At 45.5% G+C, this 144,179-nt stretch overlaps 2 protein-coding genes and 1 long non-coding RNA gene across 15 annotated transcripts; 1 reads left to right on the top strand and 2 right to left on the bottom strand.

Moving 5' to 3' along the window:
• Positions 1 to 48,091: 48,091 nt before the first annotated feature.
• TNK2 (tyrosine kinase non receptor 2) lies at positions 48,092 to 89,096 on the bottom strand. 10 transcript variants are annotated; one of them, XM_060099376.1, is made up of 15 exons: positions 88,309 to 89,096; positions 66,614 to 66,794; positions 65,503 to 65,573; positions 63,378 to 63,599; positions 62,090 to 62,242; positions 61,312 to 61,589; positions 59,727 to 59,853; positions 59,186 to 59,332; positions 59,008 to 59,102; positions 54,584 to 54,778; positions 53,100 to 53,191; positions 50,430 to 51,775; positions 50,234 to 50,329; positions 49,937 to 50,064; positions 48,092 to 48,898 (listed from the first exon to the last, which is right to left on the bottom strand). In XM_060099376.1, exons 2-15 carry the CDS (start codon positions 66,774 to 66,776, stop codon positions 48,892 to 48,894), a joined length of 3,120 nt encoding a protein of 1,039 aa, XP_059955359.1. In that variant the 5' UTR covers positions 66,777 to 66,794; positions 88,309 to 89,096; the 3' UTR covers positions 48,092 to 48,891. The 10 variants fall into 10 exon arrangements, with proteins under 10 accessions (XP_059955359.1, XP_059955360.1, XP_059955355.1 ...); XM_060099377.1 differs by lacking the exon at positions 88,309 to 89,096 and adding an exon at positions 74,317 to 74,409; XM_060099372.1 differs by lacking the exon at positions 88,309 to 89,096 and adding an exon at positions 73,027 to 73,118.
• Positions 89,097 to 89,769: 673 nt separating this feature from the next.
• Positions 89,770 to 111,573, top strand: LOC132490778 (uncharacterized). Of its 2 annotated transcripts, XR_009532603.1 has the most exons (6): positions 89,770 to 89,852; positions 93,237 to 93,345; positions 94,497 to 94,734; positions 95,320 to 95,465; positions 110,554 to 110,619; positions 111,233 to 111,573. It is a non-coding gene; the product is annotated as an uncharacterized LOC132490778 (long non-coding RNA). The 2 variants fall into 2 exon arrangements; XR_009532602.1 differs by having other exon boundaries at positions 94,497 to 95,465.
• A 4,356-nt stretch (positions 111,574 to 115,929) lies between these two features.
• Positions 115,930 to 140,563, bottom strand: TFRC (transferrin receptor). Of its 3 annotated transcripts, none has more exons than XM_060099368.1 (19): positions 140,461 to 140,563; positions 134,534 to 134,592; positions 133,768 to 133,978; positions 133,041 to 133,251; positions 131,738 to 131,887; positions 131,454 to 131,565; positions 129,765 to 129,878; positions 128,032 to 128,130; positions 127,511 to 127,650; positions 125,627 to 125,784; positions 124,794 to 124,913; positions 123,335 to 123,420; positions 123,045 to 123,108; positions 121,768 to 121,835; positions 121,004 to 121,062; positions 120,726 to 120,807; positions 118,928 to 119,149; positions 117,813 to 117,953; positions 115,930 to 117,200 (listed from the first exon to the last, which is right to left on the bottom strand). In XM_060099368.1, exons 2-19 carry the CDS (start codon positions 134,567 to 134,569, stop codon positions 116,958 to 116,960), a joined length of 2,316 nt encoding a protein of 771 aa, XP_059955351.1. In that variant the 5' UTR covers positions 134,570 to 134,592; positions 140,461 to 140,563; the 3' UTR covers positions 115,930 to 116,957. The 3 variants fall into 3 exon arrangements, with proteins under 3 accessions (XP_059955351.1, XP_059955354.1, XP_059955353.1); XM_060099371.1 differs by having other exon boundaries at positions 131,454 to 131,562; XM_060099370.1 differs by lacking the exon at positions 140,461 to 140,563 and adding an exon at positions 140,380 to 140,417.
• Between the last annotated feature and the right edge of the window lie 3,616 nt (positions 140,564 to 144,179).

The following is a 144,179-nucleotide window of genomic DNA, read 5'->3' as shown; positions in this document are numbered from 1 at the left end:
GTGACCTGGAGACCACAGTCAGTGTTCTGCTACAAGGGGGTGCCTCATGGGGCTGGGGCACAGGGCCAGGATCCAGGAGAGGAAGGCTTTGTCTCACATTTGGGTTGGCATAGGGACAGAGAGAAAAGCAGAACTGCCTTGTGCAGGGTAGATCCCCAAAAGTCACCAGGCAGGAAACTGGAGCAGGAGGTCAGGGTGTAGGGGGCTGACACAAGAGCATCCCCTCCAATCCCCTACCACCAAAGGGTTCTCAGTGTCTGGGAGGAGCATTGAACTTGATGAGGGAGGTGGGATAGGACTTGAACCCACCATCTCTAGACTTCAAGGAAAGGATGACTCCAGTTGACATTTGGGTCTGATATGTTTGTATATGTACACATGTGTATGTGTCTGTGTGTATGATCTTACCTATTACATGTTAGTTTTGCTAGTCTCTCAGAATCCTAGAGATACCTTATTGTTATCCTTAAAAAGGACTTCAAAGACCAATTATTTCAGTACCCTCATGGTAGGCATGAAGAAACTGAGGCCCAGAGGAGTGAACTTGCTTGTCCAGAGTCACACAGCTGAGCCAGAACTAGCAGCCCCTGTGGTAAACACAGCTCTTTCTGCTATTCTAAGTTCTCTCTCCACATTCAAAAGAGTTAACATTGTTGTGCCTTGGTTTCCTCATCTATAAAATGGGGGCAATAATAGCTTATCATAGGACTGTTGTGAGGATTAACTAAAATGATACATGGTTAGAAGTGTCCACCACTGTTACCTGTTTTTATTGTCATCTCTTGACACCTATGTTGTTTCAGTCCTCTGAAAAGCTGTTGCCATGACAGAATTAGACATGCAAAAAATTAATTGGAGGAAAAGCCTCTGAAAGAAGGGGAGTATATTTGTTATCTATTACTGCAGATCAGAGTACTCCAAAACTTAATGGCTTAAAACAACAAACATGTATTATTTCACACAGTTTCTGAGAGTCAGGAATCTGGAGAGACTTAGCTAGGTGCTTCTGGCTCAGGGCCTCTTGGAAGGTTGCAGTTGAGCTGTCAGCCGGGGCAACGGTCAGCTAAAGGCTTCCAAGCTCACTCAGGTGACTGTTGGCTGGAGGCCTCAGCTCCTTACTGTGTGGGCTAGAGCTGCTCAACAACATGGCAGCTGGCTTCCCCCAGAGCAAGTGATCTGAGAGAGAGAGAGGGAGAGAGCAAGACAGAAGCCACAGTGCCTTTTATAGCCTTATCTCAGAAATGACATACTATCACTTGTGCTATATTCTACTGGTCACACAGACCGAACCTGGTACAATGTGGGAGGGGACTGCATAGGAACACGAATACTGGGAGGTGGGGATCATTGAGCGCCATCTTGGAGACTGGCTACCACAGGGAGGGAACCAGAGAGGGTGAGAGCAGCCTTTGGACCACGATTCAGGGAAAGAGGAAAGGAAAAAGGACTGGGTAGGAAGAGTCCTAGGTCACAGCCCAGTTCTAAGATGGTTCTCATCAGGCCAATAGGGTGTCCTCCAGCCAGAGTCATGCATTGGAGAAGCTCCACAGTTTGCTGGAATGGGCCTGCATTATAGTCTCACTGTGCTCAGGCATTGGTTGGGAGCAGCCTGGGGTGGGGGGTAGGGGGAAGAAATGGCCTCTGGGCAAAGGTGGCGGTAGACACAGAGGGGCAGCAGCTGGGTTGTCAGTCAGTTATGCTCCTTGCATCAGGAGACCTGAGCAGTGCATCTTCATGGCTGTCACAAAACCCTGCCCCACAGTAAACAAATGTAATCAAAGAAGCTGTTCTTCAAATACATTATATGTGGTGGGCCCAGGGAGATGTGAGGCCAAGCGCCAAGTGAATCACAAGCAAGTGATTTTCTTTTCAGTGGACAAATATTTTCTAAGTTTCAGCTCTGCCTAGACCTGGAAAGACACCGTCTCTGTCCTCCCGGCATTCCCAGCTGAGCCAGCCTGACAGGTAAGCACATATCTGGGAAGGCTTCCCATAGGAGGTGACACCTTAGCTGAATCTTTCAAGACTGTAGGGATTAGCCAGGCAAAGAAAGGAGAGAGCTCTCTGGCAGAGACAGGAAAAGATGAGGACTGTGCAGCCCTGACAACCAGGACAGTCTGCAAATCCCTTCACCATGGACGCACACCTGTCACGTCCTAGGGGAGTGTAAGGTCTCAGGCCAGGCTGGATAGTGCTACGGACCACAGCACAGCCAGTGGGACAATGTGACACAGATGCTCATAGACAGTGAAGCAGGGCCAAGAGTGAGGTCTGAGGGGTGGGTTGAGGCCGGCAGGAAAACAAGACTCAAGGGCAGAAGCTGGGAAGATGCAGAACAGACTGAGGAGTTCAGTGGAGGTGGGTCAAGGCAGGTTGCAAATGACGGGAAGTCTCGGGGGCCCAATGACCTATTGTGCCAGAGGCAAGGGACACACGTGAGCACCAGCCTGCAGAGGCACACAGGGCCAGGCAGCCACCAAGCAAGAGGAGTGGAGGGGATGTGAGAGGTGACTAGGGTGGGGCTGAGGCTGGGGAGTGGCTGAGGCTGGCAGGAGCGCTCAACAATCTCCCACTGGGAGGAACAAAAGATGGGAGAAGGCGCGCATAAAAAGTTGTGTTGGGAGATCCACAACTTTTTATGCGCGCCTTCTCCCATCTTTTGTTCCTCCCAGTGGGAGATTGTTGAGCGCTCAGCTCGGTGCTTTGTGATCGCCTGGAGGGGTGGGATGGGGAGGGTGGGAGGCAGGGAGATGCATGAGGGAAGGGATGTGGGAACAGATGTATATGTATGACTGATTCACTCTGTTATAAAGCAGAAACTAATAATAATAAAATAAAACAAAACAAACAAACAAACAAAAAAACAAAACACACAAACAAAACAAAACAAAAATTTTAAAAAGTTGTGTTGACTCATCCTGGGTTCCCAGAGTGACAACCAACAATTAAAGAAGGCTTGAGAGTAGAAAGGAGGGAAGGGGGAAAGATGGCTCCGAGGATGTACCAGAGGAGGAAGGCCATGGAGATGGCATAGTCTGTGAAACGGGGCGGAAGAGGCAGAAGGGAGTGGAAATGAGGGAGAAAGGACCCAGAGGAAGACACCGAATAAGAGCAGGTGGGAATGAGTATTGGAAATAGGCTGGTTGCCAAGGAGCTTCTGTGCCCAAGTTCTTGTACCTTGGAGTCACATCACATCCAGGAGGGAGATTCCCCTCTCCCCATCCCCTCTTGACTTGGGTCTGGGAAGGGGGGGATTGGAGGGTGGGAAGCATGGGGAGCAACTACAGGGCTTGGGGGATGTAGACAGAGAAGGCATGCCTCCTCGAGGGCCCTGAGGAGCACATGAGAAAGCCTCCCTTAGTTAGGGGTCTGCTCTGTACCCTCTCGAACACTTTACCTTCCCTCATAACAATCCCCGAGAAGGGGATTAGCATCCTATGTCAGCCCAGAGGAGACTGAGGCTCAGAGAGGTCCAAATGGGTGCATTCCCAAACGTAGCCCTCAGACCTATGCTGGTCACCGTGAGATAACTACAGAAACTGAGAGGAGGTGTTTGGGAACTTCTACAGCACTGTGACAGAGAAGTTGCTTCTCTCTTACATAATAAACATTTGGCATAAAACAGCTAGGAATAAACTTTAAAAGAATTGTGAAAAAGTCATATGGGGAAAGCTTTTAAACTGTTAACGAAGGATTTAAAAAAGAAAGTCCTGAATAAATAGGAAGACATGTCATGTTCCCAGATGAAAAGCATTAATAGTATAAACATGTAATTCTCCCCGTATTAATCTCTGCAGTTAGAACTAAAATGCTAATGTTATTTTTTGAAACTTGAAAAAAAAATTTTTTAATTTATTTAATTTATTTATTTTGGCTGCATTTGGTCTTCATTGCTGCACACAGGCTTTCCCTAGCTGCAGCAAGTGGGGGCTACTCTTCGTTGCGGGGCACAGGCTTCTCATTGCGGTGGCCTCTCTTTGTTGCAGAGCATGGGCTCTAGGCACATGGGCTTCAGTAGTTGTGGTGCACGGGCTTAGTTGCTCCGTGGCATGTGGGATCCTCCCGGACCAGGGCTCAAACTCATGTCCCCTGCATTGGCAGGTGGATTCTTAACCACTGCGCCACCAGGGAAGTCCCAAAACTTGAAAATTTGATCCTCAAGTTCACATGGAAAAATAAATTTTGAGTAACTAGCCAGACATCAAAATGTAAAACTATAGTAACTTAAAGTATAGCCTTGGTCTAAGAACTGGTCAATAGAGCAATGTAAGGGAACAATATCAGAAAAAAATTCATGGAAATTAAATGAAGATTTTTGACAATATTGAAACTCTGGTACTAAATGAAATAATATCTCTATGTATTTAATAAACATGTCTCTAGGGACGCTTATTTCACTCTATAATGTCATTGGAAAGACTTCTGTATTTATGGGGCCCATCAAGAAATATTCATTGAAAGCAAGAAATTTTTGAAAAAAAAATTCCACAAAGAAAAGAAATGAGTAGTTTGCTTCACAAGATAGTGATTTGAAAACCAAGATACTCTTGGGGAAACATAAATTTCACAAATGTTTGGCTAAAGTGTGAAGGGTTGGCAAACTACAGACCAAATCCAGCTGCTGCCTATTTTTGTAAATAAAGTTTTATTGGAACACAGACACGCCCATTTGTTTCCATACTGTCTACAGCTGCTTTCATGCTACCATGACAGAGTTGAGTAGCTATGGACAGAGACTGTATGGATCTTTGCAGAAAAAGTTTGCCAGGCTCTGCTCTATGTAGTTGAATTAGAATAAATTAAAAGTCAGATGAAGGGTATCTGATTGTGCTACATTTTATTTATTTATTTATTTATTTATTTATTTATTTATTTATTTATTTATTTATTTATTTATTTATTTGCGGTACGCAGGCCTCTCACTGTTGTGGCCTCTCCCATTATGGAGCACAGGCTCCGGACACACAGGCTCAGCGGCCATGGCTCATGGGCCCAGCCGCTCCACAGCACGTGGGATCTTCCCGGACCAGGGCACGAACCCGTGTCCCCTGCACCGGCAGGCGGACTCTCAACCACTGCACCACCAGGAAAGCCCTGCAATTTATTTTTAATCAGAAAAAATACTCTAAGCAATCACTGTGTATTTATAATCATAAAATAGGTTCAATGATACCCAACAATTGGATAAATAAAAAATAAAATAAGCATATTATCATGTAAAATTTTGGAATTAATATTTTATGTCTTTGGTTTTTATGTTTCATTTATCTACTAATTCTCTTTTTTTCTGATTCTTTTCCTTCCAGGTTTAGTGAGTCATAATTGACATACAGTACCATATAAGTTTAAAGTGTACAGCATGACAGCATGATGATTTGGCTTACATCAGAAAATGACTGCCACAATAAGTTCAGTGAATATTCATCATTTCATATAGATACAAAAGGAAAAGAAAAAAATTTTTTTTCCTTGTGATGAGAGCTCTTAGGATTTATTCTCTTAACAACTTTCATATATAACATGCAATGCCATTAATTATATTTATCATGTTTAACATTACATCTCTAGTAGTTATTTATCTTATAACTGGAAGTTTTTACCCTTTGGCTATCTTTGTTCAATTCCCCCTTCCTTCACCCCCACCCCCACCTCTGGTAACAATAAATCTGATCTCTTTTTCTGAGTTTGTTTGTTTATTTTTGAAGTATAGTTAACCTACAACACTATGTTAGTTCCTGGTTCACAATATTGTGATTCGATATTTCTATACATTTCAAAATTATCATCACAATAAGTCTAGTTATCACCTGTCACCATACAAAGATGTTATATTATTATTGATTATATTCCCTACACTGTACATTTCATCCCTGTGATTCATTTGTTTTGGTAACTAGAAATTTGTACATCTTAATCACCCTCAGCTATTTCTCTCATCACTCCACCACCCTCTCCCCTGGCAGCAACCTGATTGATTTTTGTATCTATGACTCAAGTTTCTGTTTAGTTATGCTTGTTCATTTGTTTCGTTTTTTAGATCCACATATAAGTGGAATCATACAGTATTTGTCTTTCTCTTTCTGATTTATTTCCCTTAGTATAATACCCTCTAGGTCCACCCATGTTGTCACAAATGACAAGATTTCATTCTTTTTTAATGTCAGAGTAACATTCCAGTGTGTGTTTGTGTACCACATATTCTTTAACCATTCATCTATTGATGAGCACTTCCTTAACTTTCTGCATTTCTACAAGATGCTCCACCTCCCATCAGGAGATTTGCACAAGCCTCTTAGAAAGCCTCATCTACCAGAGGGCAGACAGCAGAAGCAAGAAGTACAATCCTGCAGCCTGTGGAACAAAAACCACATTCACAGAAAGATAGACAAGATGAAAAGACAGAGGGCTATGTACCAGATGAAGGAACAAGATAAAACCCCAGAAAAACAACTAAATGAAGTGGAGATAGGCAACATTCCAGAAAAAGAATTCAGAATAATGATAGTGAAGATGATCCAGGACCTCGGAAAAAGAATGGAGACAAAGGTCGAGAAGATGCAAGAAATGTTTAACAAAGACCTAGAAGAATTAAAGAACAAACAAACAGAGATGAACAATACAATAACTGAAATGAAAACTACACTAGAAGGAATCAATAGCAGAATAACTGAGGATAAGTGACCTGGAAGACAGAATGGTGGAATTCACTGCTGCAGAACAGAATAAAGAAAAAAGAATGAAAAGAAATGAAGACAGCCTAGGAGACCTCTGGGACAACATTAAACGCAACAACGTTCTCATTATAGGGGTCCCAGAAGGAGAAGAGAGAGAGAAAGGACCTGAGAAAATATTTGAAGAGATTATAGTTGAAAACTTCCCTAACATGGGAAAGGTAATAGCCACCCAAGTCCAGGAAGCACATACAGTCCCATACAAGATAAAACCAAGGAGAAACACACGAAAACACATAGTAATCAAATTGGAAAAAATCAAAGACAAAGAAAAATTATTGAAAGCAGCAAGGGAAAAATGACAAATAATATACAAGGGAGACTTCCGGGTAAGATGGCGGAAGAGTAAGATGCGGAGATCACCTTCCTCCCCACGGATACACCAGAAATAAGCTACACGTGGAACAACTCCTACAGAACACCTACTGAACGCTGGCAGAAGACCCCAGACCTCCCAAAAGGCAAGAAACTCCCCACATACCTGGGTAGGGCAAAGCGGAGAGATCCCCACACAGAGGATCGGTGCCGAGTGGCACTCACCAGCCCGAGAGGCTTGTCTGCTCGCCCGCTGGGGCGCGCAGCGCTGGAAGCTGAGGCTCGGGCTTCGGTCAGAGCGCAGAGAGAGGACTGGGGCTGGCGGCGAGAACTCAGCCTGAAGGGGGCTAATGTGCCACAGCTAGCCGGGAGGGAGTCCGGGAAAACTCTGGAGCTGCCGAAGAGGCAAGAGACTTTTTCTTCCCTCTTGGTTTCCTGGTGCGCGAGGAGAGGGGATTAAGAGCGCTGCTTAAAGGGGCTCCACAGACGGGCGCGAGTCGCGACTGAAAGCGCGGAGCCCAGTGACGGGCGTGGGATGCTGGGGCTGCTGCTGCCGCCGCCGAGAAGCCTGTGTGCGAGCGCAGGTCAATGCCCACACCGCCCTTCCGGGAGCCTGTGCAGCCCGCCACTGCCGGGGTCCCAGGATCCAGGGGCGGCTTCCCTGGGAGAACGCACGGCGCGCCTCGGGCTGGTGCAACGTCACGCCGACCTCTGCCGCTGCAGGCTCGCCCCGCACTCCGTGCCCCTCCCTCCCGCCCGGCCTGAGTGAGCCAGAGTCCCCGAAGAGGCTGCTCCTTTAACCCTGTCCTGTCTGAGCGAAGAACAGACGCCCTCCGGCGACCTACATGCAGAGGCGGGGCCAAACTCAAAGCTGAGACCCAGGAGCTGTGAGAACAAAGAAGAGAAAGGGAAACCTCTCCCAGCAGCCTCAGAAGCAGCGGATTAAAGCTCCACAATCAACTTGATGTACCCTGCATCTGTGGAATACATGAATAGACAACACATCATCCCAAACTGAGGAGCCCGGAGTCAGTGCTGTGCCTCTGAGGTGGGAGAGCCAACTTCAGGACACTGGTCCACAAGAGACCTCCCAGCTCCACATAATATCAAACGGCAAAAATCTTCCAGAGATCTCCATCTCAACACCAGCACCCAGCTTCACTCAACGACCAGCAAGCTACAGTGCTGGACACCCTATGCCAAACAACTAGCAAGACAGGAACACAACGCCACCCATTAGCAGAGAGGTGGGCTAAAATCATAAAAAGTCCGCAGGCACCCCAAAACACACCACCAGACGTGGACCTGCCCACCAGAAAGACAAGATCCAGCCTCATCCACCAGAACACAGGCACTAGTCCCCTCCACCCCTCCACTAGTAACCCACTAAACCAACCTTAGCCACTGGGGACAGACACCAAAAACAACGGGAACTACGAACCTGCAGCCTGCAAAAAGGAGACCCCAAACACAGTAAGATAAGCAAAATGAGAAGACAGAAAAACACACAGCAGGAGAAGGAGCAAGATAAAAACCCACCAGACCTAACAAATGAAGAGGTAATTGGCAGTCTACCTGAAAAAGAATTCAGAATAATGATGGTAAAGATGATCCAAGATTCTATTTCCCAGATCCAAAATCTTGGAAATAGAATAGACAAAATGCAAGAAACAGTTAACAAGGACCTAGAAGAACTAAAGATGAATCAAGCATCGATTAAAAACACAATACATGAAATAAAAAATACTCTAGATGGGATCAATAGCAGAATAACTGAGGCAGAAGAACGGATAAGTGAGGTGGAAGATAAAATAGTGGAAATAACTGCTGCAGAGCAAAATAAAGAAAAAAGAATGAAAAGAACAAAGGACAGTCTCAGAGACCTCTGGGACAACATTAAACGCACCAACATTCGAATTATAGGGGTTCCAGAAGAAGAAGAGAAAAAGAAAGGGACTGAGAAAATATTTGAAGAGATTATAGGTGAAAACTTCCCTAATATGGGAAAGGAAATAGTTAATCAAGTCCAGGAGGCACAGAGAGTCCCATACAGAATAAATCCAAGGAGAAATACGCCAAGACACATATTAATCAAACTGTCAAAAATTAAACACAAAGAAATCATATTAAAAGCAGCAAGCCAAAAACAACAAATAACACACAAGGGAATCCCCATCAGGTTAACAACTGATCTCTCAGCAGAAACTCTACAAGCCAGAAGGGAGTGGCAGGACATAATTAAAGTGATGAAGGAGAAAAATCTGCAACCGAGATTACTCTACCCAGCAAGGATCTCATTCAGATTTGATGGAGAAATTAAAACGTTTACAGACAAGCAAAAGCTGAGAGAGTTCAGCACCACCAAAACAGCTTTACAACAAATGCTAAAGGGACTTCTCTAGGCAAGAAACACAACAGAAGGAAAAGACCTACAATAACGAACCCAAAACAATTAAGAAAATGGGAATAGGAACATACATATCGATAATTACCTTAAATGTAAATGGACTAAATGCTCCCACCAAAAGATACAGATTGGCTGAATGGATACAAAAACAAGACCCATATATATGCTGTCTACAAGAGACCCACTTCAGACCTAGAGACACATACAGACTGAAAGTAAGGGGATGGAAAAAGCTATTCCATGCAAATGGAAACCAAAAGAAAGCTGGAGTAGCAATTCTCATATCAGACAAAATAGACTTTAAAATAAAGACTACTAGAAGAGACAAAGAAGGACACTACATAACAATCAAGGGATCGATCCAAGAAGAAGACATAACAATTGTAAATATTTATGCACCCAACATAGGAGCACCTCAATACATAAGGCAAATACTAACAGCCATAAAAGGAGAAATCGACAGTAACACAATCATAGTAGGGGACTTTAACACCCCACTTTCACCAATGGACAGATCATGCAAAATGAAAATAAATAAGGAAACACAAGCTTTAAATGATACATTAAACAAGATGGACTTAATTGATATTTATAGGACATTCCATCCAAAAACAACAGAATACACATTTTTCTCAAGTGCTCATGGAACATTCTCCAGGATAGATGATATCTTGGGTCACAAATCAAGCCTTGGTAAATTTAAGAAAATTGAAATTGTATCAAGTATCTTTTCTGACCACAATGCTATGAGACTAGATATCAATTACAGGAAAAGAGCTGTAAAAAATACAAACACATGGAGGCTAAACAATACACTACTTAATAATGAAGTGATCACTGAAGAAATCAAAGAGGAAATTAAAAAATACCTAGAAACAAATGACAATGGAGACACGATGACCCAAAACCTATGGGATGCAGCAAAAGCAGTTCTAAGAGGGAAGTTTATAGCAATAAAATCCCACCTTAAGAAACAGGAAACATCTCGAATAAACAACCTAACCTTGCACCTAAAGCAATTAGAGAAAGAAGAACAAAAACATCCCAAAGTTAGCAGAAGGAAAGAACTCATAAAAATCAGATCAGAAATAAATGAAAAAGAAATGAAGGAAATGATAGCAAAGATCAATAAAACTAAAAGCTGGTTCTTTGAGAAGATAAACAAAATTGATAAACCATTAGCCAGAATCATCAAGAAAAAAAAGGAGAAGACTCAAATCAATAGAATTAGAAGTGAAAAAGGAGAAGTAACAACTGACACTGCAGAAATACAAAACATCATGAGAGATTACTATAAGCAACTCTATGCCAATCAAATGGACAACCTGGAAGAAATGGACAAATTCTTAGAAATGCACAACCTGCCAAGACTGAATCAGGAAGAAATAGTAAATATGAACAGACCAATCACAAGCACTGAAATTGAAACTGTGATAAAAAATCTTCCAACAAACAAAAGCCCAGGACCAGATGGCTTCACAGGCGAATTCTATCAAACATTTAGAGAAGAGCTAACACCTATCCTTCTCAAACTCTTCCAAAATATAGCAGAGGGAGGAACACTCCCAAACTCATTCTACGAGGCCACCATCACCTTGATACCAAAACCAGGCAAGGATGTCACAAAGAAAGAAAACTACAGGCCAATATCACTGATGAACATAGATGCAAAAATCCTCAACAAAATACTAGCAAACAGAATCCAACAGCACATTAAAAGGATCATACACCATGATCAAGTGGGGTTTATTCCAGGAATGCAAGGATTCTTCAATATACGCAAATCAATCAACGTGATACACCACATTAACAAATTGAAGGAGAAAAACCATATGATCATCTCAATAGATGCAGAGAAAGCTTTCGACAAAATTCAACACCCATTTATGATAAAAACCCTGCAGAAAGTAGGCATAGAGGGAACTTTCCTCAACATAATAAAGGCCATATATGACAAACCCACAGCCAGCATCGTCCTCAATGGTGAAAAACTGAAACCATTTCCACTAAGATCAGGAACAAGACAAGGTTGCCCACTCTCACCACTCTTATTCAACCTAGTTTTGGAAGTTTTAGCCACAGCAATCAGAGAAGAAAAGGAAATAAAAGGAATCCAAATCGGAAAAGAAGAAGTAAAGCTGTCACTGTTTGCAGATGACATGATACTATACATAGAGAATCCTAAAGATGCTACCAGAAAACTACTAGAGCTAATCAATGAATTTGGTAAAGTTGCAGGATACAAAATTAATGCACAGAAATCTCTGGCATTTCTATATACTAATGATGAAAAATCTGAAAGTGAAATCAAGGAAACACTCCCATTTACCATTGCAACAAAAAGAATAAAATATCTAGGAATAAACCTACCTAAGGAGACAAAAGACCTGTATGCAGAAAATTATAAGACACTGATGAAAGAAATTAAAGATGATACAAATATATGGAGAGATGTACCATGTTCTTGGATTGGAAGAATCAACATTGTGAAAATGCCTCTACTACCCAAAGCAATCTACAGATTCAATGCAATCCCTATCAAACTACCACTGGCATTTTTCAGAGAACTAGAACAAAAAATTTCACAATTTGTATGGAAACACAAAAGACCCCGAATAGCCAAAGCAATCTTGAGAACGAAAAATGGAGCTGGAGGAATCAGGCTCCCTGACTTCAGACTATACTACAAAGCTACAGCAATCAAGACAATATGGTACTGGCACAAAAACAGAAAGATACATCAATGGAACAGGATAGAAAGCCCAGAGTTAAACCCACGGACATATGGTCACCTTATCTTTGATAAAGGAGGCAGGAATGTACAGTGGAGAAAGGACAGTCTCTTCAATAAGTGGTGCTGGGAAAACTGGATAGGGACATGTAAAAGTATGAGATTAGATCACTCCCTAACACCATACACAAAAATAAGCTCAAAATGGATTAAAGACCTAAATGTAAGGCCAGACACTATCAAACTCTTAGAGGAAAACATAGGCAGAACACTCTATGACATAAATCACAGTAAGATCCTTTTTGACCCACCTCCTAGAGAAATGGAAATAAAGACAAAAATAAACATATGGGACCTAATGAAACTTCAAAGCTTTTGCACAGCAAAGGAAACCATAAACAAGACAAAAAGACAACCCTCACAATGGGAGAAAATATTTGCAAATGAAGCAACTGACAAAGGATTAATCTCCAAAATTTATAAGCAGCTCATGCAGCTCAATAACAAAAAAACAAACAACCCAATCCAAAAATGGGCAGAAGACCTAAATAGACATTTCTCCACAGAAGATATACAGACTGCCAACAAACACATGAAAGGATGCTCAACATCTTTACTCATTAGAGAAATGCAAATCAAAACTACAATGAGATATCATCTCACACCAGTCAGAATGGCCATCATCAAAAAATCTAGAAACAATAAATGCTGGAGAGGGTGTGGAAAAAAGGGAACACTCTTGCACTGCTGGTGGGAATGTGAATTGGTACAGCCACTATGGAGAATGGTATGGAGGTTCCTTAAAAAACTACAAATAGAACTACCATATGACCCAGCAATCCCACTACTGGGCATATACCCTGAGGAAACCATAATTCAAAAAGAGACATGTACCAAAATGTTCATAGCAGCCCTATTTACAATAGCCCGGAGATGGAAACAACCTAAGTGTCCATCATCTGATGAATGGATAAAGAAGATGTGGCACATATATACAATGGAATATTACTCAGCCATAAAAAGAAATGAAATTGAGCTATTTGTAATGAGGTGGATAGACCTAGAGTCTGTCATACAGAGTGAAGTAAGTCAGAAAGAGAAAGACAAATACTGTATGCTAACACATATATATGGAATTTAAGAAAAAAAATGTCATGAAGAACATAGGGGTAAGACAGGAATAAAGACACAGACCTACTAGAGAATGGACTTGAGGATATGGGGAGGGGGAAGGGTAAGCTGTGACAAAGTGAAAGAGCGGTATGGACATATATACACTACCAAACATAAGGTAGATAGCTAGTGGGAAGCAGCCGCATAGCACAGGGAGATCAGCTCGGTGCTTTGTGACTGCCTGGAGGGGTGGGATAGGGAGGGTGGGAGGGAGACGCAAAAGGGAGGGGATATGGAAACATATGTATATGTATAACTGATTAAATTTGTTATAAAGCAAAAAAAATAAAAAAATATATAAAAAAAATATACAAGGGAATTCCCATAAGGTTAACAGCTGACTTCTCAAAAGAAACTCTACATACCAGAAGGGAGTGGCATGATATACTTAAAGTGATGAAAGGGAAGAACCTACAACCAAGATTACTCTACCTGGCAAGGATCTCATTCAGATTCGATGGAGAAATCAAAAGCTTTACAGACAAGCAAAAGCTAAGAGAATTCAACACCACCAAACCAGCTCTACAACAAATGCTAAAGGAACTTCTCTAAGTGGGAAACACAAGAGCAGAAAAGAACCTACATAAACGAACCCAAAACACTTAAGAAAATGGTAATAGGGACATACATATCGATAATTACCTTAAACATGAATGGATTAAATGCTCCAATCAAAAGACAGAGGCTCGCTGAATGGATACAAAAACAACACCCATATATATGCTGTCTATAAGAGACCCACTTCAGACCTAGGGACGCATACAGATTGAAAGTGAGGGGATGGGAAAAGATATTCCACGCAAATGGAAATCATAAGAAAGCTGGAGTAGCAATACTCATATCAGATAAAAGAGACTTTAAAATAAAGAATGTTACAAGAGACAAGGAAGGACACTATATAATGATCAAGGGATCAATCCAAGAAGAAGATATAACAATTATAAATAATATATGCACCCAACATAGGAGCACCTCAATACATAAGGCAACTGCTACCAGCTATAAAAGAGGAAATCGACAGTAACACAATCATAGTGGGGGACTTTAACACCTCACTTACACCAATGGACAGATCATCCAAAATGAAAATAAATAAGGAAACAGACGCTTTAAATGACACAATAGACCAGATAGATTTAATTGATATTTATAGAGATTCCATCCAAAAACAGCAGATTACACTTTCTTCTCAAGTGTGCATGGAACATTCTCCAGGAGAGATCACATCTTGGGTCACAAATCAAGCCTCAGTAAATTTCAGAAAATTGAAATCATATCAAGCATCTTTTCTGACCACAGTACTATGAGATTAGAAATAAATTACAGGGAAAAGAACATAAAAAATACAAACACGTGGAGGCTAAACAATACGTTACTAAATAACCAAGAGATCACTGAAGAAATCAAAGAGGAAATCAAGAAATATCTAGAGACAAATGACAATGAAAACACGATGATTGGGCTTCCCTGGTGGCGCAGTGGTTGAGAGTCCACCTGCCGATGCAGGAGACATGGGTTCGTGCCCCGGTCCAGGAAGAACCCACATGCCGCAGAGCAGCTGGGCCCATGGGCCACAGCTGCTGAGCCTGTGCGTCTGGGGTCTGTGCTCTGCAAAAGGAGAGGCCACAACAGTGAGAGGCCCATGTACTGCAAAAAAAAAAAAAAAAAAACCACGATGATCCAAAACCTATGAGATGCAGCAAAAGCAGTTCTAAGATGGAAGTTTATAGCTATACAAGCCTACCTCAAGAAACAAGAAAAATCTCAAAAAAAACAATCTAACCTTACACCTAAAGGAACTATAGAAAGAAGAACAAACAAAACCCAAAGTTAGCAGAAGGAAAGAAATCATAAAGATCAGAGCAGAAATAAATGAAATAGAAACAAAGAAAACAATAGCAAAGATCAATAAAACTAAGCGCTTGTTCTTTGAGAAGATAAACAAAGTTGATAAACCATTAGCCAGACTCATCAAGAAAAAGAGGGAGAGGGCTCAAATCAATACAATTAGAAATGAAAAGGAGAAGTTACAACAGACACCGCAGAAATACAAAGCACCCTAAGAGACTAGTACAAGCAACTCTATGCCAATAAAATGGACAACCTTGGAGAAACGGACAAATTCTTAGAAAGATATAACCTTCCAAGACTGAACCAGGAAGAAATAGAAAATATGAACAGACCAATCACAAGTAATGAAATTGAAACTGTGATTAAAAATCTTCCAACAAACAAAAGTCCAATACTGATGGCTTCACAGGTGAACTCTATCAAACATTTAGAGACGAGCTAACACCCATCCTTCTCAAACTCTTCCAAAAAATAGCAGAGGAAGGAACATTCCCAAACTCATTCTATGAGGCCACCATCACCCTGATACCAAAACCAGACAAAGATACTACAAAAAAAAAAGAAAATTACAGACCAATATCACTGATGGATAAAGATGCAAGAATCCTCAACAAACTACTAGCAAACAGAATCCAACAATAAATTAAAAGGACCATACTCCATGATCAAGTGGGATTTATCCCAGGGATGCAAGGATTCTTCAATATATGCAAATCAATCAATGTGATACACCATATTAACAAAATGAAGAATAAAAACCATATGATCAGCTCAATAGATGCAGAAAAAGCTTTTCACAAAATTCAACACCGATTTATGATAAAAGCTCTCCAGAAAGTGGGCATAGAGGGAACCTACCTCAACATAATAAAGGTCATATATGACAGACCCACAGCAAATATCATTCTCAATGGTGAAAAACTGAAAGCATTTCCTCTAAGATCAGGAACAAGACAAGGTTGCCCACTCTCACCACTATTATTCAACATTGTTTTGGAAGTCCTAGCCATGGCAATCAGAGAAGAAAAAGAAATAAAAGGAATATAAATTGGAAAAGAAGAAGTAAAACTCTCACTGTTTGCAGATGACATGATACTATACATAGAGAATCCTAAAGATGCCACCAGAAAACTACTAGAGCTAATCAATGAATTTGGTAAAGTTGCAGGATACAAAATTAATGCACAGAAATCTCTTGCATTCCTATACACTAATGATGAAAAATCTGAAAGAGAAATTAAGGAAACACTCCCATTTACCATTGCAACAAAAAGAATAAAATACCTAGGAATAAACCTACCTAGGGAGACAAAAGACTTGTATGCAGAAAACTATAAGACACTGATGAAAGAAATTAAAGATGATACCAACAGATGGAGAGATATACCATGTTCTTGGATTGGAAGAATCAATATTGTGAAAATGACTATACTACCCAAAGCAATCTACAGATTCAATGCAATCCCTACCAAATAACCAATGGCATTTTTTACAGAACTAGAACAAAAAACCTTAAAATTTGTATGGAGACCCAAAAGACCCTGAATAGCCAAAGCAGTCTGAGGGAAAAACATGGAGCTGGAGGAATCAGACTCCCTGACTTCAGACTATACTACAAAGCTATAGTAATCAAGACAACATGGCATTGGCACAGAAACAGAAAGATAGATCAATGGAACAGGATAGAAAGCCCAAAGGTAAACCCACACACCTATGGTCAACTCAACTATGACAAAGGAGGCAAGGATATACAGTGGAGAAAAGAGAGTCTCTTCAATAAGTGGTGCTGGGAAAACTGGACAGCTACATGTAAAAGAATGAAATTAGAACACTCCCTAACACCATACACAAAAATAAACTCAAGGGGCTTCCCTGGTGGCGCAGTGGTTGAGAGTCCGCCTGCCGATGCAGGGGACACGGGTTCGTGCCCCGGTCCCGGAGGATCCCACATGCCGCGGAGCGGCTGGGCCCGCGAGCCATGGCCGCGGAGCCTGTGTGTCCGGAGCCTGTGCTCCGCAACGGGAGAGGCCACAGCAGTGAGAGGCCCGCATACAGCAAAAAAAAAATAAAATAAAAAAAACAAAAAAAAAATAAAAAAAACTCAAAATGGATTCGAGACCTAAATGTAAGACCAGACACTATAAAACTCTTTGAGGAAAACATATGAAGAACACTCTTTGACATAAATCACAGCAAGATCTTTTTTGATCCACCTCCTAGAGTAATGGAAATAAAAACAAAAATTAACAAATGGGACCTAATGAAACTTCAAAGCTTTTGCACAGCAAAGGAAACCATAAACAAGACAAAAAGACAACCCTCACAATGGGAGAAAATATTTGCATATGAATCAGCAGGCAAAGGATTAATCTCCAAAATATCTAAACAGCTCATGCAGCTCAATATTAAAAAAACAAACAACCCAATCCAAAAATGGGCAGAAGACCTAAACAGACATTTCTCCAAAGAAGACATACAGATGGCCAAGAAGCACATGAAAAGCTGCTCAACATCACTAATTATTAGAGAAATGCACATCAAAACTACAATGAGGTATCAGCTCACACCAGTTAGAATGGGCTTCATCAGAAAATCTACAAACAACAAATTCTGGAGAGGGTGTGGACAAAAGGGAACCCTCTTGCACTGTTGGTGGGAATGTAAATTGATACAGCCACTATGGAGAACAGTATGGAGGTTCCTTAAAAAACTAAAAATTGAATTACCATATGATCCAGCAATCCCACTACTGGGCATATACCCAGAGAAAACCGTAATTCAAAAAGATACATGCACCCCAATGTTCACTGCAGCACTATTTACTATAGCCAGGTCATGGAAGCAACCTAAATGCCCATCAACAGACGAATGGATAAAGAAAATGTGGTACATATATACAATGGAATATTACTCAGCCATAAAAAGGAACAAAACTGGGTCGCTTTTAGAGACGTGGATGGATCTATAGACTGTCATACAGAGTGAAGTAAGTCAAAAAGAGAAAAATGAATATCGTATATTAACGCATATATGTGGAACCTAGAAAAATGGTACAGATGAACCAGTTTGCAGGGCAGGAATTGAGACACAGATGTAGAGAACAAACGTATGGACACCAAAGGGGAAAAGTGGCCCGGGGGTGGTGGTGGTGGTGTGATGAATTGGGAGATTGGGATTGACATGTATACACGGATGTGTATAAAATTGATGACTGGGCTTCCCTGGTGGCGCAGTGGTTGAGAGTCCGCCTGCCGATGCAGGGGACACAGTTTCGTGCCCCGGTCCGGGAAGATCCCACATGCCACGGAGTGGCTGGGCCCGTGAGCCATGGCCGTTGGGCCTGCGCGTCCTGAGCCTGTGCTCTGCAACGGGAGAGGCCACAACAGTGAGAGGCCCGTGCACTGCAAAAAAAAAAAAAAAAAAAAAAAAAAAATTGATGACTAATAAGAACCTGCTGCATAAAAAATAAATAAAATTAAAAAAAACAAGATGCTCCAGTTCATATTTTGTATTTCTTGCCTGAATCCTAGAATTAGTCATTTCTCCAAGGAGCCCAGGCTCCTTTTTATTGGAGAATGGCATTAGAAACCAAGATCCTTGATGCTAGGTGTGCCCATTGCTACCACAGCATCTCTAAGCTGACAGAACAAGAAAATATATGTATATACTATCCCACATACATACACACATATATATATAAATATTTTGTATAAAATCATCTGTATCTATATTAAGCTAAACATGAGTTCATGCTGATGTCTCCAACGCCAATCCATTTCCACAGATAACTCTATCTTCCTCCCCTGCTTACCTGTAACCTCCCACTCTAACAGAGAGGTACCTGATTGCTGCCATCACCGTTTGCTTACTTGCTCAATACCAGTGTACATCAGAATTGTTAACCTGTACCCAAAGGAGAAAGAATTTGATATACAGTTTCTTTTGCCTTTAATCTTATATACTCCACTCATCTGCAAAGTTACTTATGTCAGCACCATTTCCTCCACCCCTATTAGTGAGATTGTTTCATACTACAGTTAGATTGTTTTGACACATTTTGCATTCTGTCCTGGGATTCCTGACCTCCTAAATTAATATTTTTTCATTTGCACACATTAAGGTTCACTCTTTTTTTTTTTTTTTTTTTTTGCAGTACGCGGGCCTCTCACTGTTGTGGCCTCTCCCGTTGCGGAGCACAGGCTCCGGATGCACAGGCTCAGCGGCCATGGCTCACGGGCCCAGCCGCTCCGCGTCATGTGGGATCTTCCCGGACCGGGGCACGAACCCGTGTCCCCTGCATCGGCAGGCGGACTCTCAACCACTGCACCACCAGGGAAGCCCTAAGTTTCACTCTTTGTGCTGTAAAGTATTACAGGCTTTTACACATGGGTCGTGTCACATAGCCACCACTACAGTATCATACAGAACAGTTTCATTGCTCTAAAACCCCCAGCGCTTCACCTACTCAACTCCTCCTCTTCCCCCTTCCCCTTAGCAACCACTGATCTTTTTACCAATTACGCTGTAATTTTGCCTTTTGCAGAAAGTACTGTATTGTATAAAAATATTGATCTATGATGAATTTAAAAATCTTAATTTTAAATTAAGAATTTAAATTAAATTTAAATTAAATTAAGAATTTTAAAATACTTCAGCACAAATAGTTTAAAAAGCAGTGATCTTAATAATCAACCCAAGGCCACTCCACTACCACAAGGGAGAATGAGAATTTGAAGTCACGTCTGTTTGGTTCTGAGTCCCGAGCTGGTTTGCATGTCTGTCTCTTGATTCTCCCCTATTCAAGCATTAAGAGGGATCCCTCATTCTGAGCTCTGAATAGCCACTATGAGATGCTTTAGGAGCCAGTTAGACAAGATTACGGAGGAAAACAAAAGTGGGCAAGCCATGGTTACAAAAAAGGCCTTTATGTGGACTCAGGAAGTTGAAGGAAGAAGGAAGACGAAAACTGTGCATATGGCCCTGGTCATTACGTAAAGCCCATTTGCATTTTGGGGGTGATTCTATAGCCCCAAGTTGGGACCCTCCCTTATGCCAGGCCCTTACTGGGTGCCTAGGACACAGGACACAGAGGGACACTGTCCTTCAAAAAGTTCACAGCCTAGCAGGGTATTTGTCAATAGATATACACCTGATACATTATAAAGAGAAAACAGTAAACCATTAATTCTTTGGAGATGATAAAAATGTAAGAGTCGGGAGAAGAAATGGGTGGTAGGATTTTTACCCAGTCAACCAAAAAAATAAAGAAATAAATGAAGAGCCTCATGAAAAGATCAAACATTTGCATTATGTGGCAATTGAATGACTGTAAACCTCTTGCTGAGGGGAAAGAATTATAAATGGAGATGTAAAATGTAGAAAAGAAGCTCAAATCCATAAGTATCAAAGAAGTAAAAACAAAAAAACCCTCTTGCGATTACAATGAGTGTGGGAAGACTTTCAGGTGGACCTGGGGTTTAATTTGACCCCAGAGAAACCAACCAGTGAGTAACTCTGAGCGTTGGCCCTGGGAAATCTGTAGTGCCATAGAATTGCCTCTGAGGTCTCACTGTGACAAAAAGTATAAGTCATGGTGGGCTGGGGCTGCCTTGGTCGCTCTTTTTGTTATACGATGTGTGCACTAGGGCTCACGTGAAAATAAGAAATATGCATCACAAAGAAGACTAATGATTAACACGAAGGGTAACCTGACCTTTGTCTCCATGGTCACAGACCTAAGGCAGTGAGCAGGGGCCCCCAAAATAAGATGGACCAGAAGGAGAGGGACAGCTTGAGACTGAAGTGGCTTCTCTGTGGCTCTGTTTGTATTGATAACTCCACCTGCAGCCTCTCTTCTGAGTCAAATGTCACAACTCCCTCCTGGGCATTTCCCCCAGATGTGTCTCAGACACTCCAAATTCACCTCTCCCAAACTAATCATCGCATCCCAAACCTGCTCTTTTTCTTTTTTTATTGAGATAAAATTCACATAAACATAAAACCCATCATTTTAAAGTGTACAATTCAGTGGTTTTAGTATATTTACCATGCTGTGCAACCATCACCACTAATTCCAAAACATTTTTATCACCCCCCCCAAAACCACCCTGTACCCATTAAGGAGTCACTTCCCATTACTCTCTCCCCCAACCCCTAACAACCACTCATCTCTATGGATTTGCCTATTCTCTGGACATTTCACATAAATGGAACCACACAATATGTGGTCTTCTGTATCTGACTTCTTTCACTTAGCATAAATTTTCAAGGTTCATCCATGTTGTAGCATGTATCAGTACTGCATCTCTTTCTATGGCTGAATAATATTCCATTGTATAGCTATACAACAGTTTGTTTATCCCACACTTGCTCTTATGCCCGTCTTGTATATCTAATGAGTAGCAGCCTTCATCCTGTGTTCCATACCAAAACTTGGGATGTCTTCTTTGATCTTTTCCTCCCTCATAATCCAGTCAGGCAAGGTTGAAGTCCTGTCGATCCTATCCCTCTCTAAATCTCTCCTCCCCACCCTTCTACCATCATGGACCCCACCCACGGTCAGGACACCCTCCTCTCTCACTCAGATGACTACCCCAATCCCCTGAACTGTCACCCTGCCTCCAGCTCTCTCCCTTCTGTCCATTATCTACATCGTGGTGGCAGGGACCCTTATCTTCAGAGTTGACCATGTCTCTGTCCTGCTTACAACCCTTCCATGCTTTCCCACTGCCCTCAGGATAAAGTTCAAATTTCTCATCATGGCTTACAAATCCCTCCAGGACAGGAGCCCTGCCTTGCCCTCTGCCTCACCTTGCATCTACACTCCAACTGACTGAGCTCTGTCCTGCGCCAGCCAGACTGTCCCCTGGACAAGTAGGAGCTCATCAAGCAAGACTCACCTTGGTGACCACTTTCTCTCTTGATCTCTTGCCCACCCTCCAAACTGGACTAGACCCCTCACAAGCCTCCCCATGGCAGTTAGAGCACTGGGTTGCACTCATATTTACCTCTGGCTCAGGTGGTCATGTGGCTGACCCCTTCTCCTTGCTCCAATCTCCACTCAGTGTCACCTCCACAGAGAGGTTTTCCTTGATGATGCCATGCCACCACCTACCCCAGTCACTAGATATCACATTTCATTCTTAGCACTTACATCTACCTGTAGTCTTTTAAATTTATTTGCTTGTTTATTATCTCTTTTCCATACTAAAATATAAGCTCCCTGAGAGCAGGAATCTTATTTACCTCTGAACCCAACCTCAGAACAGGGCCTGGCACACAGAAGGGACTCAATAATATATATTAAATGACTAATATATGTCCAATGTGAAAATAGCTTTTATTTTTTTTTAACCACATAATGATTTTAAGTCACAAACCTGAAGACTCTTTGCAGAAGTTAAAGGCCCTATGTCCCTGTGATGCACACCTACCCTTGACTCCCTCCTCCTTTAGGAAATGCTTTTCACTCTCTGACCTCTGTGGCCCTGGGCCATCCTGGTTCTTCTCTCATTCTAACTAGTACTTTGTCTACTTGCTTCCTGTTTCCTCTTCCTCCTCCTTCACCTCCCAATTGTGAGCTTTCCTCCACACCTGAGTCTTAGTTCTCTCCAGCGTATGACGCATCCCTTCAATGGCATCTGGGTCTCTCCGTGTGGATGGCTCACCGGTCCATACATCTGACCCTAAGTTCTCCCACTACCTGCCACCTGCAAGGTCCCACTTGGAATTCCCTTTGTACCTTTAAATTGTGTAATGAAAGACTCAGAGCTCCCAGCAATGAATTCCTGGGGATTTTGTAATTCCTACCAACGCATCATGTTGAAACCTCATCATAATATCTTTACACAATTGTATACCGTGAGGCCATTGGAAAGAATGAGACAGCTCCATATGTACTGATCTGGAATAATTTCCACAACATAGAAAAAAAGCAAGATGTGCAACAGTGTGCAGGGTGGTGCTGTCCGGGAGAAATATAACACAAGCCACACACATAATTTTAAATTTTCTAATAGCCACATTGAAAGTAAAAAGAAACAGATGAAATTAATTTTAACAATATAATTTATTTAATCCAATTATATCCAAAATAATATCATTTCAACATATCAATATGAAAAAGTGTTAATGAGATATTTAATGTTTCTTCTCATACTACCACTCACTGAAATCCAGGTGTACTTTATACTTATCATACATCTCAATTTGATCCAGCCAGATTTCAAGTCTAGTGGCTGTCATATTGGACCATGCAGGTGTCCTCTTTGAAGAATATGTGCATGGCAAGGACACAGCAGGAAATGACTACACAGCACATCCCAGAGAAGCACCCTTCACGTCCTGTCGTCTTTCCTCCTTGAATGCTCTATGGGACATTGGTGACTGACTGTGACTCACAGATCAGTTGGAGGTCTCTCCCTGAAGTGCCCACTCTAGGTCCCCTCCATGCCCCTGCTTAGACTTCTCTAAAGGACAGCTATTCTACAAAGAGACTCCTGCCACTTTCACCGAGAGGTGAAAGAGAAGAGACCACCGCAAGAGAAGCCATCACAATGAGAAGCCTGTGCACCACAGTGAAGAGTAGCCCCCGCTCGCCGCAACTAGAGAGAGCCCGCGTGCAGCAACGAAGAACCAACACAGCCAAAAATTAATTAATTTTTAAAAAAACCAACATTTTCACCATCCTTTGCATAGCCCCTCTAGATGAACTTGTTCAAAATCAATCAATTGATCAATTGATCAATCAATCAACAAACGTTCATTGAGTGCTTACTACATGCCGGTTGCTTGCCGGCCCTGGGACATGAGGCAAACCTGGCTCCTGCCTTCATGGAGCTCCCAATCCAGCAGGAAATCTCTTCCCATCCCTCCTCACCCACTCCCTCCGCCTGCCCCTCTTCTCACCCTCCTTCCTCTTCCTCAGATCTCTCTCCTGGCACCCGTGAGCTATGACAAGGGGCTGCTCAGGTTGTAAACCACACCCCTTTGGGCTTGGTTTCCATTTCGGAGGTCAGCCTGGTCTTGTTCTTCCTGGGGAGGTTTCTGTGCATTAATCACTTGGCTCAGAGAGCACAGGATGGCAGAGATGCTGGGGTCATGAGGAGGACAGGAGGAAGTCAGGTGGAGCAAGGACTCAACTCGGGGTCTCACAGCCCCTGGGCTGCTCTGGAATGACCAAGGCCACGCTGTCCTGGAGAGAAAGCAGAGGCCACAGTGGGCCTAGCTGAGGCCGGAGCTGTGTGTGGGGTCCCATAGTGCTCTCTTCCTCAGCCAGAGGAGAGAAGTGCCGGCTGCCCGGGGCTGTTCTGTCCCGGCTCTGACTCTCCCCTCCCATGACTCTCCCCTCCCCTTCAAGTCTGTCACAAATCAACATACTTCCTGCTCGGCACCATGGCCCCGGCGCCTCTCACCTGCTCTCTGGAGCCATGCAGGGCCCTCCTCCCTAATCACCCTCCCAGGCTCCCCATGCCCATCTGCATGGCCCCCCTCGGTGGGCGCCCCCTGCTGCTGAACAGCCCTCACAGCACGCTGCCCCGCCTCTGGGGTTGACCAAAGTCACACCTTCCCAGACGTTTCTCCTACTAACGCATGAACAGCGGGACAGACAACCGTGCTCACCCCACCCGCACTCTTCCTGGGAGGGGCTCTTTAGGAAGATGGAGGGGGCAAAATAGAGATGCTCTTAGCATGGTACCTGCAGTGCACCAACGTGGTAAGGCCGTCAACACTGACAAAAGAAAGGTTTGCTGGTTTTGTGGATGTGCTTTTCTGAGGCTGGACACGGAGGGCCATTTTCCTTCATCTTCTCTTCCTCCTTCACACTCCTGAAGTCTCCTCACCAGCTCCAGGAGGAGGAAAATCTGGCAGAGTCAAGACCCTGGATTGATGGAAGGGCCTACGAAACCCAGCGGGTGTGCCTGTGTGTGTGTGTGGTGGGTAGGTGGGTCCTTAGGGTCAGAGCAGAAATGCCCCCAACTCCCAGACAGTGACTGACTGTGGCAGGGATATCAACCCATTCCCGAGAGATACAGGCTTCAGGATTCCTCGACGGCTCCATTGAAACTTCTACAGACTACTCTGTGGCGGGGCGGGAGGCGGTTTAGGACACCCCACTTCACGTTCCCTCCCTCTCTCCTTCACTCAGGTTCAGACTTGCACGGAGGCCTGGAGGCTCTCCCAGCGCCTCCAGCCCCTTCCTTATTTTCTCTCACACAATCACTTCCCCAAATAAAGACCTTGGGTGTTTGATCCCAACCCTTGGTGACTGCTTCTTGGAGGATCCGGGACTAATGCAGTCGGGCTGTGCATTTTTTCACACAACCTCAGGTGCAGCTGAACCCAGCTCACTGAAGAAGCTGAGCGTGATTCTACCAGCAAGGAGCGTAGGTGCACACAGAGCGAGCGCCCCTCAGCCCTCCTCCTCCGCCAGGCCGGCTTGAGGAGAGCTCACTCCTGTCTTCCCTTCCTGACTTTGTCAGCTCCCACGTATACCTGCCAAGCTTAGCTGTCCTTCGAAGCCTCACTCGGGGTCAAGTTAATTCCAGGTGAAGGGCATGACATCCCAGCTGGAAACTGGAGCACTCCCTGCTCATCTGGGACACAGGCGTGGAGGGTAGGAGGGACCCACAGAGACCATGTCACTGGCACCTCCCCGATCTGGGCCTGCTGGTGTCTCTGGGGGTCTGTCTGTGGTGTGTGAGGCAGATGACACCTGAGGAAGGGGTCCTGGGGCCATGGTTCCATCTGCCCACCCAGGCTCTGAAGGCACAGGGCAGTTCAGGTGGGGATTCCCCAGGGACGCCCAGCTGCTCTCAGCCTCAGGTTCCTACAGTGGCCCTCTTTAGTCCCTAAAGAAGGTTTATTCTTTTCTGTTGTAAACAAACCTGGCCATGCCCTGGTGACTACACAACCCTTGACAAACTAAACACCTGCAAAGCAACCCATAGAGGGAAACATGGACTTTGGTGACAAGCAGACTTGGGTTCAATCTTGCCTGCTCCCCAATTACTAGCTGTGTGAAAGTGGACAAATTGCTTAACGTCTCTGAGCTTGATTTTCTTAGCTCAGGAGACGGAATAATAATACTTACCTCCTAAACTTATTGGGAGGAGTGGATGAATAACATGTCAATTTCTAAGCCCAGGGTTTTCTCTAGGGAATCAGCAGTTCTCAAGAGGACAGTAATGACCCCTAGGGGACAGTTTGGGAAGTGCTGGGGTGTTTTCAGTTGTCACTATGCTAGAGGCTACTGATGTACTGGGTTGGTCAAAAAGTGCCTTTGGTTTTTAAGTAAAAATAAAAGACACATTTTTCATTTTCAAGAACTTTATTTGACCACCTAGAGGGGTGGGATAGGGAGGGTGGGAGGGAGACGCAAGAGGGAGGAAATATGGGGATCTATGTATATGTATAGCTGATTCACTTTGTTATACAGCAGAAACTAACACACCACTGTAAAGCAATTATACTCCAATAAAGATGTTAAAAAAGATAAATTAAGTGATAAATATTTGCCCTCTGATTATCCAGAGTTAACTGGACTGTTATAAAAATGTTTCCAATCTTCTTCCACATATGAAAGTTTTAAAATGACTTATATATATTTATGTACATATGAATTAAATGTGTAGAGAAACAGAATTTGTAGAAACACTGACCAGCAATGGGTTTGGGGAACTAGAGAAAATAAATGTTATTAAAAACAAACAAACAAAAAAGAACTTTATTGAAAACATATTCACCCTTTTTTTCCACTACCTTCTGCCATTTTTCAGGCAACTTCATAATTCCATCTTCCCAAAACTTTTTACCTTTTTGAGCAAAGAACTGTTCCAGGTGCCTTTTACAGTCTTCCAGGGAGTTGAAATTTTTTCCATTAAGAGAATTTTGTAAAGACTGAAATAAATGGAAATCCAAAGGCACAATGTCTGGTGAATGCGGCGGATGAATCAGGACTTCCCAGCCAAGCTGTAACAGTTTTTGCCTGGTCATCAAAGAAACATGCGGTCTTGCGTTATCCTGATGGAAGATTATGTGTTTTCTGTTGACTAATTCTGGATGCTTTTTGTTGAGTGCTGCTTTGAGTTGGTCTAATTGGGAGCAGTACTTGTTGGAATTAATCGTTTGGTTTTGAGGAAGGAGCTCATAATAGAGGATTCCCTTCCAATCCCACCATATACACAACATCACCTTCTTTGGACGAAGACCAGCCTTTGGCGTGGTTGGTGGTGGTTCATTTCATTTGCCCCACCACCTCTTCTATTCCACGTTATTGTACAGTATCCACTTTTCATTGCCATTCACAGTTTGTTTTAAAAATGGAACGTTTTCATAACGTTTAAGTAAAGAATCGCATTTGGAAATATGGTCAAGAGGTTTTTTTCGCTTAAGTTATGTGGAACCCAAACATCAAAGCGATGAACATAACCAAGCTGGTTCAAATGATTTTCAGTGCTTGATTTGGATATTTTGAGTATGTCAGCTATCTCCCACGTGGTATAACGTTGACTGTTCTCAATTAATGTCTCAATTTGATCATTATCAACTTCACCTGGTCTACCCAACTGTGGAGCGTCGTCCAGTGAGAAATCTCCAGCATGAAACTTCACAAACTACTTTTGACACATTCGATCAGTCACAGCACCTTCTCCATACACTGCACAAATCTTTTTTTGCATTTCAGTTGCATTTTCACCTTTCTTGAAATAATAAAGCATAATATGCCGAAACTGTTGCTTTTTTTCTTCCATTTCAATATTAGAATGGCTGCACAAAAATTCACCAATTTTGAAAGTCTTTTTTAAAATGCACGCTGATACGACAACTGTCCCATACAATCTAACAAAATTGTTTCAAATGAAGTTAAAGACAACTAAGTGCTGCTAGAGCCAGCTTATGGAAAAACCTGAACGAAACTTTTGGCCCACCCAAATAAAAGGCCAGGGATCTTCTGCCTTACATGGAGCAGTTATGCACAGTGAGGAAATGTCCTCTGTTCTACATGTGGCAAAGGAGGGTTTTTTGCACGATAGTAAGAGACACTGAATTTTCCAGTGGATGAATTGGATGAATTGAGGGAATTTTATGCGTTTTGTTTGGCACTTTACCAAGACTTGTTCACTGATTTAGAAAATCTCACCACTGACAGCACTGCTACTTGTGGTCTCTGAGCGTCCATGAGATACCTGTGTGTCAGTGCACGTTCGTAGTCACACCTGACCCTTGTGATGTCTCAGTGATGTGTTCTAACTCAGTGCACACTCATCCCCTGGGGACCGTGCTCAGGTGCAGATTGGGATTCCAGCAGGTCTGAGGTGGGCAATTGAGACCGGCGTTTCTCACAAGCCCCCAGGAGAGGCCAATGCTACAAAGTCCTGGTGCAGTCACACCTGAGCCATGACATGCTTCATTACAAATTATAAATTCCACTTCCTCCTTTGTATGACAGTTAGAGCATTGTCTTAGGTTGAGTTTCCCAGGAAACAACCTGAGAGGGATATTTCCGTGCAGGTGGTTGCCTGAGGCGTTTTGGAAACCCCTGTGAGGGGTGGGAAAGGCAGAGGGAGCTGAGCTGTGAGGCAGTCATAGAAGGATCCCTCAGGGAGCTCGAGGTCTGGATGGCCTTTCAAAGATGTCTCACACTGACACAGGGCCCTGGGCTTCTGCTCTGACGCTGAAGGATTTGGGTCATCCTTTAATGCATTCATTCTCTCATTCATGTATTCATTACATTCTCAATGAGTGCCTGAATGCACTCTGGGCCTCTTTCCCTCTGTGGCCCCCCTCCACCATGTCTCCCAGCACCCAGACCCTCACTGACTCCTTCCTGGGAGAGATGTGCACAGACTGGGGCCCAGGAGTCTCTGGGTCAAGGAGGGGAGGGGCGGGGTGTGTCCTGAGCAGGAGGCCCTTGTGGTCCCTCCCCAGCAGCCTCATCCTAGCCTCCAACTAGGAGAGAGAGTCCCCCTCCTGACACCCTCTTCTGCATCCCTATTCTCCAGCTTCTCCAACCTGAAAAAGGAGAAACAGCCATTTGTGCCAAGTGCTTTACACTTCTTTTCATCACATCCTTACAACCACCTTAAAATTTATGTTTTATTATGCCCACTTTATGGATGAAGAAACTAAGGTTCAAATAGACTAAAGATTTCACCAGGGGTGGCCAGTAGAGGACCCAGAACTCTGGGTTCCAGAGCTCATGCCCTTTGCACAGCAGCGTGCAGCCTGCCAGAAGCCCTCTGGGGACTCTCCAGGCTGGAGAAGAAGAGGCTGAGGGACGATTCAGGAAACATTTTCTAGTCAGTGTGGAGGTTTAATCGGAGGAGCTAGTGCCTGTCCTGTCCCAAGAACAAGGCTGAGCGTATGGTCAGAGGCATGACTGAGCATCCCCCAGGGGCAGGCTGACGCTACTATAATCTAGGGTCCGGGTCCGTACTGGCACACCTTTGAGTGTGAAAAGGGTTGCTATTAGCAATACACAGAAGCAATGGGCATAAACAGGGATGCGCTAGAGAAAATGGGGAGGGATGGTCACCCTGCTCAGGGCAGATGGAGGGTGGCAAAAGTACTCTCTAAGGAGATTTCCCAGAGTGGCCAAAATGCACAAGCTCACCCCTCAGGTGAGCTCTGGGCAGCGAGTGATATTCCGAGCAATCGTGTGGTTTCTTCAGGTGACTGACTCTCCTTACGGCTGGGTTCCCAGAACCCAGCTTGGCAGCCACGCTGGTTGTTTATGCAGCCAGCAGCTATGGATTCCAGTGCCATCTCTTTCTGTGCCTTTGGGAAAATTACCAAACCTTTCTGAGCCTCAGTTTCCTTGTCTGTAAAATGGGACAATAAATTCCAGCTTGTGGGGTTACCATATTATATGAGATAAGGTCTGCGAAAGTGCCGACTGCTTAGTAGGTGCTCCATAAACATAGTGTTTACCTTTGAGGTGGGGTAGGTATGTGGGTGGGATGGGGTCGTCAGGGTGATGATGTTAATTAAGTGTCAAGGCCAATGTAAGTTTTCTCCACCGGGGTAAATCCTGATTGGCCTGTGGCTTTCTTCTGCAGGAGTACCCTCAGGAGCACTAGCCTGGGAGGCAGGTGCCTGTCCTAGTCTGAGGTCTGCTATTGGAGACACTGAGAAGTAAATGGTGGCAGGTGGACGGGGAAGGAAACCAGAACCTGAAGTTACATCAGACCAGCAGGGAATTTTCCTTTTTTCCCCTCTGGCCTCTCCAGACCTGGACTAGGACAGCTGACTTGGAGCTGTGGTCAGAAAGAGCTCCAAAGAAGCTCTCTACTTCTGGTCAAAGGAGCAGAAAGGGGGGCTCATGGGTTAGAGTGAGTGGAGGGAATCTCCTACATTTTCTGCTGTTTTTTCATTCTCGTCCACCTCAGTTTCCCAGCAAACCTACAGCAGCACGGGCAACAGCTGGACAGGCACCTAAAGCTCCAAGGGAGAGAACTCTTCTCTCTGACCAGAGAATCTGTGGCCCCCAAAGTATGGGGGGAATCACACTGCTTTTTCTTCTCTCTCTTTACTCTCCTCTCCTTTTGCATGGTCAGAGGCAGTTGCCATCATGGGAAGTGTGGGGTAGAGCAGGGAAACTAAACCCCTGGCTTTTTTTTTTTTAAATAAATTTATTTATTTTATTTTATTTTTGGCTGCGTTGGGTCTTCACTGCTGCATGCGGGCTTTCTCTAGTTGCGGTGAGCAGGGGCTACTCTTCATTGCGGTGCGCAGGCTTCTCATTGCGGTGGCTTCTCTTGTTGAGGAGCACGGGCTCTAGGTGCGTGGGCTTCAGTAGTTGCAGCATGTGGTCTCAGTAGTTGTGGCTCACAGGCTCTAGAGCGCAGGCTCAGTAGTTGTGGCGCACAGGCTTAGTTGCTCCACGGCATGTGGGATCTTCCCGGACCAGGGCTCAAACCTGTGTTCCCTGCATTGGCAGGAGGATTCTTAACCACTGCGCCACCAGGGAAGTCCCAAAGCCCTGGCTTTCAAGCCAGAGAACCTGGAAGGGAGGCCTCTGGGAACCGGAAAGTGCCAAGGAGTTTGTGAGGAGGAGGAGGCTCCAGAAATCGACCCTATAAAATTTTAGAGGAACTCCTGGGCTCATGCCCACACTACATATGCCTGGTCTTTCCCTAAACAGTACACCAAAGGAAGGAGACAGTCAGCCACCCAGGTCCCAAATTGCCCACTGGGTGATGCACACATGGACAGATCCAAATAGCATTATAACACACTAGCAAAGACTTGAAAATTGAACTGACATTGGAACCGCAGCTCACAAGGCAAGTAGGAACTTGTAATTGTAAATCAATTGCCTGCTAAAACAAACAAACAAAACCAACATTCTCCATAGGTTTCAAGAGAGACTAGAGTCTCACAACATAATATTTAACCAAAACCAAAAATTCACTGGATGGGTACCACCCTAGAATGGGCCACTGGCAGCCCAAGGGCTCCTTGGGTTTAAAAGACGAAGTGTGGAGGGTAGGACAGTAAAGCCAGCACCAAACCAAGTGGCTTTGGCCCCAGAACACTTAATGCTGCTGCCTGAGGCCTACAGGTGGCTAAATCTGCCCAGCCCTTGCTAGACCAGCCACCCTAGCCCCCGACTCAGAACCTGGCTGTGCTTACCCTCCAGCCCACCACTGTATTTTCTAACCACCTCCTTGATGAGCCCCCTCTATGTATAAGCTGCCTACGGGGAGGGACTGGTAGTTTTTCCCCTGCACACAGCAGGAGGTACAGAAGGTGTACTCACCTCCAACTGGGGCTCTGGGGGAAGGAGCAAAAGTGAACAGCTAATTAGATCTCACAGCTGGAAGCCCTGACATGTCAACTCCCTCACAATTGCTCACTCCCATTTCAAGAGGAAGAGACTGATGTTCCTGAGAGATTAAAAGACAGGGATGAGGTTGAATGTGAGTAGCAGAGCTGGGGTTCAAACTAGGGCTTCTGCTTATAACCCTGGGCTCTTTAGACAGAGAAGACAAGAGGGACAAGGGAGGGGAGCACAGATGGCAGCTGCGGGCAGAGTTAAAGCATCCGTCTTCTCCTCCCATGGATGGAACACAGACTAATAGAGGCAGGGAGGGGAAAAGGACCCTCCTCCAACCCCCTCCTTTACGGTGTGTGAAACTCAGGACCAGGGAAGGACCGGGACTTGCCTAAGGTCATACAACCAGTGGCAGAAATACCTGTTTTCCTGAACTTTCTATATTTCTGGAGAATTCAGAACTATAAGGCTTCTACAAGTTTCATTAAGGATTTCATTCTTACCAAAATGTGCACAGTTCAAGAAAAAAGGTTCTTATATTTAGATATCCTTAATAAATAATTTGCTAAAATAGCATGACAAGTAATTACTATTTTTTAAGGGAATGCACCAGACTAAATGCAAAGCACTGAGAGGAGCTGGCTAAATAGTAATATATTTAGCACAATTAGCTTTGGCAATAAGAATTATAGAAGGAAAGTAGGAACTGCTTCAATACTCAACCAACGGGCAATGGTTAAGAATATTTGGCACAGGTACTCAATGGACTATGCTTATGAATCTATGATGAAGTGAATACAGCAAAAACCAAACAAAAACAAAAACGAAGACAAGACAAATACCAAGATGTTAAGCACTGGTTGTATTCAAGTGTCAGGCTACAAATGAGCTGAAGATTCTATTTTCCTATGTTCCAGAAATTCCGTAATGAGAATGTTCTTTTAGTAAAGAAGGAAAATGTTTTATTCGGGGGGTGGGGGTGGGGGGGCGGGAAGCCACTCTTTTATTTTAGTGGGAGAACAATAGATGGAACAATAGTTGATCTGACTTTAAGCAACCTCCATGCCTGGTAACCCATTTCTATTTTGCTCATGACTAAACCTCTAGCTCCTAGCACAGTGCCAGGTATACAGTAGGAATGCAGGAAATATTTGTTGATAACTAAATGAATGGATGGATAGATAGATGACATATTTGGAAATATTTAATACTTGAAATTTAAAACATCTAGTAGAGAGACAAAGGAGTTAAAAATAAGAATTATTCCAAATGGGAACTCTGGAAATGAGACAAAGAGAAATAATTGCATATTAGAGGAAGCTGTTAGGCTTTTCACCTGTGAATTAGGCTTTGGTTAAACAGAGAATGACTATCAGACATGACAGAGTCCTCACAACCCCAAGGCGTTCAGCAGCCAAACCACTCCTCCAAAACATGGGCCTGATGTTGTTTTTCTCCACCTCTACCATCCTTCTCTGACCAGCTGTCCCTCACCTCCAGGGCCAATGTCAACCCCAAGGTTCTGAGGGGAAGCAAGTAAGTGAGAGGGGTGGGCAGGCCGAGACAAGACCTGGGCGCCTTCCCTCCAGGCTGAGTCCTTCCGGAAGCCTGCCCCGCACCCAGGGATGCTCTGTGCCCCGAGTGGCCTCTCTTGTTCTGGCAGGGAAGGATGGGACTCGGGGGGCAGTGACTTGCCATCATAGACAGTGTGTGCATCTTACAGAAATACAGTTAATGTATTCCAAGCACCCAACAGTAGCCACTCAGTTATAACAGGGAGGGAAACACTGGCCTGGAAAATGAGGAAAGCAACACTTGCCTGGCACACATAAGGAGGAGCAAGATACAGGTCTGCTCTCTAGAACTTCAGACCTGGTCACGGAGACAAAACCATACCCTGAGGCCTCCTGTCCAGCGCTTCCTCTGGGCTCTCCCCGACCTCCCCGCACCTCTGTCCAGCCACCATTTCCTACCACACGAGTGCTTCTGTGATTCCAGATCTTTGTTTCTTCTAACTTACGCTTTCTGTGCCTGGCAAGTGCTAGTCCCTCTAGGTTCACACATTTCTCCAGTTGTGCTGCCAGGGCCCCTTGTCCCTGTCTGTCCCATCAGAACTCTTGGCTCGGTGTCGTATAAGGATCTGTGTGTGGCCATCTCCCCTCATTCACTGGGAGCCCGTAAGAGCCTCGTGACCACTCGAGAGGGCAGCTCACATAGACGGGACGCCTACGAATGAACCGAATGAACCGTAGGGGAGGGGCTGCGGCCAGGGCCCGCGGAAGAGGCAGCCTGGATTGGAGGGGCTGGGAAGGCTGGAGGGGCTGGGAAGGCCGAGTGAGAGTCGGCACTTAATGGGGCGGCTGCCGTCAGCAGGACTGTGAGACGTCTCCGCACAGGGGCGCAGCCAGCCTGGCGGGGATGGCAAGAGCCACATGCGAGGTGCTGCTCCTCCAAGAACCGGCTGATAAAAACCCTGAAAAAAGGAACAGTCAGGACAGACGGTGCTGGCGTGTGTGTAGGGAGAGCTGGGCCCACCTCACATGCTTGGAGACAGGAGAAAAGCAGGATTCCTAAGGCCAGTGAAACTAGATGGCGAGAGAGGAGGCTCCAGGTCATGGGGTCAAGCAAGAAGGCAGTTAGGACAACAAAAAACCAACGAACCAGTTAAAAAATGGAAGACAGATGACCAACAAGCACATGAAAAGATGCTCAGCATCACTGATCGTTAGAAAAATGCAAATCAAAACCACCTTGTACTCATTAGGATGGCTGCTATTTTAATAAATAAATAAATAAAATTTTGTAATGTGTATTTTACCACAAAACAAAAACAAAACTGGGCGGGGGGGAGGGAATTCCCTGGCAGTCCAGTGGTTAGGATTCCACGCTCTCACTGTTGAGCGCCCAGGTTCAGTCCTTGACTGGGGAACTAAGATCCCACAAGTCGCCTGGCTCAGCCAAAAAAAAAAAAAAGAAAAATAATCGGGGAAAAAAAAGTATAACAGAAAGTCACTTTCCAATAGAAGAGAAGTTTTTTTAAATTTTTTTTGTTTTTTTTTTTAAAAATCAGCCACAATCCCATCACTAAGAAATAATCAATTTTAATATTAATTGAATATCAATTGAATATTCTTTTAAGGATGGTTTGATATGCTGTGTTGTATCCCATTCTGTGGATGAGATAAAGTATGTTCAACCAATCCCTCATTATCGGACATTTTGATGGTTTCCAATTGTTTACTGTTATACACGGTGTTGTGATTAAATTCCTTGTATATATATTTTTATTTATTTTTATTTTTTATTTTTTTGCGTTACAAGGGCCTCTCACTGCTGTGGCCTCTCCCGTTGCGGAGCACAGGCTCCGGACGCGCAGGCTCAGTGGCCATGGCTCACGGGCCCAGCCGCTCCGCGGCATGTGGGATCCTCCCGGACCAGGGCACGAACCCGTGTCCCCTGCATCGGCAGGCGGACTCTCAACCACTGCACCACCAGGGAAGCCCTGTATATATATTTTTAAACAAATTGTTTATTCAGAAAAGTGGGGGGAGCGTTAGAATGGGTGATGGGTCATCGGGGAGGGCAAGGCAGGGAGCACAGCCCCTGCTGGGAGAGGACCAGGGGTCCTGGGAGACAGCAGGGCCACCCAAGGCCCACCAGCTCTTTGGGGTTAGAGCAGAGCTGCCTTACTTCAAGACTTTACACAGTTAAGTGTGTCTGAGGATCCCCTGGGAATCTTGGTAGAATGGAGATTCCAATTCAGTAGGTCCAGGGTGGGGCCCGGGTTCTGCATTTCTAGCAGGTTCCCAGGTGATGCTGGCACTGCTGGACCTACCTCATGCCACCCTTTAAGTAGCAAGGATAAGGATAAGGATACCCTTAGCATAAAAGATGAACACAGGATGCAGCCTGTGATAACAGGACTGGAGATGTTTCCCTCAGAATTTGGCCCAGTGGTTTGTAAAAGCTCCACCTTGTCTCTACCTCACAAAGGCCAGCAAGAGAGGGGGATTCTGTCCACCTGATGCCAGAGATGTAAGGGGAGATGCCATGCATCCTGGGGGCCATCCTGGAGGTGTAGCAGAAACAAAGTCAGAAATCTCCAAAGGGACAGTTTTAGAGAAGACAGCTGGACGAGTGAGAATGTTCCCACCTGGAAAGTGCGTGTATTTTCGTTTAGCTTTTTATCATGGAACAGTTCATTCACCCCCTTAAGTAGAATAAGCCATCATATCCCATCACCAGCTTCGACAATTATCAACTCATGGCCCATTTCCTTCAACCATCTGGACTATTCTCAACAGATCACTTCATTCAGAAATGTTCTTAAACATGGCTCCAAAATATAAATCCTGCCTTTAAAAGCATACAGGTTTTGTTTCTATAATTCAAAAAGATACATGCACCCCTATGTTCATAGCAGCACAATTCACAATAGCTAAGACATGGAAACAACCTAAATGTCCATCGACTAATGAATGAATAAAGAAGATGTGGTATATATATACAATGGAATACTAAAGAATACACAAAAAAGAATTTAAAAAATACAGTGGTGGAAGAGATCATAGGCAAAACATTCTCTGACATAAATCGTACCAATGTTTTCTTAGGTCAGTCTCCTGCGGCAATAGAAATAAAAACAAACAAATGGGACTTAATCAAACTTACAAGCTTTTGCACAGCAAAGGGAACCATAAACAAAACAAAAAGACAACCTACGGAATGGGAGAAAATACTTGCAAACGATGTGACTGACAAGGGATTAATTTCCAAAATATACAAGCAGCTCATATAACTCAACAACAACAACAAAACAACCCAGTCGAAAAACGGACAGAAGGGACTTCCCTGGAGGTCCAGTGGTTAAGACTTCGCCTTCTAGTGCAAGGGGTGCAGGTTCAGTCCCTGGTTGGAGAGCTAAGATCCCACATGCCTCTCAGCCAAAAAACAAAACATAAAAACAGAAACAATATTGTAACACATTCAATAAAGACTTTAAAAATGGTCCACATCAAAAAAATCTTAAAAAAAAAATTGGGCAGAAGACCTAAATAAACATTTCTCCAAAGAAGACATGCAGATGGCCAATAGGCACAGGAAAAGATGCTCAACATCGCTAATTATTAGGGAAATGCAAATCAAAACTACAATGAAGTATCACCTCATGTCCGTCAGAATGGCCATCATTAAGAAGTCTACAAATAACAAATGTTGGAGAGGGCGTGGAGAAAAGGGAACCCTTCTACACTGCTGGTGGGAATGTGAGTTGGTGCAGCCACTGTGGAAAACAATATGGAAGTTCCTCAGAAAACTAAAAATAGAATTACCATATGATCCAGCAATCCCACTCCTGGGCATATATCCAGACAAAACTATAATTCAAAAAGATACATGCAACCTTATGTTCATAGAAGCACTATTCGCAATAGCCGAGACATGGAAACAACCTAAATGTCCATCAACAGATGAATGAATAAAGAAGATGTGCTACATATATATGATGGAATACTACTCAGCCATAAAAAAGAACAAAATAATGCCATTTGCAGCAACATGCATGCAACTAGAGATTATCATACTAAGTGAAGCCAGAAAGAGAAAGACAAATACCATATCACTTATATGTGGAATCTAAAATATGACACAAATGAACTTATCTACAAAACAGAAAGAAATTCACAGACACAGAGAAGAGACTTGTGGTTGCCGGGGGCAGGGTTGGGGGCATGGGGGAAGGATGGACTGGGAGTTTGGGGTTAGCAGAGGCAAACTACATTTAGAATGAATAAACAAAAAGGTCCTACTGTATACCACAGGGAACTCTATTCAATATCCTGGGATAAACCATAATAGAAAAGAATATAAAAAAGAATGGACATATGTGTATAACTGAGTCACTTTGCTGTACAGCAGAAAATAATACATATTGTAAATCAACTATACTTCAATTAAAAAATAAATTTAAAAAATAGAGTGGGTGTGTGGGGGTCCCAAAGGGCACTTTTGTCCTCCCAGGACTTTTCCCTTAGCCCACAACTTCCTCCCAGGTAGCCCAGAGTTTCTTTCCTAGGTTAGGGGTGGGGTCCTTCAAAGCCCCCCACTTAGTCCCTCTTCCTGGCATTAAATCCTAGATGACCCCTCTTTGGCTCCAGGTGATGGGCAAACCTGTTCCTTTCCTCGCAGTTTCTCTGGAATTAGTCCCTTTAAGCACCCACGGGCCTGGGCCCGGAGCTTTTGGACTTGATTATTGGGCAATGACTTTACACAATCTTATCCCTCCCCCTAGCTGACATTTAGCCCAAGAGGCTGCAATGTCCCATGTTGCCAATAGGTGGTGCTGCCTAACACAAAAGCACTTAACCTGGGAGTTCTGAAGATAGATTTCAGGTATCATGATTTAAACTAATAATTGCTTGAGAGGGTGTGCTGATATAGCATTGCTACATAAGGGTGAGGGGGCAAATTTACCCCCTACCACTGCCATCACCACACAAGAATAGCCATTTTAATACCAAAAATGTAGGAAGACAAAAATCTCAGAGTAAAGACAATCCCTGCAATTGAGCACATTTCATTTCAAGAAAAACTCAGTTGCCTGCTTCTTATTCTTAACATTTCACCTCAGGCCAGTGAAAACTTGACCCTAGGCCAGCACTGGCCTTGGACTGGCCCTCAGGACCCCTGTTCTACCCAAGGATTCCAGGAATTTGTGGCCTCTTCATTCCCCAAGTTCAAATTTCTGTAAAAATCAATTTGCTTCAAATTAAGAACACATTTATTTTCCCATTGTGCAGCGAGACAAATATGCTAGATCTTTCCTCCACTCATGGCTGCAGTGGAGGATCGAGCCACTTTAAAGCAGAGCCATCTCTCCTTTTAAAAAATTTTATTGAACTATAGTTGATTTACAATGTTGTGTTTAATTTCTGCTGTACAGCAAAGTGACTCATTTATACATGTACATATTCTTTTCCATTATGGCTTATCACAGGATATTGAATATAGTTCCCTGTGCTATACAGTAGGACTCTGTTGCTTATCCATTCTATATATAATAGTTTGCATCTGCTAACCCCAAACACCCATCTCTCTTAAAAACACAGGTCCGACCACATTATTCCTCTGCTGCTGCTTCTCTGCCATCTCCCTTTGTCTACAAAGTCAGAGTCAGAGAACTCAGCATTTCACACCAACGTTTTCATGATCCAGGCCTACCTTACTAGCTAGGATCACACGAAAGCCACTTCCAACCCACCCCAGAAACTTAACAAAAGGATGGGTGCTAACTTTGCCAACTTCAGTTCTCAGGACAGGCCAGTTGGCATCTCCATACTGTTACATGTGCAGTTCCCCACACCTACAATGCTTTCATGCCATCTCACCTTCCTGGCATAGGCCTATTCCTCCTTATCACATCAGACAATGTCACCTCCTCTGGGGAGCTACTTCCTCTGATCCCAAGGCACCTGGTGCATAATGATCTGAGAGCACTCATCACCTTGCAATGTCACAGTCCCCTGGGGCACAGAGTATGTCTGTTCAACTTGTATCCCCTCTTCAGGGCTTGGCACAGAGAAGGTGTGCAATGAATCCTCACTGATTTATCGATTCTCCATGTTGGCAAACAAACCTGGGTCAGCTTTTTCAATATCTTTCCTTAAGATCTTCTCAATAAACCCAAGAGATGCTGGCAGAAGCTGGCAGTCTGATCAGAAGTGAGAAGAACAGCAGGAAACCCTAGAGTTTAGGGAACTGTGTGTCTGGCAAGAAAAGTATTCAATACATTGGTTCTCCTGACCCCCTGAGGAACCCCCAGACGCTTTGGCATGCCCCTTACAAAAAATATTTCTGAAGTGTATTAGCTCTGCCACTGTTTATCAAAAAATGACATTTTTCAATGGAGTCCAAAGTGCCCATGCTCTATAAATAGGAGCGGCTTTGCAGCAAAAAAAGAAACTGTTTCCAAAAAACGGGGATGGGGGATGGGAAAAGAAGACAATTGTACACTTAGAGTTGTTCGGTGTATAATGTAAGCTATTGATTGGTAGGGGCAGGCAGGAACATGAAGAAATAAACTGTATTATGATTATAGTTTATTGGGTACTTACCATGGCCCACACACTTAGCAAAATGTTTTACCTATGTGACCTCATTTCATCCTCACAACCATTCTATAAAGCAGGAATTACTCTCCCCCAGTTTACAGGCTCAGAAAGGTTAAGAAATTTTACCAAGATCCAACAGCTGAGAATGAAATCCAGGTCTAGCAGCGATGCCCAAAGGTAACAATATTTTTTCCCTTCTATGATATCATATTTGACGAATTTTTAAAAATTGCAGCTAAATATAATTTAATTCCTGCATCAGTGAATAGGATACACAGAACACATTTGGATCTGAAGGCTAAAGACCTCCCAGGCCTCAGGGCCTACCACACAAGCCATCCTGGAGCCCCAGACACTAAGGAGAGTGGCTCAGACCCACCCTGAATGGCCTTTGTTTTTAATAAACCCAAGCCACCAGCTTGCTTTGTTATGATTTATCTCTTTTCCTAAAGTTCAGGTGATAATGTGGTAAAGCTCAAAAGGCTAAATTTCTTCTTGCAGTAAATTCCTTAGAAGCAGTAAGAAACAGATTAATAACCTAATCCTTAATGGGTCAAAGCTGTCGTGGTCCGAGCACAGGTTGGAAGAAGAATTTCCAGACACAAAGTATTTTAGAAAAGAGTGAGTTTATTGAGAACAAAAAGCAGAGCAGAGTTAGTGAGGGGCGCTGCCAATACAGCGGGCCAGCTTCCTGATAGACCAGGGAGAGCCGACCCCCTTTGTGAGTTAGTAGCCAACTTTTATAGCCTCAAGACAAAGAAATTCCTGCTGGCAGGATGGCATTAGGTGATTCGTCAGGATGCTACAAGGTTATGACATGGTGATTATTTTGCCTAATATGGAGTTGGGGGGCTGCCCGGTTTAGACTAGGAGAGCCCATGGCAACAGTTGCCATGGGAGTTTGGTTAATTCCAGAATTTTTGTCCTGTGTCCTTGATGTAGGCTGTCCTTGATGCAGGGCTCCACATTCCCCCCTCTTTTTATTTATGGGCCAAATCTTTGGCCTCTTAACACTCCACTCATGACTAACTATCTGCCTATCCTCACCTGGGGCCATAGGAACTCAGGGTACTGGGGAAAGAGGCGATGACCTTTCCTAGCTTCTTCCTGCTGGACAGGGGCCTCGTGGGGCCCTGGGTCCCAATGCCCGCTCTCCGTCAGGGTGTATTTATGGAGGGAGATGAGAGCCCGCAGAATGATAAGGCGGCTTGTTCCAACATAGTTCGTGTGCCAACTGGCTGGTATCCTTGTTGTAGCACCATCTGGAATTGAATCTTTTGAACCTGTCAGGAGATGAACTTAGATAATGTGTTGATAATGCAGGGGCCAAACAACAAAACAAAGGCCATCAGGATTAATGGTCCCATCAAGGGCAATAGCCATGTCCATATCTGGATACCCATAGAGGAGAGAAGGCTGGAAAGCCAGCTGGGGCCCTGTCCTGCTCTCTCTTTTAAATCTTCTATTAATTTGATGTTTTTCTTTAGACTCTGAAGGTCTTCTTCAACCTGGCCGGAGGTATGAACATAGAAGCAGCCTGTCTCACCCGCTTCAGCTGTTATAACATTAAGGGCCTTCCTGTTTTGTAAAACCACCTTGGCCAGAGAGCCTAGGGCTGACTGCTGTTCCTCAGTGGCTGCTACCATAGTCTTCCAAGACTCCTGGACCGTGATGGTGAGATGGAGAACGCTCCTCTCTAAGAGGGGTATGCCTGCAAACCAAAAGAGCCCTCTAAAGACACTATGTATTATTTCGGGCCGATCAAGAATTGGGGTATCATAACCATGTCCCCCCCAATCAGTGGTTCATTTTTGTCTCTCCGGGACAGGTCTTAAGGCCTCCTCGAGGAAGGACCCAAGGTTGGGAATGCCTCCCGAGGAAGCTAAATCCTTTGTAGTCATAATGGTCGCCTCTGGGACCGCAGCAATAATTGTGCAGGAGCCCCCAAAGTGTGGGAAGATCCAGATAGACCCCGGTACCACATAGAAATGAAAGTCCGGGGCCCCTCAAGGATACCCCGTTGTGAGTCCCCAGATCCAGGCCCTGACCTTTTGGGAGTTTTCCTCTGGAAATAGACTGGGGTCCCATGGCCTAGGATTATATTGGGAAGGCCAAACTCTGAGGAAGTAATCATCTACAGATAAAGGGGAGAAACCGGGCTCTGACTGATTATGAGTGTGATGGGGGGATTGGCATAACAAATTTCTGAATGTTAGTTGAATTATGTTATATTTTGGAGGACAGTCTTGTCGGGAGGTTAAACTAAGTGTCCAGTGGTCACACCAATCCCCACATATTTAGTTCCCAGGGCTAAGCTGTTTATGTGGATATGGTCTTCATTAATATATTTCTTAGTCACATTTTTCCTTGAGTTTTCCCAACACAAAGTGCAATTATCTTCACATACATCATATGCATCCTCCTCTGACCAGGGATCCCACTCCAGGCTAGTCTGATTAAAATTGAGGGTATAGATACAAAGAGAGTCATTTAGCCAGCCCCAAATGGGTCCCCATCCATCCAGGTTGGAGATAGTCCTTTAAATTATGTCTTTTCCAGTATGCACAATCCCCTGATTGTAGGTCGTAGGGCATCTGATCTTCATCCAAAAATAGATTACTGAGAGAGCTTTAGAAACAAACTTAGAGTGTCCTTTAATAATTCAATTAAACTTTTTAGCAATATAACATAACAGCAAGGAACTATCTGGGAAGTGAGTCTTGGTAACACAGACCTTAATTAACAAAACTAGAATTTAATATTCAGTGAAACGTAATTCCCCCCCCCCCCCCATTGTGAGGGCATTAACCCTGCAGCCAGGGAAGGCTTTATCCCATCAAATAAAAAAATGAGGTTTGTCAGGGAGCCGGAAAAAAACAAGCGGCTGTCTTGGATTTCCCATAGCCCTGACTGTTTGATTGACAGCTATTGTTTACCCATTTTAAATTCCCTGATTTAGGAGTAGACTGTTGTCATGTTTTTGTTTTGTTTCTTTTTGTTTGTTTTAAAGATTTTTTTAAAAATTTTTATTTATTTATTTTTGCTGTGTTGGGTCTTCGTTTCTGTGCGAGGGCTTTCTCTAGTTGTGGCAAGTGGGGATCACTCCTCATCGCGGTGTGCGGGCCTCTCACTATCGCGGCCTCTCTTGTTGCGGAGCACAGGCTCCAGACGCGCAGACTCAGCAGTTGTGGCTCACGGGCCCAGCTGCTCCGCGGCATGTGGGATCCTCCCAAACCAGGGCTTGAACCCGTGTCCCCTGCATTGGCAGGCAGATTCTCAACCACTGCGCCACCAGGGAAGCCCTGTTGTCATGTTTTAAGGGCATCAGGATGGCAAAAGTCTGGCAATGAGGGGTTAATTTTTGTAGAAGCAGAATGAACTTTATCTACACGTGCCATAATCTTCATAGATCATTGTGAAATACTACTTATTTACTCAACCAAAGTAACAAAAGGATTTTAAAAGCAAATATAAATCACTTAAATGCAAGGTAATTCACACAGTCTGTTATCAAAAGCAGCATTCCAAGAAAACTTCACTCTTAACAGAGAGAGAGAAACAAATTCCAGTCTGGTACCAGCTTACTGTTAATAACAAAATTTACTTACCTAATTAATTTTAATTCAATCTTAGAAAGTCCTTTCTATAAATCTTGAAGAGGCAGTATTTTTGCAAAGGCAGTTCAACATCTTAAGAAACTTGTACCATGTATAAAATTCTTTTCCTGGGGTCCACTTTCCACAAACCTTTTTTTATCACTTTCTGTATCCATCACTTTATTTTCCCATTCAAAAACAGCTACCTGTAAGTCAGTCCTACTTCCTTTTTCCTTAATAAAATGCAGTTCCATTCCTCATAACTTTTTTACTAGAAACATACATCCTACTTTCCTTAAGCAACCATGAACTGTCCTTTATATCATCACTCTGTAGATTGGTAAACATACATCCAAATAGTAATTTTTTTTATTTTTTATTTTTTTTGCGGTACGTGGGCCCCTCACCGCTGCGGCCTCTCCCATTGCCGGAGCACAGGCTCCGGACGCACAGGTCCAGCGGCCACGGCTCATGGGCCCAGCCGCTCCGCGGCATGTGGGACCCTCCCGGACCGGTGCACTAACCCACGTCCCCCGCACCGGCAGGCGGACTCCCAACCACTGCGCCACCAGGGAAGCCCCGCAAATAATAATTTTTGAAGAATGTGCTTTCTTATAGTAAATATCTCAGTGTGGCACCAACACATTTTTTAATAGTTCCAAACCTTTTGTTTCTCTGTAAAAGGAAGCCAGTGTTCAGTAATTAGTGTTTCAGTATCTTATTTTATTTGGAAATGGACTAGGTATTTAATAAACTTCCATCCTTTAACTTAATTTAGCACAACTCAATGTTTTAAGTTGTCGACTATCTGGAGAGATTATTCTTAAGTAGACATTCCTAAAACATAATTATTCCTAAAAAGTTCACCCAAAGCTCTTATCTCATTTGTATTTTCTTTTCTTAAAAGTTTCTTCACCTTGAATTATTTTCATTGCTGACAAATTTGCAGCAATGAAATAGTAAGATCTCATTTAGTTTATATTAAACCTAGGCACAATAAAAGTATTATACTTAATGTTGATGGCTCGAAAGACATGTCTATATTAATTAGATCAACAAACATAAACATTAACACCAGGTATTAATTTAATATTGAATATTTCCCAGTTCACATGAACCTGAAATTTATTTAGCTTACTTTTTCTTGTTTTAGAATTGTTTGATTTGTAAGCGCTTACTTCTTTTAAGCCAATGAAATAGACCTCATTTACAAATTAACCTCAGCAATATTATCCAAAGACAAAGACACATACTGAGACATACACTTATATCCAGACAGTCAGAGATCTCATTGTTTCCACTTGAGATTTAAAATGTCTCTTTGCCTCTTTTTTTTTTTCTTTTCTTGGCTTGAAGTTCTACTCATTAACCCAAGGCTGAAGTCTCAGGCAAAGTGGGCTGTGTTTGTAGCTCAAGGACATGATAAGAGTTAGCTTCAAACTTTTTCCTAGGGATATTTTTGTTCTCTCAGGGTCAGGATTCTGAAAAAAATATTTCAACAGGCTGGCTTTTCTAACTGCACATGCAAAAAGAACCCCTTTTGCAATTTCAAAAAAAGTTTTATTTTAACCAGTTTTCTCCGGAGTCTAAAGAATATTGTAGCCATCCTGACTGAAGGAACCTAACTTGTTTTTGAATTTGGGACATGTCAGACATGGGAAAGGGAACATGGACTCTAATAGTGCTCATGTCTCCATTTGCTACTTCCCTTAAGGGAAACATATTAGAATCTGTTTCCTGGCGTTGGGCAGTCCTCCACCTTTTGTGGGGAGGGGAGAGGGGGCTTTCGCCCTGATAAGGAGGTGCCTGCTGGGGAGCTGTGGGTTGAGGCAGGGGCGGGGGCTGAAGCGAAGGGGGTTGATGGGGTGGGGGACAGGAAATGTCAAGTAGCGGGTCGCCTAGGAGATCTGATGGAGAGGGAGACAGAGGGGGTCGGGAGGATAAGGCGGCAACAGAAAGGCACATGCAGCATGAGTCCCTTAGCTCCAGATTCTGACTAAGGGCCATAAAGGTCTGGACATAAGGAACCTCTGAGTCCTTTCCTTGTTTCCGGCAAGAGATCAAGTTGGAGGATCGTGTTAGAATTTAGTGTGCCATTAAGAGGACATTGTTCTCGGTCCCCCAGTTTATACTGAGGCCAAGCCGTGTTACAAAAGAAAATGAGCCTCTTCTTTTTGAGATTTTCAGGGTCAAATTTTTTTAGTTCCTGAGGATACAGCCGAGGGGTGAGTCTCAGGGAGGCTCCCGAGACGTTCCAGAACCCATTCTTAGCCTGTATGCCGTAGAATGGGGGTCCTGAGAGTCACCAGCTGACAGAAAGCTGTGCCAGTGATGTCTTCGTGCGACTAAGGCACAAAATGGGCCGACCATCCCAACAATCGCGTCCGACTATGAGAGGTGACCCCTGAGCGTGCGACTAAGGCACCATGCGACTTGGGCAGGGAAAGAAAGAGATTCCCAGGACCCACTGTTTGGCAATTCCCTGAAACGTGAAAAGGCACTCCTGGGATGGCTCAGAGGCAACACCTAGGCCCCTGTAAGTCAACCTGGACTGAGAAAAAGGTGAAAATTAACAGAGAAGACAGGCTGAGGAATCTGCCTTGTAGTCCTGCCAGGAAGGCGGCAGCCAAGGGGAGGGGGCTCAGTGTTTTGCTTGAACCAGTATGTACCCCATGGTGCACGGAAGTTGTCTTGCTGGGGGCAGACGCTGTAACAGCCTCAGCTGTTCCCTGACCCCCCTATCCTTTCATGGGAGTCTTCAAGCGGCAGGCGCCCTAATGGCTTTTAAATGCCTGACCCGTGCCAGCACAATACCAATCGGCCTAGTCCTTAGTCAGAAAGCAGACAGAGGGAACCTCACCCGTTCTGGGTGGCAGTTACTGGGGCAAAGTGAGCCGTGGAGCCTTCACAACACACCAGGGTGTGGTCCTGGCCAGAGTGCCTCTGTTGCTTTCCCGGCAGCTTGCTTGTCCACAGAGGGTCCCAAGAAATGAGGAGAGGAGGTTGGGGAGGAGATCCCCCAAGAGATGTCCCCGTACAGGCCACCAAAATGTCGTGGTCCGAGTGCGGGTTGGAAGAATTTCCAGACACAAAGTATTTTAGAAAAGAGTGAGTTTATTGAGAACAAAAAGCAGAGCAGAGTTAGTGAGGGGCGCTGCCAATACAGCGGGCCAGCTTCCTGATAGACCAGGGAGAGCCGACCCCCTCTGTGGGCTAGTAGCCAACTTTTATAGCCTCAAGACAAAGAAATTCCTGCTGGCAGGATGGCATTAGGTGATTGGTCAGGATGCTACAAGGTCATGACATGGTGATTATTTTGCCTAAAATGGAGCTGAGGGGCTGCCCGGTTTAGACTAGGAGAGCCCATGGCAACAGTTGCCATGGGGGTTTGGTTAATTCCTGAATTTTTGTCCTGTGTCCTTGATGTAGGGCTCCACAAAAGCTATTAATAGGTAGCTTATAGAAAAGAAATATAAATGGCCCAACTTATTTTTTAAATGTTTATTCATTCATTAGAGGAATGCAATTAAAACTATCGACACCATTTGCCACATGTCATACTGTCAAAAATCAGAAAGCTCTGGTACCACATGGAAAGCTCTCACACACTGGTGGCTGTAACATCAGGAAGAGCCTCCTCTGTGGGGAGAAAACTTTCCCAACTGGCAGGATCCCTCATTAGCCACACACACCCTGACTCAGGCGCGCTGCTTCTGCGAACTCATCCTTCAGATTACCTTGCAAGTAAGTAATAACCCACATTCGCCATTTATTGATGCAATGGCTAGAACTGCAAAGGACTGGAAACAACCAAATATCCCTCCACCAAAAGGGGCCTGGTTAAATATATTATCGTAAAACCATATCCATGCAACCCTAAACAAGAGTTCTTTCAGTAAGGCTATGGAGCTCTTCAAAATAGTGAAAAAAATTAGAAACACACGGGAAACTGATGTTAAAGGCAGCCTCTGGAGAGGGGAGGTGGCAGCTGGGCTGGGGAACTTCACTGTATACTCTTTAGTACCTTCTGAATTTTGAACCACGTGAACTATTAGCTATTCAGAAAAAAGAAACTTAAAATACATATTGGATCCTTCCATGTTATGAAAGTTTCTGGCTTAGCTCCCACTAATGGAGTTACTGTACTCTGTCCTGCAGTATATCCTGCCTCATGGAACATCAGACATAAAACCTAGGGGCTCTGAGTCAGGTGGGGCTGTGCCCACTGTCAGCCGCGGAAAGGGAGAGACCTGTTAGGGTCAACCAGGCCTGCACTTCCCCCACCTCCGTCAACAGGTGGCGCTACAGGGCCTGTGGCCTGGGACAGATGGTAGTGGCTTGGGGAGCCCAGGAGCCTCGGGCTGCTGACCAAGAGGCAAAGAAGCAGGCAGACACAAATAAGTAACATAAAATAGAAACTAACTTTATTTCTCTGGAAGAAGCAGATATTCATAGCTGGGGCAGCAACTTTGGCAAAAGGCTGGTGGGAAAACAAAGAACAGCACAGGGGAAGAGCTGGGTCAAAGAGGAAGCACTGGTGTCCCTCCAGGGCAGCTGCCCCCTTGGTCTCCTTCCAACCCTGGGGCCTTGGGCCCTGGTCCCTGCCAGAGAACGATCTGGCACCCTAGCTCTGCTACCTGAGCCACCTCAGGCTATTTCCAGGCACAAGATCCTAACACCAGCCAATTCCCATAACATGTCCATGGTGAGGCCACAAGTCACATTCCGTCCGACACCCCAACTGCCGCCAGGGGCTCCCTGGGGAGGGCCCCCCCCCCACGCCCTGGGTGCTGGTCCACCTTTCTGCATGACCAACACATCCTCCCTGCCCGGGGTCAAGCCTGGCTTCCCCGCCGGCAGGGCCTGGCAACACATTTCAGCTACAGGCCCCACCAGGGACTGAAGCCAGAGGCAGGTCAGCCACAGGGCCTGCTGAGACCGCCCCCAGGCCTGCCTTCAAGAGGCTCCCTCCTGCACCTCGGCTGGGTGCACTGAGAGCTCCGAAGTTGCAGGGACAGCGCTGGGTGAGGGAGGGACAGGCAAGGTGGGGCTCCCAGCCTCCTGCTGCCTTGGCCTCGCTCTGCCACTGGGGGCAGCAGGTGCAGCAGGTCCTCCAGGCCTGGCAGGGCATCTCCCCACCCTCGTCAGATGGACAGGCTCAAATGATTCCTTCAGGGCAGATCCTCTGTGTCTCCAGACATCTCAGCGCCTAAGGATGGGAAACAACCAGAAAGCCCTTCCATCAACAGGGGTCGGTGCAACAGAGTATGGAATGTCGTGTGGGTGGGTGCGAGAGGGGCCTCTCAGGGTCAGCCAAATGGGCTGAAAACTGGTGGTTCTAGGCACTAATTTTGGAATTTAGCATCCTGGGACGACTTCTTTAATCAACTAAGCATAAGAGACCAGCAGTATCGTCTATTAGAGTAACCGATGCAGATCAGTAAGAATAACCACGAGGTAATGGCCAACGTTCAGCGATGGTGTCCCATGGGCCAGACACTTGCTGTGCGGTGCATCCCTCATTAATTCTCCTAACCAGTTCTACGAGGTAGGCACTATCATTTACACACGTTTTACAGATGAGGACCCTGAGAGGTCAGGAAAGGAGTATAAGCTGACGCCACGTGTGTGCAGAAGGCTGGGCTCCAGCTCAAGCTGTCTGCCGCCAGAGGAATCCGACACACCCACCCCGCCAGCGCCCCCCAGGGAAGGATTTCACTTTTTGACTTGATAAAACTTTCATTTGTATGTATTTATACTCTACATCAAGTATGTTATTTATATATCTATATATTGTGTTATATATACACGTACATACATTTTTTATAGGAAAGTAATGGATTTTTTTTTTTGATTAGACATTCCTTTAAAAAGGCATTAAATCTTTGTTACTTTAAACTGAAATAGGAAATGAAGAGGTGAGAGAGATTCGTTTAAACCACTGGATCCTAAACTGCTGCTCACTGGAGCCCAGCCAGGAAGCAAGCCCCCTGCAACCAGAGAGGCTCCAATTCCTTTTACTCATTAGCTCATTTGAACAAAGCGCCTGTGAAGTCTAGATAAACGTGCTTAGGAGAAGCTGTTTTCTCCGAGAACTGTCTGTGTCCTGGGACCGGGACCCCTTTCCCTCCTCCCGCCTGGAGCCCTGTGTCTGGCCGTGTGTGGCTGTGAGCTGTTGGTTTTTCCCAGTGTGACTGCTCCAGGACACCCCAGGGACAGGAAGGTGGCAGGGGCAAGGTCTGCTCACTTGTGGTGGGCTGGGCCGCAGGAGCCCAGCAGGTGGCAGCCAGCCTGCTCCAAGTTCCAGTCGAACATCTCCAGCACTTTGTGGCACTCGCCTCGCGGCCGCAGACCCAAACCAAAGAGCTGCTCCACCTGAGGAGCAGAGGGTGGTGCCGTGGGACACACTGGGGCCAAGGGGTGCTGGACCAGGGCGGGACAGAGGAGAGTGAGGGTGGGGGCAGGGAGCGGGAGGGTTGGAGGAGAGCCGCAGAACCAGTCTTCAGGGTCCCTGAAAGCCAGAGTGGGCAGGAGGTGGTGGTACCTTCAGATACTGGGCAGCCCTCTGCACGCTCCAGCTGTGGCTCTGCAGGGCCGCCTGGCACTCCTCTGTGGTCACCCCATGCACCATGGCCTGCAGCTGGGCACACCCACCCACCCGTCAGCACCACTCGGGCCCCTTCCTCTGGGTCCCTCGGGCCCCTGCCCCTCCTCACCCTGTAGCCAGGCCCACTACTCACCATCTGGATCTTGTCTGCTGGCCGTCCAGCCTCTGGCCCGTCCCCGGGGCAGCCCCTCTGTGGCAGCCGAGCAGTGGCCCTCAGGGCTGGCGGCTGCGCCCCTGAGTTGCTGGTGTTGGTGGAGAAGCTAGCCTTGGGGTCTGGGGCAGCCTGAGGCATTGGTCGAACGGTGGCAGTGGGGGCAGCAGGAGCTGGGATGCCGGGAGGGGGCAGCAGCAGGGGCACAGGCATGGGGGCCGGCTCCTCGGGGCTCCGGGTCTCACGCAGGAAGCGCTGGTAGCGCTCCAGGTAGGGTGGGCGCTCAGGCAGCAGGTAGTAGTGGGTGCTGCTGACCTTCTTGCCATCGCGGACGATGGGTAAGATGCAGGGGCCAGCCCGGGGGCCAGGTGCCTGGATCACCTGGGGTGTGGCATACTTGGGGTCTGAGGCGAAGCTCTGGGTGGTGGGCATGGTCTTCCCAGGTGAGCTGGAGAGCCGGGGTGGCAGCGGGGAGCTGCCGCGTGGCACCAAGGGGCTGGGGGTCCTGGAGCCTTGTGGGGACAGGGGCTCCCGGGGTGGTACCCGGGGAGGGGAGGCAGGTCCAGGCCACCGCCCCATCTCCTCCTCGCCCGAGGGGGCTGGAGACAGCTCCCCACGTGGGCGCGTGGGCCTCGGGGGGATGGGCACACGGGGGGGAACCTGGGGCTTGTCGTCGCCCACCGGGCTTGGCGAGGAGACCAGAGAGCCGGCCGGGACCTGTAGCTGCCGCATGCACTCCTGCTGCAGCGCCTGGAAGATCTCTGCGGTCTGGGCTGAGTTGGGCGGCTTGCCCCCACCCTGAGGCGGGAGGAACAGGTTGTCCTCCAGGGGAGGGAAGAGCCGCGCCGGCTCAGGCACAAAGGCGTAATTGGTCTCGCCCTGGCTGGGCCCAGCAGAGACCCCTGCACTCACTAGGGTGCTGTTGATGGAGCAGACCTCAAAGTCATCCTCATCCTGGGCCACGTCATCGTAGGCAGGAGGCGGGGGCAGCGGGCGCGCATCCCAGTCCACCACCGGCGTGGGATGCAGGGGCCGGGGCAGGGCCCGCGAGGGGCTCTGCGGCGGGGTCTTGTCCAGCAAGGAGCAGGCATCCATGGCCAGCTGCGCCAGTGAGGGAGCACAGGGCCGTGGGGCCGGGACCACGGGCTCCTCACCAAAGTCGATGAGCGTGACCTCACCGCTCCCGCGGCCCGCTTTGGTGCCCGGCACCCGGGCCGAGGGCTTTGCGAGCCACAGCCCACGGGGCAGTCCTGGCTTCCGCAGGCCCAGCCTCTTGAAGTCGCTGGACAGGGGGTCTTGGTCCTCACTCACAGGGTCGTAGGTTGGTTCTGCGATGGAAGGTAGACCCCAACAGGGAGGCAGTGTCAGGCAGGCCGATGGGAAAGGTGGGGTGTGGGGAAGACAGCCCACCAACTCCTCACTCCTCAATTCCCCCAGAGGTCAGCCCTCAGCCGCCAGAATTCTCTGTGCACCCAGACCCCATTCAACAGGGGGGCAGAACCTGTGCCCATGGTTGGCAGCCCGCTATGGGGCCTGGCGAGCCCCTCCCTCCATTTCAGCTAGAGCAAGAACACCCCACACCTGCCTGCCTCTGACACCCCTCCATCAACACAAGACCCCATATACCCCGGCTCCTGAGCCCTGGTTAGTAATCCCTACCCCACTACGGCACACCATTAGTGCAGGCAGGGGGCTATGGGCAATCTCCCACCATCAAGGGCGATAGGAGCTATCCTTAGGGAGGACAGAGCTCCTCACCAACTGGCATGAAGCCCAGACACGGCCTCTGCAGGTCCCCAGGGACGTGAGGCAGGGCCAGGCGATGGCGGACACTGGCAGAGTGGGTGCCAGGACCACACTCTTGTTCCTGAAGCCCAGGCTTCTGGGGGTGGGGGGAGAGGCAGGCATGCCGGGCCAGGTCCGCAGCAAAAGCTCACAGCACACACCCACTTGCCCTCCCACCAGCCGGCCAGCCAGGGCTCTGTACCTTCCAGGAGGAGAGAAATGAGAGGAGAGAGGGGGCGGGGGCGGGGGCCAAGGCACCAAGAGCAGCCCCACTTACTCTGAGTGAAGATGGCAGGCTGAGGAGGGCGAGGTGGAGGCTCCCCTGCGAGAAGGGTCGTGCGGAGAGTAGAGGGGGCAGAGCAAGGGAGACAGGACAAGGGAGGGAAGAGAGTCAGACAAGAGGGCAGAGTTGGGGGGGGAGAGAGAGAGAGAGAGACGTGAAGAGGGGCAAGTGAATGTACAAACCCAGCAGCAATGGGAAGCAATGGGAAAACTATGTTCCGGAGCGACAGGCCCTGGGTCCGGGAGACAGAGGAGGCTCCTGGCCAAGATGGAGCCCGTAGGGTAGTTTTGGCAGGAGAGGAGAGCAGGATTAGGGGGAGGGAGGAGAGCCAGGATCTGAGCACGGCGGGAAGGAGGAGGGAGGAGGGAAGCTGAGCGGGCAGGCCAGTGCGGGCCAGACCGAGGATGCCCACCTCGGCGGATACAGCTGCCTCTTGCTGTCCGCCCCACGGCCAGCCGGAGCCAGGGACACAGCTGTCCCCATGCTGCCCTGACCCAGCCGTCCCAGCTCGGGGTGGCCTGAGGAGACAGCATCCCTTCCCGGGCAGCTGACGGACTAGGGGACCAGGGCTTGGGGGCCCTTACTTTTCACCCTGCCCAGATGCTGGGTGGGTCTGGAGGTGCTCAGTTCCACACTCAGCAGGTCGGGAGGGTCCATGGGGTTTCCCAGATACAGTCTGTGGGGAGAGACGCAGGTCAGAGCTGGGTAAGGGTGTGGGGTGGCGGCAGTGAGGGCGCCCTGGAGGGGTGCTGGGCCTGTCTCCCGGGGTCAGGCAGAAGACAGAACCATGTCATCCAAGCCCCTTGCAGGCGCAGGCCTGGAGCCCAGGACTTCTGACCCCCAGTAGCTCCCTTCTGTAGATCTAGCAGGAACAGGGGAGGGTACCATGGAGAGGGGGCAGAGAAAGAACTCCTGACCGTAGGCTGAAAAACCTAGGACTGTAGGAGCTCCAAGGACACCCCAAAAGGGCAGAGCTGGCCCTCTGTAACCCCAAGGCACCCCACCCCATGCCCGGCAGCCACCTGCTGGCACGCTCTCTTCTCTCCTGCCGGGCCCTGAGGTGTCTGGGCCGCACTGCCCCAGCCAGGGTGGACAGGAGGGATCCTTCTGCTCCACTGCCAGGACGCAGGGCATGGGCCGGGCTACCGCCACGCTCCCAATTCACCTGCAACCCCTGTGCCAACTCTCGGGATCTGGGACGTAGTCACTGGGGCTGATTAAAGCCCAGAGGAATGGGGCTGGGCTGGCCATGGCACGCCAGGAGCAGGACAGTGGGTGCCGGGCCGCCTTCTGGAAGGTGTCTGCCTTCTCTGGCCCCAGCTCTCTCAGGCCCTCGCCTGGCTCCTGTGAGGCAAGAGACAGGCACCCTCCCAGGGCTCAGTGTTCTGGTGTGCGGGGCAGGGGGTGAAGGGCCTGCTGCGCCACACCCCCGGGGCAGAAGCCCGTCAGAAGTCAGAGGAGAGAGCGCTGCCCGGAAGCCCCGTGGTGCCAGCACAGAGGCTCGGAGGCCCAGCAGGAGGAGCTCCAAGTGGCTCCCTGGGGCGGGGCCCCCAGGAAGTGACTAATTCTCCTGTGTATCCTCCCCAGATGCCCCCCCGATGACCTCATCCTTTCACTTAAAGGAGACTGAACCCCCCTCCCAGGTACAGAGTGAGCAGGCAGGTGGGCGCTCTGAAGTTTCCCTGCAGGGAGCTTGTTCTGCACCTTGCGCCCCTGGGCCTGAGCTGGCAGCTGCCATCTCCAGGACTCAGGTACTACAAGCAGGAGAAGGGAAACTGCCACCCAAGTGCTGGGGATCATGAGAAGCTTTCCTACTGAACTGCTTCCAAAGGCTGTTCCCAAGTCCATTCTCCTAAAGCCAGTTTGCCAGGGGTCTTAAGGTGTGGACCCTGGAGGCCTTTTATCCTTTGAAGCTCCAACCCCAGTTCTGCCAACGAGGAAAAGCTTCTGAACAAGAGACCCTTGGCCCACGGCTGTAACTGGGAACTTGGGGGCCTGGAGAGCCTGCATGCCCAGAGAGGGGGCTGCTGGCCCTGGAGCCCCCAGGCGGGACCCTGCCGGTACTCACTCATCGATCCTGTCAGGGAAGCCCCAGCAGTGCCGGGGGTCGCTGTCACCATGTCCTGTGTGAATGAAGCTGTTCTGCAGGGGCTGGCTGATGTCCTGGGCCGACAGGCCGGCCACAGAGGTCACCACGTTGCGAGGGAAGGGCCCCACGCACAGCGTCCGTGTGTTCTGGCCGCGCCACCAGTAATTCTCAGCCCTGCGCAACAGAGGTGACGTGCTGAACACCAGGGCGTGGTGGGACGGGCCCCAGGACTGGGACCCTTTTCACACCAAGCTCTCTTTAGCCATGGTATCTGACCACCTTGGCAGAAGGGAGCACAAGGGCTAAGTCCCCAGGATCAGAGTAGCCTGCCACCAGCCCAACTCCTCCCAGCAGCCCCCCAGGACCTGACATTCACCCAGTACAGGGCCTGGTATTTGCACGCAGCCTTACCCTAAGTGCCCTAGGTGGGTCACATAGCTTTTCCTACAGTTTACAAATACGGAAACAGGTTCAAACAAGTGACATGACTTGCCTACAGTTACCAGAAAGAGTACAGCAGATCCAGGATTCAAACCCAGTTGTTAATCCGTGAAGCCAGCGCCCTTCTCACAATACCACCTCGCCTCCCTCCTCCCCTGGCAAGGCCTAAGCCCTAGTCCTCTCCTAGCCACCCGATCTCACTCTTCAACCCAGTTCCAGGAGTTCTGAGCTACAACGGCCCAAGGGAGCACCATGGCCTTAGGACTGGGCTTGGGGCCAAGCCCTCCTACCACAATCCCATCTCCTGCAGGCAGCCCTCCAAGTTTTGGAAGCACCTGGGGCAACCCACGCTATCACATCACCAGTTTACACATCTCCAGTGCCTTCCATCACCTCCTGCCAGGACCGTGGGACCCCCCCTACTCTGGCCCCCATCCACCTCCTTGGGAGGAGAGCTCCACTCTTGTCTTAAACAAGGGGTCCAGAAGGGAACCCAGCCTCCCAGTGTGGCTGGACTATGGGATCACCAGCCCCTCGCTCTGACCTCAGACACAGAATCTGTTGGCACAGCCTAAGTCCAGGCCTGGGGTGGGGGTGGGAGCCGGGCCAGGTGGGCAAGAAAGAACAGAGCGCCCCTCTGGACGCTTCCAATGCCCAAAATCCAACAGGCCACGGGGCTCCTGCATCTGCTGGGATCACGCACACCTGAGGACAGGCACAGAATCTGGGCTAAGGCAGAGGTGGTGACAGCCTCATGCTGCTGCTGCAGCGGACGTGTGGCACCAAGCTGCATCCGCTCACTGTCAGCCCCCCACCTGTACATCACCTGTCCACAGCAGGAGCATAAAGAAAGGTTTCCTCCAAGCTGCAGCCAGACCAGAGGGGTTGGGGGAGGTGGAGGCTGGAAGGAGGCAGTGAGGCCCGAACACCTGGACCCCCCTCCGCGAGGTGATGTGGCCACTGGGCCAGTGTGACCCCCAAAGAGCCTGTCCCAGAGACCTAATGTTGAACCCCACAAACACAGCAATCCTTGGGGAGCCAAGAGGCGTGGAGGGGGAGGGATGAGAGCCCAGCCTCCTTGTCAGCAAGGCTGCTGACCGGCCACCACAGACACAGCAACCCTGTGATTACCACCCAGCCCCCCTGGGTGGGAAGGGCAGGAAAGGAAGGAAGAAGAGAGGACAACACCCGGGAAGGGACAAAGCCCATCCAAAAAGAGCAGGGCCGTTCCAAAAAGAGAAACGCCTCCCCTCCCCACCCCAACCCCCAGGCCGGCTGAGGCCAAGGAGGCAGGGTGGGGAGCCCCTGGCCCCCAGACCCTGATGCTGCTCTCACCCAACACCCATGGGCCCCCTGGGTCCCACGTGCCCCTCCACGGAACAGGCTCAGACACCAAGCCCATGGCTGGACGCTGGACTCTGCTCTCCACACCTCTTCAGAGATGCTCGTTAACTGAGGTGGAGAAGTAGTGCAGAGTGGAACAGACTCGGGTCCAAGGCCAGGTTTACACCATGATCACGCCCTCCCAGTGGATCCTGAGCAAGACCAGATGGGCAGGAGGTCACTCCCTCCGCTCCTTTCCTTTTGCTAACAGACCCTCACTCGGAAACCTCCCGTGGACCCACTTCTGAGAGCGAGAGCAAGCCTACCTCTCTTTGTTACAGGCATGGCCAAGGCGAGAGCCAGGCCCAGAAGAAAGGGCTCCCTTTATCACTGCTGGGAGTCCTCACATCAAGTCTCAAAAAAGGAGGTGGGAGGTGAGGGGCAGGAGGCACGACAGCCCTTGCTACTGGGGGAGGGGAGTTGGGAATGCAGAGTATGTATAAGAAAGACCCCCTTGGGAATGACATCCCAAGCACAGAAGCAGCATCCTCCCAACAACGGTCAATTACAACTCCCGAGATGGCCAACGTTACGTCACGCTGCCCACTGGTCCCCCCCTCCAAGGCTCAGTGGGGCGGAGATACCGGCAGCCCAGAGAGGACCGGACCAGCCCTTCCCACCCAGCCTGCTCTGGCCACACCTCCGTTCCCCTTCCAAGAACAGCCCAGAGTCTCCACGGCAACTGGAGGGCACAGTCCCCGCAGCAAAGACAGGCACCTCCAGCAGGATGCTTGACAGCATCCTGGGACAGGCAAGATGTGAAGCAGCACCTGGGAAACACCAGGGCCTGGGTTAAGAACCACCGAAGGCTGCCCCAGCTCTACTGGGGACCAGCCTCTGGAAACCTCAGCCCATTATCCCAGTCCTGGCTTAGGTAGCCCAGAAATGGCTGACAAATGTGGCTTAAACATTCTGCTCAAAACACCACCCCACGCACTTCTCCCCAGGTGTCCCCGGCAGCCCCTGGCCTTGAGGGACAACACACCCGCTTTGCTTCCCCCTCTCCCACCCACCACAGGAAGCAAAGGCTCCAGGGACCAGGCCAGGCCAAGGACCTACACATGGATTTCAAAATCTCTGTCCCCCTTCTCTGGTTTGTGAAAACAGGACATCAAAGTTCTGTCAGCCATCCCAGCCTCCAAAGAAGACCCACTGGAAAAGAGTGGTCATCATCTGTCCCTCACAGTCTAGACAGAGCCTCGCAAGCCTGGCTCACAGGACATCTGCTGTCCTCTCTCTGCCCCCTGCCTGGTACCCCGAGAAGCCCTGAGTCTAAAGAATCAGTCAGAGCCAGGGGCAAGGGTGCTCCAGACTCTGGCTAGGAGACAGCTTCTGCAAGAAGAAACCCCAGTCTAACAGAAGAGCACAGATACGACACAGCTGAGAGCCAGGCTGCTAAAGGAAGACGGAGAAACAGACCGAGACGCACACGTACAAACCCAGACCCAAAGGGACACCCACGAACAGAGCCCACCCACCTGGAGACACGGAGACAGAGCCAGACAAACAAACACACCTGGGGCACCAAGGAAACAAGGGGGCATTTAAAGCTCTGGTACCACCGACACACAGGCCCACTCCCAAAGCCTCACCGGCTGTCATGCCTCCTGCCCCTCACCTCCCACCTCCTGAGTGGCTCCAGGGACCTGCGGCAGGCACTGTGGTCCAAGTCGGCCGGTGGCCCAGGAGGAAGAACCCAGCAAGCCCACACTGGCAGGCAGTGGCAGTGGAGCCAGCAGCTGGGCCAACCCAAGCCTGTGACGAAAGGGCGGGGCAGGGCCCGCCCACGGTGGCCTTCCAGGAGGAGCGGCTCCCCTCTCCCCTCCTGTTCCCCGCCTCACTCCAGTGGTGACCCAGGGTGCCAGCTCCAGAGACAAACGCCCCAGAAACACACAAAGCCCCTGAGTCACCGGTCCCAAGGACTGGGACCCTTTTCACACCAGGCGGTAGGGGGGCCTCCACAGCAGGCAGGCTTGAACTTTGGGGGCTCCATGTGGGAGACCTGACTCAGGAGAGGCTGCCTGCAGGCAGACACGTGTTGCCAGGTGTGAGGGGGATTGAGGGGGCAGGAATAGAGACCCTGTGAGGGCAGCCTGGGGACAAAATGGCCAGGTGGGAGGCCCAGCAGAGGACGGAGGAGAGCCCTGGGAGGGCAGAGGCTGCCAGGAACAGGCAGGGCTGCTTGGGGCTACTGAAGGGCACCCAGGTGGGAGTCCAGAGTCCTTATCCTGGGAGGAGGGGGAAGAGGAGGGGCAGGGGAGGGTAAGAGGAGGAATGTCCCAGAGTCCCAGCTGGGCCCCGAGGCCAGGCTGCTCCACTTCCCACACCCCAGCATAAGGGCAGTGCGGCCCCGACCCACAGAGCCAGCGCTGGAGCCTGGTGGGAAAAGGGTGACAGAGGAGACGCTAGGCAGGGAAACCCCCCTGCGAGCCACCGCACCTGCATACTTAACCCCAAGCACTCAGAAGGACCCAGGCCTGCCCTCCCCTCTTGCTGCAGGAGCCCTGATAGGGGCTGTTGCCATGGGGACCTGAGAAGCAGAACGGCTCGGGGTCCCAGGCCCAACCAGTGCTCCCTACCTGCCCTCAATGACGGTGATGACATCGTTCATCTGGATGTGCAGCTTGTCTGGTTCCTCAAAGTCCTGAAGGGCCCGCATGTCAGTGGGCTGGGCCTGGGGGCAGAGACAGGTCACTAACCACCTCAGGCTGACACCTGCTCGATACCCCTGCCCCCGGGGGGCAGATCTGCCCTCACCTCCAGCAGGAAGTCCCTCAGGGCCACAAACGTGGGTCTGTCCTCTGGCTTGTGAGCCCAGCACTGAACCATGACATTGTAGATGTCCTGGGGGCAGTCCTCGGGCCGGGGCAGACGCTCCCCCTCCTTGTCAATCTTATGCAGGATCTGGTGGTGGGGAGGTGCAGTGTGAGGACAAGCAGAGCAGCCGGCTCTTCACGGCTCATCTTCCCCCTAGCCCACGGAACAGCTGGAACTGCTGGCCGCCACGCCTGTACCCCAAAGAAGAGCTCTGCCTGCGCCCTGGGCCTCTGACCCTTACCCCTACGTCTGGGGCCTCCAAACGGGGCCGTGGCAAAGGAGGACTGCGAAAAAGCCCAGGCCGGCCTGTTCCTGACCATTGGGGGCCGTGCTCTTTGCTCAGCTACCTGAGGGGGTCAGGCGGGCACTGGAGACAGGGATTCCAACAGGTAGGAGCCAGTTCCAACAGGGCCAGGTTGGGAGACAAGGATCAAATCAACCCCCAGCCACGCTGTGGGGAGGACAGCCCCAGCCCCCTCACCTGACTGCCATTGAGGCCAATCCAGGGCTCCTGGCCATAGGTGAACATCTCCCACAGCGTGACCCCAAACATCCAGGTGTCGCTGGCATGGGAGAAGGTGCGAGTCTTCAGGCTCTCAGGGGCACACCTGGCAGAGGCAGGGGTCAAGCAGAAGGCCTCTCAGAGCACCCCCGCCCCCTGCATCAGCGCCAGTGGACCCCAAATGCTCATGCACAAGTGTGCCGTTGCCCCGCGTGCCCGGGTTCACAGTAGGTACTGGGGGCGCAGTGTGAAGTTAAGGACTTCTTAACTACGGGGTGCACAGACTTGGACAAAATTGTCTCTGCTCAGGTCTTTTTTTTCCACGCGCGGCCTGGGGTGGGGAAAGGAGGACGTTCCCATGTCAGGGAAAGGAAGGTCAGCAGCTCCAGAAGGGGCAAAAAGTGGGGTGGGATAAGATCTCAGGCTGTTTTCTAATTGTGGTGGGAGGATGACAATTTCCAGACTTGGGGCAGGATCCTAGGATTTAGGTCATTTCAGCAGGAAGGTGTGGGTGGGAAATCTGGATAGGGCCTGGGGAAGAACCAAAATGGGTGGGAACAGTCACAGTGGCTTTCCTCATCCCACACGCTCTCTGGGGCTCCCTCTTGGGTGAGGAAGAAAAATGGCACTGCAGGGAAGCTAACAAAGGGTATTCATTCCAGGGTGGACTGAGGCACGGGGAGTGAGGAGGAAGCTGCCCTCGATGGAGAATCAGAGATATCTCATGGGACTGGAGAGCTGGCCCTGCCACTCACAGGGGGTGGGACCCAGGGAAAGTCACCCAAGAGCTCTAAGCCCCACGGTCCTCATCTGTGAAATGGGAATAACAATAATCTGCTCACTTCACAGGGTTGTTATAAGAGGGCTGCATAAAAAAAGGTGACCTTATAATTTCCCATGCAAACCAGGACGCTTGAGCATGAAAGGAGGTGCTATTAATTACTCCAGGACATCAGGCATAATCCAGGATGTGTGATCATCCTAGATATAAAGTCAGTAATTAATTAGGGGTGAGTGTACATCCTGGATTAGAAGGGTTTTCTGGCAACCAGAACTGGACCAACTCCTCCCACCCCAAAGCAAGGAGACGACACTCCTTCAGGAGCCTCTGACAGCAGAGGATCATGATGGTCTCAGCACACGATAAGCTCACACGGGGTCCAGGGCAGGGCCAGGTACCACCCCAGCGTGCAGGTGAACATCCCTCATCAGTCTACAAGGCCCTGCCTGCCCCCAGCTCTACCTGGGACATACTTACCAGCCAGTCTCTGCCTGGCTAACTTCTCCTGGTATTTCAGGAGCTTAATACTGGGTCTTCCAGGAAGCCTTAATGTGTCCCACAGCACTTATCCCTGTGCATCCTAGCACCTGGCACACGGGCCCCTGAGAATTCCTGGATGGATAAGTGAATGGATGGGCACATAACAAGGGCACCCCGGGCCCAGAAGAGACAAGGGCTGGTGGGTGTATGGAAGGCCCTGGAAGCTCTGAGGCCTGGGCGTGTAGGGACCAGGGCGGGGCGGGGCGGTCCAGGCCCCGTGAGCCGGCAGCACCTGCCCCTCACCAGGCAAAGGGCACCTTGCGATGCTCCTGCATGACGTAGTGGTCGTCATTCTGGGGCAGTGCTCGCATCAGTCCGAAGTCCCCGATCTTGACCAGGTCACGGGTGGCCAACAGCAGATTGCGGGCAGCCAGGTCACGGTGAATAAAGCGCTTGGACTCCAGGTAGCCCATGCCCTCAGCCACCTGCACAGCGTAGCGGCTCAGGGTACCCAGGAGGAAGTGGCCCTGGTGCTTGCGCAGCCGGTCCAACAACGATCCCAGAGGCGCCAGCTCTGTCACCTGAGGCCACAGAGGAGGAGGGAGGAATAAGCATGGCTGAGCCCTGCCCCTCCCTCAGCCCCTCCCCTCAAGGCCTGCCAGAGCCACGCTCCATGCTCCTTCCTGGCCTGTCCTCCAGGGACCTCTAGCAGTCCTACATCTTCCCAAGCCTCTCCCCTCTAGGGAACGTGGGAAACTGAGACCCAGAAGAGCAACCCAAAGAGGCTCAGGTTAGCAATGCCAAAAACTAAACTCTGGGACCGGCCCCTCCCGTGGGTGCAACCCTCTACTGGTGAACACAAGCCAAATCCAGAGAGATGGAAGTGAGCTCCAGCGGACACCAGGGTCAGTCAGTACCGGGGTAGGCCTGTGAGCCCCTTTGCCACATCAGGTGGGGGATCAAAGCAGGATCTGGAGGACCTCTGACCTTCATCAGGATGGAGGGAGTAACCACAGCACAGGCAGGAGGTGAGGGGCACAGGGCCCTCCCTGCCGCCATCCCTTCTGCCCACAGTACTCACCATCTTCATGGGTGGCGTGAGCACCACACCGTAGAGGCGAATGAGGTTTCGGTGGTCAAGCGAGTGCATGGCATTGACCTCCCGGATGAAGTCATCCATGGCCTCTGGCTGGCTCAGCACATCAGGCTTCAGGCACTTCACAGCCACACTCACCTGGCCAGAGTGGGGACTGCAGAGAGTCAGGACAGGCCCCAGCCTCCACACTCCGGGCCAGCCTGCTCCCCCCTCCAGTCCCAGACCTGCTCATCGGGCGGGTGAGCATGTCCCAGGTGCCTGTGGCCTGGCAAGGGGAGGGCAGCTGACCCCAACAGCCATGAGCCAGGCCTCTGCTTCCTGCGGGAGTGCCCAGGTTAAGTGGCAACCGCAAGGTAAGAGATGACCGGTACAATGATGGAATATTAAAATGTTATGATAAAAAATGTTTTTGGTGTAGAAGGAAAATGCTTTAAATATAATGCCATAAAACTAATCTGTGGTGACAGAAATCAGAAGAGTGGCTTCCCTTGAAGGGAGGTGATACTCAGTGGAAGAGGCATGAGGGAGCCTTCTCGGGTGACAGAGATGTTCTACACCAGTGGTCCCCAACCTTTTTGGCCCCAGGGACGGGTTCGTGGAAGACGGTTTTTCCACAGACTGGGATGGGGGGTGCTGGATATGAGGGTTCAGGCGGTAATGCGAGCGATGGGGGGCGGCAGATGAAGCTCGCTCACTCGCCCGCCACTCACCTCCTGTTGTGCGGCCCGGTTCCTAACAGGCAGCAGACCGGTCCCGGTCCACGGCCCAGGGGTTGGGGACCCCTATTCTACATCACAATCTGGGCAGTGGTCACACGGGCCCATGCATATGTGAAAAGTCACTGAGCCGTACACTCATGAACTGTATGCTTTACTGCACACACGCTATCTTTCCTTCTGGGGAAAATTTTTTAGATACAATACTAAGATGAAAGGGCAAGCGTTAAAAAGTTGTATCTAAAATTTGTATCTTAAAGAAATTCAACAAAATATCTGAAGGGGAAAAAAGGTGTAAATGCTAACTCCACTTCCTCTGAGTGGTGGGATTACAGGCTTTTTTTTTTTTTTTCTTATTTTTAAGTCTCTAAACTTTTATGATCATTAGTTTTATAATTGAAAAAAGGAACATGTGTCTAGTTAACCCTGAGCATGGACTCCAGGGTGAGCCACTTTGGACCTGTCCCCAGCCCCCTTCACATCCCAGCAGAGGGGACAGATCCGCCTTAGAGGGCAGAGCAGGGCCTGCCACGCCCCGCAGGACCCAGAGAACTCACCTTCTTCCCCGAGGGGGCGTCCCACTCGCCCCTGCGCACCACGCCAAAAGAGCCATCTCCCAGCTTCTCGAAGAGATGCAGGTCCTTCTCCCCAATGAGGCAGGTGAGGCTCTGCAGGGACCCCTCGGCTGCTGGGCCTCCGGGGGTGGGTGAGGTCTTCCGGAAGGTGCTCTGAGAGTGATGAGGGGGGAACTCAGCCTCCAGCCGCTTTCCACTGAACACCTGTTTGAAGGCAGCCAGGGGCCAGATGGAACCCTGAGGCCCCAGAGCCAGTCATTCAGTCCTGCCCCACTGCGTCCCTGGTGAGGCCGCCAGACAGGTCGTGGCTTTGCCCAACTTCTGGGGGGCGGCCTGGCTGGAGGCCCACGCCCCCTCCTGACTACACCTCCAAACGGGAACCCACGGCCTCAGTGTGGCCTCGGGCTACGTGCCAGAAACGGGCTGCCAGGCATGTAGCCTGCGGCAGCTGCAGTCCCACACCCAGCTGCGGGGTCAGGGATAGCCCAAAGCCCGGCACCACCTCTGCCCCCCTTCCTGCTCTGTACCCCTACCCAGCACAGACTCCAGCCCCTCACCCGAGCAGATGGGTAGGAGCCCGAGGGGCCCTCACAAACACCTCCTGTCCATTTTTAGCCCTGGCCCCGTCTCTGGGTTGCCCATTTGGCGCTGTCTGTCTCCACCCTCCCCAGGGAGTCGGCTGCTCTTCATCCTTCCCCGGGGAGAGGATAATTTGAGCCTGAGGTTGGACCGTGAGTGTGTATGGGGGTGCAGATGAAGCAAGGCCTTGCTGAGGAAGGGCCTGGGAAGACAGCTGGGCTTCTGGAGGGAGGCCTAGAGCTGAGGGCTCAGAAAGAAGGAAGGTTGGAGAGGACTCTGCAGCCTCGGCTGGAGAGGGAAGGGGCCAAAGGTCAGGGGACAGGAGGGAAGCCCTGAGGGTCAGAGCAGCCCTGTCAGTTTGAGTTGACCACCCTACCAGGGCCTGCAAAGCCTCGGCTTCAGGCAGCACCCTCTGCCCAGTTGGTCCCTGCCCCCAAGGTCGGCAGAGCCTTGTCTGTATGGGGTGAAGGGGTCTCCAGTCTGAGGGCCTCTTCTGGCTGCTGCTCCATCCTTCCTCCCAGCAACTGGAATCCCTTCCATTTGCAAGCAGTGTTCAGCTGACAAGGTCCTTCACAGCCTTTTTCTCAAGGGACCCTCCCCAAGGCCCCGTGAGGTGAGCTGGGCAAGTGCGGCTGGCACTGTCTTACTGGCCACATGCCTCAAGTCTGGAGCGGTCAACCGACTGGCCCGGGGACCTCCTGTGAGTCGGTGGTAGATACAAGACCCCCTGAATCCTGCACACCGCGTGGCTCTTCCCTCTTGCCTTCGCCCGCCCCAACACACCCATCCTCCCCTAAAACCTGGGCAAGGGACCAGGACAGTGTCCCCAGAAGAGGCCACAGGATCCCAAGAGACAGCCCCTTGCCAGATCACAGCCAGGAAATCTCTGCGGCCCAATCCCAGGTCCAGCTGTTCTGCACTGCCCGCCCCTCTCCCCAGCCCTGAAGCCAGAAGTGGGGGGAAGGCCCGGCTGGTTCACTTCCTCTCACATTGTCTTCCAGACAATGGGCAAAGTTCCCCTGAGTCAGACCTGGGACTCACCGCTCCAGAGACCCAAATTAGGGCAACGGGGGTGGGGGCGGGCCTTGGGGAAGGAAGCTGTCAGTGGGGCCCGGTGACCAGAGAAACCCTCCACAGACTAGGGAGGTGCGGGACGAGGGAAGCAAAGACGTCCTGGGTCCAGACGGTCCCACTGCCCCACACTGGACACCGGCCCCAACACTTAGGCAAAGCGAGGGCTCAAGTTACAGCGCACTTGTCAACAAGCGTCTGTTCCATGCCCGGCACCACTGCCCGGCGGGAGGGGACGTGAAGCCAAGGCTGCACACAGGCCACTCAGGGCCGTCTCCAGCGGAGACAGACGCTTAGCCAGGCAGCTCTACAAGCACCCTGCCCGGTAAGACCCCGGAGGAGGGAGGTCTGTACAAAGTGCGAGATTATACTGCGGAGAGTGGGGGAAGGCTCTCGGGATGACACCAGAGGAGGCCCCAGTGAGCTACCCCTCCCACGTCCCTCCCTGTCCGCCCACCTTGCTCATCCAGGACTTGCGTTTGCACACGGCCTTCCTCCTCTTCACAGCCTCCCACAGCCGCCGCTGGCCTGCAGGGAGGAAGGGGAACCCGTGCTGTTAAGGCGCTCACACCCCCAAGAGGCTGCTGCCCACCGCAGGCTTCCTCGGTCACCCTGGGGGAAGTCCACCACTAGACACTGCCCAGCACGATGACACCAAGGAAACAAGCCATCCCCACCAACCAGGGACTGCCATTAACCAGATGGTCACTGCATTCCGCTTCTAGGCAATTCTTCTCGAACTGGATGGAGGTATTTAACCACCAAAATTGAACAGTAGTGCTCTTATGCCAACTCTCAAGAAAAAATAAATAAATCAAGGTAACGGACAGAATTTTCCCAATTTTGAGTTTTTCTCCCATAAAATTTTCTTATGTTACTGGCATCAGATATCAACTCTCTAGGCTAAAAGCAGCGTAAGTCAGTGTCTAAATTAGCACATTATTACTTATTTAGCTATTTCAGGCTGAATGCACTCAAAAATTTCTAATGTTCTACAAGGAACACCGTGACTTCTAGAAGCTATAGTCACTACTTTCAAGATAAACACATAGAAAAAAAAAAAAAGAGTTCAACTTATAGAACAGATCTTTGTAGGAGAGACAGAGAAAGGGAGAGAGATGGGGAGAAAAGCAGCAAACCATCATCTGAAGGATTTTATCTTCCCTTCTCCACAGACCTCTGGACACTAACCCCCCTGGTGTTCAGAAGAGACTCAATTCTACATTTATAAAAGAGGAGAAGATGGAAGAGATACACCCTAGAAATGTCTGCACAAACAAAACAGAGTGTGTAGTTAATCCTGAGTAGCCAGAAATTCAAGTAAGATTCCTCAAGCTCCAATTCACCTTCACAACTGCAAACTGTTCTCATGCACTCACTGTGTGCAGCATCTACTGATGCCCCTGTGCCCCACCGCGGGGGCTCTTGGACAGGCAGTGAGAGTTCTCAGCTCTGCCACCCCACGGAATAAAGGGGGGAGGGCTCTTCCATGAGGCTGGCGATCCTGAGGACAGAGGAGGTAAATGGTCAGTGGGGCAACGACAGGCGAGGCCAATGCCCCCACCTACCAGGCCGGCCCATGCCAATCTTCTCCAGGTCCTCATTCTTGACATACTCAAAGTGGGACAGGCGGGTAACGTTCAGGTCGTCGCGGAGCCGCAGGAAATATTGCTGCAGCTGCACCTCGGACAGCAGCTCCAGCAGCCAGCCTGTGCCCTCCTCCGGCTGCATGCTGCTGCTCCCCAGCCTCTGCGGGGAGAGAAGAATGGCTCAGGGACCACGGGATGCAGGAGGGTAACAGGCGACCCTGCCTCTGCCTTGGGCTCACCCACATCCTACTATGTGCTGTGGGGAAGGACTCAAACCACCTTCTTGCTCCCCAAAACAGCTGTACAGAAGAGCCTATAGCCACCTGTCCTCCTCCTATGGCAACAAGGGTAGAGTCAGGGCAGTTGGGACACAGCCCAGGCCCTGGAGTGGGGGTCATACTCCCCAAATCTGCCATCCATGGCCGAGTGACCTGAGATCAAACTCTGTTCTCCGGTTCCCCACCGGCTCTTAAACGCTCCTGTTGTCACAAGGCCTTTGAGAATCTGATGAAAACTATCGAGTGTGTCTCCAGGAAAACATATGCATCCTTCTTCATCATGTTTTAATTACAAAACTTTTGAGGGTGCAGTGTCCCTTGAGACCCATCCATGAGCTCCCCAGACCTGATGGACCCCACAGGGACTAGATGAGCTCTAGCTACTTTCCTCTCAGTGCCTGACATCGCATGAGCCTCCCCCCAGGTCCAAAGACCCCTCCACAGGCCACCACACAAACACCTCCAGGACCACAGGAGGGTCAGAGGGAAGGAGGCGCAGAGGCTGGGGCGGGCTTTCAGACTGCTGTCAACGGCTGTCACAACAGACTCCGGCCCAGTGTGGTCAAAGCTTTCCACTTTTTCAAGAAATACCAGAAATCTGAATCGACGAGTAAAATCTCACTATTGAAATGTTTTTTGAAAAGGTACTATACTCACATGTAAGATATTCAAAAGGCACGTGAGAGCCGTAAAGTCTCATCCCTCTCTTGCCACACAGCCACCTCAGCCCCATCCCCAAAGTCGGCTGCCATTCACGACTTTTACGCGTTCTTCCAGACTTGTTTTTCCCCCACACAAATACTCACCCATTACCCACACCATTCTGTTCCTTGTTTACACTTGACGTTAGATCTTTCTCCTGACTTTTGAACTATGTCAACTAATTCAAGTTTGAAACACACACACGCAAGCACATGTGTATGCTGTGCTGGCCGAACAAAACTACATGCAGGCCTCAGTCAGCCAAGGGGCCACCAGACCTGTTACACCCTCTGGGGCCCAGAGGAAGAAGCCAGTGGCACCCTCAAAACTAGGCAGCCTGACACGAAACCCATCCTTGTCCGAGTAAGACCCGTCAGAGCTGATGAGGGCTTGGCCAGCCCCTGACCCGTGTTCAATCCCCACTGGAGAAGACAGGGATGAGGGAAAAGGCCAGCTGCCCCAAGACCCCCTCCTCCCGACTTGGAGGTGGCCTTGTCCCCCAGCTCTCATCACAGGTCGCACTAAGAGAGCAGGTGCTCACAGCCTGGGCCCGGCGTGAGCCTCCTGCTCTCACAGTTCCCAGCGGTGCTGCCAACCCAGTGCCAGGAGCTCAGACTCTCCCAGGCAGCTCAGGGCAGTACAAAGAGCCACGACTGGGAAAGAGAAGCCCTCAGTTCAAACCCTGGCTCCTCTACCAAAGTGGCTGGGCCAGAAGGGGGTTTCCAAACTTTAAGCCCTAACCCTTCACCCAGATGGTTCTCATAAGGGCCATACAGCCCCCTAGGGGGCATTTTTGGTTGTCACAGTGTTGGGGGACCATTAGTGGCACTGAGTGGGTGGCTGGGGGACTCACACACTGTCCCAAATCCCATACAACTTAATTCACGTAGGTGAGAAGTTTGTTTATAATCATCTGATTATAAATCAAATCCCATTTTACATACGAACAAGAAAGTATTTTTACAGTGTTAATACAGACTGAATTTTCCTGGAATGGAGCTACTGTGTAAACTGAGGGAAAACTGGCCTTTTGCTTTGTTTGGAACTTAGCAGAAGTTGTCCACCATTCAGAAAAATATCACTGAAGGCAGCCCACCCTACTATTTCAAAACTCTCCTCTCTGGATGGACCTAGAGTCTGTCATACAGAGTGAAGTAAGTCAGAAAGAGAAAGACAAATACTGTATGCTGACACATATATATGGAATTTAAGGAAAAAAAATGTCATGAAGAACATGGGGGTAAGACAGGAATAAAGACACAGACCTACTAGAGAATGGACTTGAGGATATGGGGAGGGGGAAGGGTAAGCTGTGACAAAGTGAAAGAGCGGCATGGACATATATACACTACCAAACGTAAGGTAGATAGCTAGTGGGAAGCAGCCGCATAGCACAGGGAGATCAGCTCGGTGCTGTGTGACCGCCTGGAGGGGTGGGATAGGGAGGGTGGGAGGGAGACGCAAAAGGGAGGGGATATGGGAACATATGTATATGTATAACTGATTAAATTTGTTATAAAGCAAAAACAAAAATAAATAAATTAATTAATTAAAAAAAAACAAAAAAACAAAAAACTCTCCTCTCAGTCAGCACTTGTGTAGACGTTGCCGTGCTGGTTCTACCTGAGGTCTTAGCATCTGACAGCTTGGTAATGTCAGATTGTACTGACATATTAGAATATACGAAATGATACAATTGATTTCCTTTTGATTCTCCTTTATATTACAGGAGGCATTAAGTTGACTGACCACACACACACAGAGTAAACAGGTTGTATTTCTCTTAATTTTAGTTAAGAAAAATAAAAACTCTAACACTTCAACTACAGTTAACTACATGCTGCGCACAGTTCTGAGCACTTAGCTGTATTAACTCACTTATCCACAACAAAACCATCTGTTACAAACAAGGGGGTGTGGACTTAAGAGGGCAGGGCACCACTGCTTTCCAGAAGAACCCCCCAAAGGTGCCTTGTGAAAATCACCAACCTAGGCAGCGTCTCTCTGTGGCGTGACCAGGAGAGGCCAGCCAGCACTTCCGCCATCACGATTCCATCCCTGGAGCAAAATGATCCCACCTCCTACACGGCTGAGCCCAAGAGGCTGGCCACCAGGGCAAGTGGTCTGAAGACCCCCACTGCTTCCTCCCCAGTCGCCGAATCCCAGGGCTCCAGGCCGCTCATTCCTACCCTCCTGGGGGTAGGAGGCAGCCACTCCTGAGAATAGCTCCAAGCCCTGCCCTGTGTGGTCCGGCCTGGGAGAGACCCAGAGGCCACTCCCCCGAAGAAGCTGCTTAGAAAGCACAGTCTGCCCTGTTCCTTTACCCCTGAAACACCAGCTAACAAATCTCCCTGCTCGGCTGGGCCCTCCTCTCCCTGCTCCCCAACCCCAGGAACAGGGCTGCTCTGCGTGGGGCGGGGCGGGGGGGGGCGAAGACTAGAGAGAGCACTGGGATCTGGGTGAGAAGAAAGCAGCCAGGGTCCCTGTCCGGTCTCCACCACCCCGCCCAGGGTGACCCTGGACATGTCCCCTCTCTAGCCCGTGTCTTTGTCGGTGAAGCACAGAGCACTGCTGCGGCTGCCCCCAGCACAGCCCCGTCCACACACCTGTGTCTGACACATGTGCCTCTCATGGCCGGCACACACACTTCCCACACACGCTCTCCTGACACGTTCGCCACCAAGAATGCAGCCGCTGGAGCAGGGAGGCCCTGAACCCCCGTCAAGCCGCCCGGTCCTGCTCTCTGGTCCTCAGTGCAGGGCTGCCTCTCAGTCCGTCCAGCTCCCGCCCGCAACCCCCCACTCACTGTGTAGAGTCTCCGCCGGAGTCTGGCCAGAAGAGGGAAGGAGAGCTCTAGGCCAGGGAACCGACGAGCTGCTGGCATCTCCACGGAGCTGGACCCCCTGACCAGGTCACCGGGGCTCTGGCCCGAGGAGGGGGGGTGGGGTGGGCAGTGGTCTCAGCTCTTGAATTTCAGGTTCTGCCCAGAAGGGAAGTTGGCCAGAGGTCTGCCCCAGAGGCCCCCCAAATCCCACACCAGGGGTGGGAAGTGGAGCAGAAGAATAGGGTGGTCCCCCTTTCTCTGCTCTACAGCTGTTTCCACAGCTGGCTACCCTGGCAGGAGAGAGTTAGTTCTTCTCTCAGTTGACTGCAGCCTGGGTCCTCGGTCCGGTCCTGTTTCTCTGTCTTCCCTCCAGCGCAGTGGTCACGGCTCCAGCCCTGCTCCCTTGCTCCCCCGCCAGCCCGCCTCCCTCCCCCCTCCCTCCGCAGCTGAGCAGCTCCGACACTGGCTGAAAAAGGACCTTTCTGAATCACTGCCAAGAGGGCGGCGGGAAGTGGGGGACTCTTCCTCCCAGCCACCCGTGCTGCCCCCACCTCCTCCCCGCACACAAGGCCCCTGTCTCTGGCTTCCACCCCGGCCCCCCGAGTTGCAGACAACCCCTGGGATTTTAGGGTGGGGGCTAGGTCAATCAGGCAGCAATATACAAAGAGGCCCCCGTAGTGCTTGTCTGGGGCTGTGAGGGCTTAGTGCACAGCCTGAGTTGGGGGCTTGGACACCAGAGGTTTGTTCCTGGACCTTGCAGGCAGACCCTTCGGAGACCCTCCCCCATCTCCCACTCCCAGCCTTGGCTGGGCGTCTCCTGGCTCAGGCCCTAATGTGGCCCTGTTACCCTGGTGCCCGACGGAAATAGGAGTCCGGCAGCCTGCCAGAGCGGGGCAGTCCAGCCAAGAGCCGGGGTGGGGGGAAGAATCTCCCAGTCCAGCTGGCCAAGATCCAAAGCCCCCTCAAAACACACAAATATGCCCCTAAACCCTGCGATGCCCCCAGCCAAAGCTAGAGGATTCTGGGCTATAGGATGTCTCCTGAATAGCACCTACACACACAGACATCAGCCCCAGCTAGAGGGAACTGCAGTCACCCCATGAAGCCCCCGTGGAACCCACACATTCCTAGAGCTGACAAGTGATCCCTCTGGCCCTCCTCAAGGGCGCCAGCTGCTCTTACACCCCCCTCGCTACAGCCCCCAGACACACCTGACAGCTGCAGGAAGTCCTCTCAGGCTCCCTCAGCACCCCCCTCCCAGCCATGCCCAGGGAGCCCCTGTTTCTTGCACACTGCTCTCTTGTCCCTATCCAGCTGGCCACCAGCTCTGGGAGTCCCAGCTGGCTGGTGGAGTAGGCAGCTGGGGTTGAGTTTTGGGGAGTCAGCATCCCAGGCTCTTTCCAGGGCCTCTCTCTCAGTGCTTGACCTCCCTGGCAGGGAGGTGCCTGCAGGGACAGCCGTTTCCAGATCTGACTCAGGGAAGGGGGAAATGGGACACCCCCAGCAATCAGTCCTCTTTCCCATCCCCCTGTCATGTCATCCACCACCACCCAAAGCTTGTGAGGCCAGCCAGGTGCAGCCTCCCTTCGGTGCCAGTGAATCACCAGTCTGAGAATGGAATCAGAGCTAATGGACAAGATGAGGTCGGGTCAAGGTCACACTGGAGCTGACCTTCCCGCAAACGCTGGCTCACAATGCCCAGAGCACAGAGAAGCCTATTGCTTATTTCCCACAAAGCACCATTCTGAAGGAGATCCAGGGACCTGACTTCAGGGGACAATTTAAGCAGGATTATTCCCTCTACCGCAAGTTGGGGGACTGCTGGATTGGAATGGCCAGACTGAAAATTATAGCCACCCCTGAAAGATGTGCCCCAAATCCACCAGAACCCCATGCCTGCCTGTTCCCTTGCACATCAGGTAAGAACAAGCCTCAGTAGCTTGCTCAGCAATTCAGCTGTGGGAGGCTGTGGAGAAAAGCAAAGCATGGTCAGGGGTCAGAGGTCAGGCCAGCGCCTGGACCTCTTTTCCCAGCCCCGGAAAACAGCCACCTTTCTGCACCGCCACCCCTACCCGGCTTCGTCCTGTCAGTGACTGCCCTCTACTGGTCAAGAGAGAAAGTGCTTGATCTCCAAGGGGAAGGGAAGCCGACCCATAAATACCATGATCATGTTTTCCAAAGCAAACAGGGACATTTGGCTTAATACACAGATTCATAAAGCCAGTAAGAGGGAATGTCCAGGGCACAGGGACTCAGTGTCCATAAAGGACTAAACCCACATCCTGGCAGTGCTTTCGGGGCTCCCCTGCAGCGATGAAACAAGCCCCAAGGGCAGCTTAATTGGGTCCCAAGGACTCAGAGATACTGAAGCAGATGTCAGCAACAGGAATTACCACCACTGACTCGCCCCGCCCCACCCCGCACACAAACACATCACACCCTTCTTTACCCAGCATCCCAGCCCCCAGGATCTGTCCTGGGGCCAGGATCACAGATACCTCACTCCTGAGAGGCTCCCCTGAGCTCACCAGCAGACGATGCGGTCTAGGGCCCGGCTACCTGGCTATTCCCCAGGTTTCCCCTATTACCTGCTGTCCCTCCTCGGCCCCAGTTAGGCGCAGATATGCAAATCTCTCACCCTTGGAACCCAAACTCCGGGCTTTAGGGCCCGGGAGGGGAGCAGAGCCCTCCCGCAGTCCCCGCCCCTCCAGCGCACCGGCAGCGTCACTGCCCTGCGTCCTGAGGGGCCGGGCTTCGAGCATCCTCCAGAAGGGCAGGGGCCGCTAAAGCACCTCAGCCAAGGGAAGGCCCAGTCCTCGGGCCCGCACGCACCCCACAGCCCCATATCTGCCACCTGCAGCCAGAGCGAGGGAGCAGAGCCTGGTGGTGGCGGTCTCTCCCGCTGGGCCTGCGGCTGCCCCTCCCCCAATCCCGTGCACAGCCTCCGTTCCAAGGAGCCGCCTCTCCGCAGCGCAGGCTGCCCCCCAGAGAGCTAGGTGCGGGGCTGCACCTTCACTGACCACGGAGCCACAGCTCCCCTCGGCCCCTGACCGCCTCCAGGACCCCAGAGATCCACAGCCACCGATCAGGTCCTGGGGACTCAAGGGCCCCCATACTCCATGACAAGGGGGGGTCCACCCAAGCAGCTCACAGAAGAGAAGCCCCCATCCTAACTCGACCTGAGACCCCTCCCTCTAGACCCCTCTCCTTCCACCAGCTCAGCTTCCACCTGGCTCCAAGCATGCGCCCACCTGCCAGGCTCCCTGGTGCGCTGCCGTTCCGCACTCCACTCAGGCCCGGGGAACCTGCCCAGCCCACTCCTCTCCGCAGTGGAAGCCACGCCCCCCCGCATCCGCACTGGGAGGGAGACCGCAGCCCTCCGCAGCCCGCGCCTCTCCTCACCGGCCAGGACTTCTCCCCGCCTGCACCTCCACCCGCCCCGCCCCCAAGACTGCGCGGGGCCCCGGGAGCTCGGGGCTGGGCAGAGCACAGTGGCTGACCTCTCTGGGCTCAGAAGAGTGCGAGTACCCACACTCCCTCCCGCAGGAGCTGCTCCAACACGTGTCCACGCAGGGCTGTCACCCAGTGCCAGGATGAGGACACTGCTAGTGGAGGAAGTCCCACTGCAGAGGCCCCAAGGTGCCACACGCACGCCCTCTCATTCCAATGGCATCTGGTGCATCCACGGACTTCTCAGTACCAGGTATTTAGGGCTGAGCTCAGGGCACCCTCACACCTTGGGGGTTTGGGCAGAGGAGGAGGGAAATGCTGAGACATCTCTACTCCCCACTGCCCCCCACCACCCACACACACTCCACCTCAAGACTGAGGAAGGAGACCCGGGGGGCGGGCACTAGGTGAGTTCCCATAAGGCTCACTCTCTTCAAAAGCTCCTTCTCCAGCTGAAGCGCGTTGGCACAGGGGATGACCCTGCCAGGCAGGGTGTTTATTCTAGGCAGAAGCTCCTCTGCATCTTACTGCAGCTACGGCAGAAACTGGTTTTGGGAGCAGCTGCAGGAACACTCAGGAGGCTGTCGAGAAAGAGAGGCTGAAGATGCCAGGCCCACAGATCCCTTCCTCTCCTGGTTGGATAAAGAGTCTGATCTAAACCATTCCCCCTTCCTGCTTTCTCCCTACCTCCTCCCTCCACAAGGCCCCTGCCTCCGAATGCCATCCTATTACAAGATACCCACAAGATCCAAACTGCCTCTAGGATTTGGGGAATCCACCCCACATGTATACCCCTCTGGTCTACAACTTGCCCCCTTATCTCTAAAGGGAGCTGGTCGTGGCCCAGGAACCAGCCTGCCTCTGCTGTCCACTCCCCTCCCCCAGGCTCTCCAACAGCATCAGTCAAGTTACAAATCCACACTGAGGAGCAGACGTGACATGTAATTTCCGGCCAAGAAGATTTTTCCAAAACAAGCTACCGTATTCTCAGGAATATATGCCAGGCCAGCTCTCTCCTATCTCTGCCCTCCCTCTTCTCTGGAGGGAAAACAACATATTGGGGAGGAGAAGGAGGGGGGCTTATGGCTCCTCTCCCAACCAGAGGATTATCTTGCCTACACATGCCAGCCCCACCAAGCCCAGTCAACCTCAACTCACCCCTCTGTGTGCAGCGCCCAAGCTTCTGGAACAAGGCCAGGCTGGTTCCCCTTGGGACTTCATCCCAGAGGGAACTGTACCAGGTAACCCCACACCTTCAGGTCATCCCAGGTCTGAAATCACACTGGTCTGGGTAGGAGGCTGGCCACGGGCCAAGGGAGAGAAGGGGGTGATTCAGACACATACCATGGCTGTCCACACCCTCTCCATCTCCAGGCCACAGTGGCCCACTCCCTTCCAGGGAGCTTGGCAGCTGAGGCCCTCAGGACAGTCAAGGCTGAGGCATATGTGCCAGCAGTGATGAGCCCACAGGCCCTGAGGGCTCTTCACCCTTCTCCTTAACTGTGGATATTTCCTAAGTCTTTGGAACTTGCCCTTCCTTCGCTTCCCTCCCTGGGGGTCACCTCCTCTCCTCCCAGAGCTCCAATTAGCACCATGTGCTGTCTGTCTCCATTCCTGAGCTCTAGAGGCTCTACACCCATGCTTCTAGACATTTACAGCCAGCTCCACCAGGAGGATGCAAAGGTACCATGAATTCTACATGTCCAAATTGAGCTCATCAACCCCCACCTTAAACCTAGCTTATGTGTGCTCTTATATCCTGACTGAAAACATGGCAAGCCAACACCAGCCACCTAGGCTAGACACCTCACCCCTGGCTCCCCAACCGTAACTCCCTTCTCTCCCCACTGGGCAGCCCACAGAATCGTGTTGTTTCTGCCTCCTCATTACTCCTCCCATCAATACCTTTGGGACAAGAATCAGACAGACCTGGGCTGAAATCTTGGCTGTCTCACTCTCTAGTCAGAAGACTTCTGGGCAAATGCCTTAACCTCTAAGCCTCAATTTCCTTATCTGCAAATGGGAATAAACAGTACGTCCTTCATAAAGTGCAAACTCAATGAGATCATGAATGGCACACTTAGCCCAGCATCTGGCACATAGTTCCCTATTGTTATACCGTCATCTGAACACAGATCCGAAGTTCCTCTCCTGCTTACATCCTTCTGTAATTCCTCACTGAGCCAAATACAAGGCCCTTCAGGATCCATCCCTTGCCTATTTGACCACCTCCACCTCTTATCATTTCCTTCAAACGTCTCCATATTCCAACCAAGTCAAATACTTGCCCTTCCCTAGACACACCATCTTCTTTAATTTTAATGTCTTTGAGCTATTCTTTGTGATACTCTTTTCTCTTCATGATGAACTCCTACACATCCCTCAAGACCCAAATAAAACGTCATCTCCTTCATAAATTCCCATTTCCTATCCCCAAACGGTTCTTTTTGCCATTGCTTCCCAGGTTTTCTTGTTAAAGTATGTTTGAAAACAAGAGTGGTATAAACACATAATACTACACGTGGAAAATAGCCAAAAGAATGAAAAAAATTTTATTATCCATCATGCTCTGATCCTTAAAGGGTACTATTTCTGTAGCACTCTGTATTAATATATAATTCTATTGAGGGAGCCCTGTGTATGCACCTCTTGTGGTTTGTACATTGTAACCATCTGTTTATATCTGTCACCTTGAAAGAAGAATCTAGCAAGGCACCTGGTCAAGAGAGTTTGCTGAAAGGGACTTCAAGCCTTTGTGACAGACACTGGGGAAAGGAGGCCTGTCTCTTTTCCAGTGAGCTGGTACCACCTTATGTCCCTCCAGTGAATACCAGGAATAAGCCTGGTTGCCCTTGTCGGCCCTGGCTTTGCTTCCCCCCATTATTTCGAATCCAGAAAAGCAAGCACCTTCAAGGGAAGAAGCGCAGCCAATCTCATTACAGCTACTCCTGTCCCAGAACCACTAAGCTACTTTGCTCCCACAAAGCTATTTCAGCCCCGGGGACAACACAGCAGTTCCTCAAGGCAGAGGGAGAGCTTTGACTGAAGGCTGCCTTCTCATCAGACTGCGGAGGGAGAGCTGGGGATACCACAGGGTGATCGACGGGCAGGAGGTCTGGCTTGTCAGGCATCCCAGCCTCGCAGAGAGAGAGGAGGGAGACAGGGGGGTCAGAGGGTGGGAAGGCAGGGCACAGAAGCAGGGGCAGACACACCAGATACAGGGACCCCCCTATGCCTCATCTCCTTTGACTCCAACAGAGAACGGGCTGTAACTTTCAGAGAGGAAAGAAAAGAAACTGACTAAACACCACAACACAGACCCTCACTGAACCCAGTACCTCCCCACATCTACCAACTTGGTCTTGAAAGTATTTTTTAGCTGTTTCACGCTCCACCAGCGAAAGACCGGTGTGCCAACCCTGACACCCAGAGACAGGACACTGAGAGCCCTAACACATTCCTGGAGCATCCCTCCCCCGCACATAAACACCACTCGAGTGTGACAGTGGGTAAATTCCTGCTGTTGCCTGGGTCTCTTGCACACACGCACCACACACGCCTGAGTGACAGGGCTGGGATGCAGGGTACTGCAGAGAGCTGCCTCTCACCATCCTCTGGCCCAAGTGTCCTCCCGGCACCAAGGCCCGGCAGCCGAGGCTCCTGGGAAGAGAGGAAGGATGTAGTCTGGCTCCCAGCAGCCAGCCACTCCCAGGGCTCTTCCAGGGCTGGGCAGAGGCCGCCCAGCTGGTCACCCTGCCTACCAGCTCAGGCCTCACCCTACTCCCCCCACCCCCTCAGCAAGAGCCTAGAGCTGAAGGGGCCTATTGTTGGGCCCTGGAGGTGGGGTGGGCCCAGAGCTGTGAATTGGAGAGCATTTACTCTGTGAGAGGGACTGCTCATTCCCTTGGGACAGCACCCACACCAGAACCCCAGGAGCTAGGAACATCAGGCGCAGGGTGGGCTGCTGGGCCAGGGAGAGAAAGGGTCCGAACCTGGAAGCGAGAGAGATGTCAGGGACTGCAAGATATTTAAGATACCTTAAATCCCACCCATTTTAGAGATAAAGAAACTGAGACCCTGAAAGGGAAGGGACATGCCTGGTCTGAGGCACCTAAGAAGCTGTCATAGGGAATGGATCCCTAGGAGCTGGGGAGCAGTTCAGAGCAATGGTGATTCCTCTTTGGCCATGGAGGGGCAGCCCTGCCAAGGTCAGGGACTAATAAAGGTCAGGGGCCTGAGCGGAGAACCTCAGGAGGAGATACAACATCCAGGGCACAGGCAGAGACAGGAAGAACCTAGAGTTCTCACATCCAGCAGAAGCCCTTGGCTCCCAGGACCTACAGCTGCTGAAGGAGGGCCCAGGCCAAACCTCTCACCCCACCCACCTCTTTAGTCACTCACCACATACTGACTGTGTGCTCACCCTGTGCTAGGTTTGGGGGACTATGAAGGAGGAGAAGTCACGATTCAGGTCCTCAAAAAGACACTGTGTGCAAGTTCTTTACTAAAAGTTTTATCTTTCATTGCCTGATTAACCCCCCCCCCCAACTACCCTACATTATCCACATTTTACAGATGAGGAAACTGAGGCTCTGGAGAGGTGACCAGGGTCACCTGTTTCTGGAGAGTAACAGGTGAACCAGAATTCAGTCCATATACAACTGGACACAAAACTGCTCGGTTCAAGGATCTGGGCTGATGGAGGGCAGAGCTGGAGTCTTATTTGTTAAATATATACTAGATACTGAATGAATTCATGGATTCTGCGAGGAAGTTTAAAGAGGGAATAGAGGCTCCAGGAAAAGTTAGATTGCGCAGATGCACATAATTTCACTCCTTCCCAAAACCCCACCAAAGCCAAAATTATCAGAAGAGAAATTCTCTGGGCTTCCCTGGTGGCGCAGTGGTTGAGAGTCCGCCTGCCGATGCAGCGGACGCGGGTTCGTGCCCCGGTCCGGGAAGATCCCACATGCCACGGAGCGGCTGGGCCCGTGAGCCATGGCTGCTGAGCCTGCGCGTCCGGAGCCTGTGCTCCACAATGGGAGAGACCACAACAGTGAGAGGCCCGCGTACCGCAAGAAAAAAAAAAAAAAGAGAAATTTTCTGAATGGCCAAAGTCCCTAAGGACAGGAAGAATAGTAGAAGAGAAAACCACAACATAGCTTTGGAAGCTGGAAAGCAGATGGCCAGTGACTATGGAGAGCAGACCTGAGAAAATCCCCAATCCCAAGGTGAAAAGGACCTGATTGACCCCACAGAATCCTCAAAAGGCCTGGGAACTAGAAGCCCCAGAAACCTCTAGAAGAAGAACAGGTGCTAAAAATACAGAGGATGAGTCGAAAGCTGTTTAAGAAGCAGTAAGACCCCCCTGGACTCCCTCTCCAGTACAAAGCCACTGGGTTGCTGCCCCGATACCACCCGGCAAAATCGGGATTTCCCTTCAGGGGTAAAGTGCAGGCCTCTGCACTGGCGCAGCAGGCTTGGCTGAGAGCGGGGTGCCAGGGACCTAACAAGGAAAGCACACATAGATGTGGAGATCTCAGTCCCCTTCTCGACTCCCTCCAGGAACATGGAGCCAGGCCTCCACCTCCTGGCAGAAGACAGGAGTGTCCTTTCTGGGGACTCTGATCAGGCCAAGAAAGATATAAAGAAACCAACATTGGGAGTTCTCCACAAACCCAGCAGCCAGGTCACCATACAAAGAAGCTCGGTCAACAAGGCCACCCAGTGCTTGTAGTCAAGAGTAGATGACAAAAAAATATTGGACACCCAAGGAAAGCCTCTAACATGGAAGAAAGAGCAAAACACACAGAAAAAACCAACTGAGAAGAAATGCAGACTATGCAGGAGAAGAAAATTTCTGACAGAAAAAGCTCATTAATATCCTCAGAAAGACAAGATGTTGTATCTACAAAAGAAGAAGAGAATATTATTATTTTTTAATAGGGGGAATAAGAAATTACAAATATGACAGGAAACATAAAAAATTCAACAGACCCATCCTCACCCCAACCAACAAAGTCCGGCCCACAGCAGGTGCTCATAAATATTTGCTGAATGGATAAATGAGGCAGTATTTCATGAACTTTAATGGACATACAGATCACCTGGGGGAATCTTGTTAAAATGCAGATTCGGATTCCATAGATACGGGGTAGGGCCTAAGTTTTACATTTCTAACAAGCTCCCAGTGATAATGTTCTGGTCCTTAGACCACACTCTGAGAAGCAAGGGTCTCTGCTAAACCCTGGAGCAGTGGTTCTTTGCACTGGCTGTGCATTAAAATCACCTGGGAGGTAGGAAAGTGTCGGTGTGTGGTCCCCGCCCACTGAGATTCTAATCAACTTGGTCTAGGTGAGACTCAGGCATCATATCTTGAAATCTCTGCAGATGAATCCATACTGGGGTTGAGAACCGCTGCTCTGGAGAAAGCCTGTAACTGCGCCAATCATTGGTCTTGGCCAGAACAGTCCTGTTTTCAAATATTCTTTCCCATTGTTGACACTGACCACTCTTTCAGAAGGCCCTTCTCATCGTGGCCATGAGCATCAGTTTATGGGACTATTTACTATACAGATGGTAATTCTTAATGCTAAGTCCCATTAATGTCAGTGGATGGAGAAATCATTCTACTGAATTTCCAAAAATTCATTCTGGGAATTTTTTCCTTATTAGATTCACACACTTACCTTAATTTTTCTAATTAAAAAAAAATCTGAACCGTAAAACTTTAGCAAGTCCTTTAAAAAAATAAAGGATTTTTTAAAGTGAAATGTGGATATCTCCCTAGCCAAAAATCCTAATCCATTATTCCAATGTTTCTGTTAAAACTTAAGTTGAATTTAGTAGTTTTGTGTCTACCCCATCCATGGATGGGATAAAATAATATCAACAGACATTTACTGCTGTTAAAATTACTAAAATCACAATAGAAGGGTTGGAGGATAAAGTATCTTCCACAATGGAGAGCAAAAGCCCACACCAAGCTACATAATTAAAGAATACTGGAGATAAAGAAAAGATGCTATAAACTCCTGGGCAACGGTATAACACAAGTTCCACAAAAAGGACTGGGAATGATTTTAGACATTAATGTTAACTCTGGAACTTAAGAGCAATGTCCTTAAGATTCCAAAGGAAAGCAATTTCCAGCCTAGATCTCTATATTCAGCTAATTAAGTGACTGAGTATCAGACTGGCAAGGTCTCAAAATAATCTACCACTCTTTCACCCTCCTCTCTTAGGAAGCTTCTAAAAGATGTACTCTACCAAACTAGAGAATAAACCAACAAAGGGGAAGATAGGAAACAGGAGAGAAAGGCACAGAAAGGCAGTGAAGGAAATGCCCAAGATGCTGAAAGGGAGATCCCAGGAGGACAGCTAAGCATCAGTGATAGAGAGCAATTAGTCCATGCCACTTTAGGGCACAAGGCTCTGAAAGAGACTTCTTCAGAGAGGTGAATTTGATAGAATACCTAATGGAATTGACACCCTGAGAAATTTATACAGCTACTGGAGAGTTTAATTAATTGAAAAGTACATAGAAAACTAAGCACACAAAAAAAGCAACTCCAGGAAGAACAAAAAGGTGCCCAGGAAAGGAAAAGTCACAGTTTACTACACCATAAGAATATAAACAATGAACAGTAGATTGAAGAAAAAATGAGATATGCCCAGAGTGGATGGGCTGGAAGATGGGATGAGTAGCAGGGTGGGAATGAGGGAATTAAAGTAAAATCCTCATCTTTGGCCAAGATGGAATAACACGGATCAGACTTACCCTCCTGACTGAAACAACAGAAAAATGTACAAAATATACAAAATGGTTTTGAAGACACCAGACATCAAGATGCAAAGGTCAGTGATACCTAGGAGATAGGAAACAAAGGAGGTCAGCCCTATGGTTGGGTTTCCAGGCTACAGAAAAGGGAAGGGAACCAGTTGGATCCCAAAGGACTCTCTTGAGTTGAAGAGATGGAGCTGAGACTCTGGGGAAACTCAAGTGGCCAGAATTCACAGAACAGAGCATCAGAGAAGAGAGAGCACCACAGAAGTCTGTAAAAGATCCCCCTTGAGTAGTAAGCTGAGTACTGATCATCACATGAATGTATGGAAACTACCCAAGGCTGGGAAAAAGAACCACCCAAAAGGATTAGCTATAACAGTGCCTGGTGCTCACAGGGCTGGGAAAATTGCTTGTTCCCACTAGCCAGACTGGAAAAGCTAGGCACTGGGTAGAATACACAGGTGGGTCTTGCCTCAGCAGTGAGGAATTATTAACCCCAGACTGAGCATGGCTCTGGTCTCACCTAACAAATCTTAAAAATGAAATCCAAAAGGATCAAACTATTTCCCAGTCATTTAACTGCATTTCAGAACAACGCTCAAGAATATTTATAGGAATACAAAAATACCCAGCAACCAACAAAGTAAAATGGATTGTCTGGCATCCAATAAAAAATTACCAGAGGGATTCTGGTGCAGTGGTTGAGAACCCGCCTGCCAATGCAGGGGGCACGGGTTCGAGCCCTGGTCCAGGAAGAACCCACATGGTGCGAGCAACTAAGCCCGTGCGCCACAATTACTGAGCCTGTGCTCTAGAGCCCACGTGCCACAACTACTGAAGACCACGTACCTAGAGCCCGTGCTCTGCAATGAGAAGCCACTGCAACGAGAAGCCTGTGCACCGCAACAAAGAGTAGCCCCCACTCGCTGCAACTAGAGAGAAGGCCACACACAGCAATGAAGACCCAACACAGCCAAAAAAAAAATTACCAGAAAAAAAATAAGGAAGAAACTATGATCCATAACGAGGAGAAAAAGCAATCAATCAAAACCAACCCAGAACTGACACAGATGTTAGAATTAGTAGACAAAGACACTAAAACAATTATAACTATGTTTTTAAAAGACTATCATTGAACTTTTAGAATAAAGACTACACTATATGAAATGAAAAAATAAAGTGAATGGAATTTAAGTCAGATTAGACAGTGCAGAAGAAAAAGTGGGTTAAAATGAAGACACAGTAATAGCACCATTACTATAGTAATACTAGACTACCCAAAATGAAACACAAAGGAAAAAAGATTCTTTTTTTTTTTTTTTTTTTTTCTGTATGTGGGCCTCTCACTGTTGTGGCCTCTCCCGTTGCGGAGCACAGGCTCTGGACGCGCAGGCTCAGCGGCCATGGCTCACAGGCCCAGCCGCTCCGCAGCATGTGGGATCTTCCTGGACCGGGGCATGAACCCATGTCCCCTGCATCGGCAGGCGGACTCTCAACCACTGCACCACCAGGGAAGCCCCAGATTCTTTTTTAAATGAACAAAGCATCAGTGTGCAGTGGGACAATTTCAAGTGGCCTAATATATGTGTAATGAGAGTTCCCAAGAAGAGTTGGGAACAGAAAAAAAAAACATGTGAAGAAACAATGACTGAAATTTTCCCAAATCTGATGAAAACTAAGAGTCCACAGATTCAAGAAACTCAATGACTTCAAACACAAGACACATGAAGAAAACTACACCATCGCACATCATAATCAAATTGCTCAAAACCAGTGATAACATCTCAAAAAGTAGCTGGGGAAGGCAAGGGAGACATGCTACATACAGGGAACAAAGATGACAACAGATTTCTTGCAGAAACAATGGAAATGAGAGGACAGTGGCACAACATCATTAAAACTAATGATTTAGAATTCTATTCCAATGGAAATACCTTTTTAAAATAAAGGCTAAATAAACTTTCTAAATATACAAAAGCTGAAAGAATTCAACACCAGCAGACCTGCACTATAATAAATGTTAAAGGAAGTCCTTCAGACAGAAGAAAAATAATACATATAGAAATATGGATCTATGCAAAGAAATGAACAGCACTGGAAATGGCAACTACATGGGTAAATAGTTAACAAAATTTTTTTACTATATTTAAATTACTTTAAAAGATAAATTGACTGTTTAAACAAAAATTATACCAATGTAGTGTGGGGTTTATAACATGTATAATTTTGATAATATTGCATAAAGGGAAAAATGAAAATATTTTAAGGTTCTTACATCACTTGAAGGCAGACTATGATAAATTAAAGATGTATATTATGAATCCTGTAGACATTACAAGAAAAATATCCTCATAAACACATGATAAATTAAGGATGTATATTATGAATCCTGTAAACATTACAAGAAAAATATCCTCATAAACATAGATGCAAAAATTCTTAACAAATGGAATCCAGCAATATACATAAAGAATAATAACCGTGACCCATTGGAGCTTATCTCAGGAATGCGAGGTTGATTTAGCATTTGAAGACGAAATCAATGTAATTCATTCACATTAACTAAAAAAGAAAATCCTATCATCATTTTGATAAACATAGAAAAAACATTTGACAAAATCCAACATCCATTTCTATTAAAAATCTGTGTAAAATAGGAACAGAAGGGAGCTTCTTCAACCTGATAAAGATCATATATGAAAAACTTACAGCTAAATCATGCATAGTGGTGAAATACTGAATGTTTTCCCCTGAAGATCAGGAACAAGATACCTAATCTTCTATTCAACATTATATCAGAGGATTAGCCAGTGCAATCAGGCAAGAAAAAGAAATAATAGACATAAAGACCAGAAAGGAAGAAGTAAAACTGTCTATATTAGCAGATGACATGACAGTCTATGTATAAAATCCAATGGAAGCTACAAAAAAGCTACTAGAACAACCTGGTTAGCAAGGTGGGAGGGTATAATATACAAAAGTCAAATTTATTTATATATACTAACAACAAACAATTGGAAATTTAAATTTAAAAAACAACACCATCTTATAGCAACATTATTGGCAATAGCAAAAAGGTAGTAGCAACCATTGATAGATGAATAAACAAAATCTGGTATATTCATACAGTGGATTACTATTCAGCCTTAAAAAAAAAAAAGAAGGGAATTCTGACACATGCTAGAACAAGGATGAACCTAGAATATGTTACGGTAAGTGAAAAAAGCCAGTCACAAAAGGACAAATACTGTATGATTCTACTCCCATGAGGTATTTGGAGTAGTCAAATTCGTAGAGACAGAAAGTAGAATGTGATTGCCAGAGGTGGGAGGAGACGGGGGAATACAGAGATTGTTTAATAGGTAAAGAGTTTCAGTTTTGCAAGATAAGAAAAAGTTCTGGAGATGGATGATAGTGATGGTTGTGCAACAATGTGGAAGTACCTAACTCTACTGAACTATACACTTAAAAATGGTTAAAATGACGGGCTTCCCTGGTGGCGCAGTGGTTGAGAGTCCTCCTGCCGATGCAGGGGATACGGGTTCGTGCCCCAGTCCGGGAGGATCCCACGTGCCGCGGAGCGGCTAGGCCTGTGAGCCACGGTAGCTGAGCCTGCGTGTCCGGAGCCTGTGCTCCGCAATGGGAGAGGCCGCAACAGTGAGAGGCCCGGGTACCGCAGGAGAATTAAAGTGCAAGCCAGGGCTTCCCTGGTGGCGCAGTGGTTGAGGGTCCGCCTGCCAATGCAGGGGACACGGGTTCGTGCCCCAGTCCGGGAAGATCCCACATGCCGCGGAGTGGCTAGGTCCGTGAGCCATGGCCACTGAGCCTGTGCGTCTGGAGCCTGTGCTCCGCAACGGGAGAGGCCACAACAGCGAGAGGCCCGTGTACCGCAAAAAAAAAAAAAAAAAGTTAAAGTGCAAGCCAGAGCCTGGAAGAAAATACTTGCAAATCACATATCCCATAAAAGGCTTGAATCCAGAATATAAAAGAACTCCCAAAACTTAGTACAAAAAAAAACCCCACGCAATTAAAAAATGGGTAAACAATTTGAACAGACACATCTCCAAAGATATACAGATGGCAAATAAGATGAAAAGATGCTCAACATTCGTCATTAGAGAAATGTAAATTAAAACCAAAATGAGATAACCATTACAGACCTATTAATATGTCTAAATTTAAAGAGACTGGTCATACCAAGTGCTGACAAAGTAGTGAATAAACTAGAACTTTCATACACAGCTGGTGGGTACATAAAATGGTACAACCACTTTGGAAAAGTCTGACGGTTTGTTAAAAATTAAATGTACACCTACCATATGATCCAACTATTCCAGTCCTAAGGATTTACCCAAGAAAAAAAAAAGCATATGTCCGTACAAAGACTTACACATATGTTCATAGCAGTTTTACTTGTAATAACCAAAAACTGAAAACAACCCATCAGGAGGTAAATGGATAAACAGACTGTGGTATACTACACAGCAACAAAAAGGAATAAGCAATTGATACTCACAAAAACGTGGATGAATCTCAAAATAATTATGCTGAGTGAAAAAAGCCAGGCCAAAAAAAAAAAGAGCACATACTGTATGATTCCATTTACATAAATTTTAGGTAATGCGAACTAATGTATAGTGACCGAAAGCAGACTACTGTTACCTGGGGAAGGGGGATGGCAAAGGAGGGGTGGGATGGAGGGATTACAAAGGGGCACAAAAAACTTTTGGGGGTTTGGGAATAATGGGTATGTTCATTATCTTGATTGTGGTGGTGGTTTCACAGGTATACACACATGTTAAAACTTATTAAATTATGTTTTAAATATGTGCCATTTACCATATGTCATTATACCTCAATAAAGCTATTATTAAAAACAAACACTTCATCTTCCAGGATAAAGCACAGGGCAGGGGGATAACTGTGGGCTCAGGGGCTAGAGGAAAAGGCCTGGGAGCGCTGACCACTCCTGCCTAATGTCCACTGGCCATGGCTCCTGGGAAGGTGGATGCTAGGCTGGCAAAGAAGGGTCTGAGCCCTCTGCACTCAGGACACTGTAGGGAAAACCAGGGCCCGCCTCACAGACGAGGAACTGAAGCCCAGAAATGTTATCCTAGTTACACACTAGTTACCCAGCTAGTAAACCCAGATCTGCCAAAGTCCTCTTTCTCTTCATCTACCACAAATTCAAGAATCAACCTGAAACAGGGTGAAGGTGTATGCTTATGTGCACGTGTTTAGAACAGTTCTCTCCACTGAAGCCAGAGCGCAAGAACCAGTCTGGCCGTCCCAGAAGAGCCAGACACCTTGGACACAGCGGCTGAACTTCCGGTGCATGACTGTTTGGGGTGGCAGGATGACAGGCAGGCATGGGACGAAGTTGACAGTCAAGTCTGGGTCTGCATGGGGAGCAGGCTAACTGGCTCCTCCAGCAGAGTCCCAGCAGCTGCCTGCTTAGGACGCGACCACCACTCCCCCCGCCCCAACAGAAAAGGACTATCTTCACCCAGTCCGGTTGGAACAGGGGTCTGGGGGCCATCTGACTCGGAGCCACTCCTTGGGGTGGGGCAGAGATGGGTCTTGGCTAAGGCCCCGAGACAGGCAGCAACTCTGTACCCACCCCGACCCGAGGACTAGAGAAGCAAGAACCCAGACAGCGCCAGGTAAGAGGTGAACATCCCTAGGCAGATGAGGCCCACAAGTGGCCAACCAAGCCCCTGTGGGGCAGGAATGAAGAGGCCTGGCACCCAGGCCATGAGGAAGTCAATAGGAAGCCAAATTTAGCCCCCACCTCTGCAAACCCCACCTCTAAGCTGGGCTGAGAGCTGGCCCTGGCTGGTACAGAACCCATGATGCCACAGCTGCCCGTCTGTCCACCTCCATGGGGTGGGGCTGAGGTCTGGGCCACCGAGGATGCCCAGAGTCCGGCAGTGCAGATACCCTCTCCTATCCCACCCTTTCAGGTTGGGGTCCTGAGAGCCCACACGGAGACAGAAGTCCTCACCAGCTCTCCACCCTTCTGCCCACTATTTATCCTTGGCTCTGGGCCCTCAGTATTAATCAAATGTGACAAGAAGGTGTGGCAGGAGCAGGCCAGGCTCGTGCCCAAGTTACCGGCTGCCACACTCACATCTCAGCCCACGTGGCCAAGAGGGTTTCAAGATAAGGTCCTGTTAAAGCAGTGCTGCCCCTTCCCTTTTTTGGAACGTGTTTTGAGGACGTGAGGCAGCCTGTGCTGATTGCACCAACCCAGCTATGGCATGGAGGCACCCCTATCTCCACCGGTAAACGGGTGGAGGGGGGATGGAGGGGTGGAGAGGTGACTACTTCCTCTGCAACCTCAGCCTGGGACTACCCCTCTCTCCCTTCTGCCCAGGCCTGGCAGCCACCCACCCAGACAGTCTCACCGCCAGTCTAGACTCTAAGGAAATATCCCATCACTCCAGTTGGCGTATACAGTACTGGGGGGAGGGGTCCTGTCTCGCTGTTGAACACTGCACTACTTCATTCCTCTCCAGGTTTAAACACAGGGGAATGAAAAAAGGCAGTTTGGAGACCACGCTCTCCTGAGAGAACTGCAGCCCTCCTTCCAAACACACCAATTCCAGCTGAGAACAGAATTGGGCTTCCTTACCTGCTGCCTTCCACTGGCTCTCTGCAGACAAAGCTTCTATGATGTCCCGGCTGAGGTGGCAGAAAAGGACCCAGCAGGACACTGCCCGCTATTGGGCAGTGATTTCCAACGCTCCCAGGTTCACGGCGCTCTTCTGACCCCCACTCCCCAAACCCCTACATCCTGCGCTCACCACGGCCCTGGCCCGGCCGGATGCTGGTGCTGAGCAGCCGGCCTGTGAGTTACCACCTCCTCCTCCGCCTGCGCCTCCGGATCCTGTGTCCCTCCAGGGGCCTGTCTCCCTCCTGGGACCCTTTCCCGTCCAGGTATGTTTCCTGGACAGCCCGCACAACCTGCCCTTCCTGCACCCCGGGTAGCCAATTTGCTTCCTGCACCCCAAGGCGCCCCTCTCCCTCAGGCCCCTGGGGCCCCACTAGTCGGGCCCTCCCCACCAGTTCGAGTCTCTTGCGGCGTGCCGGGGCCGCTCCCAGGACCTCTGCCTCCCCTCTGAGGTGCCCGCAGCTCTCCCAGTACTGCTCCCCCCGCTCCTCGGAACTTTCGAGCTCGTCTCTGCTCTCCCAGAGGCCGTCCCCGAGCTCGGACAGCTGCTCGGGCTGCTGTAGCAGCCTGCGTGGGCTCCCCTCCCCCTGCTCCTGCACCCCGGTGCGAGCCTCCCCCCGCTCCTGCACTGCGGGGCTGCCTCCCCCTTTCTCCTGGTGCTGCTTGCGGGGACCCAGCCCCTCCTCCTGCACCACAGGCCAGCCCGCGGAGCCCGTCCACGGCGGCGGGCGTCTCCAGTCCGCGCAGTCCCCAGGCCCCCACACCACCCCCACGCTGGGCTCGCGGCCCCGGCCGCCCCGCTCCTGCACCCCCGGGCCCACCCCGCCCTCCTCCTGCACGGCCGGACCCACGCCCCCCTGCTCCTCCACGCCGAGCTTCAGCCCGCGGAGCTGCTGCGGGCCCCAGCTGAGAACCCCGATCCGCTGCGGCTGCTGCTCCTGCAGCGCTGGGCAGAGCCCGCCGCGCTCCTCCTGCGCTCCCGGCCTAGGGCCCCCAGCCGGCACTGCCCAACGCACTCTCCTGCCCCCCAGAGGCCGCGCGGTCCCGCCCCTCCAGATGGTGCTGCCCTCGCCGCCCGCTTACACCGCCCGCCACCCGGCTCCTTCCGCCCCGTCCCCCGGGGGAGGGGGCTGCGGGGTCGCGTCCCCTCCCGCTCCGCCCCCACGTCCCGGTCCCGGCTCCCAGCCCTCGCTCCTGGGCGTCGACGTCCGCCCGCCGGGCGCCGCGCCCTGCGCCGGCCCCCGCAGGTGCTGCGGCCCCGTGCCCCGGCCAGAGAACCAAGAGCGCCCGCCCTCCCGCCGGGTGTTCCTGGAGCCAGCCTGCGCCTGCGCTGCCCGAGGTGGGGCGGAGCCTGGCCGGATTGGCCCGCCCCCTTAAGGGGCCATGTCCCACTTACTTCTCCTCCTTCTTCCTTCAGAACCCCTACTGCTTCCCCTTCTTCATCCAACCAGAAGCCCTGCTTGCGCCTTCCTGTGGAGCCAGAGGGAGAAGAGGTGAAGCAGAAGGTAGGGAGTCCACACTGAGACGGTGTAGTCAACAGGGCCCAATGGAGGAGCGCTGAAATAGGAGTCTCGAATTCTAAGTAGCAGTTCAGCTGCTCCTGACTTATGAGTGTAAAAAAACCACTTCCCTCTGGCCTCAGTTGCTTCGTTTCTAAAATGAAGAGGAGGTTGGACCGGAAAGTTTCCAAGGCCCCAATCCAGTGAGTGTTTGACTGCAGAGAGGGACTCTAGTCCTAATCTTTCAGCAACAGCCCAGAGACCTATGAACCTGGGCTGCCTCCACCGTTTCCCTGGGGCCAAGGGAGAGCTGGGCTCAGGCCTGTGACACTTCCTGCTGGGAATACAGGCAGAAAGAGTCCCAGGCAAAGGGGGTCTTCCTCCCTCTTGCACTGCTCCCTCTTGGGTCCGTACCCCGAAAGGAGGAGAAAATTCAGAGCTCCTTTTCCCAGTGATAGTGCAACCTGCAGACCCAGATCCTAGCACAGCTGGAGGCGGCCTTGGGCTGCCAAGCTTAGAACCCAAAAGCTAGGGCAAGTTGACCGTTTCTGACTGTACCTCATCTATAAGATGCGTTTAATAATAAAACAACTCCAGACAGAATTGTCCCAAGGATCAGACATCAGAGAATTGTGTAAGGGTGCCTCCTTCTGCACTCCTATTTTCCAGCATTGGGCCCAAGGGCTCTGGCCTGAGGACAGCAGGGCAATAAGAAGGGGGCGGGTTCTAGACAGCTATGGTGGGGCTGGACTGGGTGGATTTGGGTCATGGCGTCTTTCCCTGTGAGGTGAGCAGGGCAACTTTCTACTAAATCATTCGATAACAGTGTGTGTAAGGGGGTTGCCCTTCACCATGCAGCCAGGGCCACTGAGCAGGAAGTTGAATGCACCCCACCTGGGCCGAGACAGGGTCTAGGGCAGGTAGTACTCCACAGGTGATAGAACTGAGGCTCTACACGATTAAGTAACAGCTGGTAGTAGTGAAGCCAGAATTCAAATCCACTTTTCTGACTCCCAAGTCTGCTCTGAACCAATAAGGCACAACAAAGCAACACCATACCCAGGAGCTTTGGGAAGCATCAGGTTTTAAAGTAGTAGATGGGCCCCTGGGCTGGACAGCTGGTGATTGTCAAGTGGAGCAAAACTGAAGTTTTGTCCTCAGCCAGACAAGAATGACGCCTGTTTCCCTTCCTCCATTAATATGGACGGAATGAACTAGCAGTGGGGAATTTGTTGCAACAAAAATAGAAATGAAGTTTTTCCTCTCCTGAGAACAAGGAAAGTAAAGTAAACAGTGAACAGGCTAGAGAAGAAACAAACGGGATGGAAAGAGTTAATCACTCCTAGCTTTATTTTAACTGTTGCTAATCTGTACTGTCTGTAACTAGATATGTCCTTCACAAAGCTAACCCATTACTCCCTGACACTATGTGAATTACATCCTGCATGGTAATACCCCCTAACTCTATGTAAATTACATCATGCACCTACTACCCTGCACTCCCTTGTAACAAGTCACCCCTTATAGCCTTTTGCATTTCAGAAAGAAAGATAAACCAGAGACAAACAGGCTCAACTACCGGGCTGCTGGACCCAGTTAGCCAGCTGCCTGACACCAGCTGTGACTGTTTTGAAATAATGCAAGAAGAATGCAAGACCTTCACAATTTTGATCCTTATCATATACCCTGGACTGTGAGCCCCACCTATAAGATCTTGTCTGATCCCCCGGGAAGGGAGGGGGCACAGTTCTTGAGGTGCTAGCCTGCTGTGTTTTCCCCTTTGCCAGGCAAAGATTAAAGCCATTTTTCTTGTTCCTCCAAAACTCTGTATTTCTGTTTGGCATTGGTGCACAGAGAGCCAAGATTTTTGGCATCAGTCTGACCAGATTTGGGGGATCAATAGATGCAAACAACTGATTTGGAGCAAGTTTCTCTGCTGGTAAATCAAGCTCTAAATCAAACAAGGCAAAGGGTCAAAGCACCTACATGCTGGATTGTTCTGCTGGGTGATTCTCTTAGGGGAGCCCAGCTCCCCATTCTCCCATCTCCCTTCCAGTTGCTCTCAAGAGCCAGACCCATGCCTCCGACATCCCTAGTGCAGGGTTATCTGAAGCTTTAGGCTCACAGAAAAGAGGTCTCCTGCTCCCTTCCCCCATCCTGCCATCTCAACTCCTGGACTGTCCCCACCACCACATTGAGCACTGGGGCTGTGATGGAAGTTGTCTTGGAGCATGTCTCCTTCTCTTCATTGTGTTTGACTCTGGTACTGGTAGCTGGGGAGACTGCTCTCTCCCAAGGGGACTGACAGCACAATGGAGGAAATGAGACACAGGCTAGAAACACAAGGCTTAGGAGATTCAGGAGGCTGGGGGGATAAACCCAATCCTCCAATGTGCCTATGCCAGTCTCTTCCCAGATCTGAAACTTGAAAAGAGCTGCCCACAGCAGAGTGATTCTGCAGGGAGAAGGGCTTGTCAGGTCTAGTTCTAAGCAGAGGCAGCCCAAGCTGCTTGAGGGAGGCATGTGGCAGTGCCTTGAAGAATCTCCACTGTGAGATGGTTGCATGTGTGGGGTAAGCAGGAGGTCAAGGAGGGCAGTGGCGGGTGGTGAAGGCAGCCTGGCTCATACCTGTAAGCAGGTGCTCGGCCAAGAGTGTTGATGCTGCGGAGTGATTGGGCTGAAGGTTTTTTGGGTTCTGTTTTGTTTTTAAAAATAGAGCAATGTTTTTTAAACTACTCTTGCAAACTATTAGCTGGAGGTGAACTGAATTTAGTGAGTTTTAACTGGCTTTTTTTTTTTGGCTGCGTTGGGTCTTCGTTGCTGCGTGCGGGCTTTCTCTAGTTGCAGTGAACGGGCTTCTCATTGCGGTGGCTTCTCTTGTTGCGGAGCATGGGCTCTAGGCACGTGGGCTTCAGTAGTTGTGGCACTTGGGCTCAGTAGTTGTGGCTTGTGGGATCTAGAGCACAGGCTCAGTAGTTATGGCACATGGGCTTAGTTGCTCCGTGACATGTGGGATCTTCCCAGACTGGGCTCGAACCCATGTACCCTGCATTAGCAGGCGGATTCTTTATCACTGCGCCACCAGGGAAGTCCCTTAACTGGCTTTTTTTTTTTTTTTTTTTTTTGCGGTACGCGGGCCTCTCGCTGCTGTGGCCCCTCCCACTGCGGAGCACAGGCTCCTGACGCGCAGGCTCAGCGGCCATGGCTCACAGGCCCAGCCGCTCCGCGGCATGTGGGATATTCCCGGACCGGGGCACAAACCCGTGTCCCCTGCATCGGCAGGCGGACTGTCAACCGCTGCGCCACCAGGGAAACCCTGGCTTTTTTTTTAATGAAAAAGGACAGTAATAGAAAATATCAGAATATAATTTTCTGAACTTTTCATTGAAGTATAACGTGCATCCAGAGAAGTGCAAAGACTTGGGCATTTTGCAAAGTGAATATAACCAGCACCAGGATCAAGAAGCACCATAATCAGGATCTGGAAGTCCCCCCAAATGTAAGTTGTAAAAGAAACTATAATCTTCAAGCATGCCCTTCATATTTATGAGTTACTTTTAACTTTCTGACAACCCTCCCCTGGCCTCCGCCCACCAACATAAACTCCACAATGACAGGAAGTTTTGTCTGGGGATAAGACTGGCACAGGCACCTAGAACAATGCCGAGTATACAGTAGGTGCCAGCAATATCTATTGAATGGATGAGAGTGCATCACAGATAGTGTAGCCAAGCAGGACCCTATGGGGCCTTCCTAGGACAGACCCTAATCCCCACCATGTCCTCTGCCTCTCTCTCTCTTTTTTTTTTTTTTTTTTTTTGCGATTCGCGGGCCTCTCACTGTTGTGGCCTCTTCCGTTGCAGAGCACAGGCTCTGGATGCGCAGACCCCGCAGCCATGACTCACGGGCCTAGCCGCTCCGCGGCATGTGGGATCTTCCCAGACCGGGGCACGAACCCGTGTCCCCTGCATCGGCAGGTGGACTCTCAAGCACTGCGCCACCAAGGAAGCCCTGCCTCTCTCTTGTCTGTAGAAAAACTTTAGCCTCCTAGGCCTTCCCCAACTTCCAAAGAATAAATTTAATCAGAGAAGTAAGAAAATGCAGAAAGAAAGGAAAACAGCCAAGCAAGACAGAATAATAATAGTTTAGTCATTAAACAAAGTCAAGGACTGTTAGTTCCTCCTCAAGGGCTATAGATAATATACTGGACCATATCCTTTGAGCTGTTTGACAGCTACTAAAACCCCCACGAGGTGGAAGAAGTTAACTGCATGCTGCCCACAAGCACGTAGACCCCAGACCAGTTGGAATCAGGAGGTTGATGATGTTGATTCCCAGTTACTTACCAACAAACAATCAGAAGAATGTCCATGAGCTGATCATACACCCTTTTCTCTCACCCTGTCTTTAAAAACCTTTCCCTGAAAGCCATCAGGGAGTTGGGAGCACTAGCAGCCTGGACTCCTTGCTTGGTGCCCTGCAATAAGTGCTGCACTTTCCTTCACCACAATCCGGTGTCAGCAGATTGGCTTTCCTGTGCCCAAGTGAATGGACTGAAGTTTGGTTTGGTAACAATAGTAAAGGTATGGTTTCATTATATATACACAGGTGTGCTCTACATCTTGATATAAAATGTGTTTCTTTCTGCAGATCAGAGGCAAAGACTTCTGAAGGCCAGTGCTCCAACTTGAGAAAGCTGTGGAGGCTGTGGTTCAGGCCCAGGGGATGAGCGTGGACGAAGTAGAATAGTATGCTGACTAGACCAGTGCTTCTCAAACTGCAGTGTGCCACTGAATGACCCAGGCGTCTGGTTTAAAGGCAGGTTCTGATTCAGCAAGCTCGGAAGGGGATGCTGCGGTTCTACATTTCTGTCAAGCTCCTACACTTGGTTAGCAAGGCCTTGAACCCAGAGATTCTCAATAATGCTGTACATAAGAATCACATGGGAGGCTTTTAAAAACACTGCTGCCCAGGTCCCACCCCAGAACAATTCCGTTGCAATCTCTGGGGTGGGGCTCAGCATCCATAGGTTTTAAAAGCTCCCCTGGTGATTCCAGTGTGCAACCAGAAACAGTGGGTGCTGGTTCCCTGGAGTACCCCCAGTGCCTGAGCTGAGGTGGGAGGAAGTGAGGTGTGGGGTCAGGTCTGGTGTCTGAGCAAACAATCCAGTATGACAAAAGGCAAGAGGTTTCTTAGTCAGGAATGGACCATTTGCCCCTTAGAGGAGGTGAAGGGAGGGATTTCTGAAGCAATTCTTTGGCGTGGGGCTATCTGCTAACCCAGGTAACATCCTCCCAGGACCAAGAACAGACCTGTGCCTTCACCTTATCAAGCAAGTCAGAGCCCCCCCAGAGCTGCTCCGGGGCTGGGCTCACATGCCCCCAAGCAGTTCAAACATTTTCAAAACCTTACTAGGGCAGTGGGAGGAGGTGCTGCCAGCTGCTCCCACACCCTGCCCCCTCTGCCCTGCTAGAGAAAGAGCCAGATGAGTCCAGAGATTACAAGCCCTGGATCAACATGGACTATTCAGGATGAAGCACCATAGTGCTGGGTTCTGACGCCCTCTGGTGGACACCTAGAGTTGAAGTTGGTAACCAACCAACAGACTACGGCGTCCAGGTACTCTTTTATTTATTTATTTTTTAAACTTTTAATACAGTTTTTAAAGGTTACTTTCCATTTATAGTTATTACAAAATATTGGTTGTATTCCCCATGTTGTACAATACACCCTTGAACCTATCTTACACCCAATAGTTTGTACCTCCCATTCCCCCACCCCTATACCCTCCCCCTCACTGGTAATTAGTTGGTTCTCTATATCTGCAAGTCTGCTTTTTTGTTTTATTCATTAGTTTTTTGTATTTTTTAGATTCCACATATAAGTGATATCATACAATATTTGTCTTTCTCTGTCTGATTTATGTCACTTAGCATAATGCCCTCCAAGTCCATCCATGTTGCTGCACATGGCAAAATTTTGTTCTCTTTTATGGCTGAGTAGTATTCCATTGCGTGTGTGTGTGTGTGGGGGGGTGTATTACAGCTTCTTTATCCATTCATCTGGGTTTTTTTGGTTGTTTTTGCCTCAGAAAATTTATAATTTATTTCTTTAGATTGAAGTTTAGTTGATTTACAATGCTGTATTAGTTTCTGGTGTACAGCAAAGTGATTCAGCTATACGTATATATATATTCTTTTTCATATTCTTTTCCATTATAGTTTATTACAAGATATTGAATATAGTTCCCTTGGCTATACAGTAGGTCCTTGTTGTTTATGTATTTTATATATAGTAGTTTGTATCTGCTAGTTCCAAACTCCTAATTTATCCCTCCCCCTCCCATTTCCCCTTTGGTAACCATAAGTTGGCTTTCTACATCTATGAGTCTGTTTCTGTTTGGTAAATAAGTTCATTTGTATCATTTTTTTTAGATTCCACATATAAGTGATACCATATGGTATTTGTCTTTCTCTGTCTGACTTACCCCACTTAGTATGATGATCTCCAGGTCCATCCATGTTGCTGCAAATGGCATTATTTCATTCTTTTTAATGGCTGAGTAATATTCCATTGTATATATACGCCACATCTTCTTTATCCATTCATCTGTCAATAGACATTTAGGTTGCTTCCATGTCTTGGCTATTGTAAATAGTGCTGCTATGAACATTGGGGTGCAAGTATCTTATCGAATTAGAGTTTCTGTCTTTTCTGGATATATGCCCAGGAGTGGGATTGCTGGATAATAAGGTAGTTCTTTTTTTAGTTTTTTAAGGAAAACTAAACTCGATACTGTTCTCCATAGTGGCTGCACCAATTTACATTCCCACCAAGAGTGTAGGAGGGTTCCCTTTTCTCCACACCCTCTCCAGCATTTATTTATTGTTCATAGACTTTTTGATGATGGCCATTCTGACTGGTGTAAAGTGATACCTCATTGTAGTTTTGATTTGCATTTCTCTGATAATTAGCAATGCCAAACGTTTTTTCATGTGCCTTTTGGCCACCTGTATGTCTTCTTTGGAGAAATGTCTTTTTAGGTCTTCTGCCCATTTTTTGATTGGGTTGTTTGGTTTTTTGTTATTGAGTTGTATGAGCTGTTTGTATATTTTGGAAATTAAGCCCTTGTTGGTTGCATCATTTGTAAGTATTTTCTCACATTCTGTAGGTTGTCTTTTCATTTTGTTCATGGTTTCCTTTGCTGTGCAAAAGCTTATAAGTTTGGTTAGGTCCCATTTGTTTATTTTTGCTTTTATTTTTATTGCTTTGGGAGATTGACCTAAGAAAACATTGCTACGATTTATGTCAGAGAATGTATTGCCTATGTTCTCTTCTAGGAGTTTTATGGTATCATGTCTTATACTTAAGTCTTTAAGCCATTTTGAGTTTATTTTTGTGTATGGTGTGAGGGAGTGTTCTAATTTCACTGATTTATATATGGCTGTCCAGCATTCCCAGCAACACTTGAAGACCGGCTTTTCTCCATTGTATATTCTTTCCTCCTTTGTTGAAGATTAGTTGACCATAGCTGTGTTTATTTCTGGGCTCTGTATTCTGTTCCATTGGTCCATATGTCTGTTTTTGTGTCAAAACCATGCCATTTTGATTACTGTAGCTTTGTAGTATTGTCTGAAGTCTGGGAAGATCATGCCTCCTGCTTTATTGCTTTGACAATTCTAGGTCTTTCATGGTTTCATATAAATTTTAGGATTATTTGTTCTAGTTCTGTGAAAAATGTCATAGGTAATTTGATAGGGATCACATTAAATCTGTAGATTGCTTTGGGTAGTATGGCCATTTTAACAATATTAATTCTTTATCTCCCTTTTTGATGGAATGTAGTCTTGATCTATCACGTACCCAAGCCAATGTCAGGCACAATCAAAGAAGACATGACCCATATGCATAATCAAGAAACTGCTAGTTGGGGGAAGCAAGACTAAACAACTAAAGGACTGGCTCCTTTTATTCTTCACCTACTCCTTCTTTACATCCCCCAGATCTGGCTTTCCTTGGAACTCACTGTGCTAAGTTTAGAAATGAGGCACACTCAGGGCTACTGAGGTATTTTTTCACTTTTGGACCTCCCTGCAACAGGGGGTCTTTGTTTAAATCTCCCCATTTGTAGTGTAGATACAGCACAATCCTTAGCTGACTGTTCTTTCTCTTTCTGCTCCAGTGATGACCAACCCAGGGAAGCCCATACCTGCTGCTTTTTTGGCCACCTCTGCAGCTTGGTCAGCTAATTTCCACTCATTGCCACCTCCACCTGCAAACACACACACATCTGAGCTAATTAGGCCCATAGGATAGAGCTCCCTGCATCTGTGGCTGCCCTCTTGAGCCACGATGTCCATTGACTACCAGACACTTCCTTTTGGTCGCGCCAATCTGAGGAACTGGCAACAGAACCCAAACTCTCAAATCCAGCCCTCTCTCCTCGACTCACCTGGCTCTCTCATTTGCCCAGGAACCGGACTCAGGTCATTGGCCACCTCTTTCCACATCCCCTCCTTCAGCACTCTGTGAAGACCCCAGACACTGCAGGGCTCCAGCCTCCCTCCTCCTCCCCAGACTCACTTCCTCTCAGCTACCACCTTAGTGCCGTTAGGGAGAACGTGGGTCCAAGACACCTCAATATCAACAGCCCCAAAGGAGGTGATCAGGTGGTTAAACCAATGGGAAACATTAGTTGGGGAGATCCTGGGCACCTGCGTAAGTGCCTGAAGAATGTCTACAAGATAAGGACAGATTAACAATCTCATCGGTAACACATCTGAGCTATTGGGATGGGTAAGAAAGGATTGTAAAGGTACCCTAAGAGGATAGAATCAAATCTGGGTTTGAGGGAGGAAACATACATTCTCAGTGGGAGAGGGATTTTTTGTTTGAGCTAGAAAGGATCTTAGAGAACATCAGGCCTAACCCCCTCATTTAGAAGTGAGGAAACAGGTCTTGAGATGTATAGCAGATTACCCAAGGACATCCAGCAATTTAAGGGTGGTGATTGAATTGGATTAGAATCTCCATGACCCAGATACAAATTCAGGGCTCTTACTCTACTAATTCTTTTTCCCAACTTCCTAACCCCTCTAGCAAATACATATATACCATGCCAAAGCTGAGCTGCAAAAACAGAAGGGAGTAAGAATATCTTAGTGAGTTCTGATGATTTACATATAGAAATTATATATGGGCCAGTCTCTATATGCTTGGTTGGGGGTGATGAGAAAGCACCTTATGGAATTAGTTGAGGGGAATAGCTGGATATCAAGGAAGGCTGGGACTGAGTTCTAGCATAGGAACATGTTAGGCCATCAGGCCTCCTTACCTTCCAGTTCATACATGCATGAATGCACCCACACAGTTTTTTCATAAACACTGGTAGCCTGCGTGGATAGTAGTCAAACACACTTTGAGCTGACGAGGTTCCTGGTCCTTGGTGTGAGCACTTACATAGGAGAGACTTTTTCAGCAGGGAGAGGAGCAGGAAACAGGGCAAAAAATACAGAAAAGAGAAGGGGCCACAGGAATGATGCTACATCAGAAAAGTGTTATAGGATCTCTTTAGGCATTAAGGAAGCCTTTTATGTATGGAGAAAACATTTTTTATTAGTTTGTCAATTATCTTATGATTTGGTTTATGCTATGTTTTTTTGCAATGCAACAATTTGTATGAAATCAGTATATCAATCTTATCCCACATGGCACTTGGGTTTCTTTTAATTTAATTTTTATTTTATATTAGAGTATAGTTGATGTACAATGTTGTGCTAGTTTCAGGTGTACAGCAAAGTGATTCAGTTATACATATACATATATCCATTCTTTTTCAGATTCTTTTCCCATATAGGTTATTATAGACTACTGAGTAGAGTTTCCTGTGCTATGCAGTAGGTCCTCGTTGATTATTTTATGTATAGTAGTGTGTATATGTTAATCCCAGACTCCTGATTTATCTCTTCCCCTCACTTTTCCCATTTGGTAATGGTAAGTTTGTTTCTGAAGTCTGTGAGTCTGTTTCTGTTTTGTAAATAAGTTCATTTGTATCATATTTTTTTAGATTCCACATATAAGTGATATCACATGATATTTGTCTTTCTCTGTCTGACTTACTTCACTTGGTATGATGATCTCCAGGTCTATCCATGTCGCTGCAAATGACATTATTTCATTCTTTTTTAATGGCTGAGTAATAGTCCATTATATATATGTACCACATCTTCCTTATCCATTCCTCTGTCAATGGACATTTAGGTTGCTTCCATGTCTTGGCAATTGTAAATAGTGCTGCTATGAACATTGGGGTGCACGTATCTTTTCGAATTATGGTTTTCTCTGGATTTATGCCCAGGAGAGGAATTGCTGGATCATATGGTACTTCTATTTTTAATTTTTTCAGGAACCTCCATACTGTTCTCCGTAATGGTTATACCAGTTTACATTCCCATGAACAGTGTAGGAGGGTTCCCTTTTCTTCACACCCTCTCCGGCATTTATTGTTTGTAGACATTTTGATGATGGCTATTCTGACCAGTGTGCGGTGATACCTCATTGTACTTTTAAAAAATATTTTATTTATTTATTTATTTATTTATTTATTTATGGCTACGTTAGGTCTTTGTTGCTGCACACGGGCTTTCTCTAGTTGCGGAGGCTACTCTTCGTTGCGGTGCATGGGCTTCTCATTGCAGTGGCTTCTCTTGTTGCGGAGCACGGGCTCTAGGTGCATGGGCTTCAGTAGTTGTGGCGCATGGGCTTAGTTGCTCCGCGGCATGTGGGATCTTCCCGGACCAGGGATCGAACCCATGTCCCCTGCTTTGGCAGGCAGATTCTTAACCTCTGCGCCACCAGGGAAGTCCCCCCATTGTACTTTTCATTTGCATTTCTCTAATAATTAGTGATGTTGAGCATCTTTTCATGTGCCTCTTGGCCATCTGTATGTCTTCTTTGGAGAAATGTCTATTTAGATCTTCCCATTTTTTGATTGGGTTGTTTGTATTTTTTGATATTGAACTGCATGAGCTGTTTGTATATTTTGGAGATTAATCCCTCGTTGGTTGCTTCATTTGCAAATATTTTCTCCCATTCTATGGGTTGTCTTTTCATTTTGTTTATGGTTTCCTTTGCTGTGCAAAAGCTTTTAAGTTTAATTAGGTCCCATTTATTTTTGTTTTTATTTTCATTACTCTAGGAGGTGGATCCAAAAAGATATTGCTGCAGTATGTCAGAGAGTGTTCTGCCTGTGCTGTCCTCTAAGAGTTTTATAGTGTCCAGTCTTACATTTAGGTCTTTAGTCCATTTTGAGTTTACTTGTGTGTATGGCGTTAGAGAATGTTCTAGTCTTATTCTTTTACATGTAGCTGTCCAGTTTTCCCAGCACCACTTATTGAAGAGACTGTCTTTTCTCCATTGTATATTCTTGCCTCCTTTGTCATAGCTTAGGTGAACATAGGTGCGTGGGTTTATCTCTGGAATTCCCATCCTGTTCCGTTGATCTATATTTCTGTTTTTGTGCCAGTACCATACTGTTTTGATTACTGTAGCTTTGTAGTATAGTCTGAAGTCTGAGAACCTGATTCCTCCAGCTCCATTTTTCTTCCTCAAGATTGCTTTGGTTATTTGTGGTCTTTTGTGTTTCCATACAAATTGTAAAATTTTTTGTTCTAATTCTGTGAAAAATGCTATTGGTAATTTGATAGGGATTGCATTGAGTCTGTAAATTACTTTGGTAGTATAGTCATCTGACAATATTGATTCCTCCAATCCAAAAACATGGTATATCTTTCCATCTGTTTGTGTCATCTTTGATTTCTTTCATCAGCATCTTATAGTTTTTCAGAGAACAGGTCTTTTGTCTCCTTAGGTAGGTTTATTCCGAGGTATTTTATTCTTTCTGATGTGGTGGTAAATGGGATTGTTTCCTATAATTTCCCTTTCTGATCCCTTGTTATAAGTGTATAGAAATGCAACAGATTTCTGTATATTAATTTTGTATCCTGCAACTTTACTGAATTCATTGAGCTCTGGTTGTTTTCTGGTAGCATCTTTAGGATTTTCTATGTAGAGCATCATGTCATCTGCAAATGGTGACAGTTTTACTTCTTTTCCAATTTGGATCCCTTTTATTTCTTTTTCTTCTCAAATTGCTGTGGCTAGAACTTCCAAGACTATGTTGAATAAAAGTGGCAAGAGTGGACATCCTTGTCTTGTTTCTGATCTTAGAAGAATTGTTCACCGTTAAGTATGATGTTAGCTGTGGGTTTGTCATATATGGCTTTTATTATGTTGAGGTATGTTTCCTCTATGCCCACTTCCTGAAGAGTTTTTATCATAAATGGAAGTTGAATTTTATCAAAAGTTTTCTGCATCTATTAAAATGGTCATTTGGTTTTTATTCTTCAATTTGCTGTGTGGTGTATCACACTGATTGATTTGTGGGTATTGAAGAATCCTTACAAACCTGGGATAAATCCCACGTGATCATGGTGTATGATCCTTTTAATGTATTGTTTGATTCAGTTTACTAGTATTTTGTCAAGGATTTTTGCGTCTATGTTCATCCATGTTATTGGCCTGTAACTTTCTTTTTTTGTGGTATCCTTGTTGGGTTTTGGTATCAGGGTGATGGTGGCCTCAGAATGAGTTTGGGAGTGTTCCTTCTTCTGCAGTTTTTTGGAATAATTTCAGAAGGATTGGTGTTAACTCTTCTCTAAATGTTTGATAGATTTCACCTGTGAAGCTGTCTGGTCCTGGACTTTTGTATGTTGGGAGCTTTTTTTTTTTTTTTTTTTTTTTTTTTTTTTGCAGTATGTGGGCCTCTCACTGCTGTGGCCTCTACCGTTGCAGAGCACAGCCTCCGGACGTGCAGGCTCAGCGGCCACGGCTCACGGGCCCAGCTGCTCCACGGCATGTGGGATCTTCCCGGACTGGGGCACGAACCCATGTCCCCTGCATTGGCAGGTGGACTCTCAACCACTGCGCCACCAGGGAAGCTGTTGGGAGCTTTTTAAATCACAAATTCAATTCCAGGACTTGTGATTGGTCTGTTCATTTTTTGTATTTCTTCCTGGTTCAATCTTGGAAGATTGCTCCTTTCTAAGAAATTGTCCATTTCTTTTAGGTTGTCCATTTTATTGGTATGTAGTTGCCTTTAGTAGGCTCTTATGGTGCTTTGTATTTCTGTGGCATCAGTTGTAACTTCTTTCTCATTTCTAATTTTATTGATTTGGGCCCTCTCCCTATTTTTCTTGATGAGTCTGGCTAAAGGTTTATCAGTTTTATCTTTTCTTTTTTTTGGGCAGCACTGCATGGCTTGTGGGATCTTAGCTCCCCGACCAGGGACTGAACCCAGGCCTCGGAAGTTAAAGCGCCCAGTCCTGACCACTGGACAAGCAGGGAATTCCCAATTTTGTTTATTTTTTTCAAAGACCCAACTTTTAGTTTCATTGATCTTTTCTATTGTTTTCTTCATCTCTATTTCACTTATTTCTGCTCTGATCTTTATGATTTCTTTCCTTCTACTAACTTTGTGTTTTGTTTGTGCTTCTTTTTTAGTTGCTTTAGGTGTAAGGTTAGGTTGTTTATTTGAGATTTTTCTTGTTTCCTGAGGTAAGCTTGTATCACTATAAACTTACCTCTTAGAACTGCTTTTGCCATGTCCCAAAGGCTTTGGACTGTCGTGTTTTCATTTTCATTCGTCTCTAGGTATATTTTGCTTTCCTCTTTGGTTTCTTCAGTGATCTATTGGTTGTTTAGTAACATATTGTTTAGCCTTTACAGTTTTTTTCTTGTAGTTGATTTCTAATCTCATAGCATGGTCAGAAAACGTGCTTGATATGATTTCAATTTTCTTAAATTTACTGAGGCTTGCTTTATGGCCCAGCATGTGATCTATCCTGGGGAATGTTCCAAGTGCACTTGAAAATAATGTGTATTCTGCTGCTTTCAGATGGAATGTTCTATAAATATCAATGAAGTCCCCTTTGGTCTAATGTCTTATTTAAGCCTGTGTTTCTTTACTGATTTTTCTGTCTGGATGATCTATTCATTGATGTAAGTGGGCTAAAATCCCCTACTGTTGTTGAGTTAACATTTGCCTTATATACTGAGGTGCTCCTATGTTGGGGGCATATATATTTACAATTGTTATATCTTCTTGGATTGATCTCTTGATCATTATGTAGTGTCCTTCTTTGTCTCTTGTAACAGTCTTTATTTTAAAGTCTACTTTGTCTGGTATAAGTATTGCTACTCCAGCTTTCTTTTGATTTCCATTTGCATGGAATACCTTTTTTTCATCCCCTCACTTTCAGTCTGTATGTGTCTCTAGTTCTGAAGTGAGTCTCTTGTAGGCAACATATACATGGGTCTTGTTTTTGTATCCATTCAGCCAGTTTATGTCTTTTGGCTGGAGCATTTAGTCCATTTACATTTAAGGTAATTATTGATATGTGTGTTCCTATTGACATTTTGTTAATTGTTTTGGATTTGTTTTTGTAGGTCTTTTTTCCCCTTCTTTTGTTCTCTTCTCTTGTGATTTGATGGCTATCTTTAGCTTTGTGTTTAGATTCCTTTTTCTTTTTTGTGTATATCTGTTATAGATTTTTGATTTGTGGTTACCGTGAGATTTTTATATAGCAGTATATATATGTGTATACACACACACACACACACACACACACACATATACACATACTTGTTTTAAGTTGCCGATCCCTTAATTTCAAATACATTTTAGATACCCTCCATTTGTACTCTCTTCCCTCACAATTACTGTTTTTGATATCATGTTTTACATCCAATTGTTTTGTTTAACCCTTAACTACTTAGTGCAGATACAGATGATTTTGCTACTTTTGTTTTGAACCTCCCTACTAGCTTTGTGTGTGGATTAATTCTTGTCTTTACTGTATGTTTTCTCTTACTGATGAGCTCTTTCATTTCATAATTTTCTTGTTTCTAGTTGTGGCCTTTTCTTTTTCACCTAGAGAAGTTCCTTTAGCATTTATTGTAAAGCTGGTTTGGAATTCTTTTAGCTTTTGCTTGTCTGTAAAGCTTTTGATTTCTCCATCAAATCTGAATGAGAGCCTCCTTAGGTAGAGGATTCTTGGTTGTACTTTCTTCCTTTTCATCACTTTAAACATATTGTGCCACTTCCTTCTGGTCTGCAGAATTTCTGCAGAAAAATCAGCTGATAGCCTTATGGGAGTTCCCTTGTATGTTATTTGTTGCTTTTCCCTTGCTGCTTTTTTTTTTTTTTTTTTTTTCTTTTTGCGGTATGCGGGCCTCTCACTGTTGTGGCCTCTCCCGTTGCGGAGCAAGGCTCCGGACGCGCAGGCCCAGCGGCCATGGCTCACGGGCCCAGCCGCTCCGCGGCATATGGGATCCTCCCAGACCGGGGCACGAACCCGTATCCCCTGCATCGGCAGGCGGACTCCCAACCACTGCGCCACCAGGGAGGCCCCCCTTGCTGCTTTTAATATTCTCTATCTTTAATTTTTGTCATTTTTATTACAACATGTTTTTTGGTTAATCCTGTATGGGACTCTCTGCACTTCCTGGACTTGGGTGACTGCTTCCTTTACCATGTTAAGGAAGTTTTCATCTATTACCTCTTCAAGTATTATATTTTCTCAGCCCTCAGGCTCTCTTCTCCTGGGATTCCTATAATACGAATACTAGTGCATTTGATGTTGTTCCAGAAGTCTCAAGCTGTCCTCATTTTTTTTCATTCTTTTTTCTTTTTTCTGTTCAGCAGCAGTGATTTCCACTACTCTGTCTTCCAGCTCACTGACCTGTTCCTCTGTATCATTTAGTCTACTATTGATTCCTTCTTGTGTATTTTTCAATTTTTGTATTCTTCATCTTTGTTTGGTTTTTCTTTATATTTTCTAACTCTTTGTTAAAAACTTATAACTTCTTACTCTGTGCATCCATTCTTCTCCTGAATGCTTTGATCATCTTTACAATCATTGCTCTGAACTGTTTCTCAGGGAGATTGCCTATCTCTACTTCACTTAGTTCTTCTTGGGTTTTATTTTGTTCCTTCATCTGGAACATACTCCTCTGCCGCCTCATTTTGTCTAAGTTGCTATTTGTATTTTTATGTATGTGGTATGTTAGTTAAATTTCTCAACCTTGGAAAAGTGACCTTCTGTAGAAGACGTCGTATGCATCCCAGCAGTGCACTCCCCTCTCATCACCTAAGCTATATGCTTTAGGGAATCCCCCCTAAGAGGGCTGCATGGGTTCTTCTGTTGTTGTGGGCTGACTCTGTGAGCAGCGTGGTAGGCTTTTTGGCCCCTAGTCTTGTTGGTTGCCTGACCCTTCCATGTGTGGATGCTGCTTGCTTCTGTTTAGCGGGACTTGGTCACAAGGTGGCTATTTGTAGAAGCCTAGGGGGTGCCAGGGCTAGTGCTAGCTCACTGGTGGGCAATGTCAGGGTCCTGAAGACTCTGGGTCTGTTGCCTACCCACTGGCAGGTGAAGCCAGATCCTCAGGTTAATGCTGTACTCCTGGCAGGCAGAGCTAGTTCCTGGAGTCTAGCTGCAGGGCCCAGGGATCCCAGAGCTTGTTTCAGATCATTTGGGGCAGATGGGTTCTTGACACTGTTGGGTATGGGGGACAGGGTGTCCCACAGGTTACATTGGCCTGCTAGTGGGCAGGACCATGGCCCAGCTGGTCCCAGGGTAGGGTCTGACCTGCTGTTGGTGGTCTGCAGGGTACAGGATCATAGTTTTCTTGCTTCTGGCGCCTGCCCACTGGTGGGTGGAGCTGGGTCTTGGCACTCTGGTGGGCAGGGCCATGTCTAGAGGCATATCTAGAGGTGGCTGTGGGCTCAGGAAGTCTTTAGGAATTCTGTTTGCTGATGGGTGGGGCTGTCTCCCTGCCCAGTTAGTTGTTTGGCCTGAGGTGTCCCAGCACTGGCACCTACAGGCTGTTGGGTGGGGCCAGCAGCCACCAGTAGCAGTGCTCATGCAGCTGAATGCCCCCCAAAATGTCTGCAGCCAGTGTCCATGTCCCCAGGGTGAGTTGCAGCGATCTCCCCGCAACCCCTGCCACCTCTCCAGGAGGCTCTCTAAGACCAGCAGGTAAGTCTGGCCCAGGCTCCTATCAAATTCCTCTTTTTGCCATGTGTCCTGGTGCACATGAGATTTTATGTGTGCCCTTTAAGAGTGAAGTCTCTATTTTCCCCAGTCTGATGGGGCTCCTATAATTAACCCTGCTGGCCTTAAAGCCAAGTGCTCTGGGGGCTTGTCTTCTCTGTGCTGGACCCCTGGGCTGGGGAGCCTGATGTGGAGGTCAGAACTCTCACTCCTGTGGGAGAACCTCTGCATATATTTATTTTCTAATTTGTGGGCCACCCACCTAGGGCATATGAAATTTGATTATATTGCAAGTCTGCTCTTTCTACCCATCTCATTGTGGTTCTTTCTTTATGTCTTTAGTTGTAGAATGTCTTTTCTTGTAGGTTCCAGTCTTTTTCACTGATGGTTGTTCTGCAGATAGTTGTGATTTTGGTGTGCTTGTGAGAGGAGGTGAGCTCAGATCTTTCTACTTTCCCATCTTGGCTGCTCTCCTCTTCATTCTTTTTTCTTTCTGCTCTTCAGACTAGATAATTCCAATTGCTTTATCTTTAAGTTCACTAACACTTTCTTCTGTCTGCTCAAATTTGCTGTTGAATAACTCTAGTGAGTTTCTCATTTCTGTTATTTCACTTTTAAGCTCCAGCATTTATTTGGTCCTTTTTATAAATTCTATGTTTTTACTGGTATTCTCATTTGTTCTACATAGTTTTCCTGATTTCCTTTACTTCTTTGCCCATGGCTTCCTTTAGCTCATTGAGCATGTTAAGTCAACTGTCTTAAACATCTTTAATAATTCCAGTGTCTGGGCTTCCTCAGGGATGGTTTCGGTCAAAATCTTTTTTCCCCCGTGATTGGGCTATACTTTCCTGTTTCTGTTTCCTGTAACTCTTTTATTGAGAACCAGATATATTGAGCATTATGTTGTTTTAACTCTGAAATCTAATTCTCCCTCTCTGCAGGAATTGGTAAATCTTGCTAGTTGAGGGCTGGAGCCATTGTTGTGACTTCTCCAAACTATTTTTGCAAAGTGTGTATTCCTTGTTTTGTGTGGTCACTGAAGTTTCTGTCTGATATCTCTACAGTCAGCCAGTAAGCTGACAAATATTTCCTCAAATGTCTGGCTCCCAAAGGGAAATACTGTCTCTAATCCCCTGTAAACCACTTTAGTTCACAGGGGTTGAAACAATGGCCAACCTTTGTGCTGGCCCCTCAGTGATCAAAAGCTGCAATTATCAATCAAAACACACAATCCTAATATTTGGAGGACAAGTTTCTTATTGTCCAGGAAGCTGCGCTAGGAATATGGGCCACCACCTCTCCTTTCTGCTCCCTGCTTCAGAGGATGGTAGTGGAGGAATGGTAGCCACTATGTGAAAGACCAACATTCCCAAGAATTTACTGATTTACCAGTCTCTTCATCAAGCTCTACCCTGAACATTGCAAGTATTTAACTAGACTCCAGAATTCCAAAATAGTTGCTGTAGACAGTTCTTGCCAGCTCACTAGTTGTTTAGGTGGAGAAATGGCTTCCTTCCCTGACATCAGTCCATTTCTTTTTATTGCCAAATAATATCACATTGTAGGCTTATACCACATTTTGTTTATTCATTCATCAGGTAATGGACATTTGGGTTGTTTTCAATTTTTAACTATTATGAATAATGCTTCTATGAACAATCGCGTATAAATTTTTGTGTGGACTTGTGTTTTTAGTTCTCTTGGGTGTATACATAGGCATGAAATATCTGGGTGTAATGGTTACTATTATTAACAATTATTACTATTATTAACCTTGCATTCCTAGAATAAACCCTACATGGTCATAATATATTATCCTTTTATATATTGTTGAATTCAATTTGCTAGTCTTTTGTTAAGAGTTTTTGCATCTACATTCATGATAATATTGGTCTGTACATTTTGTTTTTGTAATGTCTTTGTCAGGTTTTGGTATGTTATACTGACATCAATAGTTTCCTCTGTATTTTCTGAAAAAGTTTGTGTAAGGTTAGTGATAGTCCTTCCTTGAATGTTTGATAGACTTCACCAGTGAAACTGAGTCTAGAGTTTTCTCTATGGAAAGTTATAATAAATTCTGTTTATTTGATACAGGGCCATTCAGATTTCCTGATTTTTTCTTGTATTAATTTTGATAATTAAATTTGTCAATACATTTGTCTACTTCATGTAAGTGGTCTAATTTGTTGGCATAAAATTGTTCGTGATATACCTTTACTATCCTTTAATGTCATAGGATCTGTAGTGATAACCTTTTTCATTCTTGATATTGGTAATTGTTTTCCATCATTTTTTTTTCTTCATTGCTCTAGCTAGGGGTTTTTCTATTTCATTTTTCATTCCAAAGAATCAGATTTTGGCTTTGTTAATTTTATCTATTGTATGATTTTCATGTCATTGATTTTTGTTCTTTATTGTATTTCCTTTCTTCTATTTCATGTGAGCTTACTTTGCTTTTCTTTCTCTAACTTATTAAGATGGAAACTTAGGTCATTGATTTTAGATGTTTTTCTAATATAATTATTTAAAGCTATAAGTTTCCCTCTAAGCCATGACTATTCAATAGCACTTTCTGCAGTGATGGAAGTATTCTGTTTTCTGCTGTCCAGTACAGTAGCCACTAGCCATATGTAACTATTCAGCACTTGATATGTGGCCAGTGTGTCTGAAGAATTGAACTTTTGTATTAATTTAAATTTAGTCACATGTGTCCAGTGGCTTCTGTAATGAGCAGTGCATCTCCAAGCACTGCTTACCTGCATCCACAAATTTTATGTTGTAATTATCATTAAATTTAAAATATTTTCTAATTTCCCTTGTGATTTCATCTTTTTGATGAATAAATTATTTACAAATGTGCTGTTCAATTTCCTGAGGTTTTGGGGGTTTCTGGATATGTTGTTACTGATTTTAAATTTTTAATTTAATTCCTTTGTGATCAGAGAACACACCATGTATAATTTCAATACTTTTTAATCTGAGCCTTGTAGAGCCCAGCATATGGTCTATCTTGAATTTACCATGCATACCTCAAAAAAAATAGTATTTTGCACTTGTTGGATGTAGTGTCCTATAAACATCAGTTAGATTGAGGTGGCTGATAAAGTGGTTCAGATTTTTTGTCCTGATTTGTCTAATTGTTCTAATGACTTCTAAGAAGTGGGTGTTAAATCTACTATGGCAGAATTATGTTTCTCCCCACAATGCTATAAACTTTTAATTCATGTATTTAAGGCTATCAGGCATCCTACATACATACTTACAATTGTACTATCTTCCCAATGAATTGTCCTGTTTATCATGAAATGTTCCTATTTTTATCTATGATAATCTTTGTCTTAAAGTCTATTTTTATCTGGTGTTTATATAGCCACTCTAGTCTTATTATGCTAATTTGCGTGTTCTTTGTTTTCCATCCTTTAACTTTCAACTTATCTGTGTTTCTTGTAGGCAGCATTTAAATGAACTTCTTGATTAGAATGTTAATGTGTTACTAATGTAATTATTGATATAGTTGGACCTTGGCATATTTTATTAGTTTTTTGTTTGTCCTCTCTTATTGTCCTTACCAACTCTCATGCTTTTTTTTTTTTAAGGTCACTTCTCCAGGCTTTACTCCCATCCACAGTCTGTTTGCCTGTGTTTACTTTTTAAGTCCTCAGGTGGGTTGCTTTTCCTTTCTTTTTTTCTATTTTACTCAGAGTTTATCATCGTAAGCAGTGGAGGGATGGGTTATAGGGGCTTACATTGTGATACTGGAACCAAAACTCCTTGCATGAAGGTTTCACGGCTGTTCTCACTTACGCATAGACTACTTTGAAAGCATACGCAAGAAATTGGTGATTGTGGATATTTAGAGGGAGAAATTGTGGGGACCAAGAGGAAAAACTTACTTTTCAATAAAGACCCTTCTGCACTTTGACCATTAGTATGTAAACATTTTTCAAAAAAGGCATTAACAACTAGTCAAAATAATCAATTTGGGATGGATTAAACATTAGGTAGTTTAAAGGACAGATGTAGCAAACTACAAAGGCTTTAACTCAAGCACCTAAGAAGGTAAGCCCATTGATAGCTACAAGGAAGATAACGGTATCTGATGTGTTAAATTCCAAGGTATCTGATGTGTTAAATTCCAAGCGAAGGTATATGTTGCAGATAACCAACCATATGTCTCTTCAAATATTTGTTTAGGGCTGCCTCCTGGCCCATCACCTTTCACAAGGCACATTTTCCTTAGAATACAGTCATCTATTGTCTTGATTTTTTTTCCAGGCTGTGCACGTGGCTACTAATTCTGACAGGGGAAAGCTTGGACATAGGTGAGGCAATTAAAAGGCTTCCCAATTCTAGTGGCTGCAATTCCTGCAAGCATACTGAAGAATTCTGGCTGGCACTTGTAGCTACGAGATTCAGTTGTATAATGTTTTCTTTGGTAATTGCTTAGTAGAAAGCCTGTAAAATAAAACCCTTACCAATTATGCCTTTTACTATAGAGCAGCAGTGTCCACTAACCATTAGCTATTGAGCACTCAAAGTAGGGGTAGCCCAAATTGTGATGTGATAAGCACAATGGATTTTGAAGACTCAGTATGGAAAAAGGAATATAAAATATCTTGGAAATAATTTTTAATGTGTACATGTTAAAATAATAGCATTTTGAATATATTGATTTCAGATATACTAAAATTTCATGTTTCTTTTTAGGTTTTTAATGTGGCTAAACATTAAAATTAGATAGGTAACTCACCTATTTTGGAGGGGGAGGGGAGACAAAATAGGTCCTGCTAGTTTTTTTTTTAATTGAAGTATAGTTGATTTAGTGTTGTTAGTTTCAGGTGTACAGCAGAGTGATTCAGTTTTATATATTCTTTTTCAGATTCTCTTTCCTTATGTTATTATAAAATATTGAGTATAGTTGCCTGTGCTATACAGTAGGTCCTTGTTGGTTATCTATTTTATATATAGTATTGTTTATGTTAATCCCAAACTCCTAATTTATCCTTTTCCCTCCCCCCTTTCCCCTTTGTTAACCATAAGTTTGTTTTCCATGTCTGTGGGTCTGTGTTTTGTACATAGACTAATCTGTATCTTTTGTTGTTTTTTTTTTATATTTCACATATAAGTGATATATGATATTTGTCTTTCTCTGTCTAGCTTACTTCACTTACCATGATAATCTCTAGGTCCATCCATGTTGCTGCAAATGGCATTATTTCATTCTTTTGTATGACTGAGTAGTATTCCACTGTATATATATACCACATCTTCTTTATCCATTCATCTGTCCATGGGCATTTAGGTTGCTTCTGTCTCAGCTATTGTAGATAGTGCTGGCTATGAACATTGGGGTACATGTATCTTTTCGAATTATGGTTTTCTCCGGATATATGCCCAGGAGTGGGATTGCTGGGTCATGTGGTAGCTCTATTTTTAGTTTTCTAATGAACCTCCATATGTTTTCCATAGTAGCTGTACCAATTTACATTCCCACGAACAGTGTAGGAGGATTCCCTTTTCTCCACACCCTCTCCAGCATTTATTGTTTGTAGATTTTTTTGATGATGGCCATTCTGACTGGTGTGAGGTGGTACCTCATTGTCATTTTGATTGGCATTTCTCTAATAATTAGCGATGTTGCGCATCTTTTCATGTGCCGTTTGGCCATCTGAATGTCTTCTTTGGAGAAACATCTATTTAGATCTTCTGCCCATTTCTTTATTGGGTTGTTTTTTTGATGTTGAGCTGTATGAGCTGTTTGTATATTTTGGAAATTAATCCAAAACAAAAAGACAACCTACAGAATGGGAGAAAATATTTGCAAATGATGTGACCTGCTAGAGTATTCTTACTGAAAACCAATGACCAACTGGACATCCACATGCAAAAAAAATGAACCATATACCCTTTACAAAATTACCTGAAAATAGCTCAGACCTAAATGTTAAATTGAAAACTGTAACTCCTAGAAGATGACACAGGGAAAAATCTAGATGGGTTTGGTGATCCATGAAAGAAATAATTGGTAAGCTGGACTTCATTAAAATTAAAAAATTCTGCTCTGCAAAAGACACTTTCAAGAGAATGAGAAGACAAACCACAAACTGGGGGAAAATACTTGTAAAACACATATCTAATAAAGGACTGTTATCTAAAATATACAAAAAAAAAATCTTAAAACTCAACAATAAGAAAACAAACAAACTGCTTAAAATAGGAGCAAAAGATCAGAATAGACACTTCACCAAAGATATACACTTGGTAAATAAGAATATAAAACATCTTGTCATTAGGGAAACGCAAATTAAAATGAGATACCACTACACACCTACTAGAATGGCCAAAATTCAAAACACCGACTCCACCAAATGCTGACAAGGACGTGGAGCAACAGGAACTCTCATTCACTGCTAGTGGGAATGCGAAATGGTATAGTTACCTTGGAAGACAGTTTGGAAGTTTCTTACAAAACTAAAGATACTCTTACCATATAATCCAGCAATTGCACTCCTTGGTATTTACCCAAATGAACTAAAACTTAAGTCCACAAAAAACCTGTACACGTTTATAGTAGCTTTACTCGTAATTGCCAAAATTTGGAAGCAACAAAGATGTTCTTTGGTAGGTGAATGGAGAAATAAACTGTTACATCCAGACAATGGAATATTATTCAGCACTAAAAAGAAATGAGCTATCAAGCCATGAAAAGACATAGAAGAATCTTAAATGCATATTACTAAGTGAAAAAAGCCAATCTGAAAAAGCTAGATTGAATGAATTGTATAATTCTAGCTATATGACATTCTGGAAAAGGCAAAACTATGGAGACAGTAAAAATATCAAGGGTTGCCAGGGGTTCCTGGGAAGGGAAGATGAAGAGGCAGCGCACAGAGGATTTTCAGGGCAGTAAAATGATTCTGTATTGTACCATAATGGTAAAAATGTCATTATACATGTGTCCAAACCCATAGGATGTACACTACCAAGAGTGAAGCGTAATGTCAACTATGGATGATAATGATGTGTCAAGTTAGAGTCATTGATTGTGACAAAGGTACTTCTTGGGGGTGGGGCTCTCAGGATGTCGATAGTGGGGGAAACTGGGGTGGGAGCAGTGTGCAGGCAGGGAGTATATGGGACCTCTCTGTACTTTCTCCTCAGTTTTCCTGGGAACCTAAAACTGATCTAAAAAGTCTATTAGAAATGACAACAGTGTTCAAGCATTTTATTAAATCAGATAAGGAATCTCCACATTGTTGCACATACCAGATTGTTTACAATTATAAGGGCATATCACTTGTTTACGAAGACACAGCTGAGCAGTAAGTTGACAAGTCTAATAAACCATGTTTAGCCAACTAAAATTTCAAGAACATTCAAAAGGAAACACAATAAAGGTCATGCAAGTTCTAGAATAGTGAATCATGACAAAGCTCAGTCGTTTTATACTTTACCTTCAAAATGCACATGACATCTAAAACCAGAAAAAATCTGAAGACCAGTTGGTTGCCACTAGTCAGATACACATTTCATTCAGGAATATTAAGCCTCTTACCACTACTGACTTGTTTGATTGTAAATAACTTAGTCCTAACTACAGAAAAGGTTTTTGAACAGATTTACTGTTGTAAAATATATGCCCATTGTTCATAATATGCCTTGAAGTCACTGAACTTTCATTAAAATACGATAAAGCATGATACTCAAACCAGGAATCCCAGCTATGACCTTTTCACTTACCACTAAATATCAGTTCAAGATAAAACACCATAAAGACTAAAATAGACTGTAAATGGTCAAATCAGTGAGACTGTATTAATCTACATCTATTTTAACTTACATAAATGACACTAAGTTTAAGAATCTGAAGAGACCCTATGGACTTTTTCTTAGGCGACAGTATTTAACTGCCTTAGAACAAACAGCTGATTATCAGGTTTATAATGATGGCTGAGTAGAAAATAAAGTTCTAACTGATGTAGCTTCAAACTTATTTGTTCACATCTATGTTTAACTTATAACCACCAAATCCTAATGGTTGGGGAGACATGATCAAATACCTTTCTGCAAACTTCATCTCCCCAGACCCTCCACTCCTCCCTCCCCACCGAATTCCTATATAAGTTTCCCCTGCTTTAAGCTAAAAGGTCAATTCTGGATTCAAACTTGTATGAACTAAGTTTATAGGAGATAACATGCAAATAAGGGGATAGAGTTAAATTCATTTGACAACAGCAAACATTATAAATGTATGCTACTATCCCGCTAAACAGAAGACCTGGGGAAACCACAAATAAAACACGTTAGGTTTAAAAACAAAGACTCTTGAAGGAAGTAATTTTATTTTACAGTGGTTGAAGTTATCCACCAAATGCTTAATAACCTCCATGTTTCTGCAACTAAAACTAAAAGAGAATTATAGGGAGCTGGGAATATATGTTAGATACTAACGATCTTCAAGCTTTGAAGACGTCATTGCATGAAGAAAATTATGGGAAACACTGTTCCCGATAATTACGTACACCCTTAGTGTAACATATGGAGATCACTGTCTCCGATATAGACACTGTGGTAGGCAAAAACTACCTTGTTCTTTATACATTATGGAAGACACTGCTCCCGATAATGTGAGTTAGGTTTGTGACAAAGGTACTGGAAATTTTGCAAAATTCGAATTAAAGTTACACCTTGGATAAATCGAGTTGTAAAATTTTGCATGTATGAGTACACATCTTTTAAGTGACATTAATTTATAACTTGGTCACAATTCACTGCATTTAGGGGAACTGCTGTTTTTATCTGGTTAGCTAAATAGAAATTTACCTTGATTAGCAACCACTAATTAAATTTAATTCTTCTCCAAGACTTAGCTTTATAATTTTATTTGGCTTGCGGTTGTTTTCTAACACCATAAGTGTCGACCACAAATGCAAAACTTCCAGTATCTGTTGGGTTTTATTAGCAGATGCTGCTATTATTTAAAAAAAAAACGACAGTATAACTGTCATAATTATGGAAGGCACTGCTTCCGATAATTATCTTCTATAAAAAAAACACCATTTATAGTGAACTCTGTCACTGATAAATAAACAATAAATATCTCAGTGCCAAAATGACAGGAAGCTTTTCCACAAAATTAACACTTTGGCCAAAATTTGGCAGTGTGTTCTTTAAAGTCTGACGAACTGAGTTTGAAATTAAACACCTAAAACTTGGTTCTCTTTCAAAATACCTTGGAAAAAATGAAAACAAAAAACTAACAAAGGTTTATGGGACAAGGGACAGAGGAAGAGAAAATATACTAGGTCTTTGGCTTCTGGTCTCCTCTTTTCATACATAATCTTGAGGTTAACACATTAAGGCCTTACTCCTGTGATAAACAGTTGAGCCTCCTTTTATGCAGCTGAAGGACCTCTATTTCAGACCTCACTGGCAAGAAAACAAGTCCCATCTCTTCTGAAAATGAACTGTTTCACTTTCAGATGTGGAAACGAGCTAAATCCTTAAAGAAGGCAGAGATCTCATGTGGAGAGTAAAGCCTTACAGCCTGGGATCTCCTATCTAGCATCCAGTGAAGGTGGAGGATCACACTAAGCTACCACTTTCCACCTTCAGCAGGTATCACCTTCCTCCTCCAATTCAAAAGATACCAGTTCACATACTTAGGATTTAGAGCAATAGTTCACGTAACTGGTTCTGACTTTTTCATAACTGTAACAGGAAAGAGGCAGTTACCATTACAAAGCACTTAAAACTCTAGAGATAATCAGAGAAAATACTCTATCATGAACATTTTTTTAAGTGGTTAGTCACTTTAACTTGAAGTGCAGGTACCTACCCTGTATTAAAAGCTGCTGCCTAAAGACATCTATTAGTACCAAGATTGGGTAGAATTTTAACAATATTAGGTTTTGTAGCCCTACTGAAAATTTAGCACAACCAACACAAGTCTAGGAACCACACTACCCTGATGTTCTTATATAAGTTATAGGTATCACATTTAAAATTCATTGTCAATGTCCCAGATGTCACCAGAGAGGGCATTTGCAGCTCCCTGAATAGTCCAAGTTGCTAGAGCCAACTGGTTTTTCAACAGTGTTTGATTAAAAGCACCGTTATTTTTCTGCCGCAGCTTCAAGTGCTCTAGTAAAGCTGACAGAGTGTGAGAGCCAGAGCCCCAGAAGATATGTCGGAAAGGAGACTCTCTTGGAGATACATAGGGTGACAGGAAGTGATGTTCCACCTACGAAAACAAAACATACAAGGGAGCTTACACAGTGCTGTGACTTTTGTTGTGAGGAAAGGACCTGATAGAGTAAAACAACTGTCATTCTCTCACTTCAAATGTTAAAATTTCCCTGAATTTAAGAATGTTGTTGAGAACAGGCTACTAATCTTCTAATGTTAAAATTGTAAAGCAAGTTGTCAATTCCTTTGTAAACTCTAACTGCATTGGGTTTTTTTTTTTTTTTTTTTTTTTTTTTGGTCGGAGCCTATATAGGGAAGGGTTACAAGTTTCCACTGTAATGCAGTCTTCTGCTTCTTCCAAGCAGCTAAGGGCTAAATTAAACAGAAATACAGAGAAAGTGACAGCTAAAAACCATTAATGATCCCTTCTTTAAAATGTTTTTAAAGCCTAAAAAAGTTAATACGAGGTCAAATGTCTTTTGTATTTCCAGTTTAGATATGTTGGCTTTATACCTTGCTAATAAGTAAAAGTTAAAATTTGTGCTGAATTCTAAAGCAGCAAAGGATTCTAGGCTTCTGGAATTATTACTCTACTTTTTAGAAAGACAAGATTTACCAATTAAAAATGCACATACTTGAATTCCTCCTTTTCTAAGGTTTTACGTACTTTCATGATACGGTCATTGATCTCCCTCATGACAAATCTGTTTGTTCTCTCAGCATTCTTATAATCTGTTGTTAGTCTAGACGTAGCACGGAAGAAGTCTCCACGAGCAGAATACAACCACTGTAGATTCAGACCCATCTCCTAAAGCAGAAAGACATTAAACTCACTATTTATTAGACGTTATATTTCTAAGGGTGTTATTCTATATACCTTTCTAAATTTAGGTGTACTAACTGAAATGATTCTGATAAAAGGGGGTGAGACTCACAGACAAGCTCAAGCCAGCAAAAGCTAGACTCAACCATCTTGTACAGGAGGTTCCAAGCTCTATAAACTCATAACACACTCAGCAGATAGTACAATTATCCATTCTTAGCCTCATAAGAAAACCATCCTCATCAAGAAATGTAACATAATGTACTTAGTAAAAGTATATAATCCTGTGTAGTATATTCTTTCCAGTTCAATTTCCCTTTGGTGGCAAACTTCAAACATTTTGGTTCAGTGAACTTCAAAATCTAGTTATTTCCATCTGCTAAGTCCCAGTTTCTGATCAGTTACAATTAGTTTCATGTAAGCCAATCCTAATAATTAGGATTCGGTTATCAATGATTTACTTCACTTAAGGGATATGTTAAATTGACTTCTAGTACCATAAAAGCCACTTATTAATTAATTTGGTTTTATCAAATGTTTGAATATTAGACACAAAGGATCAACACTAAACAACACTTTAACCACTGGCTATGTTCTCTCTCCATCCATGTCATCTCTGCAAGGCACATGTGGCCCAAACTCATAGGTTCAGAGTCATAGTTGAGATCTTTATATTCTCTAGGCCTAACTTCTTTATGGGTTGCTTGGAATACATGAATGAGAGAAAGCTTAACACCATTTTAGATTCTGAAAGACTTGCTGTGGTCTATCCTATATCTATAACCTTCAGCCTCCCAACTTCCCTTTCAAATGAGTCATGGATTCTAAGCAAAATTATACTTCAGTTCACTTTAAAACATACTTTGGCTACCAATCATGCTGCCCAGGAACAGCTAAACATTATTCTTCAAACTGCTTGATACTTCAGCAGTAAGAACCTGATTTTAGTTAGTGCTCACCTTTATGTCTGCTCTGAACTGGTTCATTTCTCTCACAAACCAAAGTATTTTGTCATTATACATCTCATAGTTCAGGTTCAATTCAACATCATGGGTAAGTTTAATCACAAGCAGACCGGCTACTTCTGCTGCTGCACGTGCCATTTTGTTCAACTGAGGAACATTCTGATTCAGTACCTCATAGGTATCCATGGGAGTACCCAAATAAGGGTAATCTTTGTCCTGGAAAACAGAGGTAGGTTAATGTACTCAGGTGGGTTGTAAGACTAGGAACCTCACATTCTAGTTTCCCCATCAAAGTAATAGTAACTGTAATTCTTCCTTTGCTTCTAATATATTCCTACTCCAACTTTATCTCATATCCACCTACTTTAAGAAAATACGGCTTTTACTAGTTCCTCTGAACCTAGCCTACTCCTGGAATGATTAGTTTCTTCTAGGTTCCATAGAATCCCTGTTCTATCACATCACAGACCCTAAACAGATTTCTAGCCAAATTCCTTGAGGTTATATCCTTATTCCCTTCTCTCTGGGAAGTCTGGACCATATTAATGAGGAAAGAGGAGAGCACGCATGAAATGTACTTTCAATATAAAGTGTTACTTTTAGACAAAAATTTACCTCCTTCTTCATGCAGCATTCATCCATTCATACATGTTACCTTTCTAACAAGACCGTTTGATGCTCACAAGAACTTCTCTCCACTTTCACTGGACAACTTTAGTAGCTATTTCTTCAACTCTATAACTCTATTCCCTACCACTGTCCCCAGTGACAATCTCATTGCCAATCCTTTGGTTTGACCTCAATTCTTTACTTTCAGACTGTATATATCTGTATTACCTATACCTCTGAACCAGCACTGCTAGGAATCATTAAGAAGTTTTTTAAAAAAGACATGACTTCTGAAGGTCAACAGAAATCATCCATAAGTTTCCTCAACCCTAGGACCTGACACTCAGTTCTTCCTAAAGTACTAAACAGACTTAATGACCAGATATTTCAATACCATTCATACTGTTGCTCTAGCAGAAAGTCAGGGGAGTTCCAGCTATGTTAATCTCCAAATCCAGATCTTTCATCACTCCCTCACTTCACACCTTTCCGTCCTAGTTCCAGGCTAAAACATCCAGTGGTAAGAAGTCTATTAAGGACCTGGCCTCTACTGGATCATCAATTTGATGCCAAAGTCAACAGCTTCCACTCTGACCCCCTAGACTAACCCTGGGATCTCTTCACACCTCTGAAGAGCCTGCTGCGGAGCTGGTTTTCCAACTCTAGCCTTCAGCACAGAAGCCTTCATCATGCTTTTTACTCTGCCTGGTTTTCAGTGCCTTCTAACTGGCTCTTGTACCAAGTCAATCTTGTTTTCCAACTTGGTCAGTTCAAAGTTCTGTCTCTTAAAAATCTTACCTCTGTTTGGTTTTTCTGCTTTTATCTATAATCCCCGCTTAAGAGACTAACATTTCAGGATGAACATCTACAACCATATTTCAACAGGCATCAAGAACAGTATTATCCTGTAGAACTTTGTTTGAAGGAAATATTCTATACTGCACTGTTCAATAGACGTCCTTGTTATTAAAACTCATCATGCATAACTGAAGAAGTTTAGCAAATAAACTCAAATGCTAACTAAGCTGAGATTAAAATTCTATCTTAAGACTGATAATAAGGGAGATTATAATAACTGCATGTATCTAACTTCTCAAAACACACTAAGCACTCTAGGAAACTTGGCCTCAAAACTGACGAAAGAAGATCTAAGATATAATGCCGTAGCGTTCTTCAGACTTACCTCACAAAAACAGAAAGAGACTGCTGGGATTCCAGAATATGCAAGGAAAGGGAAAGCAGCATTATCATAAGAAAGTTTCTCGCTGCAAGAAAAACAGGAATGTGTTTTTAGAAAGTTATCTAAAGAAAAAGACTGTGCTACATGCAACCCTACCCTACCCCCAAGTAAATTTTAACTCACTGCAAGGTTATGTTTAAACCTCTACCTAACACAGTAGGTGCTACTTACTGAGTGACTCTGCTTTTCTATTAGCTATTCATTCACTTTTCTCAACTTACACTTTGTTGATCCAGTTGCTGTCCCGATATAGAGAGAGCCCAGTAACTGGATGTTTCACCTGTCAAATAAGGAATTATTTTATCATTACAATGAACCTTTCTAGACTTATTCATTCAGGCTAGTCACTAACATTTTTCTCTATAAACATTTATTAAAAATATTAAATTTTTTATTATATCTTCTTGAAAACAATTTAAGACAGTTAAAACAATCCCAAATTTCTGAAGTTACTTCTACTCGTCCTGTTAGTTCCTCTAGTTATGATGAGAAAAAAAAGTTTTCCTTCTTAACATTTTAAAGGTGACTTCACCACAGTTTTAAAAGCCCTCTCTAGTCTTTATGATCTGCCTATCTTCTTTCTGGTTTCTTCCTTCCAGCACATTTTATACTACTGCCAGCCTAACCTGTAAGCACATTACTGCCCTGCTGGGGACCCTATAGCAATCCCTAGTTTCCCATGGGATCAAGGTCAAGTTCCCTGACCCTGATGTCTCTCCAACTTCAGTCACTCCAATATATTGTCTCTAATCCCATCAGGGAAACTTTGTTCCTCACTCATTCACATGTCTGTTTTTATTCAATGACTATCTCATCTGGCCTTCTTATTTAAGTCTCAGGTATGGTTCAAGTTCATTTAAACCTTCCTTAACATTCTGACTCTATAGATAACCTCTGTGGGCACCTACAGTTTAAATATCAATGTTTTTCATCTTAATTTTTTGTCTAATTTACATTACACTTTCATAAGTAGGTATACACTCACATCTTGCATCGTCTTCTCAATAAGCGAATACAACAGTGGGCTGGAAGAAACTTTGAACTTGCTGGTACCTGCAAAGAGATTATTTTAACATTGCTCCTTCTTTAGTCAAGCAATTTGCACACTGCTACTTCTATAAAACTACTTGGCAAACAGGAAGACAATAACCTAGATCAGTGGCATATACAACAACTATCCTCTTAATGAAGTAGATTAAAAAATGGTTGAGTCAAGCTCTTTCGTGACTGATAACCCCTAATTTCACTCAACTGAAGCTCTTACTCCCTGAGTTTGCATATTTAATGTTAATGACTTGTTTTTCTGGTAACTTTTTGGTTCACCCATGTGAGGGCAGGCATCTATTAGCTACAGTAAGCTTGCTATATTCAGTACATTCTGCTGCAAAGGTAAAATGGCAATGACTAATCTAATAAAATTTAGTTTAATTGTAATGCCTTCCTTTTTATTCCCAAAGTAGACATTTCATTACTCTCCAGTTCATCCAATTTATTCAGCCAGTTCATCCACTAGCTACATCTGTACTTTAAATAACACCGAACTCTTTCAGAAGTTTGATTATCTTGTATTTCTATCCATGATGCCACAATCTAGCAAGTTGTGAATTAGTCTCTAGGAGTAATACCATTCTATTGATGGTTTAGTTCCTTCTGGTCCAAAGTACAGAACTAGTGGTTCTCAAACTTTAGTGCAACTGAATCACCTGAAGCACCTGTTAGAACACAGTTTGCTGGACACTATGCTCCAGATTCTGATTCAAAAATTCTGGGGTAGGGCCTGAAATTTTGCATTTCTAACAGTTCCCAGGTGATCCTGATGCTGCTGATCTGGGACCACATTAAGACCACTGCTCTAGACAAGGCAGTCTGTACCCATTCTATAACTTAATCCACTATTTAAAAGGAAGCTAGGGCTTCCCAGGTGGCTCAGTGGTTGAGAGTCCGCCTGCTGATGCAGGGGACACGGGTTCGTGCCCCAGTCCGGGGGGATTCCACATGCTGCGGAGCGGCTGGGCCCGTGAGCCATGGCCACTGAGCCTGCGTGTCCAGAGCCTGTGCTCTGCAATGGGAGAGGTCACAGCAGTGAGAGGCCCACGTACCACAAAAAAAAAAAAAAAAAAAAAAGGAAGCTAAGTCAATCTTTTGATCTGGTTATATCCGATGTAAATCATAAAAAATAACAAGTGCTGCTTTAGAAAGCTTTCTTCTACTATTCTATAAGTAGTTGATAAATTTATAAACAGCTAATGCAAGGATACTTACCAAGAATAGCTTTATCCAGGTTAATGTAAGTGAAAGCCTTTAAATGCAAGGAGGAAAGGTATCCCTAGAAGAGAAGGAAAAATACGAATGTACTAATATGTATTAACTTAATTATCACAGACAGTAGCTATTATTCGGGATTTCTGTTTAAGTTTGGATTCTATTGAAACTAAATATACAAAGGTAAAAATGATATAATCACATTTAAAAGAGCATGGTTTCTGGAGGACAGCTTAAGCCAATACAAGTTCAAGTGCCTATTCTGGGTATGGATGATATATAGATAATACCTCGAGCCATTCAGTGGCACCAATAGCTCCAAAGTCTCCACCACTCCAGCTGGCAAAGACAATGCTCCTGCTGGGTTTAAACTGACCTAAAAGACAACAAAAAGTTAGTTTTGTCCTGGTAAAGGTTATAGGTAGGAAACTGACTTAAGATGAAATCAGAAACTTCTAATTCAAGACGGCAGATTCAGAAATATTTCTTTTCCTTTTGAGGCCCCAGGTGAAAGAACCAAAAAAAGAAATAGAAACAAAATTTTAAAGTAATGTAGCAAAGAACAGGATAGGAGATCATTTGCAAATAAGATCTTAAGTACATAGTAGGGACCAGCTTCCTAGACCTCACTCTTTTACACTCCATTCTTTGAGTCCCTTATAACTTCCAGACCAAGAGATATTTGAAATCACAGCCAAAGTATCTTCTTTGAAAACAATTTGCCTAGAGGTAAGTCACTTAAAACACTAGATTACTTTAAAAACAACTGTTTGAAATAAAATTAAAACTCACGAATTTAAGTTTAGGAAAGAGTGAGTTTTCAGAAAAATTATATTAATGGCAGCTCCTTTCGGGGTTTTATGTGCAACTACCCTCCATCCCTCCCCCTCCCCTGGGTATGTACTTTTCTGCATTAATGTACTTTTGTATTAAAGTTAAGCACTGCAACTTACCCTGTGACCCAAAGATTCATGAATGTGATGGGGGTTTGCATGTGGGTGGGTATAAAGGAGTGGCAAGTACTATGGGAGAAAGGCTTGAAAGGAAGCCTTTCTTACATAAACAAATTATATACTATAAATATTATATATTTATAAATCAAATATATAAATACATATTCTATGTTGTATTTATAAATATTTAAGTTATATATTATCATTTTATAGCAAAACTATAGAACATTAGTGCAAAGGTATGACACTGCTCGCTTTCAAATAGATTCCTTAGGGACCATGTTAGATTTGCCATATCATTCTGGATATGTCAAACTAAGAATTTAGGGCCCAATATAATGCTTTCCAGAATCTCAAAGAAGCTCATGATTCCCAGTACAATGAAGACACTGCACAGAAAGCTGTTTCAAAGTCAAAGGCAGATACAACAAAAGACAACCTGCTAGGGCTTCCCTGGTGGCGCAGTGGTTGAGAGTCTGCCTGCCGATGCAGGGGACACGGGTTCGTGCCCCGGTCTGGGAGGATCCCACATGCCGCGGAGCGGCTGGGCCTGTGAGCCATGGCTGCTGAGCGGGCGCGTCCGGAGCCTGTGCTCCGCAGTGGGAGAGGCCACAACAGTGAGAGGCCCGCATACCACAAAAAAAAAAAAAAAAAAAAAGACAACCTGCTTTGTACTTAAGAATTCAGGGTCTAACACAAGTGAACCATAAGAATATAGGCAAAAGTGAGCAAAGCATATTATAACATTTGGAAATACAGTACATAGATGTTCAAGTTCTCAAAATTTGTACTCTACCTTTTAAGACCATGTCGGAAAGTATCTGGGCAAGTTTCAACAGGAGACTTGTTCCTACACTGGACTTTGCAGCTCCAGGACCCCAGGCATCCCTCTGGGCCCCTACTATAACATAGCGATCTTAATTAAAAAAAAAAAAAAAAGATAAATTATACAATCAGCTTTTAAACTGTTTTCTAATATTGAAGTCTAGAATAAGCACGTTAGTAGAAGGGTAAAAATGTAGTATATGTATTAAGGGTAAGAGAGCCTTCCTTCAGATCTGACTTAGGACTCCAGGGATTAAAAACTTCACATGACAGTACAGGTCTCTTCCCTTATTCATACTGCTACTCTTTTTTCTACGTTACCAATAAGGTTACTCACTGACTACTTATTTGTGCTAGTTGTCTAGTAAGCACTGAAGTCCAAGGGCTTTCCTTACCAAATATTATTATTTGATGGCATTCAGATACATTGGCAGACTACAGCCTGCATGCCCATATTGTCCATGGCTATTTTTATGCGACAATGGCAGAGTTGAAGAGTTGCAATGGAGACTGTATGGCCTGCAACATGTTTATTATTTGCCCCCTTAAGAAGAAATTTGCTTACCTCTGGTCTATTTAATAACTTACAAGAGATTTTCTAGTCATAATGGTCAGTTTTTGACAAGTTAATTTCCTAGGGCCTTATTACCTCCTACTAAAACTGACACCTGAACAGTTCACTTTAGGACAGATAAGATTTAGCATTTCAAGAAACCAAGCCAAGTCAGCCTTCCTACAATCCCTCCCTCTGGCCACATCCTTAAGAGTAAGGAAAACAAACGAAAAACCCCCAAGGATCTTTACCTGGTTCTTCAAAGCCCTTAATGACTCCAAAGATGTTAAAAATTCTTATCTCTTTCAGCACATTGTTCACAGTGAGCTTCACATTCTTGTTCTGTGAGGATACCAGCTTACATGAAGAGTCTATTCCCCAAATAGGAGGACAGTCTCCTTCCATATTTCTAGAAGTAGAAGACAGAGATCAGAGTTCTGAGTTATTGTTTACCTCCCTCCAGTTTACAAAATCAGTCCTTCCTACTGTCCAGTAAAGTTCTAGGTTAAGAGGACGTATAAATAGAACATACAAAATTATTCACTAGTGGCCAAACATTTGTGTTTTACTCTGATCTGTAGGCGGTCATTTGAAAATCATGAGTTACTTCCTAATTTAACCAATGTTTTCTAAAAAATGTATTACCTATCCCGTCTGATGTGTGCCTCTCTGCCAGAGACATAGCTACAATTTACATTTGAAATAGATTCCAAGATGGACTCGGAAGGAAGTTCTTATACATTAAAGTCCATTAATATATTCTCATGTTTCCTAACTCTCCACTAACAAGGGTAGTATACATTCTTATTTCAGTTAAGAAAGAATATTCTCATGCTGCTGGTAGTTAGATTAGATATCTTCCCCTATCTGATTCCTCATGTGTTATCCAAATGCTGACTAATCTAAAAGGGCTTACTTACATAAATATGTCAAAATATCATTACTCCCCACTACACAAGAAGATAAGGGGCTGGCTTCATAGGTTAGGAAAGACTTGTAGATGGTAGGAAGAATTAACTGATTCTAAGTTTGGTTTTAGTCAAAAAGAATCATCCATTACAAAAACCTCTTAAACAGGATTAATAGCCATATAGGATATTTGAAAGTCCTTACATGTAGATGGCTCTTCATTTGATACCAATAACCCTGCTAAGTAGAACATACTTTATAGCTATCCAATTAAGTCAAAGAAACATGATCAGTGGGGTTAAGAGTGACTTGTTCTATGTTACATAGCAAATAAATGCTCACATGAGTTTTGAAACTAGACTGACATCCCATGCCAATACCAGGAGGGAAATATATCCAGATCAAGATAAAACTTAATGACATGTACTCTAATCAGACTGAGTTCTATTTCTTTCTTTTTTTTTTTTTTTTTTTTTTTTTTTGCGGTATGCGGGCCTCTCACTGTTGTGGCCTCCCCCGTTGCGGAGCACAGGCTCCGGACGCGCAGGCTCAGCGGCTATGGCTCACGGGCCCAGCCGCTCCGCGGCATATGGGATCCTCCCAGACTGGGGCACGAACCCGTATCCCCTGCATCGGCAGGCAGACTCTCAACCACTTGCGCCACCAGGGAGGCCCCCAGACTGAGTTCTATTTCTAAAGAGGGATACTAATACACTAGGGAGATATCCAGAAGGACTAATCATGACTATAAAGCATCTGGAAACTGTCATGAGAACTGAGAATATTCAGTCTATAGACAAGGAAACTTGAATCATTCTGTTGCTTAAAAAGAAAATCCAGAACTAATGAGTGTTCCAGGGAATAAGATTTCAGCTCAATACAAATTCTTATAGATCTCCAATAATTGAACGGGTTGCCATAGGTAACAAAATGCTTTACCACAGGAAGTACTTAAGCAGAAGCTATGCCGGGAATATTACACAAGAAATTCACTGGGTGGATTGAACAAGGACTCCTTGAGTTTATAAATCCAATGTCTATTATTAAGATCACTTTATGGAGGAAAAATTTCATTTTTATCTACACCAAGTTAACCGCTAACCATCCCCAAAATGTGGAAAATTATAACCAATTGTTCTAAGATTTTATCAAACCAACAAATTATTATTATTTCTCCCTAATCATAAAACCTGACCCTGCATTACAGTTTTCAAATAAGAACTTACTGAAATAGCTTTTCTGCACCAGCTCTGGAAATTGTTTGGACAGGTATGTTAGGCAATCCTGATGACTGAGATGGTGGAAACTGAGTGTGATTGAAAGAAGGGAATCCAGGTGTGTAAGGGTCACCTGTTCCCAGATGAGCCTAGTAAAACAAAAGAATAATTAGCTCAGGCATTTATTCAAGAAATCCCTATAAGATTCAAATTCAGTATGGGGCTATAACCTGAGTTTGGTTTAGCACCTTAAAGTTTGAAAGTCTGAGTGGTTCTATAATATGTGACTCTTATTTTTATATGGCATATGTCAAATTCTCAATTCAAGATACTATTGATAAAGTACTTTTAGCAATAAGTAATAATTAGGTCTCAAAGTCATGTAATTCATCTTCTCACTTACTGCTAAAACTCTCCAAGGGAAAAAGAGTATTTAAGGATGGCACAGTTCTCTTTCTATTAATGTAGATGGAATCCAGCAACAATTTGGAGAACCCAGTAACTCATTTACTCAAGAAATAAAAACTCACATGTCCAAAAACTGGAAGATCTGCATTAACAATGGGAAATTTAGTCTGGTCCATGTATATCAAGACACCAATTGCATTTAAACTTTCAGCATTTGCAGCCTAAAGAAAAACAGGTAAAGCTCAGAAAATGAAGATCTGATCAACCAAAATTAGAAGAATACATACTGAACTTATACTGAAAGACAAAGGGTTACAGCAGACTACACCAGTACTCCCAATGTTTCAAATAGCTTATATGTTTAGAAAAAAAATACTTGCCTTAAAATTTAACTCTTTTTTAAAAAATTTAACTGAAATTTTTAATGAGATAATTGTAGATTCATTTGCAGTTTTAAGAAGTAAGAGATCCATTGTAAACTTTGCCCAGTTTCTCCCATTAGTCAAACTCTGCAAAACTATAATGTAACAGCCTGAGTATTAATACTGACACAATACAATCCACCAATATTATTCAGATTTCCCCAGTTTTACTTGTACTCATTTCTGTGTTTGTGTGTATTAAGTTCTAAACAATCAAAATATTGAACAATTAGTTTTAATGCCACAAAGATCCTTCCCATTGCCATTTGATATCCACACCTACTTCCTTTCCACCCTCAACTCCTGGCAACCACTAACCTAACCTCTCCTCCATTTCTAAAATGTTTTCATTTCAAAAATATTATATACTCAAAAAGCTAAACAGAGTTACCATATGACCCAGCAATCTCACTCCTAGGTAGATACACAAGAGAATTAGAAATATCTATTCACATAAAAACACGTAAATGAATGTTTATTGTAACATTACTAATAAAGCCAGAAAGTGGACACAGCCCGAATGTCCATCAATTGACAAGTAGCCAAGCAAAATGTGGTATATCCGCACAGTAGAATTCTATTCAGCCAGAAAAAGAAATGAAGTACTGATTAATGCTACAACATGGATGAACCTTGAAAACATTATGCTAAGTGAAAAGAAGCCAGTCAAAAGACACAAAATATTGTATGAGTCCCTTCATATAAAATGTCTAGAAGAGGCAAATCCATAGGAACAGAGAGCAGATTAGTGATTGCCAGGGACTAGGAGGGGGGAATGGGGAGTGACTGCTGCTGGGTATGGGGTTTCTTTAGGGGACGATGAAAATATTCTGGAATTAGATCATGGTGATTGTTGCACAACCTGTGAATACACTAAAAACTGAACTGTACACTTTAAAGAGTGAATTTTATGGTATGTGGATTAAAATCAATTTAAAAAGTAAAAAAGAAACAATTCAATGTGGCTGCACAACAAAGTTTAACTAACTCTTAAGGAGAGTTCAAAAGATAAGAGAAATAATAAAAACCCATCCAAAACAACCACTGTCTTTCCATTCTAAGCCCTGTGTAGGTGACTTTTAATTTTCCTTTTTATGAAACATAGTTATAACTGAATTTTATATATATAATATATTCTATATATAACTCAGCTACACAGACACAATTTAAACTTCTTTCACTTAAGCATTTCTGATTACTGCATTTTTATTGAAAGACAACGACTGCAAAATACTCCAAGTGGATATGCCAGTTTTGGAAGTATCCTATAACTTTAGATAACTGGAACTTATTTGATTTGTAGAGTACTTTAATAAATTATATTATCAGGTATGAGAGTTTAAGACAGATGGTTTTCAGAATGTAAGAAAATTAACAATACCATTTAGCTGAAGAATGTTACGATACCAATGTATTTAATAACTCATACTCACCTTTTCAGCAAAAGTAATTTTCCCTGCTCTAACAATCACTAAAGATCCATTCACAGGCATATTTAAATCCTCAAAGTCTTTTTTAGTGCCAAAATTAGCATGGACCAGTTTACCCTAGAACAAAGACATTAGATTCAATGAGCATTATGGTATTAGAATAGCGACAGAGTCTGCCACCAAATATTTTACAGGTCAAACCTAAGAGAGAAAACCAAGAGAGAAAAAAAAGAAGGCCAAGGCCAGGAGAGAATATATGAGAGTTCTAAAGTCAAAACTGGTCAGGGTTAACAGGAGTGAAGTCAAGATTTCTGGTCTCCTATATTCATGCCATTTATTATCTTATGATGCCTTTAATTAACATTGATTATTTACATCAATTAATTTACATTGCTTCAGATATTTGGGGGGAAGAGAAAGGATAAAAAGATATCCTTAAGCAAAGAGACATCTATCAATATAAATATGGTAGGCTAGCCAAGGCAGTACCAATTACATAATGTTCCCACACTTGAACTCCAGACAATTGAGGACATAAGAATTAACTAAAAGTTCTGATAATAAATCTGTCCAAAAATTGTTTTACAATAAAATGACTTGCATAGATCAACTTTTGATGTTTTTATAAGCTCTTATCATAATGCTTCTAAACTCTATCAGAGTTCAGACATACAGCTATAAACTGACATTAACAACCAAGTATCTAAATATAGAAAGCTCGCAGGTGAACCAAAACTCTCCGCATTCTTTAATAGAACAATCTACCCACCTCCAAACCACTGGCTTGTGGGTGGCCTGGGAAAGTGATACAGCACAGGTGAACCAGGAAGGCAGAGAACAACCCTAAAACTTCATTTGGCTCAGAAGGCAGTTTTTAGATAGACCCTAGCATATAAATATGTGGTTTTTAACCTAAAAAACCTAGATAGATCTATGTAGCTGTTTTTTAATCTCTATAGTAGTCTGGCCATATTTGTCTAAATTTTAAAAGATCAAGCATTAACGAACCAAACTAAGACTCCAGCTGAGATGGTTATTTATACCTGTCCCCACATAAGGGGGTACCTGATACATGAATTCATTTAGTAAATACTACCATGTGTCAGGCACTGTCCAAGACTCTGGGACATAGCAGAACATGAAACCAACCCCTAGCCCTTCGTGCAGTTTACATTCTAGTGTGGAAACAAGTAAATAAAGTCAGGTGCTATAAGTACTAGGAAGAAAAAGAAAGCAGGATAAGGAGAAGTGATTAGAGGAAGGACATTTTTGATCAGATAATCAAGGAAGCCTTCCCTAGGGAGGTAATGCTGGGAAGAGACGTGCACAGAGTGAGGGAAGAAGCCATGCTAATATTTAAGGGAAGAGTGGGCCAGGCAAAGGGAAAGGCGATTTCTATAAAGGCCGTGAGGTGGGAGCATGCTTGAGTTTGAGAGTTTGAGGAACAGTAGGGAGGTGAGAGTGGCCACAGCAGAGTGAGCAAAGAGGGGAGCAGGAGAAGTAGGGCCTTGCTAACCAAGATGAGGACTTGGGATTTTATTTTAACTGTGGCATAGGAGGGTTGAGAACAAAAATATCCCAAGGTCAGTTACATTTTATAAGTAAATTTATATTCAGAACAGTAAAGATAATGAGTTTTTGAGCTATTCAACAGGGAAAAAAATGTCTCACGCACGGTTTTGCCTTACTCACAGTAACTGTCGTAGCCTTACTATACGCCACATAACCCTCGGGATTCTCCACCTGGTACGCCATACTGCTGCCGCCGCTCTTACTCACTATGGTCACCGAGTTGTGAGCACTGCTAAAAAAAGATTAAGTTAAAATGAAGCTAAGACAGTCCTGAGAAACAAATTAAATGGATTTATTACATTTAGCGTTTGACTTGCATTATTTATTTTGAAGGTCTTCGCTATAATTAGCACACCTGAGAATAGCTACTTCTTCTAAAATAAGGTTACCATCTTTCAACATACCTGCCTTTGACCTGAATCTTAACAAAATGTTCATCATGCCAGACTTTGCTGAGTTTAAGTTCACGGAATTGATTTTCAATGTAAAAAGCAAGGCTTTCATCTTTTTGAGATCCAGCCTCACGAGGGACATAAGAATTTCCATTCAGCATCCTGGAGGAAAAAAAGTCACTGTTAAATGAACTAAAGTTTAACCTAAAATAAACATTGAACTCAAATATCAAGCAAATCGTTTTAAAAGCATAACTCAAAAAAATAAATTAACTGTGACCCAAAATCCTGGATTAACCAGATAGAGACAAGCTTAGAAGAAAAAAAATGTGTGCCCATATTTTAGGGAATTTGTGACGTCAAACTTGTTAAAACCTCTTTATCTGATGTATCTGCTTAGGGTAATTTTAGGGGAAATGAGTAGCTTCCAGAAGATCTGCTATAAACAAAATGAAAGATAGTATTACTACTGGTGAACTCAAGATGTACAGCTTCAATTTTCACTCTTTTGAAGCATTCTGAATACCCCGGAAGCAAAACTCCTCTTCATTTCGCTTTCTTTCCCATGACTCTTTGTAAATATACACATCATATTAGTTATATGATCTTTTTTTTGATAGACCTTATCCTCACTTTATCCATAATGCCTAATATACAGTATACACAGAAGTATTCACCAGATGAAGTAAAAAATGCCAAGATTTCTAATTTAAGACCAAAAGAATTACTGTACCATTGAAACTATAGGAGGCTAACAAAAGGTAAAAGATGATTTGTTCTTTATACAGAGTTAGATATGTGTCCAAAGAAGACCTTAAAAATCTAAGGACAGGAACCTTAAGGACACTTCTTAGGGTATAGATTGAGTGAGAACCAGAAGAAATCAAGAAATACTAGAGACATATCAAGCTGGGCAGTCAAGTTAGTCCTGAACTAGAGGATGAAAAAGGCTACCGATGCCGTTATGGACAGTAGCAGGGCTCAGCATGACTTATAAGGGGTTGAGACGGAAAATCGGAGCAGAAGAAGTTCTGACAGCAAGCCACAGCCTACAAAGAACCAGACGACAAAAAGATCAAGAGCCTGTGAATTTTCTTAAAAAAAAGGAGAGTCCCCACAGAAATTCTAACATTTTTTCCTAACAACATAGTTTGAGTTCTTTACTGACTCTTTACCCTCTAACTGAACGTGGGAAGTCTCGCCTACTCTATAAAGCTATTCCTCCAGACTATCACCTTTGTTTTGTTCCACTGCAGCTAATAATCAATATTTGTTTAGGCACTGAGGTTGAACTTGTAAAGCAGCTCAAGCTTACCTGATGGCACTGGTGAAGTCTATGGCATCCAGTCTCTCGGACAACATTGATTTGAGGTCTGCCCAAAATATGCGACGTGTTTCGGGGAGCTGCTCTTCTGTTTCGAAAGGTTCTGTCTCGTCTGTGCACGAAGGCTGTCCTCCTGCCGGTCTCTCACAATCGGCTTTTGGTTCTACACGTTTACAATAGCCCAAGTAGCCAATCATAAATCCTAAGGATAAAAAGTTTCAGAGCTGAACTCATAGAATTTCATTTATAATCTATTCCTATAAGAATTGTTAATATTTTCAGCTAACCCTTGAAAATACTGGTTTTAATCAAATTGTAAGCCATTTGAAAGTAAGTAATGCATCTCTATTTTGTCTATTTTAAACCAGTCATTCTATTATATAATAATTTTATTTTAAACAGTTACCTTTTCAAAGCAAAGGTACCTTTTCTTCCCCAAAGCCTTCCTTGAATCCTCAGGTCCAGGGTCTATGCTACAAATATCCTGTGCATATTTCTAGTATAACATTTGCACATTATACTGAAATGATTCATGTGTCTCTCTTCTCCCACCAGGTTAACCTCAAAGGCAGGTACAGAGTCTTAGCCATCACTGTATTCCTAGTGCCTTGCACAATGGCACATAAAAAGGTACGAAATAAATGTTTGCTGAGCTGGATGAACAGAATTCCTAGAGTTGGTGACAAGGAACATTTAAGTTTTGAATGGCCATTCTTACCAATCAAGAAAAAGACGATTACAGCAATAGTCCCATAGCAGATATATCCATTTAACCTTTTTGGTTTTGTGACATTGGTGTGGTTACCCCTCATGTTATTGTCAACACTTTCTTCTTCATCTACAGCTAGTTTCATCTCCACATGACTGTTATCGCCATCTACTTGCCGAGCCAGACTAAACCGGGTGTATGACAATGGTTCTCCACCAAACTGAGATTTAAAAAAGAAAAAAGGACAGAGAGAAAGCATTATGAAGGAGAAGAAAGGGAATAGGTACAGTTAAAGTTTGGTGAGGTGTTATACATATTATTGGGCCATTACTATGACTTGCTATACATTCTCAAGGAAAAAGAAGTTCCCCCTTCAAATCAGCGTTCTCCCCTGTGCCCAGTTCTGTCAATGGCAGATGAGGGCTGGATCACACACTGGCCTTCATCTCATTCAGACTTTTCATTCAGGGTTTCTGTTATGCATGTCTACTGGTATACAGTTTGACCAGTGCTTTCTTTAGTTCATCTTATCTACTTGATTGTCTCTCTGCCCTGAAACTTCTTACAAGATTTTCCATAATTAACTCTACTCAAGACTGAATATACCCTTCCTTTGTGAGATCAGTTATGCCTCAAGACCACCACTTCAAATATAAATGAATACCTGATGACAGCTTTGGGTATTATTTCCTGCTTACTGGGTGAAATCCATCCTTGTATACTTCGTATTCTTGCAAACTGGTGACAGAGAAATCTTTCTTACTGAAAATCTTACCAAGTTAGAGAATGCTGATCTTGCTTGATCCATCATTGCGAGCTGCCACACAGAAGAGCCTAGTAGTAAAAAAGAGAGTTAATATAATGAGATAGATACCACTGTATCAGACTGGTGAGGACTTTTCATTACCACACTAGATTATTATATATCAAATATCCTTTTAAATATATTATCACCTTTCTAGAAACGGTCTTTAACCAAGATATTTAGTTTACATGACAACTAAATTTAGTGTGATCCTTGAATAGATCCTGAATTGGGGCGGGGGGGGCAGCTTGAAGGTCATTATTGGAAGAAACAAGAAATTTGAATATAGACTATATCCTAGATAACAGGATTGTATCAATATTAGATTTAGGAGTGTGATAATGGTATTGCATTTTTTGGAGGAGAACGCCCTTGTTCTTAGGAGATTAATGCCAAAGAATTTAAGGATGAAGTATTGTGATGTCTGTCACTTAATTCCAGAGAGTTCCATTTAAAAAAGTATGTAAGAAATAAAGGAAATGTGGCTATCGATCAGTGAACCTAGGTAAAGGGTACTTGGATATACACTGTAATGTTATTTCAGCTTTTCCTGTAGGTTTGAAATTTTTTTAATTAAAAATGTGAGGAAAACTGGGACTTCCCTTGTGGCGCAGTGGTTAAGAATCCGCCTCCCAGCGCAGGGGACACGGGTTCGAGACCTGGTCCAGGATGATCCCACATGCCGCGGAGCACCTAAGCCCATGCGCCACAACTACTGAGCCCGCGTGCCACAACTACCAATGCCCGTGCGCCTAGAGCCCGTGCTCCGCAACAAGAGAAGCCACCGCAATGAGAAGCCCATGCAGCACAACAAAGAGTAGCCCCCATTTGCTGCAACTGGAGAAAGCCTGTGCGCAGCAACAAAGACCCAATGCAGCCAAAAATAAATAAATAAATATATTTAAAAAAAGAAAAAAATGTGAGGAAAACTAGTTAGAATGTTATCCATGGTAAGTAGATTTAAGTAATTGAATTTAGTAGTCATAGAAAAGGGACAAATACAAAAGAAAATAGACTAGCACCTGGAAAAAAAAAAAACCTAACAAAAGTAAAATTAAGTCAAGACTGGTTATGCTACACAAATCAGTAACAAATCACCGTCCATTGAAAAGGAGAGAAAACCTGATCCTTCTGATTAAATGAACAGTTCCTAACAAATGATTTGATAGATCTTCCATGCAAAAAGAATAGGTAAAAGTAAAACAGAGTATGCTATTTTACAGATGAAAAGGCCAGTTATTTGAGACGTTAAGTGACTTGCTCAAGGCTGAAAACTGATAATCTAAAAATGAAGTCCAATGGGTTTCTATAAAACTGGTTTTATAGAAAGCACGTTCTCATCTCCAGAAATTTAAGAAATTAATTTCAACTTTTTTCAAAGCAAACTACACCTCTGTAACCAAGAGAGTCTTAAGTTAAAGCGTAGGTATTAACTGAAATCTAGATTTTCTAATTAATTTGCTTTGAGTCCATCTAGATGCTTGAAAGTGATAGTATGTTGAGATGTATAAAATGGACATTTATTTCATACTATTTTAAAGCTTTTCCTCCACTACAAGTACACTCATAGCACATTTAACACCCACATTGCACAAAGCAAGCTGTGATATATATGCAGATTGTAAAACAAAGAAATTATAAAAACTGGCATTAGAAAAGTCTATCAAAACCTATTAACAGAAAAACAACTTTTAATCCCCAAGCTTTAAAGACCGGAGCCAATAAGCAATAGATCATATTCTTAGAAGCACAATCTCTTGCCCCATGCGGTACAAAAAGGTTATCACTATCACTGCACCAGAACCGTACAGACCCAATCACTAGAGCCAGAACTAGAAGGCCCCACCCTGAACGAACTTTAATCACCCTTTTCTAGGAAAAAACAGCTTACCAGTTTAATATTCATCTGACCCAGCCATTCCTCAAGGCTTCTGGTTTTAAAGACTTAAGTGACAACATATTTAAATAAATGATCTACATAAAAGATTTAAATAAACAATGAGATTGAGTGATTGCAAGTCTGAAAAAACAGATATTAATAGCACATGCCATGATTTTGTATAATTAAAAGTATATTTTTTACTGAGAAAACAGATACACTATTTCTATTTCAATCCCCAGACACAAAATTAAGACTGTAACATAAAAGAAATCAAGTCAGAGGAAAAAAAGTGTGACCTAGGTAATTTCCATTTTAACTCCATCATTTAACCCCACATCTGTGAAGAACACAATTAATTCTATGATATCCACAAAAGTTATTCCTGAAGTTTTACACATAATAAAATTGAGTTATTCTTTCAAAATAATCTCACACACAGTAAAGCTATTTCAAAGACCCCTTAATGAATTTTCTTCTAACTGAAATAACTCTAATTTACATGCTCTAAAAGCATGGGAGAGAAACTTTTCATACCAGTTATATACCAGTCATATACCAGTCTATAAACAAGTAGTTCTCCTACAAGACTATGTATAAAAGGCAAACAACCCTTATTTGGCTTCTTTCAAGATGTCACCACCAGTGCTAACAATCTATTACAAGAGACATACCAAACATCACGTTGATTTTTATTCATATTAGCATCTTGTATATCCTTGGTGTTCTCAGTGATAACTGGGAAAACTATTCAGTTTCTCACAATAATTAAAATTAAGGTAAGCAAAACCAGTGCCCCACATGTTTTGAACATGAAATGGAAGGAAGATCTGAAATGTTTTTTAATTGAGCCATGGGATGGAAGATAGGAGGCAGGCAAAGGTACTCGCTAGACTATACCCCCAAACTTCTTTCAAATACAAATCATCTTATTCCTACTTTCTTGAAATCTGGCATTAATTTCTATTTAATCTTTTTTAATACAGTAATTATCTTATGGTCTTAAGCTACTTTGGGATGTCTTAAAACAATAGTTCTGTACAAAATATGTACAGCTAAAGGGCTGTGGGGATCAGGTACCAAAATACACTTTCACCTATATATAAAACATACCCAAAGCTGCTACTCCACTTTACCTGAAATAAAAATAAGACACTTGTTTGTTATTATTGAAAAGCCCATTTCAATTTAGAAAACAAGCCATAGTTTCAAGTCCTTGGAGATCACATAAAATGAAGTTCCTCTGCCTGCTTTTGAGGCTCTGTTCTAGAGACCTACACTACCTAATTACTTCGCCGCCCTCTACCTTCTCCAAAATGAGACAGAATCCAGCCCCTGCCTGTACCCACTAACATTCTTCCTCTGTTCTTAAAGTCCTACTCATTTCTTCCAGGATCTGCTCAAGGGCCATCTCCATGAAGCCTTCTCTGACTGATATCCCTATCCTATAATACTTGATATGCAATTATATCATAATCAACAAAGTTTAAAGATATTTTATTTGTTAACAGTACTGGGGCATGCTTAATGTATATGAAGTTCACTTTTCATATCATTTGGAAATTATATGAAAGAGAATATGATGAAAACCTTGGATGTGGGGTCTTCCCATCCTTGCTACTATTTTGGTTTATCCTGAAATCACTGGGTAAAGCTTGGGTAGTAGGGAAACTTTAAAAAGTAGAATAACTGAGGGCTTCCCTGGTGGCGCAGTGGTTGAGAGTCCGCCTGCCGATGCAGGGGACACGGGTTCGTGCCCCGGTCCGGGAAGATGCCACATGCCGCGGAGCAGCGGGGCCCGTGAGCCATGGCTGCTGAGCCTGCGCGTCCGGAGCCTGTGCTCCACAACGGGAGAGGCCACAACAGTGAGAGGCCCACGTACCGCAAAATATATATATATATATTAAAAAAAAAAAAAACTGTAAAGAGACGGTTGGTCAAGGTCTTTACTAGCTTCAAGAGTTAACTTTACGGGCCTAAAATGAAAAGGCAGTGGAGGAAATCAAAGAAAACAAGCAAAATCTTCATTCCTATTTAGCTTTCTGAAAAGAAGATTGCTCAACTTGAAGGTCAGGACCACCTGAAGTCCCTGCGGTCTATTTGTGTAGTGCTCATCTGCGAGAGCAGACAGAAGGCACACACACAGAAGAGTTCCAAAAGGCCTCAGAGAATCATTTTTAGGAGCTTTCAGTTGTTGTCTGATTCAAGTTTAGCTGGGAGCCTTCTCCATTACAGATAACTACATTATCAGAGGCAAATAAATGCCACCCCTTAGGGCACAGTTAGCTGAGTTGTTGGCTATCCAACAATATTCAGCACAGGCTAGGTTCACAGCCACCACTACAATGTTCTTGTCAGAACATTCCATCAAAGAAAAATTAGAGGATGCTATGCTATATATAGACTTTTGGAAAATATTTCATATCAATGACAAAATTTTTTTAATTCTGGATTTTCTTGTGAAGCATATTGAGTTTATTATAATCCAAAATTGAGAGGGGGAAAAAACAGCAGGGCGAACAAGTATACTTTAGATAGCCTAACCTTAATTTTCAAAGCAGAAAATCAGGGACCTCCCTGGCAGTCCAGTGGTAAAGACTCCGAGCTTCCACTGCAGGGGACGTGGGTTCGATCCCTGGTCGGGGAAATAAGATACCACCAAAAAAAAAAAAAAAAAAAAAGGTAGAAAACCACTTCTGGAAATCACCTTAAATGTCTTTGTCAATAAGGTCAAACTCCCTAGCTCAGAGACCACAGAATCAGCATCTAGTATTCCAAAGTCCTATCGAAGCCTAGAATAAAGGTATTCAAATACTTTTGTAACAGGACAACTATTTCCTACTTCAATCTTCTCCGAAAAAAGCAGCAGCAATCAATTTCCTTGGTATACCCAAAGTCGCCACAAGCAGTAGGCAGAGGAAAGACGTTAACCCGAGTCAAGTCACAACTTACCCACCTGCCCCACTACGAGCTTAGAAAGCTGTCCACCCGAAACAGTGACACAATGGGCCTCTAAGCCCATTTATACCATACGGCACAGCCTTTTTATACCATATCCCTAATTTCCTGAAGGCAAAAGCCGATTCCAATCCAAATAGCTTTTATTTAGCCTCTAGACCATAGCTTTCACAAAGTATAAGTCTTATTCCTACGGTCTCCCATCTGTTAGTGAGGAGGGCCTAGCAATCCGAATATTCTTAGTATGAACACCTGCGGCTTTCAGTCGGCTTCTGCCTTGGGAAAACTGAGAACCCACACACAAGGCCAACGCGCAGCGCTGAAAGATCAGGTTGTACTAGAGTTCAAATATACAGCTTATAGAAACCCCCGCTTAAATGCCCAGGACACAGTCGTAATGCAGTCGAGGACAGCAATGAGACCAGGGCCCGGGCGGGCCCCGAGGAATCCAAGGGCTACGAGCTCAAGGTCACCCACGCACCGCGACAGCCATTCCCTGGGAACTCTTCCTAGAGCGGCCACGTGCTCCCCGCAGAGCGGCTCTGCGCTGCGGCAGCGTGGCTCACGCCTCGCTCCCGAGCCCTCAGGCTAGGGCTGTCCCACGAGGGCCTGCATCTTTTAAGGGCAAGCTACTGAGGACAAGGGATCCGGGTGGCCTGAGGAGCCGGAAGAAGAATGGCGGGGCGCAGAGCGACAGTGGGGCACCCCTCATCTCGCCCTCAGGGCCCTAACAGAATCCATTCGCCGGTCGGGGGCCGAGAGGAGGAGGGCACCAAGAGGAAGAGAAAGGTAGGGCAGACCCTCTCTGCAGCGCGGCTCCACCCTGCTTGCACTTGCAGCCTACTCCGCTCTCCGCCGCAACCCCTTCCCCGCCGCCACGCGGCGCGCATCCCCTCCCGCCCCACCCGGAGGCGCTGCAGCCTCCCCGCGCCCCCGGTGGCTCCCCGAGGTTGCTGGACTGCACGCCGGAGGGCCGCACCCGAGACTGCTCGGAGCAGCCCCGCAGGCTGAAGGGAGGGCAGGAGGGTCAGCGGGATTCTAGCAGCAGCGTGTCACTCACACAGGCGCCTCCCGGGTCCGCCGCTCCACTACCCGTCACCGGCCGATGCTGACGCCCTCTGATGGGTTGGTTGTCTGCAGTCAGCCGTTTATAGTCTCCCGCCCTCTCCAGATCCTCGGAGACCCTTTGCGTCACTTCCTGCCTCACGTACACCTTAGGAGGCGCTCTGGAAACAGACAGCCCGGGGCTAGGGGTGGGCACGCAGCCGGATGAGGGCCCTTCGCTGGAGCGCGGGGCCCGAGGAGGCGAGGTCGGAGGGAAAAGGCGCCAGACTGCAGGTGCCGGGAGGGGTCGAGGGGGTGGCGCACCAGCTTCCTCCTCGAGTCCTCGGCTAGCCGGCTGGCGCGCGGGCCGCAGCCCTTCCTCCCGGAGCCCTCCGTCTAACCTTGACCGGTCTTCTGGCCCTGCAGTGCAAGGTCAAAGGGTGTTAGCGTTTACTCCTAAATGCTGGATACTTACACTGAAATAACACTTTAAAGTGTATGTCGTTGATGGAATATTAGGTAGTCACTAAAGCCATGTGAATATTTTTGCAGCATCAGAAATACTTAGGATAAGTAAAAAGGAAAAAGAAAAGCAAAATGCAACTGTATAGCACAGGGAACTATAGTCAATATCTTGTAATAAACTATAATGGAAAAGAGTCAAAGAAAGAATATAGATATGTACAAATATATGTATAACCAATCAGTTTGCTGTGCACCTGAAACTAACACAATATTGTTAATCAACTATAATTTTTTTTAAAAAGCAAAATGCAAATTTGCGTTTAGGATGTGTAAAAGCTTCCCGTGAATCCCTAAGGCTGGCACAGAGCTTTGCAGAATGTTTTAATGCATGAGGAAATGGAAGATAAAATAGAAACAAGCGATTTATTAGGATGATAGAGTTGTAGAACTTTCATGTACATTTTCATTGTTATTATAGGATTGTGCAATGCATAATAAATAAATAAAATGGGATTGTTGTCACTTTCTAAACTCTTACAAACATTCTCACCCTCTCCCTCCCTTTGGTCGGTAACCTACAGTCCTGTGAGCGCGATTAGACAAGTTTACAAATAGCCAGGAAGCGAGAATACGTCTGGGGCCATAAAAGGGTTACAGATAAAGCGCTTTCCAGGTCAGAGCCCAGAGGGAGGCACAATAGCCCTTTGAAATCCAAATCCGTTTCCCGGCCTCGGGCTTCTGCTCTTCCACTTATTACGCGCCGAAATAAGGAAGTACAGAGGGGTGTGCCCGCCGCCCTAAAATCTCTCCCCAATGAGAAATATTTTAAAATCTTTAAGTAGGAATACCGCTGCACCTTAGTGGCTCTACAGAGGAAAAAGTTAAAGCAGGGAATGGGATGGATTCGCTGTAATGGGGCCAACTTGAAATTCTGACAGTAGGTCCCAAGTCCCTTCTCTTTCCCAGACAGGTGGGACCTTAAAAAAGAAAAGAAAAGAAAAGAAAAGAATGCTAATATGCAGGTGAAAATCTTATAACCACGTGGAGAAAATAGACTTAGGAGACTGGAGGTCAGGATGGAACCTATGAAAATCCAAATTTAAAAGTTTACATTCAGCAAAATGAAACAATAAAGAAGACACTAAAAAAGCACGTCAATCATATGTTTATTTTCATGCTTTTATTAGTAATAATGGATACTGTGCAATTACATTCCCTTCACTATCCCTTTCTCCCTGGAAGCTTTGCAGGATCTCCCGCCTCTGCAATTTCAAGTAGATGAAAATAAATTTGTCTTGCTTTGTTGTAGAATCTTTTTTTTTTAATTGGGGTATAGTTGTTTTACAATGTTGTGTTAGTTTCTACTGTACAGCAAAGTGGAGTTCCCTGTGCTATACAGCAGGTTCTCATTAGTTATCTATTTTATACATATTAGTGTATATATGTCAATCCCAATCTCCCAATTCATCACACCCCTCTTTTCCCCCTTTGATGTGCATATGTTTGTTCTCTACGTCTATGTCTCTATTTCCACCTTGCAAACCAGTTCATCTGTAGCATTTTTCTAGATTCCACATATATGCATTAATATACGATATTTGTTTTTCTCGTTCTGACTTACTTCACTCTGTATGACAGTCTCTAGATCCATCCACGTCTCTACAAATGACCCAATTTCGTTCCTTTTTATGGCTGAGTAATATTCCATTGTATATATGTACCACATCTTCTTTATCCATTTGTCTGTTGATGGGTACTTAGGTTGCTTCTATGACCTGGCTATTGTAAATAGTGCTGCAATGAACATTGGGGTGCATGTGTCTTTTTTTTTTTTTTTTTTTTGCGGTACGCGGGCCTCTCACTGTTGTGGCCTCTCCCATTGTGGAGCACAGGCTCTGGACGCACAGGCTCAGCAGCCATGGCTCACGGGCCCAGCCACTCTGCGGCATGTGGGATCTTCCTGGACCGGGGCACGAACCCGTGTCCCCTGCATCAGCAGGCGGACTCTCAACCACTGCGCCACCAGGGAAGCCCGCATGTGTCTTTTTGAATTAGGGTTTTCTCTAGGTATATGCCCAGCAGTGGGATTGCTGGGTCATATGGTAATTCCATTTTTAGTTTTTTAAGGACCCTCCATACTGTTCTCCATAGCAGCTGTATCAATGTACATTCCCACCAACAGTGCAAGAGGGTTCCCTTTTCTCCACACCCTCTCCAGCATTTATTGTTTGTAGTATCTAAACATACTGAGAGGCAATTTTGCTTTGTCTGGTATTCCATACATATGTTCAAAGATTTTATTTTTTAAATCTGATTTTCATTGTTGTTGTTGCCATTATTACATAGCATTGGGTCCCACTTCTAGAGACCCAGTAACTCGGTTGCTTGCAATGAAATAAATTTTTGGTAACTTTATTTAAACTATCCAGCATAACTGAAATGGACATTATTCAATTTCCAACTTTCCACAGACTGTTACACAAGATTTACCTTACAGTGGACCTAAAATTCTTGTGGTTCTTCCAAAAGGTACACAAAAAATTTTTTAAATCATGTATGCTAGAATTTTGCATAAAGGAAATTGGAGGTTGGAGAGGGATGTACAATGTGCTTAAATAATAAACAAGCAAGTAAATAAATAAAAGCCCTGGAGATCTGGGAAAAGAGCACAAAACCTGGAGTTGAGGAACTGGAGTTCTCAACTTTCTTGAGCTTGAGTTTTATCAGCTCTTAAATGGGGATAAAAATACTTGCCTCACAGATTTTCTGTGGGTTTAAGTGAGATAAGGCAGGTGCAGTCTCCTAAAAACACACAGTAATAGTGGTGAGAGTGGGCAACCTTGTCTTGTTCCTGATCTTAGTGGAAATGGTTTCAGTTTTTCACCATTGAGGACGATGTTGGCTGTGGGTTTGTCATATATGGCCTTTATTATGTTGAGGAAAGTTCCCTCTATGCCTACTTTCTGCAGGGTTTTGGCACATATATACAATGGAATATTAGCCATAAAAAGAAACGAAATTGAGTTATTTGTGGTGAGGTGGATGGACCTAGAGTCTGTCATACAGAGTGAAGTAAGTCAGAAAGAGAAAAACAAATACCGTATGCTAACACATATATGTGGAATCTAAGAAAAAAAAAAAGGTCATGAAGAACCTAGGGGTAAGACGGGAATAAAGACACAGACCTACTAGAGAATGGACCTGAGAACTTGGGGAGGGGGAAGGGTAAGCTGGGATAAAGTGAGAGAGTGGTATGGACATATATACACT

This window comes from Mesoplodon densirostris, chromosome 5 (assembly GCF_025265405.1).
Source record: "Mesoplodon densirostris isolate mMesDen1 chromosome 5, mMesDen1 primary haplotype, whole genome shotgun sequence".
Taxonomy (NCBI): domain Eukaryota; kingdom Metazoa; phylum Chordata; class Mammalia; order Artiodactyla; family Ziphiidae; genus Mesoplodon; species Mesoplodon densirostris.
The sequence above is the reverse complement of the archived record's forward strand: the minus strand, read 5'-3'. Positions and strand labels throughout refer to the sequence as shown.

Bases quoted from the DNA above. Each gene is read 5' to 3' on its own strand.
- TNK2 (XM_060099374.1), bottom strand. From the start codon at position 70,498: ATGCCAGCAGCTCGTCGGTTCCCTGGCCTAGAGCTCTCCTTCCCTCTT. The intron at 59,854-61,311 runs GTGAGGGGCAGG...TGCCTCTGCCAG, and splicing joins CGCAAGGTGCCCTTTGCCTG to GTGTGCCCCTGAGAGCCTGA. The intron at 50,065-50,233 runs GTACCACCACCT...TCTGCTCCTCAG, and splicing joins GGGCTGCCCAGTATCTGAAG to GTGGAGCAGCTCTTTGGTTT.
- TFRC (XM_060099368.1), bottom strand. From the start codon at position 134,569: ATGATGGATCAAGCAAGATCAGCATTCTCTAACTTG. The intron at 133,979-134,533 runs GTAAGATTTTCA...TTTAAATCTCAG, and splicing joins GATCAGCATTCTCTAACTTG to TTTGGTGGAGAACCATTGTC. The intron at 121,063-121,767 runs GTGAGTGTATAC...CTTATTTGACAG, and splicing joins TTGAGAAGACGATGCAAGAT to GTGAAACATCCAGTTACTGG.